General features: G+C 41.5%; 1 protein-coding gene across 1 annotated transcript; it reads left to right on the top strand.

The window, feature by feature from the left end:
* Positions 1–45,927: 45,927 nt before the first annotated feature.
* On the top strand, positions 45,928–141,881 carry LOC128745604 (uveal autoantigen with coiled-coil domains and ankyrin repeats; the record flags this gene model as incomplete). Its single annotated transcript, XM_053842682.1, has 8 exons — positions 45,928–45,972; positions 50,953–51,477; positions 111,083–111,341; positions 111,545–111,857; positions 111,919–114,687; positions 116,541–116,820; positions 141,065–141,185; positions 141,277–141,881. Coding segments are annotated over 8 exons (4,917 nt in total), but the record flags the coding sequence as incomplete, so codon positions are not given.
* Positions 141,882–144,179: the final 2,298 nt, after the last annotated feature.

The following is a 144,179-nucleotide window of genomic DNA, read 5'->3' as shown; positions in this document are numbered from 1 at the left end:
AAGCTACATAAATCGGAAACAGTAGGTATGCTTTGATTATTTATACGAAAACATTCTTGAAAATTTAAACAAATTCAAAACGTGATTCTAATTAAAGAAATCAGATGTATTTAAGAGACTAATAGCTATATCATTTAGTTGCTTTTTATTGAATTTTGGAGAAAATAACTCGAACTCGAATACTTAACTTTTAACTTTTCTCGCTATATTGATAATACCCAGCACGGTTTCATGCCCAAACGGTTCCCCTGCACCAACTTGGTTTCATACAGCTCCTTTATAGCTCACTCAGTGCAGAGACATCTTCAAGTTAATGCAATCTACACCGACTTATCGGCAGTTTTTGATAAAATCAATCACCAGATTGCAGCTGACTGGTGTACAACGAATAGAATGATCCTAAATGCCGCCAAGTGCTCCTGTATTTCTTTTACACGCAAAAGATTAATTTTGTGCCATGGTTATAAAGTATCTCAAGCATCTTTGAAAATCGAAACGTGCCTAAAAGACTAACGAATTCTACTAGACTCCAAGCTAACATTTGAAGAACATGTAGCTTTTGTTTCAGCAAAAGCATCGAAAAGTTTTCGCTCTTTGTTCCGGTTTACTAAATATTTCGAAAATATCCAGCGCTTAAAAATGTTATATTGTTCGTTAGTACGATCGATATTAGAATATGCAGCTGTAGTCTGGGCACCGTACTATCAAAACAGCATTCAACGGATTGAGTCTATCCAACGAAAATTTGTCAGCTACGCCTTGCGACTCCTCGCTTGTAACAACCCTTTGAATCTTCCAACCTATGAACACCGCTGTAATCTAATTGGGCTAGATTCTTTAGCTGTTCGCGAGGTTGCTAAGGTATAATCGTTATTTCCGGTATCTTAAACTTTCAAATTGACAGTTCAGATATGCTTCGGCTCCTGAACATCAACATCCATCGTCGGCATCTCCGGTCTCATCATTTTCTCAATCTTCCCGCGTCACGCACCAATTATGGTCAAGACGAACCTCTCTCTGGCATTTGTCGTGTGTTCAACCGTTGTTATGATGCACTCGATTTCCATTCGTCTGGTTCTATTCTTAAACAAGCTTTTTTACGTACTATAGAGTAAATTACGTCATTGTACTTGTGTAGTATTACCTGTTAGCATATAGATAATAGTTTTTAATAGGGTAAGAACCCCACAATTCGCCCCCACCCCAGAATTCGCCCTCCCATTGGTATTCCCGTGATTTAACTCAATATATAGTTGAAATATAAGTTGTTAGTTTAATTTATATTCATTTTAACTCAGTTTTCAGTTATTTGAATAGAATTCGTTGTGTTGTTTTATGTATTTTAATGATTTAATGTGGTTTGAAAAATAGGTAATGTATTTAAGACGCGATTTTTCCATTTTCAAGAACGAGCACGAAAAATAAAATTGAGGAAAAGTAATGGAAAATCGTATCTCTTTGCACTTTTTTCGCATCAATTTGGTTATATCTGTTTCAAATTTCATAATTGTGCTTTTATTTTGATATTTTATCGCAATTCTGCTGAAAATAGAACATAAATGCACTGGGTGAAAACTGGGTATTGTAAATCATATGAGTTCCAAAATTCGCCCGGGTCGAATCTGTATATACTTAGCCGAACTTACTGCGTGAACCAGTTTTCGCCCTCATCTATCAAATATATGCAAATATGCCACACATAAGCAAATGCAAGTCACAATCGATTAGTTTGTTCGCTGATTTCTGTTTATCAAAAGATGGTAAGATGGGTATGCTTACCAGTTACCAGGAATATTTAATACTGTAAACCGACATACCCATTTACAGACAGTGATTTACTAAACAATTTTTTTTCTTCATCTTTTTATTGACTATATTAAGCAGTTAAGCTTAGTTATTTCTTGGGGAAGAGGTTAGGTTGTGCACTCGAGTCTCACCTTCGATTAGTCAATATATATAGCCGAATATCAAGATTTTCCAGTTCAACTAATTTTTTATTGTTCACAGTAAACATTTACTCTTTCCCAAAAAATTACTAAACAATGATATAAGTAATCTGTAGCCGCAGATCAAGTCTTTCGGATTATTGGGAACAGTATTCGCGATGAGTAGTTTGAAGGTAAGTATATTTGACCGAAAGAAGTAGCGAAAAGATACACCGGTGTGATCTGCTATACAATATATTTGTTACTAAGCTGCCGACTGCTGAGTGCAGTGGGCTTTTATCGATCGATATGCAAGGAGAAAAGCTACCTGAGTAATTAATCGATTCGGTTCTGATAATAATTAATTGAGACGGGAAAGCTGATTTTATGCATTCGTGCAGTTGGTCGTCCCTAAATTACGATATGCTTTAACATAATCATTAAGTTTATTTAAACTATTAAAATAAACATTGTACCATTCTGTAGGCACTTAATTGTATTTATTCGCCCACATATCAATAGTGAAAATGAATTCAACAAAGGACCAGAAAAAGCACTATTCATTTTAAATATCTTTGACGAGTGTCAAAAGCCTTATTTTACTGCAATGAAAATAAACATTTAGTAAAAACCCACCTTCTCTGTGTTTTTTAGTTTTACTGAATCAGGTATCAGGAGGTGATGATGATCAGTTTATTTCAATTTAGAATAACATTTAACGAATTCCTGATACAAATTGATTGCCATATTAAGCACTGGATAGACATAATCTTAAAGTTAAATAATAGTAACAACAATTCTAACAAAATAATTGAGGTTATTTGGGAAATTTGCAACAAATAACAAGTGGGCGAAATCTGGGTCACATGGGGGACGAATTTTGGATCGCTATGGGCGAAATGTGGTACTAGAGGTTCCTGCACAAAATTGGCTTTTTTGCTATCAAATTTCAATTTTCGCGATTCCTAATAGCCAAAATAGATAGAATATTAATATATAGTCCTACTTGTCTGAGTTCAGGGCTGATTTTATAATAATATGGCGATTTATTCATTTTACAGCATAAAAACCTGATAAAAGGGGCGAATTCTGGGGTCGTTACCCTATGTGTACTTTTAAGTTTCCAATGTGTAGATAGTAGTAAGTTCTATTATTTGGTGTGTGATCTATTGATGCAAAAAATGAAGGTTTTGTGCCTGCTGAAGAAGCAGTCGTTAAAGCCGATCGACTTCCGTGGGGTTTTCCCTTCTCGAAAAATAAACAAGAATAAACTAGAAATATGATCATCTTTTAAAATACAGAAAAATTTTTGTAATGTTTGTGTATGTTTGTAATGTTTGGGAAATATCCAGCATTTTTTTTTGTTAGGGGAGACTTGGACTACTTTGTCCATTGAATTGAACTTTTGTAGTATATCCTTATTTGCTGTACGTGTCAGGCAAACCAAACACCATTATACAAGTGATTGGCCATTTGCCGCTACACACTCCCAGTCAGGTATGATATGGTTTATGAAACTAATAACCTTCCCGGGATTGGCAGACAAAAGCTCACCGGGAAATAAACAACCCTTGTCGAGAAATTTAAATCTGCTCGTATATAACGCACCACAACTGCAGAACAGATGTTCCGAAGTTTCTCTTTCAAGATTGCAAAAGCGACAGATATCATTACCAACCCGACCAATGTTTTTAACATGATATCTACTCGGACAGTGCCCAGTGTATGTACAAAGAGCTCTCTTATTGAGCTCTATGAGCTTTTTGGTGGTTTTTGCATTTGGAGTTATAAATCTTTTGGACTGGTTACATCCTCTGCATCCCATAGGCTGTCACTTTTTGTTCTTCCCAGCGTCTAAGTTCCATTTTTATTGCGCAATTTGATATTCCGCAAAAAGGCTCCGGACCAATAAATTGTGAGCTAGAGCCTTCCTTTGCTAAGTCGTCTGCTATTTCACTGCCTTCAATGCCGCAGTGAATTCCAGCATTGTCTAATCAGAGATCCATCGTTCATTCGGCATGAGTAGCTACAGTAGGCTTATTACCTTATCGAATGGTGATTCTCAATTCATTTTCGCTCAATCCTTCGGTGTTCAAAAGACCATCATCGTTTTCCGCGCAGAAGAAGAGCAGAAATGGTGAAATTTAAATCAAGTTTTTCGATGCTACCGTAGTACAAAAAAGTCCAGAAAAGGACAGAAAAGAAAATGATCCCGAAATAAGCTCAGAATGGCTCTAAACCCCTTATAAAGGGCCAGGAAAGGCCGGAAAACAAAATGATCCCAAATTAAGCTCAGAATCGCTCTAAACCCCTATCAGTGTTGAGAAAGTCATAGTAGCAAAAAACGCAATGAGATTTCAAGCACAAGAAATTTCAACCTTGATCACAAGCGCCAAAGTCACGTATGAATTTCTCTCGCTATTATACGCGATCTTTCTGGTGTTATGCGATGTGAACCAAATTCAGCTGTGAGCATTTTGTTTAATTCTTCCACAGCTGACATTTCATACAACGAACCAGAGAGCGAACGAGAATCTATCGTCAGAGAAAACATCAGCAGTGAAAAATGCCGCACATATTCGTGAATTAAGATGGCAAACATATTGGCAGAATTTTCATTTTTACTTCGCGGGAATCGACGTTTTAAAAAGGTTTTACCTTTACTGCCCCATATAAAGGTCCGGAAAGGCCGGAAAACAAAATGATCCCAAGTTACGCTCAGAATCGCTCTAAGCCCCTTATAAGGGTCAAAAAAAATGATCCCAAACCTTGGTTTAAACATTGAAATTGTTGCTTGGCACGAGGAGAATTAAAATCGCTTTCTAGCAAAGCAAAGCCTGGGTGCTAATTCCGTTATCGAAATTTGACCTTCTGTTTTTTATACGACAGACTTCGCAACCAGCTGTTAGAATACAGGACAGTGCGGGGTCAGTGCTACGATCCTATTGACTCTAACAGCCTCTCTCAGCCGAGATTCGAACATACGACGACTGGCTTATTAGACCAGCGTCTTACCTCGAGGCCAACTGGGAGGCAAAATCGCTTTCTACGAACACTTTTATTAAAGATAATAATTAAAGAGCGTCCCACATCAAATTGCATCACGGAAAAAACGCTGTAGAAAATTACTCAATTGACCGATCCTTTTCAAACTTTCAGACAATAAGATACAACCCATTAGTAAGCTTTTGGCATATTTATTTCATTCAACTTCGATGTCATAACCGTATGCCGTCGCACCTTACGCTTTACTTCATTCATAAGATTCTGTACAACATCTGGCTGGAGGTTCTTCTTCACAAACTCACTTTTCCCTCATGTCTTCCTCTTTGGGATGCTTCCGTGGTGCTTGCTTCATATTAGCCCAGTATTTTTCGATGAACCTTAGTTCCGGTGCGTTGAGGGGGGGGGGGGGTTCATGTCCTTGGTTACTAAAGTAACCCCGTTGGCTTCGTACTACTCCAGGACATCCTTTGAATAGTAGCACGAAGCTAGATCCGGCTAAAAGATCGTAGGGTCCTCGGGTTGCTTCATCAGAGGAAGCAGACGCTTCTGTAGACACTCCTTGAGGTAGATCTACCTATTTACAGTGCCGGTAGTCACGAACGGTGCACTCCATTTGCCACATGAGCAGATCGCTTGACAAATTATGTATTTTTTGGAAAACTTTGAAAGTTTTTGCTTCCTTACTTCCTCTGAAAGCATCAAAATTGTGCTGGGAGGTGCTCTCAGAGTTTCGCAAAAATGTTTAATCACACAGTTGACCGTTGACTGCACGATTCCGAGTGGTTTTCCGATGAGAGATTTGAAGATTTCCAGATGTTTGCGCAAAATCAATTCGCGACGTTGCTTTTCGGGTGACGCATTTTTTTTCCAATTTTCGAAAAACTGACAGCGATAAAAATACAGTGTAAACAATACACTCTAAACTACTTCTACCCAAATTTTCAAGAGAAAATACCCAATGGGTTATTTTCTACAACGTTTCTTTCGTGGCGCAATTTGCCCTTTAAATAATTGTGTGATTAAACCTTATTGCTATATAGTATCACGGTGTTCAAAATACCGTTATGAAAAAATAAAATAGGCCATTTAAACGGAAAATGCCAGTTGGTTTGTATTGCCATCATGCACCTGTGAGCCAATTTAAAAAAAATGATCGACGATGTTTTGAGTTACGCCCTTTAAAAGTTTTAAAAGGCATACTGCTCATATAAAGTAAATAAAAATCTTCAATGACACATCCAAAATGAACGTAACTCACAGCTAGAACTAATTCGAGGCGTCGCATGATAAGTATTTGTTAATGCTCGGCACTGGCTATTTTCCACAGCGATAATTTAATCCGGAACATTTCCGGTTAGTCCCAATACAGCGTAAAACTCCCAAAATGGTCGGCAATGGGATATGTTGCATAAAAAATCAATACCAGCTGTGATTTACGTTCATTTTGGAAGTGTCATTGAATATTTTTATTTACTTTATATGAGCAATCTACTCTTTAAACTTCAAAAGGGCGTAACTCAAAAATTCGTCGACCGATTTTTTTGACGTAGGACTACGTCTTACGGCAAGTTTTTTAAATTGGTTCAGAGGTGTAGGATGGCAATACAAACCAACTGACATTTTCCGTTTAAATGGCCAATTTTTTTTAAAAACGGTATTTTGAACACCGTGAGTACGGATAAATATTGCTGATACGGCTAAAATTTACTTACTAATTGTACGGAGTTTGCTTAATGCTAGTATAAATTATCTAGAGTATAAAACTTAACTAAGATTAGTACTACTCAACTTAAAGCTACATATTGATAAAGTATAAGTATTCTTTATTTAACATCAAACCTAGCTTAGACCTGTGCAAACACTTTCGCTATCGCTGCAGTTGAAATTACAGAAGATCCAGCAAACTTACAAACGTATGAAATAGATTTAATGTGCTACAATACATAGTTACGAATTTACACTCTACAGGAAAATTTAAATTTGCGTAAATACAAAAATTTAAAATTACGGAAAGCGTTTCCTTTCGTTGCATTAGAATATAAGGATTTGAGGCAATGCGGATCATTGAAATTTCGTTCAATTTTAGAAACGTATCCGAGTTGACGCATTGCTTTCGAGGTAATCGATTCACGGTGTAGGTCGAATGTTAGCTTATCAAGTAACACACCAAGGTCGCTAACGTGGTCTTCTCTACGCAGCTCAGACCCCTCAATCTGATAGTTGAACATTTTGTCACATTTTGTCGCACTTAGTGTGAGCCAGTTTCGTTTACACCAATCAACAAATGTATCAAGTTATTCTTACAGGCGGCGACAATGGTCAGTTTTTCCAACAGGTAGAAACAGTTTCAAGTCATCAGCGTACACAAGTTTGCATCCGATATCCAATAGCAACGTGATGTCGTTGAAAAATAGTGAAAAAAGCAGTGGTCCCATATTACTACCTTGCGGAACACCTGAGGTACTGGCAAATTGCGCAGAAATACATGAGCCAAGCGTCACGCGCTGTACTGTAGCCATTGCACTAGTTGTTGGGATGCACCGAATCGAAAAAGTATACGCAATAATATTGAATGGTCAATCCGATCAAAAGCTGCCTTCAAGTCCGTGTAGATTGCGTCCACTTGTTTCTTATACTCTACTAGTTGAGCCCGAATCTTACGATCCGAAAAATATAATTGTCTGTCAAGAAAACTGTGGATACATTCCATTTGCCAGTGTTTACGAAGAAGTTTAATCTTCGTATTAGTTCTTTAAGGTTTATATTGAATTTATTTGCATAACGGCATGCGAAAACTTACGATTACAATAATATAGCTCTAAGATGTTGTACTTTGTACATAAAAAAGTCAAAGCCTGAAACTGAAACAAATCAAGCTGTTCAATCAAGCAGCTGTCAAGTCGAGCTGTCGGATCGAGTTGTACGTCGAGCAGCCGATTCGAATAGTAAAATCGAGGATTTGCATTTCAATCGAACAGTTGAATCGAGCAGTTGTGTCGAGTAGTTTAGTCGAGTAGTTGAGTAGAGTAGTATAGTCGAGCAGATGAATCGAGTAGTTGAACCGAGCAATCCAGTCGAGAAGCTGAATCGAGCGGTTAAGTCACGCAGTGAAATCGAGCAGTTGAATCGAATTGAGCAGTTGAGTAGAGCAGTCAGATCAAGTAATAAGTCGAGCAGTTAAATCGATCAGTTGAGTAGAGTAGGGGATCATTCAATAATGACGTCCCTTGCTTATGGAGGGGAGGGGGGTTTCAATTTTGCGAAAGGTTGTGACAAAGGGGGGGTCTAGGTAAATGTGACTGCCGTCGAAAAAAATTGCATTTTAATCAAAAGGTAGTAAAAATATGTTCCTCAGTCATGCATCACTCATTGATTTATTTCGATTTTCGAACTTACTGTTCCAGCTGACGGCGCTTGAAAGTCAGGCACAATTTGTCAATGTTAGCTAGATAGACCGCGCGTTACATTGAAGGATATATGTAAATCAATTTCAGTTCATTTGCAATCAAAGTTTCTAGCTTTTTACTAAATATTGGATAGAAAAGTACAATGTACTCTAAAAGCTATCGTCACAATATAGTGAAACCTGCTTCGCCGATGCAGATTGAAGCTTGTTTTGAAGCGGAGCCGTGCTACTTCAATTGAAACCAAAACTTCATTTCTTCATTGATTTGTAACAATTTGCAATTGAATGTTGTTAGAGCCCTTGTTCGTAGTTATTATTTGTTATTTTCTATATTTTTTTAATCATACACTAACTCTTAAAAGGTTAAGCCATTTTTAAAAACCACTTTTTACTTTCAACACGCTGTTCATTTTTATTTTGAGTTTGTGTGACGTCCACATGGGGGGGGGGGGGGGATGATTTGTGACACAATCGGACAGAGCGGGGAGGGGGGATCTATAAAAGCATAAATTTGGTGGACGTCATATTTCATTCGTCCCTAGTCCAGTCGAGCAGTTAAATCGAGCTGTTCAGTCAAGCAGTCAAGTCGATCTGTCCAATCGAGCAGTCTAATCGACCAGTTCAGTCGAGCAGTCTAGTCAACCAGTTGAGCAATCGAGCAGTCCAGCAAATGACCAGTGAGATGACTGAGAATACAACCCGTTGCTAATAAAGCATGACGTCCTTTCAGGGACCTGTTTTTAGTTACCTACCAATAAACCTCTTATGACGTCCTGTCAGAGACCTGGTTTTCGATACAGACATAAGCCTCTTATATAAATAGATTTGCGAAATACAGATAGAGGTAAACTCCATTAAATTCGTACAAACGTAGCGACCAGGCATAAAGCCATACTGTGCTGAAGATATGTAATTTTTTTTACGAGACAACATCATACTGCTAATTATTTCGAACAATTTTGACGCGGCAGACAAATGAGTAATTCCGCGATAGTTTCTATCGTTCCGGCGGTAGCCTGTTTTATACACTGGGAACATAAACGACTCCTCTCAAATATTCGGGAATTTAGCTTGTTCGAATGATTTGTTACAAATAATAAGAGTTAAAAATAATGCGTAAAGGAATTACCAACGTTACAATACAGCGATTCAAATCAACTGCTGCCATCAAATCTGCAATCAAATGCCATCAGGTCCCGCAGAGAAAGAACGCTTCAGTTTTTTTTGCAGCGGTTATTACCTATCATGTCAGCAGTAATCTCAAAGGCATTCAAGTCGAAATTAAGCTCAAAAACGCTCTAGGCCCTTTTTTAAGGCCAGGAAAAGCCGAAACACAAAATGGTCCCAAATTATGCTCAGAATCGCTGTAAACCGCTTCTTAAAGCCAAAAATGAAAATAATCCCAAATTAAGCCCAGAATCGCTTTAAACCCCTTATAAAGACCAGAAAAGGTCGAAAATTACCCCGAATTAGGCCGAATTACGCTCGGAATCGCTCTAGTAAAGGCACTTATAAAGGCCAGTAAAGACTGAAAAACAAAATGATCCCAAATTAAGCTCAGAATTGCTCTAAACCTCTTATAAAGACCAGGAAAGGACTGAAAACAAAATGATCCCAAATTAAGCATAGCACCTTTGCTTAAGGGTTTAACCATTTAAGTCTTTATGTAGTGGCCATGGATAACAGCGATTACAACCCAACTCCTATGAGGTGCTACAGACCCTCTGCATAGTTCTCATTAGTGTCAGGTTGCGGATAGTTTTGCCAGAGATAAACCAGGCTGCGTCACCATGTGTTTCCATTGCATTCTCGCAACTTATTGTTTTAAAGGATTTTATCTCTAAAACTAAAAATAATAAATTTGCTGTGAAAAAATATCTCAGCTTTTCGAAAAAAAAGTTTCAAAGTTGGCCTTTGTTTTGTATGCAACTTTGCAGCATTGAACCAGAAATCGCCTCATTTGTAGACAGAAAACAAGAAACGCGCAATTCATTGTCGTATAGTTCCATGTCGATGAAAAGGTTTTAGCGTACTATAAACAGAAACATTTTTGCTACGTTTTTAGTGTAAAAATTAAAACTAAATATTTGAAAAAGTCATTGTAAACGTAAATTGCAATGCATGTTGAGGCATCAGTTTTGACCACACCCAGAAGAATAGTTTACATTCTATTTTATATAAATTGTTTATATTTATATTTTGTCTAAAATCTGATGTGTTCAGAACGGTTAATTGAAATTCGTCAATGACGAAGACTGAATCGCCTGTACCAAGCAAAAAAAATCAACTCAATCCGAGGACACCAACTGGAAGTAATGCTAATTTGAGTTTTATGATCATCAAGGGTTTGGAATCGCATTTCTTTCATTCAGTGAAATATTCTATATTGTCATCAGCCCTGCACCACTATGCTAAAGCATAAGGCCATGCTGGCATGTTCCTTTCAGTTAATGAAGGATAAATTCGAATCAACCTCAAAAAGACGCAGTGCGAAAACAACAGCATGCTGTTACATCAAGGCCACCATGTTAGCAGCAATCGATGGAGTGGCGCTTCAGGTGTCCAGTTCATCTATATCAGGTCACCTCGTTCCTAAGTTCTAAATTTCGCTCATCAATGAACTGTTACTATCACTCCAGTATCGTAACGCAGTTACGGCAACCCTTGGTTTAGAAGTCTTGCTAAAAGCTTCTTGACCCTGTTATGCTAGAATAACCTCACTCTAACCTCTGTTTCTCTGAGAATTACATCTGCTCTCCATTTGAGATTCTTGTGCGCTCTCAAAGTTATTCCTGTGCTAGGAAAATACCTCAACTTCAACGAAAGGAAACTTGATTCCGCGTTACGAATGGAGTGTAGTGGAATTTCCCTCCCATGCTGCCGTCACTTCGTTCTCAACATATACACAAACAACTATATATACCAACAACAGAGAGCACCACTCGATAACGCACACCTGAAGTATCCTTGTAAGCCCGCTGTTGACTGGGTACTCTCTGCCGGAGGAGCTAGCAGCACACGGCGCAAAGGTCCCCTTCCGCCATACTCCCAGGGTCCTCCCAGTTGGGCCACACTATTCGGAGTGTTGGGCGGAACTGTGCCAGTTAAACGTTCACTTCGAACCGCGACGGGTGCTTTTGTTCCTTTTTGCCGTCAGGCCTCGGTTGGCCGAGCTCGAGGACCGCGAATCCGTACCGAATTGTACCGTATTGTGCTGTGCTCTGTCCTCGATTTAGGGTCCTACCGAGTGCCCTTTGGTTTGCTCCGATCCGTTGTGATATGCGAAAACCGACACTGTCGGTTGTGTGTGCCCGCTTGATAATTTATTTCCGTTCAGCGAAAATGGCATGCGAGGATATCCAGATTTAGGAAACTTACTAATCAGATGTTTTAAGTAAATATGACCACAAGTTAGGAGATGAAGTGAGCCCTGGCTTGCAGTAAAATGTTTGAAAACAAACGTGTGATTTTTGAGTGAAGGGTTGCGCGATTTTTCGTAGTTGTAGTCGGGCCTGGTTTTGACCCAAATCGGCCCCCCTCGCGTGGAATTTATCGCAAGCAATCGTGCCGTGGTATTGAACTGGTTAATTCATTCGTTCTCCGTCCTCATTCGGTTTTCCGTTTTATACGGGTGTTGTGGAAAATCGTTATTCGCCTTGCCCGCTCCGTGCGGTAGGCACAGTGTGATAAATTCGGCAATAGTTGCAGTTAAGGTAATTGTTTATCACTCATCCGCACGTGGGCGCGAGTTTTGTACAATTCATAATTTCCAGCGAATGTTTCACAATAGTGATGAAACGGTAAATTTATTCAATTTGAAATTCAAAGCATAAACCACAGACTGATGGCCTTGGAGATATTATTGCCACTTCTAGCGGAAATAATCGATCACCGTGCTTCGCCTCGCGAGAGATGTCGGCTAGCAGGCCTTGGCTTCAATCCGGATTAGGCGAAGCAAAAGAAGGCTGGATTTGTTGTGGACGGTTTGGAATCTATGGAAACTGCGTCTCTCTCCTCGTACGGCTGGGTTCTGTGGGAATGGGCGAGCGGTTAGTTAGAACAGTCCTGTTCTGTCCTGGAAAGCTCTACTCTATTTGCTTTCTCCAGGCAGGCGCTCCGATCCACCCATGTAACTGGTCATTCGTTCCCGATTCCCTGTGTGTGACGACACAGTCGTATTGTCCGGGTGGCAGACAAATATGGTACAAAAACATACTAATTGGAAGGTCCATTATAAACTGCGGCAGAATCGATCAACGGCACAGTTATGTGTTAGTAGCAGCATAATTTGCGGTGCTGTGTACCTACATAATCGTGCTTCATTCCAACTAGTAAATGAAATTATCCTGATTACATGAGATATTCTACAAATAGACTACAAACATGCAATGGTATCTATTTTTTTAAGAAATATGTGCTTGACTTTAGTGAAATATACAAATCGGCTATCAGTTTCAGCCTATTGTGGTTCTTACATCGTAAGTACAATAATCACCACCAAGTTTGAACCAAAACCTTTGATAAGGGTCGAATAAAATTGAGAATTTATTAGTTGCTTATACTAACATATTTGTTATACATATAAGCAAACTTAAAAATGTGATTCAGAGGTTTGAATTTTTATTAAAATTGGAACTATGCTATTTTATTTTGTAAAAATATATAATTGAAATAAAGCGTTAAAAAAATCGTGTATGTATTAAGATTCGCAGAAAAATCAAATCGACTGTCTCATAACCAGACTCAAACAAAGTTATGATAAGATGATGACGTTATTTAACCGAATTGATTGAATTTACCTCTTCTCCCCATAATTGATATGCATCAATTTGGTTGCGGAAAAAAACTTCGTTTCCATAGCTCTGTAGTTCTTTATCCAGACTGCAAGACTCAACTCAACTTACGTGCTAAAAGCCATAAAATAACATTATTTTTCCCATTTTCAGTCCCTGGAATTGCATCCTTTCGTTCAATCATTTTGCACTGACCGTGACCCGATACTATCCATCTACATCGGTTTGTTCCTCTCCACTCCACTCCACTCGAGCTGACCCAAATTGAATTGTAATCGAACGGAGCGAAGAGGTTAATTTTGCGCGACAAACTTTTTACCGAAGTCGATTCCATTGAATAAACTCATTTATAAAGCCAATCTCGTTCCGAATCATTTAACTTCACGTTGTTTTGCCATCCTATGTAACAGTGCGCACTGTACCTACCACACACACACACACATACACACGCGTACTGCACCGCTCGATACATTTTCAACTGGGAATTTCCTTCTGATAAACAAATCACCGTTCGCAATACTTTCGCCTGGAAACTTGATTTCCGATGTTCCTATTCTACTCCTGTACCTGTGTGTATCATAAGCGGAAAAATCGACAACGATCCCAACAAACTCGCCGCTACGGCACCGAACGGTGCCTCGCAATCAACAACCGTACGCCCCTCCCTCCTAGACTCCCGCCCGGTATCCTTCGCACATATCAACCGGAATTCCTGAACATATTTTAAAGTTTGCCTGTCGCCCGTTACGACAACTGCTGCTGCTGCTCCTGCTGCTGCTGATGTTGACCGACGAAACCGGAGAGTGATGCCCAACGAAACGAAAATGTTTTATCGTCTTACTTCCGGCGAGTCACCGCCGCTTGAAAGTTCGGTGTCGGCCGAACCGGTGGGTAGCCATGAAAAAAGGCTGCTCATCAAATTGATCGGAAATTAAAGACAACTCACACAAAAAAAGACCGAAGGAAACTCTAGAACAAACTCGATTTACGTAGATTGTCTATGGGTTAAGTTTGTTTAAAACATAAACTCAAACTGCTGAAGCGGTGTTTGTTTGTTTACAGTTTTGAACGAAGAGCTTAGTCCGATATTTAGCTGGCTTGATTTTGGGTTAAACAAAAAGTACCAATATGAGGAACATCGGACGCACTGCACATCGATTTTCAAACGATTCAATCGAAAAGTTTGTAATAATATATGCATTTATTTTTTGATGGATTAATCAAATTAAAATTAATAGGAAAATTGAACAAAAAAGTGGAGGGTCCTAACTAGGAACACGAGCATGTGCTTGGCGTAGAACTACTCTAAGTTAGTATTCACAAAGATACAGACCTTCGTATATTTGTGTTAATCACATCAGATAGTTGATCGCATCTCATTTATTTTTAGAAATTTTCTTCCTGTTAGGTACAGACAAATGTTTCAATTAAATCTTCATTAAAGACGGTCTTCGTCTTGTTCCAGCAGTCGTCTCCATTCAACACGATTCTCAGGTGTCACAGAAATCGCAACTCACTTTCGATCTGGTCGAGCTATCTTGCTCGTTGGGCTCTGTTCTTGGTGCCGGTTGTAGAAGCGGGGTTGTAGAAAAGAACCGTTTTTGTCGCACTGTCGTTCGGCATCCTTATGAGGTGTCCGGTCTACCGTAGCCTTTGCCAGATATAGGAAACAGTGTCTAAAGCTCGTGATTCATATGTCTCCGCCACTCTCCATTTTCAGTTTGTACTCCGCTAAATATCGTCCGCAGCACGTCCGGCTCGAACAAGTCATGGGCCCGTATGTTCTCGGTGAGCCGGGTCACGACTTCAAATCCATAAAGAACTACTGGTTTAACGAGGGTACATTGCCAGCTTTCTGACGTAGATTACCTCTGCTATCGCTCAGTTACTGGCTATCAAAGTCATCTGCGAAGCCAAGAAGTTGGCTTTCTTCGATGAAGATGGTGCTTCTCGTTTCAATGCCCGCTAGTCGGATCACCCCCCTTAAGAACGATGTTGAATAGCATGCATGACTGGTTTCGAAAATGAGACTCAAAAGTGTCCCTAGCTCTGATCAGTCACAACAGTTTGTTCGAAAAACCGCGTTCGTGCATTATCTGCAATAGCTGGTCGCGATTGATTGTATCGTATCCTGCTTCGTAGTCAATAACGTTGCGATGCGTGAGTACGTAGTACTCTCGTCATTACTGCAAGATATTTGTGCGACAGAGTTTTACAAGTGAAACTTGGTTCGAAGGTATCGTCCCCGTTCTCGAATCAATCTGGTGTGCCACAAGGCAGTAACTTAGGACCACTTTTAGTCATTTTATTCTTCAACGACGCTACCTCTGCCCTTGAAAGAGGCTGCAGACGGGGTTATGCTAACAACATTAAAGTCTACTTGACGATTTGTTGCATCGAAGATTTTTATCGCCTTCAACTTCTCTTGGATACATTTGTAAATTGGTGCATAGTGAATAACTTAACTATCAGCATCTCTATAGTAAATGCTAGGTTATGACGTTCCACCGAATCGAATCGCCTATAGTTTTCGACTACAACATTTTCGACCAGGTACAGCAAAGGGTTGAGCATGTGAATGACCTTGGTGTGATCTTTTTTGTTTGTATGCCAGAAGGGCATTGGGTTAAAAGGCCACTGCGACAGTCTTAATGATCGGCAGTGTGGCAGGCCCCGATTGCTGTACACAGTTTACGGACCGCTCATACCCATTGATGGAGTTGAGCGGGATAGTTGTAATCCTGTAATACTACATGGTTTATAAAGCCAATGACCGTTTTGGGATTTAGGCTCCATACCTAATATGGAGTAAGAAGGAAACTTCCTAAGAAGTTGTGCCTTGATAATGCAAGAGCTCCGCAATAGCAGAGCAGATGCGCTGAACTTTCAGGTTCAGAGTTACAAAAGCGGCAGGTGTCGGATGATACCTTGCCGATATTCTTTAAATGATAAAGAGCGGGGCTGTGTCCTGTTAGGAGTCCCGTGATTGTGCGTAGTTCACTACGAGCTAAATGTAGTAGTTTTTTAGCTACTGCAGGGTTTGGGTAGATAAACTGTTTGGCTTGTCTACAACCCTGTGTTTGATTCCAACGGGATACTATTTCTAGCTTTTCCCATGTCATCAGTTCGCCTTTCACGGCGGATGTGGAGGTGCCCAGAAACGGTTCAGGACCGATAAATTGCTGAGCTGATCCTTGTCTTGCTAGGTTGTCAGCGAATTCATTGCCCTCGATTCCGCAGTGACCGGGCACCCGAAGTAATAAAACTTTGTTTTGGCGGGAGAGCTCCCTCAATGCTGTTCTGCACTCCCAAACTAATTTGGACACGCATTTGGCGGACTTGAGTGCCAGTAGTGCTGCTTGGCTGTCCGTGAAGATACCGATTTTCGCATGCCTGTACTTTCGTTTCAAGCATATTGTTGCACAGATGTATATTGCATATACTTCTGCTTGAAAAACGGTGGGCCACTTTCCTATGGAGATAGTTTCCCTGATGCCGGGTCCGTAGACTCCGGAGCCTGTGCAGGCCCTCATTTTTGAAACAGCTGTAAAAAAGCAGATAGTTCCAGATGGAAGATCGGGCCCTCCATTATTCCACATTGAGTGATCTGTTACAATCACCTCATATGGAAGGTCCACATTGGGTCTGGGCATGCAGTCAGAGACTGGAGTTACTAAGGGTGTCAGATTGAACTCCCGAAGTATGCGAAGATGGCCGATTTGGTCACCTTCGAGAATAGTTTTACTCCTTTGCAACCGTAGTGCGCCAAGCTCTGCAAAGGCAGTAAGCATAGCATTGCCTCCATGGCTGCAGTAGGTGTTGTACGCATGGCACTGGTAACTGTAAAACAGGCCAGGCGCTGAACTTTGTTTAGTTTGGCTTGGGCTGTCACTTCATTCACCTTTGGCTGCCATACGACTGCAGCATAGGTTATCCTAGGCCGTGCAATAGTAGTATATGACCAAAAGGCTAATTGAGGTTTCAATCCCCAGGTTTTGCCAAACAATGACCTGCAGCCCAGATAGCCGAAGTTGCTTTCTTAACAGCAAAATCTAGGTGGGCAGCCCAGTTCAGTTTTTTATCGAGAATTATTCCGAGGTGTTTGACTTCATTACTGAAGCCCAGTCTGACACCATTCAGTATAGGGGGAGTAATGGTATGTTTCCTTCGCCTAGTGAATGGTATAACGACTGTTTTGGTGGGGTTAACATTAAGTCCCTCTTGTGAGCACCATAACATGGTGGTGTTTAGAGCTCCTTGCAAGCGACTTGACAATACTGCACCAAACTTTCCTCTGACGATAAGTCGTCGGCGTAAGCAATGGTCTCATAACCAAGCTGTGATAGCTTGTGAAGGAGTGCGTCGGCCACCAGTGACCAGAGCAGGGGGGGAGAGAACTCCCCCGTGTGGACATCCTTTGATCACCGAAATCGTGACCGACGTATCTCCCAATGATGCTGTAATTTGTCTGCTCAAGAGCTTGCTTGAATCCAGCTCATTGTAGTGTGGTCGATTCTCTTTTGACAGAGAGCCGTATTAATTGACGCGAAGGACCTGTTATCGAAAGCGCCTTCAATATCAAGAAAAGCACAAAATGCCGTCTCTTGATATTTGAGCGATTTCTCAATTAACGTCACTAAGCAGTGCAGTGCGGTTTCTGTAGATTTACCGTGTTGGTATGCATGTTGATTTACATGTAACGGAGAGTTTTTTAAAAACTCATTGCGGATATAGTTATCCGTGATTTTCTCCATCAGCTTAAGAAGCGTTGAAGTCAGACTTATCGGGCTGAAAGCCTAGCCATGGTTTTGTCTTTTTTGCCAGCCTTAGGTATGAACACCACCCTTACTATCCTCCAATTCTCCGGGATATACTCCAAAGTGAAACTGACTCGAAAGAGGTTGATGAGCTCGAACATTATAACACCGTCCGGTTTTTGTAAGAAAATGGGTAGAATATCATCAGGACCTGGAGATTTCATTGGTTCAAAAGAGCTGAGTGCCCAATTGATCGAAGCCTCCGTAAACAATCAGCGTGCAAGTATAACCGAATCATTTGACACATTGTGTAATGACCCATTCCACTGTTGCCCGCCTATGTCTTGTCCAGTGGTCACTGTCGAACCAGGGAAGTGCATGTTCATCAGAACTCACTTATGACTTTCTCAGCCATAGAGGCGCAACATAGAGTAAGGTCTAGGACCTCTTGTCTGATAGCGTTTATAAAGGTGGGGTCATTCCCTACTTTGATTACATTAACATCGTTAGAAGTAAGATATTCAAGTAGGTACTCACCCCTGTTATTTGTGTCCGAGCTGCCTCATATCGTGTGGTGCGCATTTGCGTCGCAGTCTATCAACGACAACGACATCACGTTGGATGAATTCTGTAATTGGAGAAAATGTTATTTTCTTATTTAACAGAATGGCAGTCCTCGGCTTGGACTGTGTATTGTAATTGATCAACTTACCATTAGCGCCGGATAGACCGAGGATTGTTGTATCGTTAACCCATGGCTCCTGGATCAGAGCAGCACTCAGCTGCTCATTGGTGAACCTCCGGCTTAGGACACTAGATGCGCCCTTGGCATGGTGGAGGTTCACCTTAACGCAGTGAAAGCTGCTCATTTTGTGGCAGGATTACCGTTTTCAGCTTGATCCAATGATGGATCGAGCCTTGGCTTACGGATACCAGCAGCGTTTTCGCTGAGTTGAGCGGCCGAGTCGCCCACACCGGCAGGCTTCGGTTGCTGCAGGCGACAGGCCACAGATGTCCGACCCGCACTTAACGGCGGATTGAGCCTCTGAGGTTTGCTATCGACTGGTGGCTGCTGCGTACGCCTCTTGCGAGGTTTTCGCTGCGTCCGTCTAGTCTTCGCAGGATTGCATTGTTTAGGTGGCGGCGGGGCACTCCTGGATGGAAGTTCCGCACTTTCCAACCTCAACGTTGCGGGATTGTATGGTCTTGGTGGTGATCTTCGATTTGAAACTGACTTTCGATTGTCACCGAACAACGATGATGTCAAAACTGACTCACCGGTTGGGATTTATTGCAAAAATTGAACGAGATTTTAAAGACCCGCACTGATTTAAAGCCCTGTATTGCTGCTTAGCTCGTCCCCATCTCGAAATTGCGTGCCTAATTGGGATTATTCGCATCAACTCTATTGGGAACCTTCGAATTGAATGAGTGCAGAGGAGGTTCATAAGATAGGCCCTGCATAGTTTGCCTAGGCGCGACCCGGAAAGTTAACCTTCTATCCCGATTGTTGTCGCTTGCTTGGTCTAAGTCGACGTAAAATTCAACAAGCATTGTTTGTGGCAAAACTGTTGGTAAATATTCGCGCAGTACGCAGGACTCTGCGACCATCCTCACTGCTGACCAACCGCATCGTGTACTAGAACGTTTAGTCGTTTTGAACAAAACTTTGAATTTGGTAAACCTTTGTATAAATTTAAGCGAATGATTGCAAGCTCTAGCCTATTATAGCGTAATTCATTAAGAATGTCAGATGAATTGTAAAATAAAGAAAATAAAGAAATAAAGATCATTCTGATGGTGAAAATGAAACCCGCCTGATAATTCTCTACGAAACCTTGTGCTACTGGTGACAGCAGGCGTAACAGGATCTGGGAGAGTACTTTGTAGACGGTGTTTACAAGCGTTATTATAACCTGTCGTACTACGGCCACCTGCTCCGTTCGCTATTCGCTTTCCTCGAATCTCTAGGTAAGTGACTTAAGCGCCACCTCTCGGGACTCGTCACTTGCCACCTTCAGGCTTGCTCGGCCAGAAACTCCACCTCAGGGCGGAAATAAACGGCAGAATAAACTCCAGCAGCTACTCATCCTCTCAAATCTTAGAAATAACGCAGGCAGTTTAGAGCCCTTTCCAGCATTTCTTGGTCATGTTTATAAAGCTTTGCTGGTAGGCGGTCCTTTTCGGCGACTTTGTTGGTCTGCAGCAACCCGGTTTCTCAATATACTTCTAGGAGATCAGGCCATTACTATCTTCCATGAACATTCTTTTTCCTAGGTTAGCTTGCATTTTGCCTCTTTCTACAAATTCGTCGTTGAGGTGTTCATTGAAGGGCTGCTTTGAACTGTCGACCGCCTAGCATTCGTTTGTGATCAGATTCTCTCTATTATCCCTGCACATATCAAGTTTCCATGTGTTCGCACCCCGTGTAGAACGTCTGTTTGTGACGTTAGAGCTCAATACACTTTGATCAAGTGATCTCTAGGTGGCTTTGTGGATATCTTTGCGTAAAAAAAAGGTGCCTCGAACCACCAGACCTCAGTGAGCTGCAAAGTTTATGCACCGGAGTCTATGGGGTCCTATCACCGGTCTATACATTTTTTCCTTACCGACCTGGACGTTCATATCCCAGATGATATCAAGGTCCGTGGCGAACAGTTGACAGTTGAACACGTTGACGATACTGGAATTGAAAAAAGGCCGATATCGATGACAAGATGCCAATGAAAATTCGACTAAGGAAGACGTGCCGCGAAACACAAACCGTGATGATACGTCTCTCGACAGACGCAGCAGACTGCTCTGCTGAGCATTGGGTCGTTTCAGGACTATTTCGCGTGTTCTCAATGAACTTTGGTCACCAGGCCAGAAACCGCTCTGGTCCAAATTGTGTAGAAATTGCAGGCAGGAAGGGTATTTTGCCAGTGACTGCAAAATGCAGTTGCATGCTCTCAAAAGAGAGGACGCCAACGACCACATGACGGGTTTTATTAGCAAAGCTTTAGGCTTAAAAGTCTTTCTAAGAATTGACCCTTCTTTATCGACAGAATTCACAGCCGGTTATTAGAGTACAAGACAACAATCCTACTGACTCTATTTAGCGACGCCGTGTAGCCGAGATTCGAACATACGATGATTGGCTTGTTAGACCAGCATCGTACATCGAAGCTAACTGGGTGGTGTTATTATCTTTGTGTAGTGTGTACCACCTTTCCCTTATAACTTAATTCCTGAGCTACTTGGTATGATAGCGATGCCTACCTATTACGGGGAAAACGAACTATCACTAAGATTATTTAGATTTAATCTAGTACTCAAGTTTACATTCAAAAAGTGCTAATAAGTTATCATACTACTAGTTGAGCCCGAATCTTACGATCCGGAAAATATAAATGTCTGTTCAGAATTCAGAAAACTGCGGATACGTTCCATTAACCAGTGTTTGCGAAAATGTTTGTATAAGTTCTTTTTTTTTCTTGACGTTTTCTTGATGTTGATGTTGTATTAGTTCTTTTTTTTTCTTCGATTTTGTTTTTATTTTTTTTCCATATTTCTTTGAGTTCTTATATTGCATAATATAGCTCTAAGATGTTGTACATAAAAGAGTCATATCCGGAAACTGAAACAAATAGTTTTTATGGTCGTATTGGATTTTATTTGACTGTTAACTGAATAAAAACATCTGGCTGTTTGCAACATTTATGTAGTCTGATTAGAGTAAAATGTTGCTAAGAAAATTCTTGATGGTTTGCTATCATCACAGACAAACAGACGAGACACTCGCGTTATTTCCATCGTCCAATTAAAAATCACTCATTTTTCAAAAAAGGATGTTTCGCAACATGACCACACTGCGGCGCGCGAGTGTTGCTTCGAGTTTTCAGCATAAAACTATACAATCCTACAGCATAAAACCCTGCAAATGCAAGCTATTCCGCAACATGCTTAACAGAAGGTGCTAGTGTGCAAGCAAAACGTGTAGGACGATGGTTTTTAAAGGATTTTCTTCTACGTGTCATGTCGGTTCGTTAGTGCTATCATTAACTCATTTTTTAAAATTTTGCGACTTGGTCCGGTCTAATGTAACATCGATCATATAATATCACGAGAAGCAATCGAGTTGAGCAGGCGAGTCGAGCAGTCATGTCAAGCAGTTGGGTCAAGCCGTCGAGTCGAACAGTCAAGTCGAGCAGTCAAATCGAGCAGACTATTCGAGCAGTTAAATCAAGTTGTTCAGTCAAGCAGTCCGATCGAGTTGAATCGCGTGGTCGAGTCGAGCAGTCAAGTCGAGCGATCAAGTCTAGCAGTTAAATCGAGCAGTCCAGTCGATCAGTTAAGTCCAGTAGTCCTGTCAAGTAGTTGAATCGAGTAGTCTAGTCGAGCCTGCTGCTCGAACAGTTGAGTCGAGCAGTTCATTCGAGCACTCGAGTCGAGCAGTCTAGTCGAGCTGTCTAATCGAACAGTTAAGTCAAGCAGTTGAGTTAAGTAGTCGGGTTTACTGGCTATATCGAGCAGTCTAGTCGAGCTGTTGAATCTAGCTGTCAGTTGAGTCGAGTAATCAAATCGAGTAGTCTAGTCGAGCAATCGGGTTGAGCAGTTGAGTCGAACAGCCGATTCGAATAGTCCAATCGAGTAGTTGAGTCAAGCAGTTTATCCGAGCAGTCGAGTCGAGTAGTTGAGTCGAGTAGTCCAGTCGAGCAGTGGAATCAAGCAGTTGAGCCGAGCGTCGAATCGAACAGTTGAGTCGAGTAGTTTAGTCGAGCAGACGAATCATGCTGTCCAGTCAAGCAGTCAATTAGAGCAGCCGAATCGAACAGTCCAGTCGGGCAGTTAAGTCGAGCAGTCGGGTCGAGTGGTAAGTCAAGCAATTGTGTCAAGGAGTCGAATCGAATAGTTAAGTCGAGTAGTCCACTCGAGCAGTTTAATCGAGCTGTTTAGTCAAGCAGACAAGTCGATCTGTCTAATCAAGCAGGTGAGTCGAGCAGTCGAATCGAACGGTTCAATCGAGCAGTTCAGTTAAGCAGTCCAGTCGAGCAATCAAATCGAGCAGTTTAATCGAGCAGTCTAGTCAACCAGTTGAGTAATCGAGCAGTCCAGCAGTCGACCAGTGAGGTGACTGAGAATACAACACATTGCTACGAAAGCATGACGTCTTGTCAGGGACCTGTTTTTAGTTACCGATAAGCCTCTTATGACGTCCTGGCAGAGATTTGGTTTTCGGTATATTTCGGACACACATTCGGTCACAGAATTTTCTTTTTCGGAGCTCGACCTTAGCTTGTTTCAATGCTTCGGCAATCGATCGATTGCTGAGCAACACTTTTTTCCTCGTAAAATACAGATTGCGCGTTAAGATTATTAACTTAACGTGTTGAGTAGAGTTTACAAAGCGTAGTACAACGCGAACGGTTCCAGCGTAGACGGTATAGAATGGAACGGAAAGAAAAACTTTTTTCCCAGCTGCCAATCACGGAATTGTACCGTCCGGCCCCTCGCTTTACCGCTCCGCTGCCCTGGTTGGTTCATCCAATTCATTCAATCAAAACCGAACGCATATCCATTTATCGATAAACTACGCTTCGTAGGTCCGTAAAAATTGTTATCAAGGCTTGCTTGGCGAACAAAAAAAAAGATGACTTGTCAATCGAAACATACTAATTCCAGTCATTTGTCGAAAATGGCGCTGCAGTTGCTTCTAAGATTTGTCGCTTTTGCTTTATCAAGACAAAAGTTTCAACAATTCGAGTTTCCACTAACTCGGTTTTCGTGCCAATTTAGGCAACGAGAAAGTGTCTAACGTTTGCATTTACTTTCGGGGCTGCGCTGTCCAAAATTGGAAACGAGCGAAACAGACTGCTAAGTGGATTAACTCACGAAGTGGATGTATGATTCTCCTCTCTTGCCCATTTTGTTCTCCAACAGCAGTTCCGTTTCATACCATTTCCGATGGAATTTTCATCAAAACTTTTATGCTCTTGAATCTTGAGGCTATTGGAAAGCGCACCAACGACGACGACGACGACGATGATGATGAGACGACGAACACCCCTTCGGCATCGGCAATCCAATTCCTTTCCCGCAGGATTTGGCTCCGTCCGCTGGGATGACTGGGACATTTGCAGTTTCACTCCACCAAAGCTTAGCGTGAAACGTAGGTACCTACCGGCAGACTGACTTGCAGAGTTCGGTTTATGTGAAACGGATGGCGACGTGAGCTTCTGGTTGCTTTTCAGTGGCCTGCCCGCCAGTCACGGAGTGGCACGAGTAAAACGACGCAACTGGTCGAAATTGGGTTGGTCCAGGAAAACTCGACCGAAGTGAATGAAAATGGAGTTTCGGAATTCAGAACTTTACTGTCGTATAAATGGAACAGTCAATCAAAGTTTTGGAGTTACGATTGTCCAGGCTTCAAATGATTACAGAAATGCAACAATAATATTGCTCAGATTTTACGAATAAATGAATAAATTCTACGTGATACTCCGCTGATTTTACCACATTCCACTCTTTACACTTCACACCGGCTGCGGTGTGGTGAGTGCAAACCGGGAGGAAACTACGCAAATTGAATGTTTCTGAACCAACGCGAAAAAAAGCATCGAACCGCAACAGTCCGTGTACTGCAGAGTACACCCGCGTGCGTCCGACCGACGATGGCATGTCGGTGATAAGATGCCAAATGAATTGCATGATTGGAGATTGATTTCTGAGAGAACGAAAAAGCGGGTCCCATTTTTCCATCGTTTTTTCTCCTCCCCGTTCTGATTTCCCTGCAAAGCTTTATGGGTGGGAAAAAAATGAAATTCCAGCTGCGACCGTAGTTTTCACTGTAGCTGTTCTGTTGTTATCGATGTTGTTCAGGACCAAGATTAGCACCTGATCATGCCAACCGAGCAAACTGTGCTGTTGTTCACATCACCAACACCGGAGGGAAAATATTAGTCTCTATAAATTTCAAATTCGGATTAAACGGTATGCAGCGTTTGCGGTTTCAGCACTGCTCAAGATTTATTCGCCTGCTGCCCAGTGAGTTATGTGGGAGGGCAACCAATTCAACGGGACTGGGAAGTTAGGTGAAACTTTTCAAAGAAAAAGATGGAAAACAATGCCAGCTAATGGCAGCGGGCCGTGATTCCGATGGGTTTTGTATTTGGCCAACGTTGCATTGCAGGGCGCTGTTCGGTTTTACGCCGAAGGAAGCAGCTTTTCCATAGCGATACTTAGCGGCAAGACGCGGTTTTCCTATCGGGCCGGCATAAAGCGGCAAAGTTTGCCAGCATTCATTATGCCAGTGAAGCCCCGGTGTATTCATTGTACAGCGTCTTCCCGGAGAAGATTGTAAATATTTAAAGTTTCTCATTTATACTGTTGATGAAAATTTGCTTTCGCGCTTCACGCCTGTCTGCAGGCAAGGTTCGCGGCCAAAAGTTCGAAAAAGGGTGCGAAAGGGTACAGCATAGTTCCAAAACCATATTTTAAGCCAGTTAGTAAACATCAAATGGCGAAGTCGCCCATTTCCAGGCTGTACTCATTCCAGGCGTAGATTTGCTGCCGGCGAGGATAACTTACCTCCTTCAGATAGAACGCAATAAAAGTATGGTTAGCATCATGGAAGAGCAAGTGCAGTTTAAAATGAAGGTGAGTGCGTCAGAAGATAATTGAATATTATTTCGATACACAACAGTTTTATAATTGGTGGAAAAATTATGAGCATTGTGGATCTTGAACTACACACAGAACGTAACGAAAGTCTTCAGCTCGTTCGCCTTAAAAACTCATATGTACCCGATTATAGGTACCTACACCTCTGCGAAGTGAATGGAGTTGACATTAGCATGCTAGTTTGTCTGGTTTGCCTGCTTCAGGACTTCCGTCAATGCAGCAAACTACGCTTCCAATTCCATATCTTGATCAGAATGAATGGTAATGGCGATCAAGGAGGTTACTGATCTACAAAAAATATGTTAGTCATCAGTTTCCCATCTTTTCCCTAGTTCCTCATTGTTTTATGTTAGCCGACATACGGTTGATCTTGTTTAGTTTTACTCTTTATTGTGACAAGTTAATTTTAATGTGAAATATGATAAATTGGATGAACTGAAATATTTTGATATTAGTGCAATAATACTGACCCAACGAAGGTGCGACTCGAACCCAAGTAAAACAAAGCAAAGTCCTGCGCTACATTCTGACAGAATTCGACTTTTTGATTTCTTGTTTGACAGATTTTGCAACCAACTATTAGTGTACAGAACAATTACGTAGCTTACTTACTTACTTACTTATGTGTCCATGTCCGCCGGTCCGGCAGAACAAAGGGATGAAATTAGAGATCTCCACTGCTGACGGTTACCCGCCATGGCTTTTACCTGTCGCCAGGACAGGTTCTCGTCTACAGCCCGGATGTCGTTGGCTAAGCTCCGTCTCCATGAGCATCTGGGTCTGCCTCTTCTACGCTGTCCTTGTGGATTCCAGTCGAGTGCTGCTCTGCAAACCTCGTTCGCTCCTTTCCTCAAGGTGTGTCCGATCCACTTCCACCTACGCTCACGAATTTCTGTGGCTATCGGCCGTTGATGACACCGACGATGGAGTTCCTCATTGGATATCCAATTATCAGGCCACCAGGCACGAATAATATATCGCAGGCACCGGTTAATGAATACCTGCAGTTTTTGCGTTGTCTCCGCTGAGACGCACCACGTTTCGCAGGCATACAGCAGTACGGATTTAACGTTTGAATTAAAGATTCGGGTTTTCGTACGTAGAGTGATCTGGTTTGAGCGCCAAATGTTTCGCAGACCTGCAAAGGCACCCCTGGCCTTCCTGATCCGTGTGGCTATATCAGTCTTGGTACCACCATCGGGCGTTGTTTGGCTACCAAGATATTGAAAGACGGCTACCTGCTCAACTTGTTGTCCCGCTACTGTAAAGTTGGTGGAATTGTCAGTGTTCACTACCATAGACTTAGTTTTCGCTACATTGACTGTGAGACCTGCTGCTTGGGAGCTCTCGGAGAGGCAAGGGGTCGGACACTCGGCACAGCCGTTTTTATGTTAGGCGACTTGAAACGAACCGAGCTGTGCCGATGCTGTACCGAAAGTGCCGAACTGCAAGATTTGTTAAATTCGTTAAAATCTGATAGATCTGGCAACCGTGCGAGATGATTTTGACAACTGGCAGTGCTCCCATTTCATATGTAAAATTGAACCGGAGGTGTGTAAAGCCCTATAAATGTTATTTTTATAAGGCTTTAGAGGTGTGCCGTTTGTTATCTCTGCAGTGCCGGGGCACTATGTGCTGAGTGTCCGACCCTTGCGGAGAGGTCATCTAACTTGCTCTGCATATCGTTTCGGCGTTGTGCGAGCAAGACAATGTCGTCGGCTAGGTCGAGGTCATTTAGCTGCTCCATCGTTAGAGGATTCCAAGGCAATCCTCGATTTGGTCTACTGTCAATTGCTCCAACTAATATCTCATCCATAACGATGAGAAACAGAAGCGGTGATAAAATGCAGCCCTGTCTCACGCCAGCAGTAACCCTTATGGGGTCGGACAAGACGCCGTCGTGCAAAACCTTGCACGAGAACGCCTCGTACTGAGCCTCGATGAGATGGACTAGCTTATCTGGAACTCCTCTACGCCTAAGCTACGTCGTTACGTAGCTAGTCGTCGCCATCGTCGCCGCCTAGAGCCGGGGTTGCTCGTGCTCTTTCAAACAGTCTTCTCCATTCTACTCGATCTTGGACCAATTTCTCAGTCGTTTTGGAAGCCACAAATCACTTTCGACTTTGTCGAGACATCTTCCATGTCGAACCCCCCTTTCATGGTGCCGGTGGTGTTGTTGAAGAGAACTGTTTTCTCGCACTGTCGTCCGGCATCCTTAGGACGTGTCCGGTCCACCGTAGCCTTCGCCAAATGAACGACGGAAATCTCTCCATCCAGTGCCTGAAACTCAGTAGCCTGTAGCAGGCAAAGTAGGCCCGATTTATCGTTTGAATCCTTACTAGTGTTGTTGCCCGTGGTCACCAGCGATCCCAAATACACGAACGAATTTACCACTTCTAGTTCGTCACCGTCAACAGTTGTCGTCAGTAGAAGGCACGCGATTGCATCCTTTGAGCCTCTTACTTTCATGTATTTGGTCTTCGACACATATAATTTTAGCCCAGGTTAGCCAGTCTTAGGTTTCACTTTCTGTCTGGCGTAGACTGTCATCTGCAAAGGTTTAGAGTTTGGTGAAAATCGTGCCTCTCGTTTCGATGTCTGCTCGTCGGATCACCCTTTCAAGAGCAATGTTGAACAGCATGCAGTGTCATCGGAACCCATTGATGCTGTACGCACCTCGGTATAAAAAATTACCATCCAAGCAATATTTCTTCACCATGTTACTAACGCACATTGAACGATCGCATCGTATCAGTCGAAGAATGTCAAAGGCAGTGTGAGCAAAAAAAGTGTAAACAAGAAAAGGAATTAAGAAACGCGAAACGCGAAATCTATTTACATTGTTTTTTAAAAGTTAAATTGAAGTTAATTCGGTTGTGGGAAATTATACTCTTAAATTAAATTAAAGGTAAAGCACGTAAGCTATTAGTGGTGTACTCAAAATTAGCTTAAAAACACTTATACTTAGGTTTTAATGGGAAACTTAAAACTATTAGTACGGTACGGTGCTCAACAGTACGGCTGATTAAGTTACGGTGAGAAACAAGTTTGTACATTTAAATTTATACTTACAAACAATTAAATGACTAGATAGTGACGAAGGTGGACACAGAGCAAAAGAATAAGTAACGGACACAGACAGTAAAGGCGATTGAAACACTAAAACGTAAGAATATATTTGTAAAAACCAAACCCTAAATTGAAACATATGGATTTGGTACGAATAAAGGTCGTTAAATATTCGGGATAGCTAAAATCGGTATCTTGTTGCAACGCGGTACGCAGGTAACAATGCAGGATAAGTCATCACTTTGCCTGGGGACACGAGAGTGTCCCCGAGATACATATTCGATCCAGTGTTGCTCTGATCAGTTAGTCAGATCGGAAAACTGTGTTCGTGTATTATATGCCATAGCTGGTCTCGATCGATAGAATCGTATGTTGCTTTGAAATCAATAAAGATGTGATTTGTGTGCACGTTTTACTTCCGACATTTCTGCAAGCTCTACCCGATGGTGAAAATCTGGTTGCTGCAAGCCCCCATGAAGCCTAGACTGGTAATTCTGTAACAGGATCTGGGAGAGTGTCCTCAAGGCGGCGTTTGCCGACGTTATGCCACGTCCAATGCAACAGTTGATCCGATCACCCTTTTTGTAGATGGGACAAATCACTTACCAGTGGCTTTGTTGGTCTTCAGCATCCCGATTTCTCGTTTGACTTCTTGGAAATCAGGTACTGGAACATTATTATCTTCTATGGGTACTCCTAGGTCAACTTGCGTTCCGCCACCTGCAAATTCGTCATTGAGGCGCATTTTACTCATCAAGATCGCGGGCAACTTGGTCATTGCTGGTCGGTATTTGACCAAGTTCCCCCGGAGTTGCCACTCAGATATTTTTTTCAAGCTAACACCGCAAAATTCATCGCTTGTCTTTCGAAAACTCCATGTTCAGTCTGTACAACCGCTCGTTGCACCTGTCCATACTTGGAAGAAATCTTGCGAGGGTGGCCGTGAAGGGACGGAAGTCAAGACGGTCGCCGTCCCTTCATCGGTGCACGTCTCGACAGGTAGAGTAGTAGGAGAAGCACAAGCTATATTAGGATACAGGTGATTCAAATCAATCTGAACCACTGTGACACGGTACAACATAGGGAGAAAGGATAATAATATTCATATGATAATTATAATAGACCGGCAGTTTTCGGCTAACCGAAAACGTAAAATAAAGTTTTCGTAAGAAACCCGAGACCGAAAAGCCACATCTTTTAATATAATATTCATATGAAGAAATCCTGCGAGGGTGGCCGTGAAGGGACGGAAGTTAAGATGGTCGCCATCCCTACATCGGTACACGTCTCGACAGGTGAAAGGAAAAAGGGAAATGGACGGTGAAGGAGCATGAGTAGCATCACGGATGGCAGAACCCTGAGAGGGTGGCTGAGAAGGAGTGGACATTATGACGGTCGCAATCTCGGGATCGGCTCACCTGACAGGTGCACGGAGCAGTGTACAGACACAGCCTCCCCCCGAAGTAATACTTAACGGTAGTTCCGGGGGGGTTAAGGTCAGATGCTCGTGAGGTTTTTAGTGAGTTAGAGTCCCACACTGTGCCACATCATCATTAGTGTGCCTGGCAAAGAGCGTTTCCTCACGCAAAAAAAAACCTGTCCATACTTGGAGCGAATTGCACGAATCAGACGACCTTTCGGCCAACAGTTCCTTGGTCTACGATGACAACGATGTCTCCTGGCTCGGTTGAACCAATTCATCCTCCGTGTAAGGATGGGCAGGAACTCAGCAACGTCAAAAACGGTTGGCATAAGCCTGGGACATCTTCCAGGTGTGCCTCATAGTAAAGCTGCTGCCGTTATACGCGATCGGAGACTAAGAACCCTCTGACGACCCAATCAAGAAGTCATTCGGAATGAGCGCTTGGGAAAGCTCATCGTTTGGCGGTAATTCTGTCAGAGGTCGGGAGTTGATAATAAACTCGATTTCAATGAGTGTGTTCCTCAGTGTTTCGTTAGCGGGTGTACGGGTGGCTTGAATGTGCTTTAAGGTTTTCTTTACGGATTAAGCGAGGCGTTCCCAGTCCCCGCAGAAATATAATGATACGGGCGAGTAGAATGACCATTTCGTATCAGCGAGCGATAATGAAGTTTCGGATGGCGAGGATGCACGAGTCGATGATGTGGCTGTGGGCTACTTCGAGATGTATCGCTCGCATAGTTAGACAGGCCACCAGTACGCCCCATTGTTTGTAGTGCTTGTAACGACGATAACGTGCATTGGCCCGAAGCAGTTGATGTCGACGTAGGAGAACGGACGTCAGAAAGCTTGTAAACGCCCCGACAGCGAACTACTCTTCGGTAAAGGCTTCGGCTTCTGCAACAGGGCTTCCTCTTCTCTCAAACTCTGCATCTCGCACCGACTGAAGGATGAATAACTTCACCTTTTCAAATTTCTCTTGCGTTAGACGTCCGGTGACGATGAGCTCTTTCGACAGCATCCAGCGAAGTTTCGACGGAATTCGGTGAACGAATGCTATATATTGCAGCAGTCGGTTCCGGTTAGAGAATTCACCAGAAGAGTGCTTGTTCGACGAAATGGTACAATACTTGTGGTCGTTTCTTCTCTAAAGTGTGTGTTCGGAATTGGATTCGACGACAGGCCATTTCTTTTTCGATCCTCACAGGAAGTCAGAACCACGGAACTAGTGGCTGGTAGGAAAACGATCCGGCAGCTTCTGCCATTTAGTTGCATCGTCAGCGATGCTGGGCTTTGCTAGGACCCAACTTCATTTCGATCTCTCTGTCAACTCTAGCATCTCGCTGTTACTCACCGCAACGAATTGGTTGTATTTTCGGTGATCGCAATTCAGCTAACAGAGAATATTTCGTGAATCTGTCTAGAAATACCCCTGCACAGTCTACGTCTTGTCTCTATAACATCGTTCACTAGGCGCGCTCCGATGGCTGCTGTTTGTAGTTCAAGCCTCGGAATCCAGTCCACTTCACTGTCTTCTTTGCACCGCAGACTGCAATAAAACCGTTCTCCGACGCATCTTCGAACACGTGAAGCTCGTTTCCCGATACTAACTGGGCGGTCAGTAGTCCGGATCGTGAAGCGTAAATTGTCATGGCGTTGACTCTCGGAGATATTGAACGTATCGGTCGCACTACACCACCACAAGCCAAGTACTTTCTCCGTCGCCATCTCACTCGACAGATTCAAACTCTTTTCATCGGGATTTGCTTCCAATTTCCGTAGCACTCGATTCGAGCTCAACAGTCAGTTCCGTTTCTCGAACCCCGCTTCAGCGTGAAAGTGCCGGACATCTTTCGATAGCTGTATCGCCTTCGCTTCTACACTGGAAAACATGTCGTCGACGTAATGATCGGTCACTACATATCGCTTCGATTGCCCGCGGGAACAATCTGGAACTGCTACGCATGATAGTTTTTCACATACTGTGCACAGCTTGGTGAACACGTTGCTCCGACGGTCCTTACTTTCGTAACGTAGACATCTGGACTACGGTCTTGCTTTTTGTACCGCCATAAGAATCTCAAACACTGTTGATCAAGTTCGTTCGTCAGGTTGTGGATTCGTTTCGTCAATATTATCAATTTTCCACCCTTTCGTACGATGAATTCTAACCGTCGCGGGCGAAACCGTCGCCAGAATCGTCGCGGGGGTAAATATCGTTTATTTTGTCAAGTTAATCAATAGCTTCCATGCTAGACAAGCATAATATATACTTATAACTTACATACAGCCAAGCAGAATCTTTATGCGACGATTTCAAGCTATCAAAAAAGTGAGCAGCGTAATTTGTTACCAAAGAAACGGGCAATATCTGGAGAAACTTTTCTCGAATGTCACTTATGATGGCTATCTCAGATGTTTGCGGCGACACTCACTTCACTGACAGCGACAACTGTTAGTCTTCAACGAATGCGCAGGATATACACTCTTAAATGATTCTACCCGTAAATAGGTCGGATTTAGCTAAAGCTAGGTTGAAACTACTCAAAATACCCATAAAGTGTACAAACTCAGATTTTGAGCAGTTTTTCAACCAAAAAATTGGTAGTAATTTTTACCCAAAATTTGAGTTTGTACACTTTAAGGGCATTTTGAGTAGTTTCAACCTATCTTTAACTAAATCCGACCTATTTACGGGTAAAATCATTTAAGAGTGTAAACTGCGATCCCCCATAAAAAATCCCTTCTGATGTTGCTCTACAGTGACGACGCGCTGGCGTGGGGGCACGCCAACAATGGCAATGCGGAACTTTTGGAATCGCTGTAGTACGCATACTAAGGAAGTTAGTTGATCCGGTCCCGTTACACACTTAACAAAAAGCTCCGAATTCGGTAAAATTTTACCGAAATCTAAACAGCTGAACGTTCGGTAAAAATTTCGATACTGCCAATTGACGTTTACAGATCATTAGTAATGTTTGGTGCAATAAAAAATTTTACCGAACGTTCAGCTGTTTAGATTTCGGTAAATTTTACCGAATCGTTTAAGTGTGTAGCATGAACGAATTCAGTGAAACTCTCTAGAGTTTAGCGGTTCCGTCCCAAACTAAGCGTTTCTTCTTTGCTTTGTTCGGATAATTCGTAATACCGAATTTTCTTCTTCACCGGTTCATAGTACCGCCAAAGCAGTTCGGTTTCCATTCGCTTCCCTTTCACCCCACGTTAAGAATTTCAGTAATTGTTCCGATCGCTGGTTGTCCTTCATTAATAGTGCACAGTGGCCCAGTTTCGAAAAAGAGCGACATTAGCAATAGGATACCATACGAACCGTTGCTTTTCAAGAGATGGCGCTTTTCTAGTGGTAGTAAAATCAAAATTTCTCACTTATCTATGTTTACCTGCCTGAAAAACAATCACTAATCATATTTTATTTGTGGTACAGTTACTCTGTTATACTTAATTTTCATGACTTCTGCCTAATTTTGATAAAAAAAAACAAACATTTCCTATACCTCTCTATAGCATCTTACTACCAGTCATCCGAGAGCCCTGAAAAGTGATTTGATACCATACGAGAGTCAGGAGCTGAATATGTTTTCGACATTTCAATTCGAAAAAATTAAATTTCGCTACATGAATGCAATAAATAAAAACAATGTTTACCGACTATTTATTGGTTCAGGTGTCAAATGTTATATTGTGATTAGCGATAAACACAAAAGAAACTGAGATGCAAGAGAGTCATGTTGCTGTGTTGAGTATATTTGTTGTCGCGCAAAATTCAGCTGTTTCCGAAATGTACAATATGCGTTACGAAGTAACGACATCTGTTGTATTCAACAGGGAAGTATTGATAGTTTCAAGCATACTTTCACGCATGGCGCATGATGAAACACTTGTGTCAACTTCTGTTATTTATCTAAAAAAACTAGAGATGGTGTCCCATTGGATAAAAAATGCGTAATTTTTCAAGGGTGGTATCTTCGGAGAAGCTTATTGATAAAATACAGCGCATCTTTTTGCACTATTTGGATGACCTTAAATTAACCTATTAGAATGACGCGAACTTTTGTCAACAGAGCAAGATTCTCCACCGTGTGCATTCCGGCATCTGGTATGACTCCACACCACTCACTACGGAAATCTCCATTGCTAGCATCCCGGAATTGATCTCCGGTCATTGATGATCTATCGTCCAACCTAGACACAAGGGATACGATTCGCCGTCAAGATTCAATTCACCCAGCAAACTGTGCGCCATTAGCAGCGCCGCTGTTCATCCAGGAAAGTGAAGGTGCGAATGGTCTTGCCATGGAAGAGAACTTTGCTAGAGTAGTTGACGTGAGTGTTGCACTGTTCAGTAACTATGTCTGCAGCGACCTGATGGTCGAGGAGTTTAATGTTCGGGAGTTCATCCGGAGTTAGTGCCTGAAAACATCATTGAGCAGTTCGTGGTGCATATACGAACAGCCATTGAAGAAACGGCCCTTTAAGCTAAATAGACAGTCTCTCGTTGATCGCCTTCCAATCAATCGCGCGATCCTGCATTCTGCTCAACACTACAAACCCACTACAAGTTCGTTGGTTGGCCGCCGCTCTGGTAAAATTGGACTTTTTTGCCGCGAATCTTCCAAACCTTTTCTTCTATGCGATAGATTTCCTACAGAGCTACGATGCCGAGTTATCGGAGTTCAAGAGTTACACGTACTTTATCAGCTTAATCAGTTTTGTTGGAAGACCATGTCCAAGCATATTCCGCCACAGCTCATTTCGTTCAACTGAATCGCACGCCGCCTTGAAGTCTATAAACAAATGGTGGGTCTGCAAGTTGATTTCCCAAAATTTATTGAGGATTTGTCGCACGGTGAACAACATTTGGTCCGTCGTGGAGTGTTCCTCTCGAAACCCGCACTAGAATTTACCAACAAAGGTCCCCTGCAATGGTTCCAGTCTATGAAACAGGTTGCGTTATAGAGTTTTGCAAGTCGAATTGAGGAGAATAATGCCCCGGTCACTGCTGCGTTCGAGTGGATGGCTCTTTTGGTGAATAGGGCATTTGAGGTCTTCCAACCATTTCGTAGGTAGTTCCTCCTCGGTCCATACCTTTAGTATAACCAGATGTATAACCAGATGTTCGGTGAGGATGCCTTGTTAGGGACTTTTATTTCTTTTCATATCGCTCGCATAAGTGTTAATTTACTCGTAAACTTCTGTGGAATTGTTACCGATAGAGGTTTAACTTTAATCGTTAAACATTTCTTCGTTTTGAAAAAGCAACATTATCAAATAACTACACCGACCGCCGGTCCGCTTGGAAACCCGAATGGCGTTTTATTCCATATTTTTTATTCCACTTCAACTTTATTTTCTGTTGCCGTCGTGGTTTTTCCTTGAATTCAACTGCAAACGACCCGAGTTAGTGAATCAACCGCATTCTGGTGCTCGAGGCGGGGTGTGACGGTCGAGTGAGAGGCACCTTCCAATTTCCTGTGCAGCGAGTTATGAACAAGTTCTGCCTGAAATAAGTTTCCAGCGCGGCTGGCCGCTACTGTATGGGCCGCAGTGTGGCGAGTTTATGCAGGCATACTTACACCAATACATGCCTAGACGATGGCTACGCGTGCCTACGGATAGACATATCACTAACCACGGCGCTGACTTCCGTGTCTGGCAGTAAAGGCACGAAAAAGTGTTTCAAGGGAACGGAGAGGAGATAGCTAAAATTCGCCCGATGATGAGGTTCAGGAATGTGCAACGGCTGCAAGGCAGCAGCAGTTCAGTCGGCATTCCGGTCGGTATCGGGACAGACGAGCGAGGTGTGAATTATCCAACTAACCTCGGAAATTCCGCCGAGACATGCTATAGTTTCGCACTTGAAATGTCACCAGTTGCGACCGGAAAGTGAGGCGCCCCTCGCGCGCTAGATGGCATTTTGATTGAGAGAGTTGCACGGAAATATTACCGACGATTGCGGTTTGTTGATTGAAAAACTCGAGTCTCGAAACTCGCAAGGGCTGGATAGTTTTTGCTATCAGCCAGAAGCAAATTTTGTGCGGTTTACACCCGGAGCCGGACCTCATTTGCATGCGTACAAGTGACAAATTTTCTTGTTCGTGCGAATCCTCATAACAGTGGAATGCGATTGTTTCCATTGCTTGAGATTGGCGCCTAAAATTGTGAGTTTCGACCTTTGGTTAACTTAAACGATGCACTTCAGCTATGGAAAATGAACCGGTGGAAAATGGAGAGAATTCCGGTTATAGCGGATTGCTATCATCCCATCCTAGCAACGCCAGGACCAATATCCACCCACATGTGTGAGCGTGAATTCCACAACCTGTCGCTTTTCGCCATTCGATGGTCGGCTGGCTGGCTGGTTGGGATGGGTGCATTTCTCGCTGCACCCGAATGAGTGACAAACGAGCTGCCGGCGGGGTTCGCATGGATGATTTCATTAGATTCCGCTTGCGTTGGCAGGATGTTTCACCCCGTGCCACATGCTTCCTCGCACGTCATGAATCACGTGCTAAATAGTTTCTATCATCAACAATTATGAGTGTTTCCATTTGGAAAATTTGATGATACGCTACGATGCGCTGCACTCTGTCGGCGACGGCATCATTTGCCACGAATAACACCGATTGTGTAGAGTTGGCTGCAAGGAAAATGTCACCTTCGGTTTACAGTGGAATTTCCTATGCGCGATTAATGTTTGCTGTTGAACATTGAAACGTGAAGCAAGATCAATGGAATTATTTAGTCTGCTTGCAGCGACGTCGAAGCACTAAATTATTATTTTCTAAAATTCCTAATGGTTACAAAATTCCTTTTTGATATAACAGAATCCTAAAAAAATGATAAATTTTACAAATGTGTTCGTGGTTGCAATTTTGCTTTTATCTTCAGCTTTGCACCAGTATTGCTCGTTTGCCTTTCCGGGGTCAGAAATCCAAAACAGCAGCAGCCAGTTCACAAATTAACAAACTCCAATAAAAACAGCACCGAAGTCGTACGTCAAACAAACGAGAAATGGAAGGCATTCCCAAGAGGCCAATAAAAGGCAGGAGCTTACATGTAGTAGCCGACCCAGATCCAGAATCGTGAAAGGGAAAACGTCTTCTAATTCAACATGATATTGTCAAATTTCACAAAGTTTCTCAATCAAAAACCCCAAAAACCGCCCACCAACTTTCAAACCATCACTTAGACCGGTCGTAAAGTTGTGAAGCCTCTACATAGATTGGGATTTTAACTGTTGGTCAATCAAAAAGGGAGTCCGACGAAATCGCAAGGGATATCCCATACCGCTCTGGAAGGGAGCGCTTTCGCAGCCCCTTTTTCTCCTGCATGCCAGTGTAATTTTGACCGAAGCTTCCGATAAAATCCGAACCAACTCACTCAGTTTCGAAACAACCTCTAGCTCAGATTGCCTGACCCGCTCGTCCCAGTGCTGCCTGTTCCGTCACCCTTAATGGACCGAGCTCAGTTTATTGTGCCGTAAAAGTTTGTGCTTTTTCCAACCACACATATATGAATGTATGTACAATTTATCATTTTTGCTTACCTCCTCTGGAACTCCCTCAACCATCAACGCTACATTGAATCTCCTCCCGGCTCTCATACATATACACACAGATATGCTTCTAACCAGCATCTAACATTCTATGTTTGTTTATTGCTGTAGGCTTCGATTGGGCAGACACCCGAGATCTTTTCTAACCGGATCTGATGGATGAATGAGACTCAGAGGCATGCACGCTTGTGGGATCTGCAACTTTAGAATATGAACAATATTTCAGCCGGACGATTGGGGGGTTGAAAAATTCGCTTGGGTGGTTCTGAAATTGGAGTACGCAACCCTACAAGCGATCTATCAGTGAGCGGTGAACTAATTCGTGCATAAGGTTCGTATGTCGGTTAGTAAATAGACTACGAGCCATAATAAAGTTGATTATTGAATCGGAGAGACGACCGGCCGATGACGTCGGAGTAAAGCGAGCGGACAGTTTGCCAGTTTGTTTGAATTTCATTATGCTGTGAGGTTTGAAACTAGTATTTAATTTAATTAGTTTTATACACACTGAAAGCTATTTCGAAACGACTGGTAGGGTGCGTATGTGTGGATATGTGACGGCATGTAGGCGATGAAGCCAGGAACGACGTCAGAAGGAACGAGAGCGTGCCGGACATTACCCTTCCTAACAGGTCCTCTCTTTTCCACAGGACATTTATTGCGCAGGTAAATATGCAGTCCTAAACTTCCAAACGACTATTTAATCTAATGGAATTAATTATGAACTAGGTAGCTGTGCAGCAACGTTTAAATCGATTCTAGGTAATAACAGCCCGCTATCATGTGCAGTAAAAGGGGTGGTAGTCCAGTGCCAAACAAGGACGATACCCTTCGGCAATCTAGTTGGAATATATTGAAAATATTGACTGACTTTGTTTGAAATCAGCTAGCCATGAAAGAAAATGATTAGAAGATTCAATGAGAGAAAAAGATTGAAACCTTTGAAACAAATTACTAGCTACTTGGCCTCGCTCACTCCAGTTTAAATTTGAGTTATCCGATTAAAGTTTCCAAAATCGTTGAAATTTAGTCCTCCATTCGCACGTGAAGTGGAATTGCTGCGTTTTTTTAACCAAATCAAATGAGCTTTTATGGATGCTTTGCATAATTTATGAGTGACAATAATAAATCTGGGAATTATTTCGTAATTAAAGATTATACTTTGGTAAAAAATATTGCAGCACTTGGTCGTAAAATTTAACGAAATATGTTTTCTGTACACGAAATCCCAGAAGTTGGCATTTACTTCTAGAAAGAGCCCAGCAAACCATAAATCGTATAATAATGTGTGAAAATCATCTTAAATATCGCTAAACAAACTCGAAATCGTACATAAAGCTTAATAAAGCACAAAATGATAGTAACTGATTCACATACGATTTTCGTCACAGAATTGTATAGCATTATGGAACTAATCATGTTGAGTCGGATTTCATCGTATACAAATACGTATGAACGTGAATTGTTTTCACATAATTTGCAGTATGTATATCGCCTCCAAAACAGTACGCATATGCTAGTTTCGTGCATCGAATGCGATTTTTCTAGATATATATCGGTACATATATCATATTTGTTACTTTGATATACGTATGAAAATGTTTGCTGGGAGCTCCTTGAAACAATAGGACACCATACGAATCGTTACTTTTCAAGAGATGGCGCTTTTCTAGTGGTAGTAAAATCAAAATTTCTCACTTATCTATGATTACCTACCTGGAAAACAATCACTAATCATATTTTATTTGTGGTACAGTTACTATGTAATACTTAATTTTCATGACTTTTGATAATTCTAATAAAAAACAAACTTTTCCCATACCTCTCCATAGCATCTTACTAGCATTCATCCGAGATCCCGGAAAAATAATTTGATACCGTACGGGAGCTGAATATGCTTGCGACACTTCAATTCGAAAAAATTAAATTTCGCAACATGAGCGCAATAAATAAAAAATATTGTTTACCAACTATTTATTAGTTCCGGTGTCAAACGTTATATTGCGATTAGCGATAAACACAAAAGAAACTGAGATGCATGAGAGAGTCATATTGCTGCGTTGAGTAAATTTATTGTCGCGCAAAATAAAGCTGTTTCCGAAATGTACAATATGCGTTACAAAGTAACGACATCTGTTTTATTCAACAGGGAAACATTGATAGTTTCAAGAATACTCTCACGCATGGCGCATGATGAAACTTCTTGCTTACTTACACCTTGCCTTACTATCATCACGCTAGCGAGTCTCGGAAAGCTGTGAGATACCTCAGGAAATTTCGTCTTTACCTAAATCGAACTAATTTTGGCAAAATTTATCACGGCGTTAACCGTAGTATAATGGTGATTTACCATAAAATCGAAGGTATATTTCGTACGATTTCGTAAAATTACGGTGAACACAAAATTTTGCAAAATCTCGCACAACCTTAGAGTCGCGTGATGGAGATACCATCAAGGTTTTATTGTGAGTTTCATTGAAAATTATCCACCGCGAAACTCAAAAATGAAATGCTCTTTCATAGTTGCCGGGTCGATTTTGATATTTATTGGAAGAAATCACACAGATATCAAAAAGTTTGAGTTACTTTTGACGACCCAGTTAGGTGACCACCATACCTGTTTACAGCATTCTGGCAACAGTTCTAGCGCGATGTTTGTTTCAAGCGTGGTGTTTCCTTTAGACCGCGTTTAACTTTGGGCAAAGCACCCAATAGGACCGTTTTTTGAAACGATGGTTCTACAATTGATGAAGGGACGGTAGGGAAAGTAATGATTTTTTTCTTGGAAAATGGATGGGAAAGAGTGCCCAGCTAGCACCAACTCGTATATCAATGTACGAAAACTATCGTAAATATCTCCTAACAAACTCGAAATCGTAACTAAAGCTGGATAAAGTGGGATCAAGTTGATTTTCTGTCATATATAATGATAATGACTGCCATACATACGATTTTCAGCACAGAATCGTAGAGTAGTACGGAGCGACTCGCGCTTAATCGGATATTATCGTATATAAATACTTATATAGTCGTTACGCTCAAAATTATTCGTAATCACGTATATCGCCTCCAAAATAGTATATCTGTATATCTGTATAGCTGTACGTATGTATGTCTGTACGTAATGCTGATTTTTACCCTTTTTATACATATGAAAATGCTAGCTGGGTGGAAAGGTAAGGGGGGGAATACGTAGCTACGCTTAACAAGTCGTCGTTGTGATTCCTACCTTTTGTCCAATGCTGGAAGGTGCATGGGTCGAACCAAGCTATAATCAGAGATTATAATCGGATTCGAACCCACAACACCCGCCAGGGCTTGTGGCTCGCTGGTACTTGTACCTTTGAACCATAGAGGCGCTGGTACCGCAGGCCTATGGCTATCGTCATGCAAAATTTGGCTTCAAACATCCGAGCCAGAGCAGCGTTATTTGAGTTTTTCTAAGAAATTTTGAGCTCGTTCAAATATTTGATGTACTTATCTATAAAATTTTGTCTCCAAACATGGCAAATACATCACTGGCTTTATACTTAATTTGTACTGCATGCCTATGGCTATCGTCATGCAAAATTTGGCGTCAAACATCCGAGCCAGAACTGAGTTATTTGAGTTTTTCGTAGAAATTTCGCGCCGGTTCAAATATTTGGCGCTAGAGGTCCAGCGCCTCTGTGGTTCAAAGGCACAAGTACCAGCGAACCACACGCCCTGGCGGGTGTTGTGGATTCGAATCCGGTTATAATCTTTGATTATAGCTTGGTTCGACCAATGCACCTTCCAGCATTGGACAAAAGGTAGGAGTCACAACGACGACTTGTTAAGCGTAGCTACGTATTCCCCCCCCCTTACCTTTCCACTCTTTCCCTCCATTTTCCAAAAAAAATTTCATTACTTTCCCTACCGTCCCTTCATCAATTGTAGAACCAATAATAAATTAATAAAATATGTTTGACCGCATTTCAAGGTCAAGTCTAAAAACTCGAGGTTGGTCAACTTTAGTACCGTGTCAACACGTTTCTTAATTCAGTCGTCCGTGCGCAATACATACTGTCGTAAGCACTTCCTAACCTGAAGTGCAGGCACTTGTTAGGTTTATTGAATGTCAAACCGTCAAGAGCCGCCCCTGGCATGGGAGTAACCGCATCGCTGACAAGGCTGTTCCTCATAGCAAGTGGTTGGAGAATTTACGAAAAAATACTTATTTGAATCGATGAACATCTCTTGTGGACATACACTATTCGCTTGCTTCACAGTAAGGATTTTTTAGAAAAAAAGTCCTTTATCTCAATATCTCAAAATGCCGCTGGACTACAATCTATCTTTTGATGTCAAAAGAAAGATATTTTTATAAGTATTCCAATGGTGTGATGCTTGTTTACGGCACGCATCTGTGTCCAGCAGCTTTTGCCAAAAGAAGGGTATTCTACCCTACTTTTGTCGACAAGAAGAGATGTCCGGATTCCGCTGAGATAAAATTGATCTTTATTCGCCATAAATAAGCTATTATCAAGAGGAATCCAACGACATAGTGTTTGTTTACGATACATGGTCGTTTCTTGATGTTTTGGCCAAATAAACGGCTTTTTACCCTAGGTCTATTAATGATTACCAATAAAAGTGAATATCTCTGTATTCCGCTGGGATAAATTACTATCTTTTTCACCAAAAGAAAGTTATTTTTATATACTTTCGAATAGTTTGGTGTTTGTTCACAGCACCTGTTTGTATTTTGTAGTTTTGGTCAAATAATTATTATGCTACATTAATTTGGCAACGTTAACTGAGAAATTTAGGGTAAAATGACTAATTTTGCCGCGATCAAATACCCTGCCATCGGAAACTACATAAAGTTAACTTTCTTGTGTTGAAACACAAGAGCGGATTCCAGCGGATTCCATAGTTATCGATCAATACATCTCTGTGCTCCTAGAAAAGTAGGGTAAAATCGTCTTCATTTGGCCAACACTACTAGAAACAGGCACGTGCCGTAAACAAGGACCACACCATTGGAATCACCAGAAAAATACCTTTCTTTCGATATCAAAAGACTGATCCTAGCCTAGCCTAGCGGCATTTGGAGATATTGAGATTAAGGACTTTTTTGCAAAAAAAAATCCCCACTGTGCTGTGGTTTGATTGCTCGGAATCGTAAACTTTTTTAATAATTCTTTGCATAGTGTTTTTTTTCAATACGGCGTCTTCGAAAGAATTTCGGTGTATCAATAGACGCAACGACTGGTGGTTAGTATTAGTTCGGAACTCAAACACAGGTGGCGCTGCAAAATTTACCTTTCTTATTTGATGATATAGAGCTATAGTATGATCGAAAAAGTTGCAGATAATCTTATTATGAAGCTTTTTACTACAAACAGTTTTCCTCTAAGTATCACAGTTTTTGAGATATTAAGCGTGTTTCATGACGGACCCCCAAAAATCGGTTTTTTCAGTATAGCTTCAAAACTGTGGGATTTAGGGAAAAATAATGTTCTGCAAACATTTGCATCAATTAAATTCCAATTGCATTCCAAGTTTCGTACCCGCTCACTGCGTGATCAACACATAAAATTAAACACCGTATACAAAAGAACCAGTCGGACATGCTTTAGACGACACCTGCAGAGAATCCAGCGCAATCTGAAGGTGAAACCAAAAACATTCTGGAAGCATGTTAGCGATCAGCGCAAGGAATCAGGCCTTCCATCAACTATGATGCTCAATGGACAGGTTCCTTCGGAGCCCCAGTATGTCTGCCAGCTCTTTGCCGATAAATTCGCCAGAACCTTTTCCGATGAAATCATCTCGGACGACCAAATCTCCCAAGCTGCTTGCAATGTTCCACTAGTGACTATGAATACTCTGTGTACGCTCAACATCGACGAAGAAATGATCTCTCGAGCCGCATCAACGTTAAAATCATCGACTAAATCCGGCCCAGATGGTATTCCGTCTGTGTTTTTAAAGAAGCACATTGAAGACCTGTTAATCCCTCTACAACTCGTGTTTGGTCTATCAATCACAAGCGGAGTATTTCCGCTTGCATGGAAAACCGCCCAAATGTTCCCTGTGCATAAAAAAGGGGATCGGAAAGATGTCAACAACTACCGAGGAATTTCGTCATTGTGTGCCATTTCCAAGTTATTTGAGCTTGTAGTCATGACTCCGCTACTGTCGCACTGTAAACATTACTTGAGTGACGACCAACATGGATTCATCGCAGGCAGATCAACCACTACAAACCTCCTTTGTCTCACAACATATGTTGCCGAAAGTCTAGCGGATCGTGCTCAAACGGATGTCATTTATACTGATTTGTCTGCGGCGTTTGACAAAATCAATCATGCTGTTGCGATTGCTAAACTGGAGAGACTCGGTATCAGCGGCAGTATGTTGCATTGGTTCAGTTCGTACCTCGTAGGTCGCCAACTGATTGCGACTGTTGCAGGTTTTGAATCAAATGCGTTTCCGGCCTCATCTGGAGTCCCACAAGGTAGTCATCTAGGACCGTTAATCTTCCTATTGTACTTCAATGATGTCAACTATGTACTCAGAGGTCCTCGTTTATCCTTCGCCGACGATTTGAAGATGTACTTGAAGATACGTTCCAAGGACGATGCAATTTGTCTTCAACAAGAGCTTGATACTTTTACGAATTGGTGTAATCTGAACTGCATGCTCGTCAATCCTGAGAAGTGTTTCATTATTTCTTTTGCCCGGATCGGAGAACCCGTCATTTTTAACTACAAGCTACGCGTCTATTGCCTCAAGGCATTATACTGTGGACTCGTCCGTTCGACTCTTGAGTACGGTTCCGTTGTCTGGCATTCATATTACCAAAACGGGATGCAAAGGATTGAATCAGTTCAACGCCGCTTCTTACGCTTTGCTCTCCGTCGTCTACCATGGCGAAATCCGTTCCAGTTGCCGAGTTATGAAAGTCGTTGCCGTTTAATACATTTGGAGACACTACAGACACGAAGGAACATCGCAAGAGCTCTGTTTGCTGTCGACACGTTGCAGGGAAGAATTGATTGTCCTGCTATTCTTGGGGCGATTGATCTAAACGTGCGTCCCAGGGCACTGCGGAACAACTCAATGCTGAGGGTACCTTTTCAACGCACCAACTACGGACGAAACAGCTCATTGGCTGGTATACAGCGAGTTTTCAATCGGGTTGCATTCGCTTTTGATTTTAATTTGTCACGTGAAACGGTCCGTCGTAACTTCTCTATGTTTTTTTCAACAAATGACGACTAAGAAAATTGTTAGTGTTTGTAATTGTAATTTCTTGACAGTTTGTGTTAGATTAAGCTACTTATCCATCATTGGGACTATAGTCTGTTGATGTCGACTTAATAAAAGCACATACTTTTGTAGAACAAACTAAATACGTATCTTCTATACAGAACGAGTTAATTAACGATTTAGGTAAAAATTAGTCATATTTCGTACTTACTTACTTATGTGTCCATGTCCGCCGGTCCGGTAGAACAAAGGGATGAAATCAGAGATCTCCACTACTGACGGTTACCTGCCATGGCTTTTATCTGTCGCCAGGACAGGTTGTCGTCTACAGCCCGGATGTCGTTGGCTAAGCTCCGTCGCTATGAGCCTCTGGGTCTGTCTCTTCTACGCTGTCCTTGTGGATTCCAGTCGAGTGCTTCTCTGCAAACCTCGTTCGCTCCTTTCCTCAAGGTGTGTCCGATCCATTTCCATCTACGTTCACGAATTTCTGTGGCTATCAGCCGTTGATGACACCGACGATGGAATTCCTCATTGGATATTCAGTTATCAGGCCACCAGGCAGGAATGATGTATCGCAGGCACCGGTTAATGAATACTTGCAGTTTTTGCGTTGTCTCCGCTGAGCCGCACCACGTTTCACAGGCGTACAGCAGTACGGATTTAATGTTTGAATTAAAGATTCGGGTTTTCGTACGTAGAGTTATCTGGTTTGAGCGCGAAATGCTTCGCAGACCTGCAAAGGCACCCCCGGCCTTCCTGATCCGTGTAGCTATATCAGTCTTGGTACCACCATCGGGCGTTGTCTGGCTACCAAGATATTGAAAGGCGTCTATCTGCTCAACTTGTTGTCCCGCTACTGTGAAGTTGGTGGAATTGTCAGTGTTCACTACCATAGACTTAGTTTTCGCTACATTCACTGTGAGACCTGCTGCCTGGGAGCTTTCGGAGAGGTAATCTAACTTACTCTGCATATCGTTTCGGCGTTGTGCGAGCAAGACAATGTCGTCGGCTAGGTCGAGATCATTGAGCTGCTCCATCGTTAGAGGATTCCAAGGCAATCCTCGATTTGATCTATTGTCAATTGCTCCAACTAATATCTCATCCATAACGATGAGAAACAGAAGCGGTGATAAAATGCAGCCCTGTCTCACGCCAGCAGTAACCCTTATGGGGTCGGACAAGACGCCATCGTGCAAAACAGTGCACGAGAACGCCTCGTACTGAGCCTCGATGAGATGGACTAGCTTATCTGAAACTCCTCTACGCCTAAGTGCGCTCCAGATGTTTTCGTGGTTGAGTCGGTCGAACGACTTTTCGAAGTCAACGAACACCAGCAGAAGAGAGTCCTGGAATTCGTTTATCTGCTCTAATATAATGCGAAGCGTTGTGATATGGTCTACACATGATCGGCCAGCACGGAATCCAGCTTGCTGCCACAGGAGAGTAGCGTCGATCTTCTCCTGGATCCGGTTGAAGATTATCTTACAGAGTACTTTGAGAGTAATACAGAGCAACGTGATGCCACGTCAGTTGCCGCATTCAGTTAGGTCTCCTTTCTTAGGGACTTTGACCAATATGCCCTGCATCCAGTCCACCGGAAAAGTTGCGATTTCCCATATATTGCTGAAAAGCTAATGCATCATCTGGGTTGACAAAGATGGGTCAGCTTTGAGTATTTCGGCTAAAATACAGTCTATCCCTGGCGCTCTATTGGATTTCATACTCTTGATGGCTGCTACAATTTCATCCAGCGATGGCGCCTCCGAGTTGACGCGAGTAATTCGACGAACTGTAGGCGTCATATGCTGCTGGTTTTGTTGGTTTCTGACATTTGAAACTCGGAAGAGTTGTTCAAAATGTTCAGTCCATCGCTTAAGCTGTTCTGTACGGTCAGTCAATAGCTGACCAGCTCTGTCCTTTAGCGGCATCTTTGTATTCATCCTGGGACCACTAAGGCGGCTAGAAATATCGTACAACAAACGGATATCACCATTGGCGGCGGCGGTTTCTCCTTGTTCGGCTAGGGAGTTAGTCCAGGCTCTCTTGTCCCGCGTACAAGCATGTTTAACAGCCCTCTCCAATTCGGCGTATCGTTGACGGGCAGCTGTCTTAGCCGATCTGGTCCTCGCTCGGTCAATGCCGGCTTTCGCCTCTCTCCGCTCGTCGATCTTTCTCCAAGTTTCTTCCGAAATCCACTCCCTCGACCCGCTGCGCGTTTTGCTGAGGGTTTCATCACTGGTCGTGATGAAGGCGTTCTTGATGCCGGTCCATTGCTCTTCGACGGTTCCACCAGGTGGCAGCTCCGAGGCTCGAGATTCACGTTGTTCGACAAAGGCTCTTTTCACCTCAGGATTCTCAAATCGACGGACGTCATAGCGGCAACCAACTTTCTCCTCCCGTCGTTGGACACGTGCGACGCGCAGGTGTATCGCAGCGATAACAAGATTATGGTCGGATGCAATAGCAGCGCTGCGTTTGTTGCATACATCAAAAAGATCAGTTTTGAATGTACTATCCACCACTTTAATTATATTTCGGTTGCCAGTTTTTGCAACTTGTTAATCTATAGCAGTACGAAATATGAATAATTTTCACCTAAATTGTTCATTAACTCGCTCTGTATAGACTGCTGTCAGTACCAACTGTGACACGCCAGAGCAGAGAGAGTTATCGAGATGCTAGAGCTGCCCAAAAGAGACTTCACCGTCGCAAGAAACGTTAGCACTGGGATCGCGTTCTTGCGGAGGCGGAGAATTGCTCCGAGAGGCACGATACGAGAAGCTTCTGTAATACGATCAACGAAATCAGGAACCAGACCGTGTCAACTCCTGTTATGTGCGATGAAAATGAAGGGAAACTGATTACCGAAAGACCGAAAGTGGCTAGGCGTTGGAAACAACATTTCGATGCATTGTTGAATGGTGAACAAGATGGAGTGGTCAACAGAAACAGTATAACAATTGAGGATTATGGACAAACTGTGGATTCACCAACTTTGGATGAGGTTAAGAAAGCAGCAAGAGAGCTGAAAAACGGCAAAGCAGCTGGAAAGGATGGCATCCCCGCCGAACTTTTGACAGTCGGGAGCGAACGACTGTATTTTGCAATCCATCAGGTTTTACTAAAGGTATGGACTTAGGAAGAATTACCTACGGACTGGTTGGTATGCCCTATTTACAAAAAGGGCCATCGACTCGAATGCAGCAATTATCGAGGCATTACTCCACTCAATTCTGCATACAAAATTCTCTCCCGCATCTTGTTTCTCAGACTGAGGTTATTGCAGGAAACCTTTGTTGGCGACGGACCAAATGTTCACCTTGCGACAGATCCTCGATAAATTTCGGGAATTCAACTTGCAGACTTGCAGACCATTTGTTCATAGACTTCAAGGCGGCGTACGATTCAGTTAAACGAAATGAGCTGTGGCAGATTATGCTTGAACATGGTTTTCCAACAAAAGTGATCAGGCTGATACGTGCTACATCGAATTCGTTTGTGACGTTAGATGGTTTGAAGCAAGGAGACGGACTATCGAATTTGCTGTTCAACATTGTATTGGAAGGTGCTATTCGAAGGGCAGGCGTGCAGAGAAGCGGTACCATCATCACGAAGTCTCATATGCTCCTAGGGTTCGCGGACAACATCGATATCATCGGTGTTAACCGTAAAGCTGTGGAAGAAGCGTTCATGTATCTTAAGGAGGGAGCTGCGAGGATAGGGTTTATCATAAATTCTACCAAAACAAAGTGTATGATAGCTGGTAGAGAGCGTGGTAGTCCTTCGGGTGTTGGAACTGCGGTGAAGTAAAAAGGCGGATAGCGGCTGCCAGCAGGGCCTTCTACGGAATACGTAGCTAGCTGAGGTCCTGTAGCCTACAACTCCGTACAAAACTCGCTCTCTATAGGACGCTAATTCTCTCGGTGATACTCTACGGCCACGAAGCGTGGACGTTGAAAGAGAGCGACGACGAGCTCTTGGCATTTTCGAGTGTAAGATCCTGCAATCAATTCTGGGTGGTATATTAGACCAAGGAGTGTGGCGCAGGCGCATGAATCATGAAATATACCAAGTATACAAAGATGCGGATATTGTGAAGCGATTAAAATACGGTAGGGTGCAGTGGGCTGGCCACGTAGCAAGGATGCCGGATGAGGGACCAGCAAAAACAATATTTAGCAGAGAACCCGACAGAGGCCGACGACTTCGAGGCAGACCCCGTACCCGCAGGATGAACGCTGTTGACGAGGATGCTAGAACAGTGGATGTTAGGGGCGACTGGAGAGTGGTAGCCTAAGACCGAGTATTGTGGAAACGGCTCCTGAATTCGGCATGGATTCGATAAGCGGATTGTCGCCGAAAAAGTAAAGTAAGTATTCAACAGGACTATTGTTGAAGAGATGCATAGATGGATTCACCACCAGGTGGTATGAAAAGTCGCTAAAATAAGTTCATTTTTTTCTAATGTATATGTCTAATGCCGCTCTTATCAGTATTTTTACATGATACACCTACACACTTGTAAGACACAAATCTTACAAAAAATTGCAAGCACGTTGCTGCTCGAGACACAAATGTTGATACACTTAGTAGTTTAGTATGTTCAGCTTACTAGAACGTAGGGTCTTATGGGGTCCATAGTAAGTATAGCTGGCAAGAACGAATGCGCCAGCTATATATAATGAAATAACAGCACTCCACAAAGTATTTTGACTCTGATTCATTCAATTGTGCTAAATTAATGCAATTAAATCCGTATCAGCAACGAAACATCGTGAACTACATTATGCTGCTTGGGTTGCTAGCATATACTTACTCCCACTAATTACGCAGTATATCTTCCGGGAAAGAAAATTTTCAACATTACTTAATCTAGTACTGGTTTTATTTTCCGCATCTGCAGTGCTATAAGCATGCAGCTCATTTCAAAAGTAAAAGAGCATTCATTAGTTTCCCAAAAATCAGTAAACATCGCTGAAATAACAATCTAAACATTCCTAGGTATCTTCAAATAAATTTCAAAAATTTTCCGCAATCGTTATTTCTTAGCCGGTTAAGACGTAATATAGTAGAAATGTCTCTTGAAAATATTAGTCATATTCATATTTAAACTCCCCAAAAATGTGCACATTGCAGACCAATTCCAGTGCAATGAGAAAACCCAACGTCAAATTGTGAACAAGATAAACTGCCTCGCTGGCCACAAAACAAACAACGGCCCCTGTGTTGATGTTCTTGAAAAACCTTCGTATTTCCACCAGCCAACTGTGACACTATATTAAAGTAAGTAATTTCGGAGTTTCAATCCACTTCCGAGCGGCGGTGATGATTTTCCGGGATGCACCTTCCAAAGTACAAGCCATTCATTTTCAGCCGGCGCGTCGGGTCCTCGTATCCGTACGAAACGAACTGCCACCCCTGGACATAAATCAAGTCTTTGTAGGTCAGATGCTCATTTTGCACTGGCAGGCATTTTTTATATTTCAGCCAAGCTCCGTTGAAAGTTTGCATGTGAACGTGTTCTGCAGAACCAGGCCCGGAGAACGAGTGCGAAAGAAATGTAAGAGCTGTCTTGCGGTAGTTTCTATATTTTCCCTGCCACGCCGTCCTCAGCCTTGGGTACCTAAATGCAATTTCCTTCCACAAAGGTGATCGATGCAGTGGGAGATAAACGATATCGGCGGGTTACTCTATGACATTAGCGGGAAAATGTCGTACCGCGACAGTCGTAGAAACGCAAATGCTGGTCGCTAAAGTAGTTTATAAATCAACAGTGGTATTTTTTTCTAGTGCAATAAATTCATGTAAAAATATACAGAAAAGTAGATTATAATGCAGTTTAAGTGTTGCACAAGAGAGGCAACATCTTCCGAAAATTGTTGAAAACTTTATTTTGATAAACTAATAATCAATGAAGTTAATCACACTAATACCTCATTGTTCTACCGCATGTCGTTAGTTAATTCCGGAAAGAGACTGAACGTTTGTGAAAAGTGCTAACCAGTGAATACTATTGCAATTCTCCAGCTGTACCTACCCTTGTGAAGCTATCCGTGCGTTGATTCTGCGAAGGTTCAGCCTGACGAAAGTTTCTGCTAGCAGAAAATCTCACGTAAAACCACCGAAAATGAAAAGTGCCCGCCGACCTGCCAAATGGAGGCGAAGAGTAAACCCCGTACCCCGGTGGTACCGACGCCAGCTGTAAATCCTTCCGCTAGCGGCGTGCCGCGCAGTGCTGCTGGCGTCGTCGTGAAGAAGAAACCCACCTCACTGAGCAAACGTCCGAAAAACGGTTCCATACCAAAGCATACGGTCAAGTTTAAGGAGCAAAGCGACCAGGATATTCTGGTAGTCACCGTCGAGCCACCGTCGCCAAGCCCTCCGGCAAGCCGTAATCCTTCACCGGTGACTCCCAGCAATCAATTACAGCTGCCGGTCCTCGGGACAGCAAGAAAGCCAACGGTCGCCGGTGTAGACTCGACGGCCAACCAGAGAGGAGGTGCACGAAAGTCCTCGACCGCAACGGTCCTGCCGGTGGCGGGACGCCTCTCCGAAGGATGCACAACGCTTATGTATGCCTGTCAGCAAGGATTGACCGAGGAAACCGTTAGGGAACTGCGAGAAAAGGTGAGCCAACTGTTTTGCTAGGCAACATATGAATTTCTCTGTTCTGTTTTCAGTATATATTTAAACTGGTTGCAGATAGTATTCAAATTACCTACACTATATATTTTTAGGAGCTATTTTACTCTCCAGCGTCCATGGCAATGGATTGCAATGCATTGCTTAGGACAATTGTTCCGGTTCAATGTCCTTAATCGTCTACATTGCGTCAGCTGCAATGCCGAAACGTGCCAACAGATAGTTATATCTGTTGAAGTTTGTTACAATCTCGTAAATATCGTTGACTACTGGTAGATGACGAGGTAGACACGTATGATGTTAATGTGTAGTCAGTCAATGGCCGAAGAATAGTAGGCCGAAACATCCGCGGCAAACATAATATTTTTTTCTATTTCCACCAAAAAAGTTAGCAATGTTCTCTTGAGTGAATGACTTTTACTATCTTTGATAATAATATTGCTGTATATTTGCCGAGTTTAGTTTTAATTTTTCTTAATTTTATCCCACTTTTATCCCAGTATTATCCCAGTATTATCAAGGTTTTGTGTTAATATTGTCCTAATTTTGTCTCGCTATTATCTGCATTTTGTTCAGTTTTGGCGCTGATTATAACCTTTCCTCGCTGGCCTAATTTAAATCAAAGTTGGCACAATTTTTATCATAATTTTACGGTAATTTTATTACAATTTTTTTATATTTATCATAATCTTGTCATGATTTTGTCAGGATTTTTGGTATTTAAGTCTTAATTAAATTAACGCTTAATTTCTTCTAGTTCTTGCTAATTTTGTCCTAATTTGGTCACAAAAAGGCAAATCGTCGGATATAAACGACTTTGAGAATTAACTCTTTTTATCGACAGACCACTCAATCGGTTTATAAAAGAATACAAGACAATTACGGGGCAAGTGCAATGATTCTACTGACTCTAGCAGCTCCGCCCAGCCGAGATTCGAACATAAAACGTCTAGCATGTTAGACCAGTATCGCAATGCGAAACTAACTGTGTGTATAGTAACAATAAAATGGTTCTGATTTTGTCTCAATATTTTCTAGTTACGGAATTAACTTACCTTAATATTCTTTTCATTCCTTTTTGTTCAAAGTATTCCAAATTATGTTATAACTCGTTCTTGTTTTTCTCTTATTTTGCCTCATTTTTCCATGATTTAATTTTGTCTCAAGTCTGTCCAAATTTTCTTCTAATTAAATCCCAGCTCTATAATAATGTCGTTCCAATTTGTTACTTTTCTCAGTTTTACCCAAATTTTTCTTCTTTTATTTTAATTTGTACCAAGTTCTCACCCTCCCGACTTTATCTTAACGTTGTTTTATTTTGTACAAAATTTTATCTATTTTGTCCTCTGTTTTAATTTGAGTCTAAATTAATTTGAATTTCGATTTTATTCCAATTTTAAACCAATTTTGTACCAATTCAGGGTCAATTTTGTCAAAATCTTGTTCCAAACCATTCCTATTTTAGCTTAATTTGGTCCTGATTTTGTCCAAACATTGCCCTACACGCAAAATAATCCACACATCCTTTCCACGTGAAAAATCACGTAAATTTCTCTACAGGGAGTTACGTGACCTTCACTTGAACATTACTGGAAAATACAATAACATCTATCTGATTTACACTTAAATGCACGCATACTAATGCAAACTACGTTAAATTCACGTAAATAGTACGGGGAAAGCTGGAAGGAAAATATTCACATAACTTTTCGCATAATTTCGTAATGATAATTATTTTGAGTGTAATTGTCCCCAAATGTGCGTTAACCTTTACGTCCCCGACATCAAAAATGAAGGTACTTTCAGTTATCTCCACTGATTTATATCCAAACATCCACTAAAGAGCTCGTGTTGAAAAATCCGATTATTTGATACCCCATTTGCCATATTTTCGAAGAGAATTTCAAATGACCACTTTTGAGTTCCGGTAGAACTGACAACGGATGTTCCGAAGTGTGAGGCGTAAGCCAGCGCTCTACAGGATAGTGTAAAAGTCATTATTAGTAACTATAAATAAAATGGATAACTTTTGCACAGTCAATTTAGCAGATTTCTAGTTTTATTTCATCTGCTACTTATGATGTAAAAAAAATCCCACAGCGATCTCCAATATCTCCGGGAAAATGGAACCATAATTTACCAGCATATTTATTCATTAAAGGCCAATCTAATGTGGTTCATTTAAGACCAGTTGCACAAAAATCGATTGAAAATCAGTGGAGATAGACCCAAAAGTGTAACTGAAAGTACCTTCATTTTTGATGTCGGACACGTTCCAATTTCATTCCGATTTTGCACAATCCTTTAGTGATTCTCCATAATTTTACTTTTATTTACCTCTAATTTAGTCCTGACATGGTTGCAGTTTTTTCCAAAACGTTCAGTTTTTACGAATCTGGTTGATTAGTTGAGTCTCATTCTGCCTGCGCAACATAAATGTGGAAGTGCAAGCAGACGCAATGTACACTGACTTGAAAGCAGCGTTTGATCGTGTGGATCATGGTATTCTCCTAGCAAGGGTTCAAAAACTGGAAGTTTCCGCCCCATTCTGCAAGTTCTGCAAGTCTTACCTAACACACCGTATGCTGAGTGTAAAGACCAGGTCCGAGTTTTTCGACTCGTTCTGCAACATTTCTGACGTATCACAAAGGAGCAACCTTGGACCACTGCTCTTTTTTCTTCGTATAAATGAACTATCATTTCTCCTGCCGGCTAACTGTGTGTTTTATTCTGCAGGTGTTATTCAAATCTGTAAGGTAATTAAAACGAACTCCGACTGTTGAGCTGCAACGCCTAATGGACATATATGAAAATGGGTGCTCGAGTAACATGCTTACCGTCAGCATCTCAAAGTGCTGTGCCATCTTCTTTCACCTTAAGGGGACATAAACGACTAAAATTTCTGAAAAAAACATTTTTTTTTATTTTGATTCTGCAGGCTTTTCCGCTTATTTTGATACTAAATTTGTAATAATCCGATCACGGGAAGTGGCCGAAAAACGATCATACACATAAGCATTTCAGTGCGGCGTGGAACAACTTCGGCGGAATAAAACGCCGCTCCTGGAAAACCACGATTTTCAAACTTTATCTACCTTTTTCTCAGAAACTACACAACGTATTGGAACAAACTTTTTGACGTAGGACTACGTCTTACGGCAAGTTTTGAGATAGGGTGTCATTCCAAAAAATCGAAAAATGCGAGCTCACGAAAAATGAAAGGTTTTGAGCGCTAATAGCTCAGCGGTTTTCCGATCGATTTCCATATGCTTACATCAATCGATCGGAAAATCTTCTAAGAATTGACCCAAATGAAGAAAAGTATGGATTCTTGATGTTGAACTATTGAAAAATTGAAAATAATGAACCTAAGTTGTACCAGAATTCTCGCTTCGTGATTGGTTGGAAGATTCTTTACGATGATCTAAACCTATACCAATTTGATATCTGTGCTTGGGAAGTAAGCCAAAGCAAATGACAAAGCTTCCCCATTTCAACAAGATTTCTTAACACCGCGGTTCAACCTAGACCATTTTGATGTCCTTGCTTGGAAAGTACGCCAGAGAGAGTGACAAAGCCCCCTCGTACCAACAGATTTCTTACGTACGCGATTAAACCTAGTCCAATTTGATGTCTGTGTTAGGGAAGTGTGCCAGAAAAAATGACACAAGTTCGTTGTCCCAACAGATCGCAAATTCTTTACTGCAAGACGATTAAACCTAGGCGAATTTGATATCTGTGTTGGAAAAACGTGCTCCAGCTGTAGTGTTCGGTTATCGGTTCGGTTCGGACTCTGTATGAATACGCATGCTTGCCGTTTCATTAGAAGTGTAGTGAAAAGATGTGCTGTTGATAAAATAGGATTGAATTGGTAAAATCCCTTCAACGTGGGAAATATGGATAATAAAAATAATCTTTAATTTCAGTAAGGTAGCAGGAAAGCAATAGTTTGTGTTCTTGATTTTGTTAAATTGTTTTCAAATGCACAATCTTTTGAGAATTGAACGTATGCAATGTTACTACTTTGATAAATGTTACATGCAACGCATGTAACATGTATATGTGTTGCATATAGCATGTATACATGAAGAATCGAATGATTACAAGCATGAATACATGCTACTATCACTACAAAGAGACTGACGTAGTCCTGCGTCACCTATATATGCGGCCGTGTCTTGTACACAACCCCTATGATTTTTTTTGAAGTAGGACTACTTCTTTGATTTCTATATTGGGGTGCACTCTAGAAAAACGAAAAGGGAACATGTAACGAAAAGTGGTTATGGTTTGCACGCTTATAACTCAGTCATCCGTCAACAGATTCTAGAGATATTGGTATCAATCGATTGGAAATTTTTCAAAAAATCCATAACAATACAATAGATTCCATGTTTCCCAAACAGACGTTTAATAATTGAGAAAATATCAGACGGATATTCATTATTTCATTATTTTCATGTTTTTGCCTTCCCACGCCAATGCTTCCCTAGCACAGATGACAGAAATATATACGACATGAGCTATGGGTTAAGCAAAACTTTGATTGTATTTAATTTACGCTCTATAGAATCCGCTCGAAAATTGTTGAACTTTAGCGGTTGCTGCTTGCTCGGAATAAGGCATCGAAGACATTCAAATTCACCAAGCAAGACGTCAACAAACCGAAGAAGCCACCGACTCGTCCGCCAGCGAACAATATGGTTTTTGCTGCTATCAATACCCAGTAAAATCAATGGATCCTCGCTGCAAGCCGTTAGAAGTAAATCGCCGCTAGCCGCAATTGTGACGTTCCAAGGTTGGACACGTTTGTGAAAAACGTTTTGAAATTAGCTGTCGAAAAGCTGGTCCAAACAAAAAGAACAGGCGCTTCCGATTTGTTCAAGGTTGATAAAACGGACGAAAACAATATCTTTGCTAACTGCTGCAAAGGCGGCTCCGATTAAAGCTGTACTACTGGAGTAAATATGCGGGTGCCTCCGAACAAAAATCTACTAAGCCAATGAAAACCGTAGCAAAGGCACCGAAAGCCCCAGTCAAAGGAAGTCGTTCCAGCGGAGAAGGTGCCCGAAAAAAACTGTTGCCCAGATGTACATTTCCTTGATTTGCATTACTAATATCTGGTAGAAAACAATCAGTTCTTTTAAGAACTACTGAATAAAAGTATACGAAGCAGTTAAATTGATTTTTCTCACATTTTAAAGTGATGTTGGCAGTTTAGTATGAGCGTTCGAAGTATGAGCCCGTCAGAAATTACATGTATTAAGACAAACCTTCCGAAGAATATTTCTGAACAAAATTGTTCATATACCTACACAGGCAAAATAATACGAATTTAAGATTCTTTCTAAAAACACGAAACGAGTAAGCCACATTATCTGGCAAAAGAAAACTGCGCCACTTCGTAATTCGAGACTAAGCGTTTAGTGAGAAAATCGAATTGCATCTTCATTTATATATTAGGCCCCAAAAAGGGCTAATTGTTGTATAGTTACAGAAGCCTGACCAGATACATTTACTATAGGCCGGTATACTTTGGTACCTTCCGAGACGGCGCGCTTGGCAAACTCACCCGGCACAACCACACACAACTGTGAGTGCACGTCTGCCATGCCCTGTCGGCATTAAATGATAGAAAATAGCGTTGCTCTCCTAGTGGCGTGGCTTCTTCTTCTTTTTCCTATCGCGCTTTGCGGCCTTTCCACTGGTTTTCGGTGGCATGAAGACGATGCTTCATATTAGGTTAGCATTGGGCGATACTGTATCTGTATCGAAAAAATCGATACTTTTGAGCCGATACATCGATATTTTGGATCGATACTGAGCGTCCCGATACCGGCCAATATCGATGCTAAAACGACGATATTTGTATCGATACCTTTATAGTAAATGCTAGAGAAACTAAAATACTTTACTTATCCTAATGCGATGTCCATTAGGATTTCACCTGCATAACAATGGTCGGCCAACAAACTCGATCCATGGCTGTCCGCCTCCAATTTCTCGAATGTCCCACACTTTCCAGGACTTGCTCCATATGGTCTAACCGTCAAGCACGCTGCGTACCTCTGCGCCTGGTACCAACCGAATGCGAGGCAAATATCATTTTTACGGGATTGTTTTCTGGCATTCTCACAACATGTCCCGGCCATTGTACTCTTCCAGCCTCAGCAACTTTCTGAATGCTGGGTTGGCCGAAAGCTGCGCCAGCTTGTGGTTCATGTTTTTCCTCCATAGACCGTACTCACATACACCACCAAAGATGATCCTAAGCACACGACGTCCAAAAGTGATCAGTCTCCGTCGAGCATTGTCCACGTTTCGTGCCCGTAGACTATCGGTCTTATTTGCGCTTTGTACATGGTACATTTGGTACAGGGATGAAGCTTGCCAGATTTTAGGGTCTTGTAGAATCTGTAGTAAGCACGACTTCCGGCAAAAATACCTCTGCGTATTTCTCTGCTGCAGATGTTATCCGACCACCTCGAACTCGTAGAAATTAAAATAAGAGGTGTAACTAATTAATGCGGCAGCTAATTTTTTTTTCGATAAATAAACTCTGTAAAAATAGATGCATTCCCAGTTCCAGTCTTAAATCAAATTTTAAGTAAAACTTCAATTTTAATTTGAAATCTAATTTAAAGTCGGATTTCTTGGGTGATGTAAAAAAATCAAATTCAATTTCAAATCCTATTTCAAGTTCAAGTATAAGTGCGATTTAACTCCAATTTCTGGCAAAGTTGTAAGTATAATTTCTAGTCAAATTTTACATCCAATTCACTATTAGTCTCTAGTAAAATTTTAAGTTCTTTATTATGTCCTATTTCAAGTTCAATTTCATGTCTCATTATAAGTCTTATTTCATGTGTAATTTCAAGTCCAATTTATATATTCTAGTCTGAATTGGTCCGAACTTGAGTTTAACTTCGCGTCCAATTTTTAGTGTGATTTGAAGTCCAAATTCAAGTTCCATTTCAAGTTTAATTTTAAGTTAAATTTAAAGTCTTACTTCCAGCTCAATTTAAAGTAAAGATTCAAGTTGAAATTGATTCAAACTGAAGTCCAATATCATTTGTTCATCAATATCAATTTGAAGTTCAATTTTAAGCATAATGCCATGCTCAATTCTAAGTTAAATTTCAGTTCCCATTTCAAGTTCAATATCAAGTTTAATTTCAGGTTCAATTTTAAGTAAAATTTCAAGTGCAATTCCAGCTCCGATTTTAAAATTAATTTCAAATGCAATTAGACAACTCACAAGTTGCTGAGTGAAGCTCTGCTTTCCTCAATGGAGGTAGCTGTCTTGGCACTCGAAGATGGATGTGGTTGGATACGCTAGACCGTCAATGAAGCCGCAACTGCGTTGTTAAGTGAAGAAACCCTGAGTGCATGAAATAACTTTTGACGGAGATGAACTGGAAGGGGTTGATGAATTCATAAATTAGGGATCTCTGGCAACCGCCAATCATACGAGTAAGCAGATTCAACGACGCATTCTAGCTAAGTCAGGTCTACTTTTCCCTTCGTAAGTCATTTCGATCAAGGAGCATAAACCGTATGCAAAATATAAAAGCATTTGCTAGCGCTTGGCTGAGTGGTCGATTTCTGGTCGGCCCGGTCGGTTTTTCACTTGCAAAGCCGGTGACCGATCAATTTGGCAAAAAGTCGGTTTACCAACTTTTTTTTTTTTTTTTTTTTTTTTTTTAATTCTATATTAGAGAGGTTTTCAGCCTGCGGCTGGTTCGCCTCTTTGTAAAAAGTAAAGAAATTCAATTTTGTTTCTGCCAAAGCATTCAATTTAAATTTGGTCGAATAAGCTGCAGTCTTTCAGGAACAATATTATCGTCGTTTCTGCTACAGGATCGTCGCTCAGTGCCTCCCTTACGCTTGATGAGATGTTGTAGGTGCGTCGTGGTCCCTCGAACTCCGGGCAGAACGTAATTATGTGCTCCACAGTTAATGTGACATTGCATATCGAGCAGGTTTTCCTGAATTCTCCAGTGCCTGTTAGATTGTGCGTTATTCCTGTGTGTCCAGTTCTTAGCCTTGATAATACTTTTCTTTCTTTCCAGTTCTTTCTTTCAGTCCAGGCGATAGTTGCGTTTTTTATTTTTCGTAAGAAAATATCTTCACAGCCGTGCCATCTTTCTTCCCATGCTCGTCTCATTTCGCTTTCCAACCACTTTTTGACGTCTATGTAGGCCACTTTTTTGGTGTACAAAGTTCCTTTTCGTCCGAGTCCGGCGAGTCTATCAGCAGCTTCGTTGCCAGGGATGCCACAGTGCCCTGGAACCCAGATGAAAATTGTGTCTGTTCTGGTGTCTTTCTGTGTTGCCTGAATCCACGGGTGGCGAGCTGTTTGTGATTCGAGTGCCTGAATTGCGCTGAGGGAGTCGCTAATAACTGCGATTGGTTGATCAGACGGTGATGTTGCTGCTCTGTATATTCCTGCTGCCTCAGCTGAGAAGACCGAGGTGATGTTCGGGAGACGGTGGAATTGGTCTATTAGATCTTCGTGGACGCCGAAACCGACACGTTCGTATGCCTTTGAGCCGTCAGTATATCGGTGTGTATGATTGGGATACTTCTCACGTAAAAGTTCCGCTGCAGCCATTTTGATGCTTTCAGGGTTGCGATTCCGGCGCATTTCATGCTGTAGGCTACGGTCAGTGCGTAATGGGTGAAGAGCCCAGCCCCTGTCACCGGTCCAGTGTATTTGGGTCACGGATGGAAGCTTTTGCCCCATTGTCTGTCGTAATGATTGGTTTGCATGGGTAAGGAGGTGTATCCTTCGGTCTTTTGGTTTGGTTTTCTCAGCGTGTCCTGCGGCTCGTTTTGCGATGGTAAGGCTTACCAGAAAATCGAAAGGTAGTGTTCCCAGCTCGGCGTGGGTTGACAATGTTGGAGTGGAGGGGAGTAAGTTAGATATGATCCTCCTAGAATGATTATAGGTAGGACCAAGTGTGCGGACAAGTTCGGTATCAGCGCTGCAGGTCAGTTCAATACCGTATAGTAGCCTGGAGTCCAGTATTGCTTTTGCTACTTTCAGTCTCGTTTGCCTACTGCTGTTCGTTCTGCGCCCCGATATCGCTCTGAGGAGATTTATGGTGGTTTTGCAGCGTTGCTTCACCTGTGCAAAATGTTGTTGAAACGATAGCTTCTTGTCCAATAAGACGCCCAAGACTCGCATCGTTTTTTGATGCTTAATTGGCAGGCCGTTTAGAAGGATCTGTCGTGAACTGGTTTGGTGATTACTAGAGCAGCAGTGGAGTAGTGCGCTTTTGTCTGGAGCGAGCTGGAATCCGGATGTCGTCGCCCATTTTTCCACAGCTCTGACCGCTGCTTGTGTTCGCCGGAAGAGAGCTGGCATTGTTTTGCCACTGCCAATCAAAAGGATGTCATCGGCATAGGCTATTGCGTCGATGGTTTTTGGTAGGTTGCGGAAAACGGTGTCCATTATGACGAGGAAGAGAGTGACTGCTAGAACGGAGCCTTGAGGAACTCCAGTTTCCTCCTTCAGTATTCTCGATCGTGTGTTGCCGACGGTGACCTGGAACGTTCTATCGGTGAGAAAGTTTCGAATGAAATAAAGGATGTTGCCAGATAGTCCCCATGTTATCAGTTGTTCGATTGCTTTTGGCGTCCAAGCCCTATTATACGCCTTCGCGAGGTCTATAGAGACAAGATTCGTATGCAGATTAGCCTCCTTCGCCTTGCCCAGAATATCACCTAGTGCAGCGAAGTATGTACCAGTTCCATGTCCCGATCTAAATGCATGTTGACGGTGGTCAAGGAGGTTTCCGGTCTTTAAAAAGTGTGTTAGTCTTCTGTTGACCATCCTTTCCATGGTTTTGCAGATGCAGCTTGTCAGTGAGATAGGTCGATATCCTGCGGGATCCGTGTTGCTGTTGTTCGGTTTGGGGAGTGGTATTACAAGGCTGTGCTTCCAACCTTCCGGGAATGTTCTTCCAGTCCATTCGCGGTTGATTAAATGTAGCAAGCATTTTTTGCCAGATGGGGGAAGGTTTTTTAGCATCGGATATCCCACCTCGTCGCTTCCTGCAGATTTTCCCTTGGCTTTACAGAGGGCGAAGCTGAGCTCGGTCATGGAGAAGGGGGAGTTAATATACTCATTCTGCCCTGATTCCGGGATGACGGTATTATGGATTGACTGGTTCGATACGGCGTTTTTTTTGACAAAAGCTAGAGAGTAGTTGTCGATCGATGACATGTCCGCGAAATGATTAGCGAGTGCATTTGCCACCGTGTTTGTGTCGCGCGTGAACTGGCCTTCGATTTGTAGAGTAATTCCCGTGGATCGCCGCTTGCCATTCATGGAATTGACTCGACCCCAAACCTCAGCTGGAGTCTGCTCCTCACTTATGCCATCCAGAAAACTTTCCCATGATTCCCGCTTTGCATTCCGGATGACTTGCCTGCATTCATTTCGTAGGGTACGATATCGCTCCATGACTGCCTCCTTGGAAGGGTCTTGGTCTGCCATTCGTTTTGCGGCTCGGAGAGCCTTTCGCCTAGCTTTCACCACTTTTTTTACCTCCGGCGACCACCAGTGTATGGCCTTCCTGCCTAATTTTGAACTTGTTTTGGGAATGATAACCCACAGATAACGCTGCAAACACGGCGGATGAAGTCGATGAAATTTTCGCCTGGAACAACTCATCTGAGATTCGGCAGAGTAGCACCCCCCCACAGCCCCTAGCGGAAGCGAACTGTGGAATTGCAAGTGATCCACCAAGGGATCAAATTATAAGACACAGCCCGATATGTGCCGACAGACCGCTAGACCCACATGCACCCGTATTTCACTTGGCAAACAGTCATCGATTATCAGATTCGGAAAACTCCGAGCACTCTACGAGTACTCAGCAATTAGCCAACTCCACTCACCCACCCTTAGCAATCCAGTGGAATATCAACGGGTATTTCCACAACCTGAATGATTTGGAGATGCTAATCCATGACAAAGCCCCACTAGTACTCGCACTGCAGGAAATTCACCGAGCTCCGCCAAGTACTATGGACAGAACGCTCGGAGGAAGATACAGCTGGCTGCAGAACCAAGCTAGTAACGTGTACCACACAGTCGCTCTGGGTATCAAAACCGGCACCCCACACACACCAATTCATCTGGATACTGATTTGCTGATCGTGGCAACAAAGGTAATGTCCCCTTTTGAAATATCCATCGCTAGCGTGTACCTGCCATGCCAGGAAATCCCGAATCTTAAATCGAAACTGAGGGAGGCGATCCTACAAATCCCAGAACCCCGTCTCCTGCTAGGAGATTTCAACAGCCACCATCCAGCTTGGGGAAGCAGAAAAGCGAATAAGCGAGGATCCATCGTTGTAGACGTTATTGAGGAAGCCCAGCTCACGATACTAAATGACGGATCTCCCACCTTCTTCCGAGGAAGCACTCAGTCTGCAATCGACATATCTCTGGCCAGTCAAAAAGTGCTACCAAAACTGGGTTGGAATATCAATGTCGATATGATGGGAAGTGACCACACACCCATCATTATCAACTCCTACAGCGAACCAATCAACATTACCAAACGACCACGGTGGTTGTTCGAGCAGGCAGATTGGGCCCTTTTCGACAGTCACTTGTCAACCACGATCCAAGAACATCGCCCCAACAATATCCTGGGGTTTACGAACATGATTGTAAAAGCTGCTAAAGTCGCCATTCCCAAAACAAGTTTACCAACTTAAAAAAACGGATTTGTACTTTCTGTCCGATTTTTAAAATTTATTTTTCATTTCCATCATTCCACTAGATTTTCTAATAAATTTTGTAGCAATCCTGAGCATTTCGTTGCAGTTTCCGGTCAAAAAAAGATTAAAACCGCAGGCCTGACCAGTCCGACTCAGCTATTATTTCGTTCCTAACGAGATTTCGTATGAGAACGAAAGAGAATCAACAGTAGTAAAAGCACACGCATATAATTTTCTAAAAAATTAAGCTTAATAATAAACAAAAGTGTGGTTTTCGTTGCACCCTGTCAGTGTATCGATACCGATATCGATACCACTTGTATCGATACTTGCCGCCCGATGTTTCAACGGGATCGATACCTTTACAAAAATTGTATCGATATTCGAATATCGATGCTTTTCGCAGTATCGCCCAATGCTATATTAGGTTGCTGTGCAGAAACTGGTAGCTCTTCATTAAGGAAGCACCGGACACCGGTTTTGTACAAACAATGTACGGTTTCGTTGTACGTTGTACCGCCTTTCTTTCGTGTCTATGATTCTCTGCCCTACGTTGATCCGCCTTTGTTACAACTTGCTGCCGTTTGCTCTGGTATATAATCAGAAGTAAGCCGGCGAACGGCATCATTTTCGCATTGGCATTGGTACGGTTGGCACCAGACAGAGAGTTGCGATTATATCTCCCTCACTGGACTCGGCAAACTGGTAAAACGCAGCGCAGCGGCGGCAGCAGCAGCAGCAGCAGCAGCCGATCATTGTTTGGTGTAGAGTGCGCAGAACGCGTTGGTACCGGAGCATCGATCTATTATCTGCTATATTAGAATATTTGGTTGCGGGAGCGGAAGAGCTTGAATAAATGGAAAATGCTCTGTGCGGTAACCATTGTCTCCATTGCCCTGGGAGGTGTTGTTTCAAACATTCAAGCCATTCTGCTGGGCGGATTTTCAACCACATAAATTACCACAACCCGTCCTTTTTAGGACGAACGAATTTGTTTATGAAGAGATGAAAATTTTCTGTATACTAAATTTCTTTAATTAAATTTCCAAATGGTTCTTTAAATCATGAAGAATTTCTTCTGATTTGATCTATAAAACGTTAAATATGTGGTGACTCACCATGCTATCTTCTAACTCATGACGTTGCTTTAATTTTATTTTTGCTAAAAATTTTTGCCTTCTCACGCCAATGCTTCCCTAACACGGATGACAGAAATATATAGGAGAGAGCTATGGATTAAATTCCCTTTGAATCAAACGGATCAAAGTTTGATTGTATTTAATTTACGCTCTATAGAATCCGCTCGAAAATCGTTGAGCTTCAGCTGTTGCTGCTTCCCCGGAATAAGACAACGAAGACATCCAAATTCACTAAGCGAGACGCCAATAAACCGAAGAGTCAACGGATCGTCGTTGCAAGCCGTCTAGAAGTATATCGCCGCCAGCTACAATTGTGACATTTCAAGGTTGGACACATTCGTGAAAAAGGCTTTGAAGTTAGTTTTCAACAAGAGAAAGCTGGTCCAAACAAAGAACTGGCGCTTCCGATTCCTTCGCCTACCAAACTTGCTAGCGAGAAGCAAGATTACTAAGTCAAAGAAGACCATAACAAAGGCACTGAAAACTCCAAAGCCAAAATAAGTTGTTCTAACGGAGAATTCGGTTAGAAAAAAGTTGCTGCCAAGCAGTAAATTTCTTCGATTTGTATTATTAACAGCTGGTAGAAAACTACTGAATAAGTATATGAAGCAGTTGAATTGATTTTGCGAACGGCATCATTTTCGCGTTGTTTGGGTTACAAATAATAATGAGAGTTACGATTTTATCTCCCTGTCCGGATTCGGACGCGGCAAAGGTGGTAAAACTCGGCAGCAGCCGATTATTGTTTGGTGTGGAGTGGAAGTTACGCCGACCGTGTTGGATTCGAAACATCGATCTATTACTGTCAATTGCAAGGAAAATTGTGCAATCAATAAGTGCGCAATCGCTCATAAAAGTGCTATTTTAGCTTAAATCGTTTCGGTCTCTTCGGCGCACTTATTGCTTGGAAGATAACGAAAAAGTGTGCCGAAGATCGAAACGATTTAATGCAAAATAGCACTTTATGAGCGAAATCGCACTTTGGATGGTACAATTTTACTTGCAATTGACAATAAGCTGCTATAATAGAATATTAAATAAGCTAGAAAACCCAAATTTTGGTCGCGGAAGCAGAAGGGTTTAAATTGGTGGGAGCCCATCTGAAGGACGAAAGTTGACGATGGACACTACGAGTCAGAAATTTGAGAATTAGAGATTAACAAACGGACCTTTTGAGGTCCACCATATAAATTAGCTGAAGAGTTAAAATTATGAATTTCTCACATGTCAGAACACAATTCTTTAATGCGCAACTTGTACATCTATATATGAAATTCATACAAAAATCACCGGCTTTAGTATTGAAAGACGAATTGCGCTGCATTCGTAGTCCTACTTCAAGCCTGCGCCCGTGCCACTAGGCATGGACCCTTGTACTTTTGTTATGTTGGTAGTAGCTTGGCAAAGGTTTTTATAACTTTTAAGGTTTGTAAACGAAACACAGCCGGAGAAAAAAGAAAAAGAAGACAAAATTTTATTTTTTTAGGCATCTATTTTTCTTCTTTTTCGTTTTTCTCAAGCTGCGTTTTGTTTACGAAACTCAAAAGCTATAAACGTCTTGGCCAAGCTACTACCAACAAAACAAAAAAAAGTTTGTTCCAATACGTTGTGTAGTTTCTGAGAAAAAGGTACATAAAATTTGAAAATCGTGGTTTTCCAGGAGCGGCGGTTTATTCCGCCGAAGTTGTTCCACGCCGCACTGGAATGCTTATGTGAATGATCGTTTTTCGGACACTTTCCGTGGTCGGATCATTACAAATTTAATATCAAAATAAGCGGAAAAGACTGCAGAATCAAAATCTGAAATTAAAAATTAATGATTTTTTAAAAATTTTTGGTAGTTTATGTCCCCTTAAAAATGAACCTACACCTTTTAGCTACAATATGGCGGTACATTTGTTACAACGCGTCTATCATATTCGAGATCTTGGTGTCGTCTTGGATAGCGCACTAACTTTCCGTATTCACTATAGCGACATTATCAATAGTCAATAAGCAACTTGGATTCATTTTTAAAATCGCTAAGGAGTTCCGTGATCCGTACTGTTTGCGATCATACAGGGTGCGTGACGAATTTTTGCAGTAAATAGCATGTTTAACCTTTACGTCCCCGACATCAAAAATGAAGGTACTTTCAGTTACACTTTTGGCTCTATCTCCACTAATTTTCAATCGATTTTTATGAAACTAGTCTTAAAAGAACCACATTAGATTGGCCTTTAATGAAAAAATATGCAGGTAAATTATGGTTCCATTTTCCCGGAGATATTCCAGATCGCGGTGGGATTTTTTTTGACGTCATAAGTAACAGATGAAATAAAATTAGAAATCTGTTTAATTGACAGCGCAAAAGTTATCCATTTTATTTGTAGACACTAATAATGACTTGTACACTATCCTGTAGAGCGCTGGCTTACGCCTCACTCTCCGGAACATCCGTTGTCGGTTCTACCGGAACTCAAAAGTCGTCGTTCAGTATTCTCTTCGAAAATATGGCAAATGGGGTATCAAATCACAGGATTTTTCAACACGAGCTCGTTAGTGGACATTTGGATGTATTTTGAGTCGATCTGGACATTCCGGAACATTCGGCATTGGTTCTACCGGGCCTCAAAAATGGCCATTTGTAATGCTCTTCAAAAACATGGCAAATGGGGTATCAAATCACAGGATTTTTCAACACGAACTCTTTAGTGCATATTTGAATGTATTTTGAGTCGATCTGGGCATTCCGGAACATCCGGCATTGGTTCTACCGGACCTCAAAAGTGGCCATTTGGAATTCTCTTCGAAAATATGACAAATGGGGTATCAGATAACAGGATTTTTCAACACGAGCTCTTTATTGCAAATTTTGATGTATTTTGAGTCGATCTGGACATTCCGGAATATCCAGCATCGGTTCTACCGGAACTCAAAAGTGATCATTTGGAATTTTTGTCGAAAATATGGCAAATGGGGTGTGAAAATGTCCAAATCGGCTCAAAATACATCCAAATGCCCACTAAAGTGGTCGAGTTGAAAAATCCCGTGATTTGATACCCCATTTGCCATATTTTCGAAGAGAATTCCAAATGACCACTTTTGAGTTCCGGTAGAACCGATTCCGAATGTTCCGGAATGTCCAGATCGACTCTAAATACATTCAAATATGCACTAAAGAGTTCGTGTTGAAAAATCCTGTGATTTGATAACCCATTTGCCATGTTTTTGAAGAGAATTCCAAATGGCCACTTTTGAAGTCCGGTAGAACCGATGCCGGATGTTCCGGAATGCCCAGATCGACTCAAAATACATTCAAATATGCAGTAAAGAGTTCGTGTTGAAAAATCCTGTGATTTGATACCCCATTTGCCATGTTTTTGAAGAGAATTCCAAATGGCCACTTTTGAAGTCCGGTAGAACCGATGCCGGATGTTCCAAAATGTCCAGATCGACTCAAAATACATCCAAATGTCCACTAACGAGCTCGTGTTGAAAAATCCTGTGATTTGATACCCCATTTGCCATACTTTCGAAGAGAATACTGAATGACCACTTTTGAGTTCCGGTAGAACCGACAACGGATGTTCCGGAGAGTGAGGCGTAAGTCAGCGCTCTACAGGATAGTGTACAAGTCATTATTAGTGACTACAAATAAAATGGGTAACTTTTGCGATGTCAATTAAACAGATTTCTAATTTTATTTCATCTGTTACTTATGACGTCAAAAAAAATCCCACCGCGATCTGGAATATCTCCGGAAAAATGGAACCATAATTTACCTGCATATTTTTTCATTAAAGGCCAATCTAATGTGGTTCTTTTAAGACTAGTTTCATAAAAATCGATTGAAAATTAGTGGAGATAGAGCCAAAAGTGTAACTGAAAGTACCTTCATTTTTGATGTCGGGGACGTAAAGGTTAAAAAAACTAACACTTGTTCATCAACTCACGGTCTAATGTCCATCTCGACATTAAAAAGCTGGCGGTAAGCCTCCGCTCTACCATCACAGCTGCCGAGGTGGAGAGGCAGCAGCTTCTGCAGCGATGCGAGATCGTCGAAGCTCAGGCCATGGCCGCTACGCCGCTTGATAAGCGCAAATCGGGTACACCCGACCATGGACCAACACTGGTGGACAAGAGGCAGCGGACTTCGAACCGCGTTTCTACCAGCGAACATGCGGATGCAGTCCCGGATGGTGCTGCCGGGCCCGGGGACGACTGATGAGTGGTCAGGCGTAAACCGCCTAAGCCGAAACCGAGCGAGACTTCGGCTGCAAAGCCAAAGCCAAGGCGGACCATTAGGGCGACGCCTTAGCAATGAAGCTGACAGGTAAACTCTCGTACGCTGACCTACTTCGCAAGGTTAGGGCGGACCCCAAGCTGCAGGAGCTTGGAGCCAGCGTGGTGAAGACCCGCTGAATCCAGGCCGGGGATATGCCCTTCGAGCTCAAAACGGACCCAACGGTCCAGAGCTCGAACTACAGGGAATTGGTAGAGCAGTCTCTGGGCGAAGCGGGCCTGGTGAAGGCGCTGTCGCAGCGTGTTCTTGTCGACTGTAAAAACCTCGACGAGATTACAACGGCAGTTGACCTGAAGGATGCTCTGCGGGATCAGCTTAATGTTGATGTGGCACCAGCAGACATCCGGTTGCGGAAGGCATACGGCAATATCCAAACCGCAATCATAAACGTGCCAGACGCCATCGCTAACAAAATGTTGGCGTCTGGCAAAATTAAGGTAGGCTGGTCAGTCTGTACACTTGGATCCAAATAGCGTATTGAACGCTATTTCAGGTGTATGGGCTTCGGCCATAGGGCGGGCAAGTGTAAGGCTCCCGATCGGTCCACGCTGTGCAGGCGGTACGGTGAAGATGGGCACTTTGCCAAGGGATGTAGTAATCCCCCCAGGTGCTTGCACTGCACAGCCGAAGGGGAAAATAAACATGCCACAGATGGCCCACTGTGTGTGGCTTATAGGAGGGTCTTGCTACGATTATGGTGCAGGTTATACAGATTAACCTGAACCACTGTGACACGGCACAGGAGTTGCTTTGGCAAACGGCAACCGAAATGGGGTGCGATATTGCCATTATCGCGGATCCCTACCATGTCCTTCGGGGCGGCGCTAACTGGGTAATCGACAAGGGTCCGATGGCAGCGATTTCTGTCATGGGTAGGTACCCCATCCAGGAGGTGGTTTCGTCCGACCAAGAAGGGTTCATGATTGCTGTGGTCGATGGCGTCTGCATCTGTAGCTGCTACGCTCCACCTAGGTGGTCGCCGGAGCAGTTTTACCGGATGCTAGACGAGCCGGTAGTCATTGGAGGAGACTTCAATGCTTGGGCTGTCGAATGGGACGGCAGGCGCGCTACCCCTAGGGGACAAAGCTTACTGGAAGCTCTGTCCAAGCTGGACGTAAGTCTGGCAAACGTGGGATCCATCAGTATCCTTCGTAGGGGGTCACAACAATCGATCATCGATATCACCTTCTGCAGCCCAACGTTGCTGGCCAACATGGGTTGGAGGGTGTCCGATGAGTACACGCATAGCGACCACCAAGCTATACGGTACACGACTGAACGACGGATGCCAAGGTCACGCGGGATGAAGTCGACTTCGAGGAGCTGGAAAGTGAAGGCCTTCGTTCGTTGAAGCGATCTGTTCGTTGAAGCACTCAGCGCAGAGAGTAACCGCTCGAACCTGAGTGCCCGTGAGCTGACGAACCAATTGCTCAGCTCCGCTCCAGATGCCATAGAACGAGAAGGCTAGCGAAGAGGGCCCAGATCGATGCAGATGCTGAGGCTCGGTGGGTCGAACTTAGAGCGGCCAGGCTGGCGGTCAGCAAGGAGGTTAGGCGCAGCAAGAAATCCTGTTTTCAGGAGCTATGCCGCGATGCGGATTCGAACCCCTGGGGTGGTGCATACCAGGTGGTTATGAAAAAGATGACGGGTGCCTCCGCTTCGCAGGAAACCTGCCCCCAAAAACGAAGAAAGGGCCCGGTCCTGACGGGATTCCGAACGAGGCAATCAAATTTAGATCACCAGAAATCAGTCTTCTATGTCGTGATCCCAGAAACCCACTGCCATATGAGGAACGTTGCCGCTTGCTTAATTTGGAGACTTGGATTTTGGATTTGGAAAAGAAGACTTGCCAATGCTCAAGCTAGAGATGGTTGGGTATGAAAATTTGAATACCCGAACCCGACCAGTACACGATTAGGAAAAAAAAATTAAAAAGTCGTTCCCGACCCGAACCCGCAAGTTTATTATTTTTGATACCCGAACCCGACCGAAACCCGTTGGATACGGGTACGGGCCCGGGTACCCGACCATCTACCCGACCCGACCCGTACCCGGTTTCAAAAACAAAAATTAAGAACTCGTACCCGACCCGAACCCGCAAATTATTTCTTTTTTTTCAATACCCGAACCCGACCCGGTGGGTGCGGGTTTCGGGCAAATTTTCCGCTACCCGACCATCTCTAGCTCAAATCAAGGTCCTGGCTGGAATGATTTTAGGAGGTAGTGATTGCATCACCTTTCTGAGTCAACAAATAAATGGGGAAAGAATGGGAAAATGTAAGTAACTTGCAGGCAGTATGCGTGTAAAATCACAGCAGCGAGATGTGAATCGCAATAACTTGACATGAATAATTTACAGATTTTACTTGTATACTGCAAGTATCTTGCATTTCGTATTTTGTATGCAATTTGCAATATATTGAAATATAAGAATATAACATACAGATTTCACCGATAAACTGATGTACGATAACAAAAATGTCAACAGGGAGCGCTTTCTTGTAAACATCGAATGATGTCAAATGTAAACATAGAATTTAACCGGGCTACTGACATTTGTAAATCGTAGTACGCGAATTTTTAACACCGATTTGTGGGCCCTTCTTTTCCGGGCCCACATTTCGCACGTTCCCACGTATTCGCACCAGCTGTAGTTTAGACGCTCATGTACTGGTTTCAGCTTTATATAAAACATTTAGGAAACAAGCTGCGATTCTTACTACGGAAACATGACGTCCTGTCAGGGCCTGATTGTAGTTACAGACAAGGCACTTATATACACATACGCTGTGTAACTCCATGAGATGCAACTGCGTTTCTTTTGCTTGCCTTCAATGCAATCTGGTATACATAATTGGTTTGAGTCTTTGCTAAATGTGGGCGATTCTTACCCCGAAAATATGGCGCCCTATCAGGGGCCTGGTTTTGGTTACAGACAACGCTTTTATATATAAAAGAATAGAAGAATAGATAGATGTTTTTGGTAAATTTGGTAACATCTATAGGAATTATAACTTCTAACAATAGTTAGCAATAGTTTTTCTACGATGACTTCCTGTGGTGTTACCTGTACTAAAGATCTGGAACGAAATCCATTGCTTGTTAATAGAGGGCTTATTGAAATTACTGATCACACTATAAACACTTCTAACCTTCAACCGCATGTCTTCGTAAAACTAAAATTGATTCTCAGTCAGTTGCAAGCTTACATAAGCTAGTCGCAATCGTTATTTTCGCAGCAGTCCGCCGCTTTGGGGCGGAAAATTTTGACCGTAATCAAGACCGAAACCGGCAATGATAATTTTCTTAATGACACAACAGTATGGTGCAAATTTAGCCGACAGTTCAGGTTCAAAGCTAGCGTTGTCCTTTAGGTACTGTCTACTGCTGCGAAGACCGACAGATGGTGATTCGCGTGGGACCAGGTAGCAACGTTCTTTGACAATTTAAAAGGAAGTAGCTAGTAAGAAACGGAGCGGCACGCTTTGAATAAAGATGAGCTTCGCATAGAATCAATTAAGGATGTTCGGTGGAATGTGATTGATTTCGCTAAATTATCATCGGACTTTATTCATCTCGTGTTCTATTTGTAGCTGTTTATTTGGACTTAAAGCTGAGATTGAATCGAAAATGATTTCGTTTATTAATTTTATGTGATAAAAGTTTCTGTTTTAGGTTGTTAGGTTGACATGGTTGACACCTTATCGACAAAGTTTTCTTGCTTTGGATAGCCTTGATTGCTCGTCCTTTGAGCGTCCACTCTAGTCCAAGAATTGATTGCCGTTATTGACCAAGCGCAATAGTGCGTGTTTATTTGCTCTAAATTGTACTTGACTCCCTAAGTTTATGCATACGTGAGTAATGTGCGAAACAGAGAGAGCAGATTGATTGATTGTTTATTCATGCATTGTTATTGATGTACGTTGACTTGCGCCCTCTGTGGCGGGTGTTGATGCGTTAAATTGTGGGCACTTCTATAGCATATAAAATGGACTGACTGCAAAGTGATTAATTGCCTTGCGATTTTGATCATTAGTATGTAGTGCGATTCGTTACGCACGCTAAGAGTCGCACTATCGGACTTTATAACTCCAATAACGGGGTTCAATTTCTTGCGGGAATTGTTATACTTTCAGCTAATCAACTACACAGCGCGATCCAATTGTAATTAGGATGAATAGAACTCTAATCGGGGATTCATTATTCATGAGCCAAATCAAGACAAACTGGTGAATTGCTTAGCAAGTGACATAATCGCTTTTAAATACGATCCAAACAATGCTCTTAAGAACCATTTTCTTCAATCATCGAATAATCTAATAGGTTCGTACAACCCTTTTCTTAAACTCAAACTTTCAACAATAAATCGCTTTTCAACTAAATCCGTTCCATCTTCGATGAACTTTAACAGCACAAAACAAATAGAAGGCTTCTCCTCCTTCGAAATGTGCATTGTCCGGATGACCAAACCCCACCAGCAGCGGAGGAACCTACGAGACACAACTCGTTAGCGGTCGACCTTCAATGCTTCCCTCTATCGTACGAAACAGAAAGCCCTTCGAATCTGCGGTGCTCATGGGGCCCATTCAAAGCATTTTCATTGTACAAAATTTCATTAAAATTTCGAATAATTACACTTGACGAACAAAGTTCTCGCTCTGAAAGCAACTGCCGGGAGCTTTGGACTGAGACGACGAGAGCAGACTTTTACCGCGAATAAGAATACGTACGAAAATTACAAACCTTCAAGTTTGCTCAGCCACCCTCCCGCCATTCTTCCCGCATCGGAAGTTGCGATCTATTTTAGTACACACAGTGGGGAGGGGAGGGATTGGGAAACGTACAAAAGCGCAGCATCTAAGCTACGTCCGAAACCGACATGCAAACAGAGTGGCGAAAATTAGGACGCAACAAAAGACGACGGCACCCTCTGTGGGGGGTGAAACTTTTAGCATAATTTCCCGGAATGAACATCCGGCGTTCTCGGGCAGGCACAGTTCTTCAATGAATCCGACTAGTGTTCGTTACAAAACTCTTAGCGCTTCACAGTGTTTCCCCGCCACGTTTGCAATGATGGTTTGCCAACGCCGGAACAACTTCAAGCAGTTTTATTGCAGTGCTATTGTTTTTCGCTTTGTACCTTCGCCTCATATTACTCATTTATGTATTTAATGTCGAGAAAGAGAGCGAGAGGGAGAGAAACCGGGAAATTTTGTTGAAGCATCGGTTTCAGAAAGTGGAAAACGGTGCGGCATGTAAATTCACCTTACACAGCATTACACGTGAAAGTTTAGCGGCAGACGGTACAATGCTGTCGAGTGGTTTACACTGTTTTTATTCTTCAATCTGTTGGCCGGAGTTTGTTCCGTCAATATCGTTTAGTTTTGCCTGAATTTTGCACAGCTTTATATTTTAACTGGAATGCTGAAAAATATCGTACTTTGAATTGTTGCAAAACTATGTAGAAATTGACTAACGGATGTGCTCCTTCAATATCGTTTCATGTTGCATATCATAAATTGTTCTATTTCCCGACTACTTAAAATCTGTAAAATCGTTAAATTGTAAAACAGACACATTCAAGAATAGTTAAATAGACATTTTGATACTGTACTTAGGACGAGAAAGAACAACCACGGCAAAACTAAAGAAAATGAACCTTTTCCGACCATATAATCGAACCTATCATTCAATATGTTAAAAAAATGCAATTGCGATTCATTGATTCTGACAGTCTCATGCAAGCTTTCTCCAATGGAACGAATACTGGCTTCGAAGATGCTTTCTTGCAAACATATCTATTGCAGCTCTGCCAGGACCGACAAAACACAGCTAATACAGATATCGAATGCCATCATAAATTGCCAATAAACGTAGTAATGGAAGCTTGTGATTCAAATGGAACGTAGGTTCCCATAGCTACTGCTTCTGGGAAAGACACCGAGATCGATTTACTTCTCCTTATTTTATGATTTTTGCTGCAATTTTTTCCATATGTAAGAATTGAGTATATCTACGAAAGTAAATGTTGATTTTTGATTTTCTCTAGCTCTACAGTCGAGCTCGAGTTGGCAAACAAATATTGATTACTTGCCTTGACCATACGAAAATGGAATATCATTTCTTCGTAATATGCTTTGATTCATAAAATGCAGATTTCTCCGAAAATTTGGCTTTTAATGAAATAACCTAAATAGTTTAATTCAAATACCAGCGTCCAGATGAAAACTTTAGTCATAGCCATTGGCGGAACTTGGGGGGAGGGGGGGGGGGGGGTTGCTAAGCTCTCCCTAGAAAAATCAACTAAGTTTTTCAATTTTTGGAAATCCAATAGTTAGATAACAAGGGCTGGTACCGAATAGCCGAAACACAAATGGCCGAATCACGAATAGCCGAAATCCAAGTGGCCGAATTTCAACAACAGTCACAGAGGGCCGAATCACGAAAGGCCGAATTGTTTCGAAAAAAAAATGAATTAGCAAGTAGTTAACAAATAACATTAATCAAACAAAAAAACAAAATAAGCAACACAACTATTTGCTATAGAGTACAGATGATTGATAATTCTTTGTTCCCCTAAGCGCAAATGAACTTCGTTTATTATGAGGTGCGAGATCTATTTACCGTGTTAGCAGCAAATGATTTTTAGATGATTTAGGGAGATACGGCCGGAGGCCGCGAGTGTACGCCGGTGCGGTGCCTCGCCGTCGGAACCGCCAACCACTGCGGGGGGCAGCCCCGCTGCAGAAACCACTTCAATTTAGGTGCATGCATTTTCCTAAGTCTACTGACTAGTAGGGATTATCCCTTAGTTAAGTCCGAACGAGCGGCAGCGAGTAAGGACAGCATGGGCCCAACGTTTTTGAAGATTGAAGGCCGTGAATATAGTTTCGGCCTTTTGTAATTCGGCCATTAGATATATTATGCCATTTGTAATTTTGGCCATTCGTGTTTCGGCCATTTGTGTTTCGGTCATTTGTGATTCAGTCATTTGTGTTTCGACCATTCGTAGGCTGTTTATAAAAATGTAAATACTACATTTTTCTTGCCAATCTGAACACTGCGAATATATGTTCATGAACAGAATTTTGGTTTCAAACAAAAAAACTGGTTTTGAAATTGGCAGAATCGATGACGACTAATTTCACCTTAATACTTTTTTGAATCAAACCTGTTCATAATACATTTCAAATTTTTTCTACATTATTGAAGACCGCATACTCTTGACTTTCGTCATTCGTTTTTTGTCTGTGTTTTTCTGTATTTCTTCTTCCATTTTTCGTCGTTAGGTTATTTCGAATTTTGTCTTTAATTTTTCGTTTTTTTGTTTTGCTAAGTGTCGCCTTTTCCTGTCATCTTCTTGCCGTTTTTATGTTTTAATTTGATTATGGTTACTAGCAGCTTTGATCATTCGTGATTTCTGCGGAACTAAAATTTGAACCCGAGTCTTCGGCGTGAGGGACATGAATATCACTATACCGAGTTAACCTCTTGCTTTTTATGTCTTTTTAACGTTTTTTGGTCATTTTTGGTTATGTTTAACATCCAGGATTCTGTCATCGTCTTTTTTTTTTCTTTTTTCAGCGATTTTTTGTCATTTTTTATTGCCCTTTTTTGCGTTTTTTGTTTGATGCCGTCGTCATTGGTGTTTTTTTCGACATAGCTTTCACTGTTTTGCTAACTTTTAATTGTCTTCCCAAAACCTTCAGCCAAATGTTACATTTATTTATAGTCTTTTCGTCGTTTGTATTGCTTTTTTTGGGCATTTTTGTCGCCGTTTTTAACGTTTTCGGCGTCTTTTACCGGATTTTTGCCGTCTTTCGTCTTTCGTCTTTCCGCCTACTTGTCTTCACTTCTTCGTCTTATCTTTTCGCTGACATTTCATTGTCTATTTGTCGTTTATTTGCTGTCGTTTTATCGTTCTTTCATTGTCTTTTCGTCCTGTCGCTGTCTGTTTGTCATATTATCGTTGCTTTTTCGGAACCGTCTTTTTGTCATCTCTCTGCTGCGTTTTCTACATATTCGTCACCTCATTGTCATTTCTCTGTTGTATATTTATTGGCTTTTGATGGTCCTTTTGCCATCTTTCCATCGTATTGTTTTTTTCTACATTTTGCTACCTTTTCTTTATTTTTTATTGTCATCTTTTCATCATCTTTCGTCATGTTTGTTGCCAAGACAACAGTAGTCTTTTTTGCATGATTTATCGCCTTATTGACACTTTTTTAATTTCTCTTTCTCAATTTTTGTCGTGTTTTTTGTTGTTTTTGTGAATTTCTTCTACCTGCTTGGTTTCAAAGGACAACCTTATTCGCTTGATTTTGAAGTTCTGTCGCAGTAGAGATCTCATACTAAGGAATTCCCAAAGTGTGGGGAACAATAGAAATGAAAATATTTTGCCATTTTGCCATTTTACCGAATTCCAACCACGAAAATATAATTACTATAAATGCAAATATCACTGCGATCAGAAAGCGAAAGCAGAGAAGTGAAGAATGTCATACCATTGACTTATATATTGATGAAAATTTCTATCTGCTGCCAAAGTGAAAACGCTAGTTCTTATTGGCAGCATGACAGCATTAAAGCAAACCTTCAATGTTTAAAACAATCAAGTAAATTATTCTGTTCACTTCTTTCTCTTAGAAAGAATAAAGTTACACTTTTCAGTGCATGTAGCGCACTCATGCTTTTTGTCACTAAATAAAGCTTTCAACTTTTTCCGCAAAATTTATGAAAATCCGTAGATTTGAGCAGTTGATCCGGAGGTCCGTTGAAAATTCCTAAATCCGTAGAACTACGGATAAATCCGTAGATCTGGCATCACTGGGGGGGGGTCTACTAATCTACCTTTACCTTTGAACCATAGAGCCGCTGGACAAAAGGAGACTGCACAACCCCCTTATTAAGCGTACGACGTATCTTCAAACTCCACAATCTGGGTTGGGTTGGGTTATTTATAGACACTAATTGTGCCTCTTCCTCGATCTGTTGTAATCGAACCAATGAATTGAGAAGTTTTAATCTAACTCGTTTTTACTCACGGGACGATGAAACTGTACAGGCACTTGCGACTTCCTATTCTGCTGGGTACCCTTACCACTGCGTCCATTATTTTGAACCATTGTGGTATGCCCCGTTTTATTATTATACTATACGCTTCAAGCTTACCTATCACTTATTGAGGAAGTGACAGGCTGGTACCGTGACCAGGGCTTGAAAAGGGATCGCAAGTTGAATGTGACTGCCGTGAATGCGAACTTTCCGCATTCAAACTCCCCTTTTTGAACGATCATTTGACTGTTTTTTGAATTCAGTCAATCTGCCGTTTGCGCTGCTGCCGTCTTACAATTCATGCGGCATCTCAGCAAAAGCAAACAGTCGATCTCCCGTTTTACTTTGCGCTTTGAGAATATAAACTGCAAACTGACTGGAAGCATACGGTGACGTATTTTTTCGTTTCTCTTTTTGTCTCCAAATCGGCTGCTCACAGTAATAGTTTGTCACCCGGACGTCGGTCCGACGCAAGCAAAATATTCGTTTGTATTGGACGGAGTCCGACCGACTTCTTCCATGCACATGTAGTGGTTGTTTTTTTGTAGTATTGAATCATACGATTGTGCGGTTGCTTTTCGTTAGCGTGGTGATTGCCAGTCATTTGACTGTTTTGCAGTCATTCGCTGCTCCAAACGGTAAAGGCAACTTGATCGAAACGAAAATGTCAAAAAGTTTTAGAACGTGTTCGTACTGCTGCTTGCTATCGGCGTTTGACTGAGCAAACTGCCAGTTGTGTTATGCATAGCGTTCGTATTCCACCTCTAAACGGACGGTGTGAACTTGAATGCGCGTTGGTGTGACTGCGGTAGAAAAAAAGGATCGGTCGAAGCCCTGACCGTGACCGCTCCAAATTCTGCGCATTTTTCTTTATATTACAATTTTTTAACATTGGGCATATTTATGATCAATGCGTTATTTTTTTATAAATATCTGTTGAAAATAACGCCATAATTCACAAACGGGCCATAATATTTGACAGCGAAATAATTTAACGTGAAACTGAAAGTATTTTATATGGCAGAAAACATCGTCGTTAGCACCAACGCTAAGATTGCCCTTCTAGAAAATTAACAAATTTATGGTCGAAATTCTTTGCAATGATCAAATTACCCAGCATAATTAGAAAGAATAATTAGTTTTAGTCATGTTTTACACTAAAAGAGTGGTTGCATGCATTGCTTTCCTTAGAAAAATGCGATGCAGTAATGCGCAGATTTAGGCACAGATTTTTTATTCATGTTCCAAATTCTGCGCAGTAATATATCCTACGAAGAAATCGCGAAAGAATACGCTACCTCACCCAAATGGATGAGGTATAGAGACATGAAAATTCAAGTGGAATCTTTAACTTGCATTGATTGGAATCTTGTGCTGTGCCTCGGGGTCTAAACCTTCTAGCGCCAATTCATGAAACCATGTCTTCTGATTGTTTTAAATGTCATGGAGCTGTCAGGCAGTGGGGAAGTGGTTTCTATATGAAAACACAATTTTTAGTATTAGTCTAGTGAAACCCTGAAACAATTCGCCCTTTATGTTATCGAGTACAAAATATTTAAAATGAGGCAATCAAAATGATAACAATATTCCTGTGCCACCTGGACAGCACCGGATGGCTGGATCATGGATTTAATTATAGTAATGGCTAATGCCGGATTTTTGGTATGCTTTCAGCGTATAAAGACATAAACAGCATGGCAGGAGTATTTATTGTTACTTTTTGGGTGCGCAGAATTAGGAGCAAACATGCGCAGAATTAGGAACATGGGCAGGAAAGTGCGCAGAATTAGGCACCGTGGATAAGTTTACAAAACGAAAAATATACTTAATTGTTGGTCGACTTAAAATTCCCATATTTTTTACCAGGTATTATACACCGTAACACTACACGTTGCTGCTATCCACGTTGTTAATTTAAATCTAGAATACTTAGAATAGCGGTAGAATCATAAAAAAGTCTTAACTGCGCAGAATATGGGACGTTCACGGTAATTGGAGCGAGACATGTGCCAATCAGGGATGACTAGGTTTATGAACCTAGTACCCTAATCGGCGACGCCAACCAGATCTCCCCATTTCAAGATACTGCAGTCTGCGTACTCTTTGTGTTCCACGATAGCAGAGCAAGTGTTCCGAGATTAAATATCATCTTGTACGAAACCGAGATTTCGAAGATGATATTTACGCGGACAATATGCTGTCGCAAGATCGGTAAACTTGCTGAGATCTCTCTTATTGAGACTCAGCAACTTTTGAGTAACCTCATACTTGACGTTATCTATTTTTAGATTGTTTGAGCGATTGTACAGCCATCCTACTGGCCATGACTGTTCGGCTCTCCTTTTGTTTCAGCCCACCCTTCAGCACACAGTCAGAGATCAGGCAGAACGAATTTCGACCCGTGAGTAGAGAGTTGGATCCACATCTTCGTTTGTCGACTCACAACGAGTCGGCATATTGAGGATAGACGAGGATCAGGACTGAACCTCTGCTAGCACATCATTCAAGTCCTGCTCCTCCCCTATTCTCCTCTCCATCTCAATCGTTTCTTTGTTTTTCGGCAGAGAGAACATGCACGGTAAGAAATCGTCCACTGCATCAGTGACCGGCTTGATGCAGCAAGGGCAAATTACTGTGGAGAGCGCCCTGGTACTCCCCAGGCTCCGTTGCGGGCGAGAGAATTTATAGAACCCCCTCCACCATTCATCCCTCGGCACGGGTCCCATCACACCTTGGATGAGGGGGTTATCCATTCAAATATTTACATAATAGCCATGGATTACAACTCTTACAACCATCTCCTTAAGGGGCTTTGGACCCTCTGCTTTGGTTCTTGGGAGTCAAGAAGAACCATCCTGCAGGCGGAGAGTTTACATGTCAGCCTTCGCACGAATGCCCCCTTTCACCGGTTGTCCGATTTCCACTAGGGAACGTATCCCGGATGGTACCACGAGGAGGTAGAGATAGGAGTTGCTGAATAAGAGGCTGTGGAACCTCATGGTGGTTCTGGAGTGCATTATTCAACCATTTACCATCCCACTTGCGACTTACAAGGCACTGCACGTGACGTTGTTCGTCCGTTAGCGTATTAAACTGAATCACACTGACCGTCAGCGGGCATCAACGGTAACGTATCGTAACGGAACGTCAGTGATGGTTGCATGCATTTTTTATAAGCGCATTCACACGAGTGCCTTGACGTTCCGTGATGTGACGTTCCGGACGCGTGAGAATGCGCACATTGAAATTGTATGCGACCATCACTGAAGAACCGTTACGATACGTTGCCGTTGATGTTCGGTGATGGCCAGTGTTATTCCAGTTTTAGCCGCGGATCTTTGGGTTACAGGCTCCGTTTCTATGGAATAGACCAACCTCGTGTTTTTAGTCTTGACCTTGGAATGAGCCCATTTATATAGGAAACTCTATAGCAAATGGGACTGTTACGCGAGTAGCAGCAGTATAGCCTTCGCTAGTTCCGCCAATGTTTACCATATTACAGGGCGGACTCGATTATCCGCGAAAATTTTTCTTTTCAAATAGGTTTTTTGAATTATATTTACGTAGAAAACGTGTTAACCATTAAAAAAATTTTTTTTCACCCGGATAATCGAGTCCGACCTGTATGACACCATAAAATCGGCATTTTTTGTGGTTTGGCAAGCAACAGCAATAAAATCAACTTAGATTGGTGCGCCATATTGTATTGTTACGCCCCACTTATAGTAAGTTTATAAGAGATGTGTCGCAGTCAACCAGTTTTATTGCGATAAAATCAGAGATCTTTATAAAATTCAAATAAAACCAGGCTGCTATGGAGATACTGAGCAAAATGTAACGAGAACTATTCAAATAAAGTGTAGAAAAAATTATTTCATTTTCAATCGCCAACTCGGTAGCCCCGATGAAGACTGATTGGTTTTGAATCGCTTGTTGCTGGCAACGGCACAGGAGTTTGCATTAACTTGGGTTCCCGAGCAATCGCAAACAAATCGACTTCTGCGGGTGCGTGACATTAGGCATACGGACGATAGGTATACGGACATTAGGTATAATGACGATCGGCATGATGGACGTTAGGCATAATTTACAAAATTTCACTTTCTTTTGGATACGCATTTGACCAACAATACTCTCCGTCACAATACCAACTATGAGGACCGGGGCCGCCCATTTAACAGAAACTCATTTGGTATAATGGAGTTTGGCGTAAGGCGGTTATAAAAACATTAGCATAAACATAAGCGTTCATTTGGCAGAAAAACAATTGGCATAACGACTTTTCGCCGTATAATACCGTAAAAAAAAATCAGAGGGGTTGTGTACAAGACACGACCGCATATATAGGTGACGCAGGACTACGTAAGTGTCTTTGTAGTGATAGTAGCATGTATTCATGCTTGTAATCATTCGATTCTTCATGTATACATGCTATATGCAACATATATACATGCCACATGCGTTGTATGTAACATTTATCAAAGCAGTAACATTGCATACGTTCAATTCTCAAAAGATTGTACATTTGAAAACAATTTTACAAAATCAAGAACACAAACTATTGCTTTCCTGCTACCTTACTGAAATTAAAGATTATTTTTATTACCATTGGTTCCCCACGTTGAAGGGATTTTACCAATTCAATCCTATTTTATCAACAGCATATCTTTTCACTACACTTCTAATGGAACGGCAAGCATGCGTATTCATAAAGAGTCGTATTATAACCGAACACTACAGCTGTAGCACATTTTTCCAACACAGATATCAAATTCGCCGAGGTTTAATAGTCTCCCAGTAAAGAATTTGCGTTCTGTTGGGACAACGAACTTGTGTCATTTTTTCTGGCACACTTCCCTAACACAGACATCAAATTGGACTAGGTTTAATCGCGTTCGTAAGAAATCTGTTGGCACGAGGGGGCTTTGTCACTCTTTCTGGCGTACTTCCCAAGCAAGGACATCAAAATGGTCTAGGTTTAACCGCGGTGTTAAGAAATCTTGTTGAAATGAGGAAACTTGGTCACTTGTTTTTGCCTACTTCCCAAGCACAGATATCAAATTGATATAGGTTTAGATCATCACAAAGAATCTTCCAACCAATCACGAAGCGAGAATTTTGGTAAAGCATAGGTTCATTATTTTTAATTTTTCAATAGTTCAACATCAAGAATCCATTCTTTTCTTCATTTGGGTTAATTCTTAGAAGATTTTCCGATCGATTGGTGTAAGAATATTGAAAATCGATCGGAAAACCGCTGAGCTATTAGCGGTCAAAACCTTTCATTTTTCGTGACGCTCGCATTTTCCGATTTTTTGGAATGACACCCTATCTCAAAACTTGCCGTAAGACGTAGTCCTACGTCAATATTTAATGACCTTTCATAGACGGTTCAGGGCGCGAGTTTTCGTCGGTTCAGGGCGCGGCGATCTGTCGTCGGAAATGCCGGTCACTGCGGGAGGCTACCCGATCTGTCTAGGTTTATAGATTTATATTCCTAGGCCTATCGACTCTTGTCTTTGAACAATTTTAGTAATAAAATATAGCGCATTTTTTGAACTATTTGTATGACCGTGAATCCATCGATTAGGGTGATGCAAACTTTTTTTATTGATTGAACCAAAAAAAAAATTTTCCTTCAGAAAACTTGTAGAATATATTGAAATGAGCAACTTTGCTGAATATAGTAACTATCTATCTCTCACTGATTGCAAAATTTAAAGGTTCGTCTAAAAAGACTATTTAAAAATCAATTCTGCTCAATAACTTTGCACACGATTGTTTTAGTGCTTTTAAATGTTCTATAAAGTTATTCACTATATTAAAATACACATTTTCTCTGAAGGCTGCATAATTGATCTTTAAGTGCTCTTTTTCAACACATTATTATATTTCGCAACCGGTAAGGGACAAATAGTTACTGTAATCAGTAATGTTCTGCAATTTTTTGAAGAATTTTTTTTATTATTAAAAAAAACAGAAGTTTGTATCGCCCTAATAGATGAATTCACGGTCACTCGAATAGTGCAGAAATATGCGCTATATTTTATTGTCAAACTTCTCCGAAGACTTCGCATGAAAAATTATGCATTTTTTACCCAAATGCTAATGTCCGCACTTTTTCGAAACCGGAACCCTGTGCGATGTAAAAAAACCTCGCTAATTGTGTGTAAACAAAATAAACTTGCAATAATGAACGGAATCAATATAGGGTACGGGAGGGTATTCCCATCACGCTACTAATTTCGGTATACATTACCTTTTTTGGCTTCACTTTCCCAAATAAAAACTTTGCCGCTATATGAAAATACTGAAACGAATGTAGCACTCATAGGCTTTAATGTGTTATAACTATTTTCATAAAAATGTAAGTAGTTTGCTAAATTTTATTCAATAAACATCAAAACCACTGTTTTTCCACTAGCACGTAACCAGGCCGAAAAAACTAGCAGCAATCGCTTACGCGTATCCGCTCTTGATGATGGTTTGGAAAACACACAATTATGATCACGTTTACTTATGCTGTGAATATGCTATCACAGAATAATTCTACTCCTTTTTATCACGGAAGAACACAAAAATTCCCCTCTGATATGAAAATCTAACTCAATTTTCATTCACTAGCCACTAGCAACAGTTTGTTTTTAATTCCAGCATATGGTGCGTTATTTACACTACTACCAATATATGTGCTGACATATCTGGTATTTCAGTGACAACTGGCGCTAGTGTATATGAACGATTCAGTGATTCACTAGCGCCAACAGCAAGCTGTTGTCACTGCAAAACTAATTATCTTCAATGAACCCGGAAGGTAGGCAATAGCGAGAAGTTATCCATCGGTCTCTCTTTTCTTGTCTCTTTTGATCTGTTGTTGAAAAGCAACTCATGTCGACCTGTCGGATTTAAAAACACAGACACAACTATAGAAAATGGGCTCAATTTGGCCGCAGTGACTTCATCATTTCTCGCGACTATAACTCAAATTCAGTAGCGTTTTATTAAGACCAAAATACACGCCGATATTCAGTAAATATTATTCTATTAACTGGTATAAAAATCTTGTCTCGAATAAATATAGTTTCAACGTAGTTCCTGAATATTGTTCAGGCTACCGCTTAATGGGCTGGAAATACCCACCCGTACCCGAATTTAGATTAGATTACGATAAAATGTATTGAAAATATTGAGAAGAAGATGATAAGAAGTCAAGAAAAATTTAGGTAGAACTCTAACATAGCAATCTTATTCCGAATTAGGATAGACTTTAATTAAAACTATGCTCTTAATCAGTAGAAGTAGCTCAATGTAGGTTCAATTGCATCAATATAATTGACAAAACGAGTCTGATTTATGGGTTGTAAACGTTTTGCGTTCCACCCTGCAACAAGGTCTGGGCACGTTAGTGCTCCTACCAAACAACCAGCCTGTTCCAACAAGTGCCTCTCCTCCATTGCAAAATACATCTTTGTGGTACTGGAATGAAATCTACTCACCGTTGTGTCGCTGATGTTATTGCTTCTTCTGGATATCAACATCGAAAGCACCAATCGGGTTCGAGACTGAAAGTGCCGTTCCACAGTTACCGTTGATTTGTTAGAAATGCGCTCGCGCACATGCATCACACACACAATTAGTTACTACATACTTTCGTTATGAAGAACACGTTTCAGCGCGAAAAGATCCAGCTGGGAGCGCCTGAACCACAGGACATGTACCACGTTGTTGTGCACACCGGCGACCATCTGCAGCCGCAAACTGTCGCTTAGAACGGTAAAGATGCCAGATTGTTCGAGTACATCAAAAGCGTCCTCATCAGCGGAAATGCAGCAGGAAATTTTGTTTGAGCTCTGCTCTGCGCTATGCAAATTCCTCAGATTTACGGTTAGCACTGCTCTCGCAAAAGGTTGAAGCTTTTGCAGTTTTGTCGGAAAGCGTTCCGACTGGACCGTTGACGGTTCCATTGGGCGAACGGAAGAGTCAAGCTGCACGGCACGTTGGCATAAGGTTTACCATCAACAAGCTGCTGCCAGTGGAAATATATATGTATAAAATTATGGCTTATCTGCTGTCGGAAAATCCCTTTGATGATAAGTGAATGCGGTGGGAAATTTGAATGCAGAAAACGATTGCGCTGAAAGACGGCAGTCAACAAGTGAACTATGCAAGCACTTTTCCTCCCTCGTCGGCTGGCGGAAGCGATTGCATGAGGTAATTGGTTCGGGGAAATCATATCGCTTCAAAGGAGTCATTTTTCGGATTCAAAAGTATAATACGAGATTGACCGTAACGGGGAGCTAAGTTTGTTTCCTGTGCTATTTGAAAATTCTTCCGGTTTGTACTGACAGACTTAATGGACACAAAAGAAAGATGAAATATACTAGTGTTAATAACTTGAAAACATGGTAGGAGACTACCCTAGGAGATGTTACAGGAGAATAATGAAAAGCCAACCTAAAAATGTGACTTTTCTACTAAAAATTGGCGACTGTTCCGATTGAGTTGAAAATTTTAAAAAAATTCCTTTTATTTTAACGTAGGAATTGTTTTGGGGTGCAGACATTAAGAAACAAGCGGCACAATTTTCAACTCCTAGACTTCATCGATTTGTGAAAATAAAAGTCATGAAAATATCTTCTTTGGCAAGATAGGAAAATGGAATGGTAACTACGTATCACAACATGGTATGTATCTCTTTCTTTATTCTCGTCAGTGCAACTCCTTGCCTAGAAGGTTGCAAAGCATTTCCACCAGTCTAACAAGCACTCCTGACTAACGCTGTTCTAACGGTAACTACATGGACCATATTATCGTGTCTGATAAATTCTATCAACTTCGTTCATTCTTCAGTGCATTGTTAGATGACAGATGATAGCTTGTCTCCTTGGACCAGGAGATCTAGTGCTTATTTCTAGTCTATGTTTGGATAAGTAGTTCACTTCAATGGGCTTTAACAGATGCGTTTTAGCAGGCCCCACTGCTGTTTCCCAAAGCCCTCCAAAATGTGGTGCAAAATATCACCGTTTACCTTTAGATGTGCATGCCCTTGAAACCATTTCATTGTGAGGTTGATTTTTCAGCAGTTTAAAAAAATGTAGCTCATTATGAGCATCAACAAAGTTGGAACCACTATCCGAATTACTCATGCATATAAATAATGCAGCATGCATCGGCCCAAAATAATCGACGCCAGTTCGGAAGCGTGAACGGATGCTCTGGATGCTGCAAACTCTCCCATATATGGGAGATGGATTGTTACGATTGATCAGTTTTCTTAGATTTGCCTAGTCAACCGTCGACCCTACTCAATCCAGGCAATGAAGGGATATAGGGTGATTTATGTATTTTGGACAGGCGTTACGCGCATTCTATTTTATACATTTACGGCAAAATCAAATGGAAATGTCCAAAATAGCGTACGCTTAATGCTTTCAATTCATTGACGAAGGAATCTGCTTGCACCGGCCTGATCAACTGATTCATCAAACGACGGACGGTCAACGCGTTAGCAGCAGAAGCCGATTTGTTTTCCTTACTGTTTAGCTCGCAAATGATGACCGAAAATCACGACACCATCGACATCCCCACACATAGAAAGCGAAACTGATGGGCAAAATGACTCGGGAAACCAAGTGAATGGAAACTCCTGTGCCATACTAAGCGATTCAAAACCAATCAGTCCTTATCAGGCTTACCGAAAACATGATTGAAGATGAAATAAGTTTTTATACACTTCCTTTTAATGGTTTTCGCTACATTTTGCTTAGTATCTCCATTGCAGATGCAAACATCTAAAAAGTAGGCTTCCCAAATAGCAATTTGTAACCAGTGACCGTATGGCAACCCAAGAATGCCGAGATTAACGCGAGTAGCTCGTATTAAATGAAAAAAAAGACAAGAAAATAGTTGCCATTGGTTCTAATTGCCTCTAACAAATCCCACAAATGACATGACGAGAAGCAACCGCAGTACTTCTACCCACCGCCAGAGGACTCATGCGTGACAACGGACGGCCGAAGAAAAGCAGTGTAAACGACGGAAAAGGGGGAGGAATTAATGGGAGCGCAGTTGGAGAGCGCGAAATGTTATCCGCCATCCTGAACGATCGAATAATCCGGCTAACCTGAAAGCGAAAGGTCGCAAAGATTAAAGCCTGCAAACCAACATAAAAGGAAGCAGTAGAGCCACAAAGATTGGCTAAGTAAAGAGTAGAGTTAAAGCTGAAAGGTGAAAGAGTGGAGAAGAGGATCGTGCCGGATAGACTGGTCGTTCAGGTAAAATGTTAAGCCGGATGTAAGCGGAAAAAAGCCTCCAACTGACGCCCACCCTCCATTTTCTATTTCCCCCCATTGTGCTCACAGGACCTCATTGTATAGTTTTGTATACCTCGTATACTGAGGATCAACCCGATCCCGTGGCCCGGTCGCAACAATACCGGCCGTAAGTGTGAGCACGTTGGCATCAGGGACGGTGATCGACGCCCAAACGGATCCTCCCAATATCTAGAAGGGAAAGCGGCGGCGGTGTCCGGAAGGTGCGAAGCGGAAGTAGGCGACTGCGGAAGGAAAGGGGGCCCCGAAGTGAAAGTAGAAAAGTAAAAGAGGTAGGAGATAGACAGTAAGAAAGTGAGTTGAATAAAGTGTCGACAGATAAGAATAAAAGGGAGTTTGCTTGAGACCGATTCCCAATGTTTTCTTGTCCGGTAGCCGTAAGAGCGCATGCCGACCCTGAGGCAGTGAAGAGGGGAGTCTCCGCATTGCTGTGTGTGTCCTCTACCCACTAGTTACAAATTCTATAGAAATTTAGTTTTATTTGAATTTTATAAAGGTAAATTATTTTGGTATGAATCATCACTTCTGAGTTTATCATGGCGTTAGTCAAAAAGTTGTTGTAGCTAGCTATAAAACCGTGATAAAACTGTTAATAAAGCAAATTTATTGTGGATATTTATATTAACATAATAAAATTGGTTGGGTGCGACACATCACTTATAAACTTATTATAAGCCTATAGGCGTAGCAATATAACATGGCGCACTAATCTAAGTTGATTTTATTGCGCCTGGTTGTCAAACCGCAATAAAATTGTTAGTATTATGGTGCTATTAATATGGTAATATCCCAACCAAACAGATTTATTGCTGCCATTATGAAGAATATTAAACCCCGTTAAACCATTTTAACGTAGTTAAACACCGAAATCATTTTAACGTAGAACTACGTTTTTGTTGTCTATATTGGGGTTCACTTTAGAAGTACGAGAAATTAATATGTAGTAAAAAGTAGTTACATTTTGCACGCTTATAGCTCAGCTATTTTTCAATGGACGTTAAAAATATTTGCATCAATCGTTTATATAGTTTATATAGTTAACTAGCTGACCCGACAAACTTCGTATTGCCACAAATTAAACTATGTTGTACATAAATCGTGAATCTTTGTCACAATCTCGAGTTTTGCAAGTTTCTGAGGAGTTCATGGGTGTTTTAATATACAAATTTTCCTCACAGTAAAGTATCGCTCAACCTGATAAAATAAAGCGGAAAGCAGTTAAATATTCGCCATCAGTACGAACCATTTCGCCGAATACCATTTTGCGGAACACCAATATTCTCGGTTGACCACAACGCGGAATATAGAGTTTCGCAGAATACCATTTCGCGAAAAACCTTACGCGGGATGTACCATTTCACGGAAAATCTTTTCGAAGAAAGTACCATTTCGCAGGGGTGACCCAACTGAAGGAAAGTAATAGAGGTCAGTAGATCTAGGAAAATAAGTAAACCTAGACAGAGGTGATCTCTACGGGGGGCTGCCCCCCGCAGTGGCCGGCGCTATCGACGGCAGGTCGCCGGCAACACTCGCGGACTATGGCCGACTCGCGCTGAATTATCTAATGTTACTATTAATAGTTTTAGGTGGTCTTGTTATTGATTAATGTTTTATGAGTCTAAAATTTCTCGAGTTTGATTAGTTTTTGAGTTACGCAAAAATTTCTGTTTTATTTGTATGAGAGTCCTTATTCCCCTACCACAGGGGTGAGGGGTCTCAACCATCGTTAAAACAATCCTACCTCCAAAACCCCCCGCATGCCAAATTCGGTTCCATTTGCTTGATTAGTTCTCGAGTTATGAGGAAATTTGTATTTCATTTGTGTGGAAGCCCCCCCTCTTAAAAAGGAGAGAGGTCATTATTCCCCTCCTAAAGAGGGGAAGGGTCTCAATTCACAATAGAAAAAAGATTGCCTACAAAAACCACCACATGCTAAATTTGATTCCATTTGCTTGATTAGTTCTGGAGTTATGAGGAAATTTGTATTTCATTTGTTTGGGAGCCCCCTCCTAAAGTGGGGAGGGGTCTTAATTCACCATAAAAAAAATTCTTGTCTCCAAAAACACCTGCATGTAAAGTTTTGTTCCATTTGCTTGATTAGTTCTCGCGTTATGCAGAAATTTGTGTTTCATTTGCATGGAAGCCCCCCCTCCTAGTGCGGGGGGGGGGGGTCTCTAACCATCATAAGAACCTTCCCTGGCCCCAATAACCCCTATATGCAAATTTTCACGCCGATCGGTTCAGTAGTTTTCGATTCTATAAGGAACATTCGGGCAGACAGACAGAAATCCATTTTCATAGGTATAGATTTGTATGGGAGCCCCCTCTCTTAGTGGGGGGAGGGGTCTCTAACCATCATAAGAACCTTCCCTGGCACCAAAAACCCCTACATGCAAATTTTCACTCCGATCGGTTCAGTAGTTTTCGATTCTATAAGGAACATAGAGCAGACAGAAATCCATTTCAATGGACATAAATTTATATGAGAGCCCCCCCTTTTAGTGGGGGGAGGGGTCTTTTGCCATCGAGAGTACCTTCCCTAGCCCCGAAAACCTCTACATGTAAATTTTCACGCCGATCGGTTCAGTAGTTTTCGATTCTATAAGGAATATACGGACAGACAGACAGAAATCCTTTTTTATAGGTATAGATTATGAGAATATACTCAAAACTGAAGTCATGTATTCTGAAGTCATTTGCATTTGCATGCCTGAATACTTTTCCAACCAGACCGATAAGTTCAAACATGCTTGATCACGTTATTTGCAGACTTGATGATATCCCACGATCAAGAAGTGATACTGTTCTTACTGAAATTAGTGATCATTGTATGCTCATACTGTCCTTTGAAATTCATGGTGAAAGGGAGAGAGTGACTTTAATTAAACATGTCATCAACCATCGAAAGCTTGATACAGACTTTAAAAACTACCTAAATAATTTCGGAACCGTACAGAATGTTGACCTGTGTCTCACCGAAATCATCTCTACATACAATTCGTTGTTAATTAAACACTCGAATGTTGTTAGAAAACAGGTTAATGTAAAAGGCAAGTTTTGTCCGTGGATGAGTTTTAATCTGTGGACGTTGATCAAAATGATAAATAACTACATTAAGCGAGTATAGAAGAATCCCAACGATCATCACTTGCGAGACCTTCTTAAACAAGTATCAAACAAAGTCATTGCGTTGAAAAAAAATAATAAAAAGTCGTATTATGATAACCTTTTGAATAACACCCCTCACGCAAAGAAAGATGTGAAAAACTATAAATCGTATTTTTGGGAAAACCGCTAAAACTGAATCGTTGGCGCTTGTTAGGAATGGTGGAAAAATTACCGATAATCTGGAAATTTGCGAAATTTTCAATGATTTTTTTGCTAGTATAGGACAAGAATTAGCCGACAAAATTTGTGTTGATCCTTCGGCAAATCCTCTTTTGAGCTTACAACGGGTTTCTGAAACGATTTTTCTTCTTCCGGTTTCTGCGAGTGAGGTCGCATTGCTGATCAATAATTTAGAACGTAACAAAAGCTGTGGCTACGATAATATATCAGCTGGCATTGTAAAAAATAACTCTGCTGCTTTTTCTCGGATTCTGTCGGAAGTGTTCAATAAAATGTTGGAACTAGGCTATTATCCAGATTGTTTAAAAATTGCTAGGGTTGTTCCTATTTTCAAATCAGGGGACGCGTGTGATCCAAACAATTATCGTCCAATATCGACGTTGTCAGTTTTTAATAAAATTTTAGAAAAATTACTTATCAACAGAATTATACCTTTTCTTGATAAACACCAAGTACTGTATAGCTTACAATACGGTTTTCGGCAAGGAAGTAGTACATCAACGGCAATCGCTGAATTGTTGGATAATGTTACAGATGGGATAGATTCTAAGCAAGTAGTCGAAGCGCGATTTTTAGATTTACGCAAAGCATTCGACACCTTAAACCACTCTATTCTTCTGCAGAAACTTGACGGCTATGGAATTAGAGGTGTTGCAAATGATTTGATACGAAGCTATTTGTCAGGAAGAAAGCAGTCGGTATCGATAGGAACGTCTAAAAGTTTGTTGCGACCGATTGGTGTGGGTGTACCTCAAGGGAGTAACATAGGCCCGTTGTTGTTTCTCCTGTATATTAATGATTTGCACAGACTCCAGTTGAATGGTATTCCACGCTTATTTGCAGATGAAACTGCTCTTTTCTACCCACAAACTGATGTTGAGCTTATAGTCCATAATATGAACAATGATTTGAAAACTCTATCAAAACACTTTGCAGCAACCCTTCTTTCCTTGAACGCCTCTAAAACTAAATGCATGTTTTTTCATTCTCCGAGAAAGTCTGTTTCACAGCATGGTATACCACTATAGTGTTTTACTAAATTCATGTGTAATCGAAGACGTCAAATCATTTAAATACTTAGGTTTGGTTTTGGACTCAACACTTTGTTGGTTTGACCATATTAAATATGTTGAAAAAAAATCAGAGGGGTTGTGTACAAGACACGACCGCATATATAGGTGACGCAGGACTACGTAAGTCTCTTTGTAGTGATAGTAGCATGTATTCATGCTTGTAATCATTCGATTCTTCATGTATACATGCTGTATGCAACATATATACATGCTACATGCGTTGTATGTAACATTTATCAAAGTAGTAACATTGCATACGTTCAATTCTCAAAAGATTGTGCATTTGAAAACAATTTAACAAAATCAAGAACACAAACTATTGCTTTCCTGCTACTTTACTGAAATTAAAGATTGTTTTTATTACCCATGGTTCCCCACGTTGAAGGGATTTTACCAATTCAATCCTATTTTATCAACAGCACATCTTTTCAATACACTTCTAATGAAACGGTAAGCATGTGTATTCACGGGAAACTAGCAGTCATTGACTTTTCGTCGGAAAGCCCAATTTCGAAAGCAGTTTTTCGGCCCAAAAGAGGGATTGTGTTTATAAAAATGTATAGAGTAAGGAGGGGTAAAAGTGCGATGCGGGTAAAAGTGTGATTCAATGATTTATCGGTGCAGATTCCGAGTAAATTTTCTACATAGGCATGGATGGGTGACTACTTTGACAGCTTGAATCTACCGTAAACTTTGGTTGCTTTCGAAGCATAGTTGCTGAGTTATGTGCAAATGTTATTTTAGGGCGGTTTTGATGTAATTTTTCGTTGTACGGCAAATACGATATCAACAGGAGCATATTACTTGTTGAAAATTTGTAGCAGCGTTTTACATCACTATATATCTGTTTTGAAAATACAGCGAAAATAATTTACAAAATATATTTCACTTTTTCGTAATCTAATCTACCCCCGTCAAGCGCCTAGCGGGGTAAAAGTTCGATTCACGGACGGGGCAAAAGTGCGATTCATGGACGAGGCAAAAATGTATAGCTAATTATATAAAGCTTTAGGCATTATATTACAGGTACTAGAAATGAAAGATCTGCATAAAACTGTGTACTCTACAGATGTTGGTCGAAGAAAACAATGTGTTTCCGCTGATGAAACAAAAAACAAACGTTTGGAAAAGTTTCGATCTAACGTAGGCTGCAATACACTAGCGCAAAATAGAAAAGGTGCAAGTTGAGAATATTCCTTACCGAAACATAACGCAGATTGAAGATAATATGGTTTTATTAGCTACTGCTGGGCTAATTTCAAGGATTCTAGCTTCGAACTTTTGCCCCGCGGTATTCGCACTGTTGCCCCGCTAGTGGGGTAAAAGTGCGAATCTGCACTTGATCAGATGAAAGAAGAATTTATTTTGCAAAACGCTATTACCGCAGATGCTTTATAGTTGAATGTGAAGACATTGAGTTACTGCATCACTATAAAATATATTATGTTGCAGTGCTTCTTTACATCTCACGAAAATTGATGACACCTTCAAACATCGCACTTATGCCCCGCCCTACTCTATACTGCATTCTTCTTGCCAATCTGAATACAGCGACTATATTTTCATAAACCGATTTTTTGTTTCAAACAAAAAAAAACTACTTTTGAAATTGGCAGAATCGATGATGACTAATTTCACCTTCATACAGAGTCGTATTATGACCGAACACTACAGCTGTAGCGCATTTTTCCAACACAGATATCAAATTCGCCGAGGTTTAATCGTCTCGCAGTAAAGAATTTGCGATCTGTTGGGACAATGAACTTGTGTCACTTTTTCTGGCACACTTCCCTAACACAGACATCAGATTGGACTAGGTTTAATCGCGTTCATAAGAAATATGTTGGCATGAGGGGCTTTGTCATTCTTTCTGGCGTACTTCCCAAGCAATGACATCAAAATGGTCTAGATTGAACCGCGGTGTTAAGAAATCTTGTTGAAATGAGGAGATTTGGTCACTTGTTTTGGCTTACTTCCCAAGCACAGATATCAAATTGGTATAGGTTTAGATCATCGCAAAGAATCTTCCAACCAATCACGAAGCAAGAATTTTGGTGAAACATAGGCTCATTATTTTTAATTTTTCAATAGTTCAACATCAAGAATCCATACTTTTCTTCATTTGGGTCAATTCTTAGAAGATTTTCCGATCGATTGGTGTAAGAATATTGAAAATCGATCGGAAAACCGCTGAGCTATTAGTGCTCAAAACCTTTCATTTTTCGTGACGCTCGCATTTTTCGATTTTTTGGAATGACACCCTATTTCCAAACTTGCCGTAAGACGTAGTCCTACGTCAAAAGTTTCATCACTATGCGGTTTAATGCGTAGAGTACGGTATTTCGTTTCACGCAGCATTCTTTTAAAATTTTGTTTTGCTTACATTCATTCGTGCCTAAATTATCTTGTTATAGCCTGGGGTCGGGCTTGTAAATCTTCCCTAAGAAAACTCCAAACTCTTCAAAACAGATGCTTGAAAGTTATTTTCAATAAACCAGTATTGTTTCCTACCTTGCAACTTTATACCAATAACTCTCATAACATTCTTCCAATTAATAGCCTCTGTGATTTTCAATCAATAATTTTTGTTCACGACACGCTGCCTAATAGTTGCTTCCATCATTCCGTTCAACTGCCTTCTATTGATCATAGGTATCCTACTAGAAATGCAAACAATTTACGGTTATCGAGAACTTACACAACGCTTGGTCAAAAGAGAATTCCAAAAAAGTATAACGCATTACCCATTGTACTGAAACAAATTAGCTATCGCGGTATATTCAAATATAAGCTTAAAATATTTTTAAAAGGTAATCTAGCCGACATTATTGGTTGAGTGAAGTACAATCTACCAGAAACAACTAAATTTCGCCCTTATCAAATAAATAAATAATTTATTATTATAATTATTATTATTATTTTTTAAATATATGTACGTTTTGCAATTCAGTGAGTCCCTTAAAAGGAAATTTGTTTCCACTGGGACATAACACCCTTCCTTTGCTTTTGTTTCTCAACACATTAATGTTAGTTTATTAAGTTTGTTTTTTTTTATTTTGTTTGCTGCGCAGTTTGAGTTGAGATAGTTGCGTCCATTACCAGGGAGCTCAATTGAGCTCTTTGGTGTGGGGGAGAGTGGAGGGTTATTTAAAGCTAAGTTTTAAAAGTTAGAACTGTAGTAGTTGGCTACTCTTGCGAAAATCGTAGCTTCCATTTCTATGTCTGCTTGCCGGATTATAGCCTTAATGGCGCTGTTGAACAGGTTACAGGATAGCTATGATATACTTATATTATGCAATAATATATTGATGATAAACGAGGTGTCTCCATTGATGCGAATTCGAAAGATTCTGTATAGTTACTTTTCGTCTTATGGTACCAATACCTTTTATTGCACACAAATATGAGTGTAATTATCATAGGCTCGGGTAAAATTTAACATGCAAAAACCAAAATGTAATTATAAGTGACAGCGAATAAAGTGTAGTTAACCGTTATGTGTGCGACAAAAAAAACACCTTTAGCAGGGCGACAAGGGTACCCGGGTACCCAAAATTGATATTGTTATAACATCAACAATTTTAAACCGATTTTTATGAAATAGGTGTCATTTGATTCGTTAATTAATCTAGTTTTGAATTACTTGGCCATTTGGCCATTAAAAGACATACGGGGCCCGAAAATCCGGAATTCCGGCAGAGTGTCCGCTGTGAGGTAGAACTGATTGTATTGCAGGAAAATTAGTCATGCGGATATAAAAAATCCAAAAATTCATACAATGAACTATTTCATATAATGAGATGAATCAGGTTGGCCATTCCGGAGTAGGTTCCTGTGGGGTCATGGGTGGCCAGTCTAGGATTGGAGGTAAAACCAGGCAATATGAGTATCAAAGCTCTTGGAATTAGTTCGGTAGGTGATATTTTTTACATTTCGAGATATTTTGATTGGTTATTTCGAAAATGGTTTCTACGGGGTCACAGATGATACCGCAGAATTCAAGATAATGCATTTTCAGAACAGTTTAAAACGTAGAACCATCCGTTATACATTTGGAACCAGTTCCGAAATTATTAATCAGTACTAAACTGGCCATATCGGTTCAAAATGTCTAATAGATCCGCTAAACCAATTCTAATATTGGATTAGGCACCCAACTGGCCATCTGTAACCGTACAGTAACCCAATTCTGGAATGGTCAATGCAATCTAAAGTCACCAATTTATATAATTAGATGAAAAAAGAGTCCACAATGTCAAGTTCAAAGCTAATAGCTTTGCCGAAAGCTGATATTCTTTCAAAACAAACGGCGTCCCACGTTTTACCGGACGTTGCTCCGGAATTACCAATTCCCGGGAACTACATGTCATTTGATGGCCAAATGCTTTATCTAATCAAAACTAGATAAATGTACGAATCAAATGCCACTGGTTTCATCCAAATCGGTTCAAGATAGCTAAAGTTATGAACATAGCAAATCACGGGTACCCGGGTACCCTTGTCGCCCTCCTACGTAATAAAAAAATTCAAGTGCCTCTCATGGCTAATCCCCTTTATGGATATGCACCAAAAATACCTCAATTACTTAAGATCAACGAGTTTTACGATGTCGCAAAATTTCAATGACGTATGTTTTAAACTGAATGAGTTATAACTATTTTAAAACTGAAAAGGTACCCGGGTACCCTGTTGCACACATAACGGTTAAGCATAAGTATAGCAAACCGCCCGTGTGCTACTACTTCGCTATTGACCAGGACCGAGTGACAGCGAATAAAGTGTAGTTGACCTTAAAGTGAGTCAACAAAGCATTGTCGGATCTGTTCCGAATAGAAATGTTACCGTTTGTTGGCAGACTAAATGAAACTGATCCACCCGTCGCATCATGTAATTCGACTATGAAAATGCTACAAAGCAAGCCACAGCGTGTAACCTATTACGAGACTTCAAACAACAATTATAGCTAACTCGAGATGGAGCAAAATCACGTATCCATCAACTGCGCTGGGTAACATTGTACAAATCAAATCGTGGTAAGTGTGTTCCGAGCTGCCGAGAGTAGTACCTACTCTACCCGCGTACTCGGCAGGCGCTTCATCGATGCAACCTTTGAGTCAGTAGGTGTCGGTAACCAAAGGACCAAAAGGTACCCGTACACAATGTACCGCTTGTGTACCACAGTGAAACGATACACCGTGGCCGATAGCGATGTTACGGCAAAGCCGTCGCCTCCGAGTGGTTTGTGTTGTTACAACAAGATTGTAATTTCGTGCTCTTACCGGGTTGACATTGTATGTGCCCCCATTAACAACACGGTGGTGGGATGGCGCTGATTTATTTCGGCAAGGATCGCAATAAGGGATGAATTCATGTACGGTTTCCGCTTCGCAATCGCTAGCAAAGCCACAGCGAACATTTCGCTGCTTTGGTGGAAAACTGCCGAAAGTTGTCACGGCTCTGTCTGCTGCTACGACTGAAAACTGCGCAAAGTGCTGAGGAGCAGCACCGGTTTGAGTAAGAGGATATGCAAATGCACTGCAATTGAGATAATGCGCCTGATGAGTTGAGCTGTCTAGCAAAGGACGCCATTGTGCATTGTCGAACGTGTAGCTTGGTGCTAATTGTTTCGTTTGCTAGCGAGATGTACAACCGCAGCCGGACGCGCTAGAAGGAATGCATAATACTCCAAGAACGTCATCCTCTAATCAACTGCTCGGCGGATACCAAGAATGAGTTTTGTTTGTAAATGAATGCATAATTTATCCGGGGAGTAATTCTCTACGAGAAATAACAGCTAGTTAGGCTTGTTTTGGGGTAATTCCAGTTGGTCATGAGGTTATTCGGTTGAATTGTGACAAGTTTACTCTAATTTGATTAGTGTTCTAGCGGAACCAATCTGAAAAGAGAAAAGAGAAAAATGGAAAATCCGGTCACAGTTGTTGGCTCCAATTTAAGTTTCACCGAACTAGGTAACATACGACTAAAGTTCAGTAAATTTCTTTCGCGTATTAATCTGCTGGCTCGCTGTTGCGACCCATCACACTAGCTTTCCCAGGAGGCCTTCGTGTGTGTACGGAAATCAGGAGCGAAAATTGGCTTTTTGTCCGAGGATAGCACGAACGTTCACCCGTTGGTCGGTTGTGGTACACCATGACGATGATGAGTGGCGTACAGGCTTTCACGGTTCGCCAAGCGGGGGGTAAAAATTACGCCGAAACACGTCACTGCTTCCGTGTGGGTGGAACCAATGAATGGGGAAATCGGTGTCAAATGCAGCCTTGCCGCTCGCAAGTGGATTTTCGTGTCGGTTAGGTGTACTCCATGGTGGGTTAAGTGCTACCTACCGGTCGTTTTTTGATGAACGACCGTTAACGTGGCAACGAAATGTGGTCTGTAAAATTTCATTTTCCCTAATTTTAGTTCGTCTCAGGTAGTTTCTAGCATCCAGTTAACGGAACGGTATGACCAAATAATCAGATTTTGATTTTAAAAAAATCATGATTTTTACGTTTTCTTTATTTCTTGATTTGCTATAACCAAGAGACATTCATAACCATTCATCCACAGCTATCTTTGGAATATTTCATTGGACTTACCAAAAATCTATCTAAATTTAACCAGAAATCAATTATCCACATGCATTCTGGACACATTCATGTTGTGGCAACTAGCTTGAATATTTCATTCCATTTACAAATTTCTAGCAAATGACTCTTCAATTATTCAAAGAATCCATGTACCGATGGCAATCAGCTAATGTCGAACAAATTGACCCAGCTCATTTTGGTCACTTATCCAATATTCTTTCGGAACCCTCCGTTGGACATCTACTGCCATAATTCCGGCATCCAAAATGAAAATTTCCGACTCCTTAGCAGATCTAACAATTGAAGCAACGCCCGCAAAGGGCACTGATTAAATTAATTCACGCTTCTAATCCCGCTGCTCTCCGGTGGAGAAAATCGTCCTAACAAAATTAACTCAATAACATCATTTATGAATCGGGAAATCAATTTCGGTTATACTCACGGAGCCGAAGGCCCATCGGGGCAGTCAAACCGAATCCGGGACGACGACGACGTGAAACCAGTGAGCCTTTTCCCACAGCTATTAGACCGGTGGGAAAGCCCGAAACATGGCCCGAGAAATGTCCCCCGGATCGGTGGGCACAAATTGAAGGCACAACCGACGTCCAAGGCCAAAGACGTGACGATGTCCATTATGTCGATTGGTTTCGGAAGGTCGGAGAGCAGCACAAAGCAGTTCTAGGTTGTGGCGTGCCCTCCTAATGCGAGATTAGTGCTCGTCCAGGACCATTGGTAGATTCTAGTCGGAGTCGTTTCCTTGCCCTCGTCGAACCTCTCTTGCTACCAATGAACCCGTTAGACTGAGTTTCGTTATCTATTGGATTGAAAAATTCAACACGCAACGATTTTCAATTTGCCGTCCCGTTCAAGCGAAACAATGATGTCAGCTTCGATTTTCATTTGAACCAGCAGCTCGCATTCGGCCCTTTTCCGTAGTTAAACTTTTATTACTCCCGATTCTACGACGAATAGAACTAAAGGGATAGAATATATACCTATCGGTGACAATTTCCTGTTTAAGCAAGAACAGAGAATCCTTTGATTGGTTCTATGGTGAAATGACTCAGCAGATAATTTACACTTATCCCGATCAGGGACTAACAAAAGTTTCAAATATTTGTGTCAACATCTATCATCAGTGTAAACTTGCGAGTTGCGACACGCAAAACGTTTCACAAAATTTAGTATTTACTTTAACTATTCGGAGTTCATCTTGGTATATTATTAGTTTTGAACAGAAATAATTTATTAGCTCATTTAGCTGGCATTAAAAATTGTTGGTAAATTAAAAGCTTAAAGAGAAAGAAACATCCACAATGTAAGAGCGTATATTGAACTTGGGTCGATGAAATCGAAATTGAATCCCCTTCGTTAGAAAACATGCTCGTAAAGGGCATCGACCAAAGGTAGAGGAATGCAAATAAAGCAAAAACCCTACCACAAAAAGCAATGGGCTTTGAATTTCGAAAAACTTGGGAGGCACGCAATCGAAAATATATTATTGGAAACCTAGCGGTTCGTCAAACCTAAGCAGACTGCTGCTTAGGGAACGAGTAGGTGTTCCTCGCAAAACGAATAGTTAAATTCGATTTTCACTCCCACTAACTCACCCACACTCAGAGTGTTGGCTCAAGTTTCCAAAGATGGGGTGTAAAATTTAACGTTTAAAATATTGTTTTGTAGGATTTCGGTGGTACACAATCGTAAAACAAAATGAAGGCCCCATTTTGTACCAACAGCTATTTCCGTTGCTAATTACTATGCTGCAAATTTGTTAAAAACAAAGCAACTATTAGATTTACTTTGTAAGAGTTCTTATAATAGGGCAACGGCACCAGTTTTTGGCCAGAGCACCAGTTTTCGACACCCTAGGGGTTCAAAAGTGTTTAATTGTTATTTTTATTGCCGTAATTAGCTTAACTTATTCAATAATTTAACCATATTAATGTACTGAATCAATATAATATGACTCCAAACCCTTAATGGTTATATAACTGAAATTGGCATAATTTTTAGCTGGTGTCATCGTATTGAAATCATTTAAACATAATCAACGTTTTGCCATTGGCAAATAAGCACATCGCGGGAACCAGTGATGCGGTTATTTCTCAAATGGAAATTCATTCTGTTTTTACAATATAACTCTAAATTACTTCTATTTTTCGGATAAAATAAAAATATTAATGAATTTTCAGACTAGGACAAGATACAAACGATGCTTTTGGGGGTGGCGAAAACTGGAGCACAGAAGTAGCGAAAACTGGGCCTTGGGTGTCGAAAACTGATGGCATAACATGCATCACAAATTTTATATTTACGACGACTTTTCAAATACTTGGGGTTAAGTTTTATGCCGAAAACGTAGGGTATGAAATGGGGATGGCAAACGAGAAAGCGACCAATATAGCTTTTGCCAGCCCAAGCTCCTACCTAGCGCCTCCACGCGGCCATACCCGGTAATACTCTATTGGGTAACTAAGCTAGGGGGTGCGATGCTGCGTGGTTCCCAGATGCCAGACCTCAAAACTAAGATTTTGCGCAGACGGATGAGCCACCCGGCCTTGGGGTCAGGTAAGCTTAATATGTTATTTTAATTATTTGTTTTAGCTCATCAGGCACCCCATTGTACAATTAAAACTTTGGCCGTAACAAGTTTAAATAATACACATGGATATCATGGACATGGAAAAAATTCAATTAATTATTGGATATTAGATGCACTGATGGAAATTCAAATGACGCAATTGTATTTCACGCGACGGATTGCTGCTGAGATTGTTCTATTTTTGCATATATATATATATATATATATATATATATATATATATATATATATATATATATATATATATATATATATATATATATATATATATATATATATATATATATATATATATATATATATATATATATATATATATATATATATATATATATATATATATATATATATATATATATATATATATATATATATATATATATATATATACTAGCTGACCCGACAAACTTCGTATTGCCACAAATTAACCTGTGTTGGACATAAATCATGAATCTCGGATGATCTTTGTCACAATCTCGAGTTTTGCAAGCCACCCAGTGGGCGGCGCTTCCGACGGCGGGTCACCGGCAACACTCGCGACCGTCTCGTCCTGAATGAGCTAGTGTTACTATAGATAGTTTTTGTGGTCTTGTATTGACTAATGTTTTATGGAAGAGTCTCGAATTTCTCGAGTTCGATTAGTTTTTGAGTTTCGCAAAAGTTTCTGTTTTATTTGTATGAGAGTAAAATAAATTCAAGACTCCAAAATCTCCCACATGCCAAATTTGGTTCCATTTGATTGATTAGTTCTCGAGATAAGAGGAAATTTGCATTTCATTTGTATGGAAGCCCACCCTCTTAAAGGGGAGATGGGCCATAACTCGCTTTCTAAAGAAGAGAGGGGTCTCAATTCACCATAGAAAAAAATCTTGCGTCCAAAACCACTTACATGTCAAATTTGGTTCCATTTGCTTGATTAGTTCTCGAGTTATGAGGAAATTTGTTTTTCATTTGTGTAGAAGCACCCCCTCTTAAAGTTGGGAGGGGTCCTTATTCACCATAGAAAATATTTTTGCATCCAGAAACCTCCACATGCCAAATTTGGTTCTATTTGCTTGATTAGTTCTCGAGTTATGAGGAAATTTGAATTTCATTTGTATAGGAGCCCCCCCTCCTAAAGTGAGGAGGGCTCCCAGTTCATCATAGAAAAAAAATTTGTCTCCAAAACACCAACGTGTCAAATTTGGTTCCATTTGCTTGATTAGTTCTCGAGTTATGAGGAAATTTGTATTTCGTTTGTATAGGAGCCCCCCCTCTTAAAGTTGGGAGAGGTCCTAATTCACCATAGAAAATATTCTTGCCCTCGAAAACTTTCACATGCCAAATTTTGTTCCATTTGCTTGATTAGTTCTTCAGTTATGAGGAAATTTGTATTTCATGTGTATAGGATCCCCCACTCCTAAAACGGGGAGGGGTCCCAATTCATCATAGAAAAAATTTTTGTCACCAAAAACACCCACATGCCAAATTTGGTTCCATTTGCTTAATTACTTCTCGAGTTATGAGGAAAATTGTGTTTCTTTGGTACAGGAGCCCCCCCCCCTCTTAAAGTGGGGAAGGGTATTAATTCACCATAGAAAATATTCTTGCCCTCGAAAACTTTCACATGCCAAATTTGGTTCCATTTGCTTGATTAGTTCTCGAGTTATGAGGAAATTTGTATTTCATTTGTATAGGAGCCCCCCCTCCTAAAGGAGGAGTTCATCATAGAAAAAATTTTCATCTCCAAAAACACCCACTTGTCAAATTTGGTTCCATTTGCTTGATTAGTTCTCGAGTTATGAGGAAATTTGTATTTCGTTTGTATAGGAGCCCCCCCTCTTAAAGTTGGTAGGGGTATTAATTCACCATATAAAATATTCATGCCCTGGAAAACTTTCACATGCCAAATTTGGTTCCATTTGCTTGATTAATTCTCGAGTTATGAGGAAATTTGCATTTCATTTGTATAGGAGCCCCCCTTCCTAAAGTGGGGAGGGGTCCCAATTCATCATAGAAAAAAATTTTGTCTCTAAAAACACCCACGTGCCAAATTTTGTTCCATTTGCTTGATTAGTTCTCGAGTTATGAGGAAATTTGTACTTCGTTTGTATAGGAGCCCCCCCCTCTTAAAGTTGGGAGGGTTCTAATTCACCATAGAAAATATTCTTGCCGTCGAAAACTTTCACATGCCAAATTTTGTTCCATTTGCTTGATTAGTTCTTCAGTTATTAGGAAATTTGTATATCATGTGTATAGGATCCCCCCCTCCTAAAACGGGGAGGGGTCCTAGTTCATCATAGAAAAAATTTTTGTCTCCAAAAACACCCACATGCCAAATTTGGTTCCATTTGCTTAATTACTTCTCGAGTTATGAGGAAACTTGTGTTTCTTTGGTACAGGAGCCCCCCCTCTTAAAGTGAGGAGGGGTCCTAATTTACTATAGAAAATATTCTTGCCCTCGAAAACCTTCACATGCCAAATTTGGTTCCATTTGCTTGATTAGTTCTCGAGTTATGAGGAAATTTGCATGGAAGCCCCCCCTTTTAAAGAGGAGAGGAGTTATAATTCCCCTTATAAAGAGGGGAGGGGTCTCAATTTACCATAGAATAAATTCTTGTTACCGAAAACACCCACATGCCAAATTTTGTTCTATTTTCTTGATTAGTTGTCGAGTTATGCAGAAATTTGCGTTTCATTTGTATGGGAGCCCCCCCTCTTAATGGGGGGAGGGGTTTCTAACCATCACTAAAACCTTTCCTGGCCCCAAAAAACCTCTACATGCATATTTTCATGCCGATTGGTTCAGTAGTTTTCGATTCTATAAGGAACATACGGACAGACAGACAGACAGACAGACAGACAGGCAGACAGAAATCCTTATTTATAGGTCCTTATTTATTTATACTAACACGATGTGGCGACTACTAACTGAAAAAGTGGCGATTTCTGGCGTCGTTACCCTAGAGATTTTTTAACTAACGATGAAACGGAATAGCCTTAATTGGGATTAGTTAAACTCTACTGCAACCTTCAACGACTTTTGTATTCAGCGCCTACGAAAACAGTGCATCTTAAGTAATTTTATTGATATGTCATAATGTATACAAAAATTCAATAACAAGCATGTCTTTATATTTCGTTATTTTGACTATAAAATGACAATGTCATATATGTGGTATAGACGCGAAGTTTTCTTACATTAGTTTCGAGGCAACCGAGGCAATACAATCTGTTTTTATCAGGAGAAAAATATGTGGTTTATTGGAATTGATGTTTATTTACTTTAATTTAGTTTCTTTTGGTTAAATCCAGGGACCCTTCGATATAAGACAACCTCGATTTTGCAGCAACTTGATACAAAATAATTTTTATCTCGATATTAGATCATCACGTTCTGGAAATTCTCATAATGCAGCATAAACCAAGTTATTTCATCATTTTCTTATCTCTCTCCTTGTTTCATCACCTAATGTAATAAAACATCCCGAACAGACGCGAAGGGCAAAATAATATAAAAATAATATCAAACTGTGTTATGGAAATCGAATAACACATATCAAAATTTGATCTTGTTTTGGCTGACATAATGTGTATAATGTGAACCCCCCCCCCACCCCCTAATCATAAATGGATATACATTGGTAACCCGATTTTGTCACTCCCCGATTTTGTTACGTTTTTGACCCGATTTTGTCACGTTTTACCCGATTTTGTCACGCTTATGATTTATCAAATGCTTAGTTTGAAAATCATTTTCAAACATGTCAAATGTGTTAAAACACTGGGAAAAGAACTGTGTTGATTATCGTGGAGTTTCTACAAAAAGTTGTTTCTTATCTCCACAACTATAATAGCTAGAAGGTAACTTTCTTTGGCAAAGTTATTTATGTTAATCTTCTTAAAAATTTTGTAGAACATTGTTTTACTCTATCTCTTACTGCTTGCAATTTGTTATCTGCAAATAAAATAAACATTGAAAAAATATCCGATTTTGCCACTGTCCCGTTTTTGTCACCCCTAAATTCATCATGGGGGTGACAAAATCGGGTCATTACTGTATCTCTGTTATGCTTCCCCAAATTAACGTTACAACTACGAATATATGTTGGTATTTGAGCTGAAAATTAATGTGCAAATGTTTATTTCACTTAGTATTGTGGAATACATATGCTAGGAATTATTAAATAAAAGCACCTAAATGTTGTGTTTCTAGTTTGGGCGGTGTAAAAAGCCCCACCTGCAGTATAATATACTCAATGCGGTAATTTGTGTATTTCTACCAGTGATAGACCAATTTTGTTTTGTAGAAAGTAAAACTATTCTCGTTGTTTTCAAAATATCGTATTTTTATATAAAATAAACCTGGTTTCGGCCTTCTGGTGCACTTTTTCTTTTCTGCATGGGGCACATTATACTGCAGCTGTGGCATTTTGCACCGTGTAGTTGAATTACCTGGAATTTGGACGTTGATAATAAATTATTCCCACCACGGTTGCTCTACTATACTAATTGAATTAAATAACGCCAATTGACCTCAACTTAGATCTGTTTAACTATGTTTATAGCCACGTTTGTAATGGGGCAAATTGCACCACCGCACCACAAGTGGGGCATATTGGCCTGGTTTTACTTATTTGAAAAAACTTAAATGCTAAAGCAAATCAAGCGTTTCATACCGTCTTTTTTGGCAGGGATGTCTTTTTGAAGACAAAAATTTTAACAAACAAATAGCTTAGGAAACGACGCAAAAAGTTACATCGGAAGCTGCTCAAAAACAAATTTATTTTTGTTTTTTTTTACAGCATGTGACAACTGTCATACTTGGATAGTAGGCTGATTCCATCAAATACTATGGTTTCTGGGTGATTTTGCATTTTAATTCCGCTTGTTTAGGTAAAAACGAAGGAGGGGCCAATTGGCCAGGGGGGCACGTTATACACAATTTCCCTAGTTGGTAAAATAACAAATAATAAAAGGAGTATTCACGTAGCGCTTGCTTCACGCATTCCGTGTATATACCGCCGCTAATCGCATAACAGTCCCGGTTTCTGTGGAGTTGGAACTGATGTGCGATTGGCGGCAGTATAAATACACAATACATTGCACACGCAACATAGCAAGTGCTACGTGAATCCCGGGGGGGAGGGGGGGCTGCAGATAGTTTTTGGTGGTCTTGTTATTGAATGTTATGGTTTATGGAAGAGTACAAAATTTCTCGAGCTCGATTAGTTTTTGAGTAACGCAAAAATTTCTATTTTATTTGTATTTGTACCACAGGGGTGAGAGGTCTCTAACCATCATAAAATAAATTGTTGACTCCAAAATTTCCAACATGCCAAATTTGGTTCCATTTGCTTGATTAGTTCTCAAGTTATGAGGAAATTTGTATTTCATTTGTATGGGAGCCCCCTCGAGATAAGAGGAAATTTGTATTTCATATGTATGGGAGAGGGGTCATAATTCCTTTTCTAAAGAGGGGAGAGGTCTCAATTCACCATAGAAAAAATTCTTGCCTTCAAAAACACCCACGTGCCAAATTTCCAATTGCTTGATTATTTCTCTAGCTATGCAGAAATTTGTGTTTCATTTGTAAGGGAGCCCCCCCCCCCTCTTAGAAGGGGGAGGGATCTCTAACTATCATAAGAACACAGAACAGAAGTGGAAGTAGAAATCCAAACACGTACATGCTACTTTCTACAGATACTAACGAACCTGGCGGTAGCGAGCCACTTTTTTCCACGAAAACACACGACCGCATACGAATGCACACGAAAGCATGTGAAAGCTGCTATGCGATTGGCAGCGAGCGTTCTGCTTATATTGCTGTTATTTGCTTCTATGCGAAAACCTCTCAAAGAAAAATAAAAACAAAAAAGACTGTTGCCAGTTTTGATCGCCGAATCGTTCGGACTTCCACTTCTGTTCTGTGATAAGAACCTTCTCCGGCCCCAAAAACTCCTACATTTTCACACCGATCGGTTCAGTAGTTTTCGATTCTATAAGGAACATACCGACAGACAGACAGAAATCTATTTTTATAGGTATAAATTATTTGAAAATCTTCAAAAGATGTTATTAAATATATTTCGAAAATTAAGTTAGAGTTTTCCCCATATTTTTTTCATGTACGAACTGACCAGTACACTTAACACTACACTTTGGCACTGTCAAGAGGCTTCATCAGGGTAATGGAGAAGACAGCATGAAAGAAGGGTAATGAGAATAAACCAATGCTAAAGTCACTTGATATTGAGTGGTCTGATTCTACTAAGATTCCAACCCCCGACCATGATGATTCGCTTGTCAAAACAGACTCGGTAACCTTGCGGTTAAGGAGCCCCTCGGAACATATACAATACATGTATACGTGGACTGGCAACTATGAATCAATTTTCGTGTCTTAATGCGGCTTGCAGCTCAGAAATAAAGAAGCAAACCTGAAGAACGGAACGTAACAGGATTGAACAGCATTACAACGATGAGTTCGCTTTTAGATATCGTTACCAAACAAACGTGCAGAGTTATTTAAATTTTGGTACAGTCTAACTCTTCGACGGCTTTTATTATTGCATGTACTAATATATACTTTGAAGATTTAAATTTTACCTAAATAATTTTTGGAAGTGGTCAATTGTGGAATGAAACTTGAGAAACACTTCGAGCAAGGATTACAGTTTTGGACGTAGTGTCTGATGCGAAGAATGATTGATTGGGTGAACTGAAAAATATCGATATAGATCAAAAATGTATCGGGTTGTGCGATGGCAAGTGGGGTTCGCACCCACGTTCTTTTGGTTGGTACCCGAATATTTTACTCACTAAACTACTGCCGTCCGTTATATTAAGTAGTCTAATACCTAACTTTGGGAAGAATAAAACTAAAGTCTGTCATTCGCCGTATCACGTCCTCACTTGCTTTTTTCCGTCTGTAGTAATATATTTTCGTGAACATAACTTTTATTTTGTATATATGTATGTATGGGGGGAATCCACCATCAGTTCAAGGTCCTGCCAGTGTATGAGTGTATGTGGGTAGACTTACAGTAGATCTAAATTTGATTGTCAAATAAATTTCACACTAAAGCTGTTGTAGAAGGACCAAAAGGGATTGGGCGGACCCACAAGCAGAGACACACAGTTTCAGACCTTCAGGAGTTTCCTCCTAGTGATTCCGGTTGACTCCTCACTCCATCCTCCAGTCTTCCACTCATATGTTGTCTCTGTATTCATGGATTTATCATTTAATGCATATAATGAATTTATCACATGATATATAATGAAATGAAATTAATATCGATAAAAATAGAACGAGCTCACCAGCAATCCTTTGCATCAGATAAAGTTCCATCATAATGATGCCATCATTTGAGGTTTCATCAATCCTGCATGTACAACAGCCCAACAATATCCATGTATATTATAAGCAAGTTTGACGGTCAATATTTCCTTCGTATAGTTGGTTTTTGAAGAGCTAGAACGAAACAAACAATTATATATGTTGGAGCTTACCTATCAACGGGGCTGGGTGGATCAGCCGTCTGTCCAAAACTACGATTTTGATATCAGGCAGCCGGGATCCATGCAGCATCGCACCTCCTAGCTTAGCCATTCAATCTTAAGGAAAGAGCATTACCAGGTATGACCACGTGGAGGTGCTAGATAGGAACTTGGGTTGGCTAGAGCTATGTTGGACGCATCTTCATTGCCTTCCCCCTTTCATACCCTCGTGAAAATACTTTTATTTTGATTGTAAAAACTACTTTAAAATCCAAAAATGAAATGACGCGTATTTGAACCTTCAAGCAGCTGATACTAAAGTAGGTATCATTGAGAAATGAAATAAACCAATTTATTCAAATCTTTTAATTAGTAATTGACTAATAAATTATATTATTAGTGCACACCGAAAAAAGCAATTTCGGTACCATGAATAAAAGCATGAAATCATGAAGTTTAAATTGCTGTGAAATCATGACTGGACTGAACTGCCATATTGGGTTCCTTAGAATCATGAATAATAATTCCTCATCTTGTGTTGTATTGTATTGCACAAAGATCATGATTGCACGACTATTACCGTGGACCCCCGTTCGTTTGACCATTTTTAATCTGAACACTTTTTAATTTGAACCCCGTTGGTTTGCACGACGTGCAAATTAAAAATGGTTCAAACGTCATTCTCAACATGACATCATTTGTTTATGCAGACAATGCACATAAACACGATTTGTTTGTACTGACCTAGCGTGTTTAATCGGTTTCACATGTCGTTTTCCTAACGATTAAGATAGAAATCCGATCAGAAAATGCAATATTCGCACTTGCAACTGCCAACTAAAACAAACCACCAAAACAATAAGAAAGAGCAGGGCGGCCAGTTCACACAGGTTTCAGCATATTTCGGGTTACCAGTTGTTCAAATTAAAAAGTAACCCCGTTAGTTTGCATGAGGAATCGTTCAAACGAACGGGGGTCCACTGTATTAATGGTATATTTTCATAAAACATAAACTAGAAACTTCATGAAATCATGAGTAAATTTATTCATTATGGAGACTAAATTTCTATCCGTGTATGTTCAGAAATGAAATTTGAATATCGTCAACAATTTGTATTCAAAAGTTTTTATTTTCGTACAACATAGTGGAGATATTTCTATATTGTAAATTGAAATTAGTAAAAAATAATTTAAATGGCAGGGTTCGAAGCTTTTCAAGCTGTCATATTATAATAGATAATAGATAAGATTATCGATGGCATCAACATAAGCATGGCAAGTGTATATAAATTTTTTTAACAATGTCTGCCAGGATTAGTCGGCAACGATCAAATATGCTTTAAATCACATCCATCTGACACAACAATAGTGAACTTCGAATATACGGACACATGGATGCTTGAAATAAAAGTTAATCCACCATTTATGGTATAGCTCCTAATTACTCTTGAAATAGTGTTTTCATTATGTAAAAAACTTTCTTTGATAGCTATTGTAATTTTACCATGCAATAGTTGCTAGTTTTACTAAAATAAGCTGTCCTGTGAGGGTCTCTCCACCTAAATCTGGGAACCATGGTTGGTTCCAACCGAAAACTAAACGAACCGCGCGCTTTTTCGTTGTGTTTCCTAGCGATGTCAATGACGCCACTCCAACGACGACGGTCGCCCTTGGAGTGAGCTGAAACCGTAGGTATATTCTAGGTAGCACCAGCAGCAATTCCCAACCTACAGCTCTGAGGGCGGGCCAGTGAGCACGGCATTCTGCTTACTTTATTTACTAGCAACGAGTCCCGCCGTCACCGTCAAACTTTGTTTGTTTAGGAAAATCGCTTGATAGAATCGGTCCGTTTTTGCGTTTCGATGGAGTTTTAAAAGTTAAAGCAAATCTTTTTCTTGTAAAACTATTCGGTTCTAATGGGCATTTTTTTTCATTTCATATTTTTTACAGCCGGACGTTGTTCATCGACGGGATCGAAATAACCGAGGTGCTCTCCATTACGCTAGTAATTCGAAGGACGTCGTTGCTGCAGCAAGCGTTGCAATGGTCGCTCCAGAACTGATAGAATCCGCCGACGAGGATGGTTTTACGCCATTGCATCTAGCTGTCATACAGGGAAATCTGCAGCTTGTCAATCTGTTACTGGCCAACGGTGCTGATGTCAATGCACTGGACAACGAAGGACACTCGGTGGTGCATTGGGCAACGGGTAAGTACAGATCTGAATGTGAGGATGGCCTTCACTCACTTTTTGTGAATTGGGACGGTCATCAATCTCAGCGTTACGGAATGCCGGCGCTGGTGTGCCATCGATGTTTAATCGATATCAGTAACATTGTTGCTCTATTCGTGTCTGTTTTTTTTCTCAATGACTTGCAACATCCGTTATTTTGTGGGATCATTCGAGTGCAGTTTGCGGTGAAGTAGAAGCCTTGCGTACAGTTTTATCAGCCGGTGCCGATGTCTCTACTCCGGATATCAACGGAGGAAGTCCGTTGCACTATGCAGCGCAGATGTGCGGTGCAAATTACGAGGGAAAAACGGCCCGTGCTTCTGCCAAACTAGCGCTGGATATTCTAAACACACTGCTGGCTCACCCGGATACTTCGGTTGAAGTAGAGGACAAAGATGGCCGTCAGCCATTGCTGTGGGCTGCCTCGGCCGGTTCTGCCAAGGCTGTCCTGGCTTTGATCAAAGCTGGAGCACATGTCGAGAGTGCAGATAAGTACGTATCATTCTATTTCGAATGCAACCTCAGTAGGTTAACACAAATATCTGATTTTTAGGGATGGTTTGACCGCTTTGCACTGTGCAGCATCCCGAGGTCATACGGAATGCATCGACACACTCATCAACCTCTGTGGAGCCCACACGGATCAGATTGACTCCAACGGATGTACGGCCTTACATTACTCAGTAACCCTAGGACATGCAGATGCGACCTCCTTGCTGCTAAAACTCGAAGCAGACCCCAATCGGCAGGATAGGAAAGGACGAACGCCGGCACACTGTGGCTGTGCGAAAGGTCAAATGGAAACGGTTAAGATTCTGTACACCAAGAAAGGAAATCTCTGGTTACGAAATGCGAAGGGTGACTTTCCGGTTCACGATGCAGCAAGCTCAGGTCGACGCCAGTTAGTGCAGTGGTTGCTGCAAATGAAGCCTAAACACATCAACACGCCGAGTAACGATGGAAGAACTCTTCTGCACATTGCTGCCGGCCACGATAATGTAGACTTGTGCAAACTTTTGCTGGAACTCGGGGCCGAGATGAATAACTTGTATCGACCAAATTCGAAAAGTCCACCGCTCACTCCACTGGACTATGCCCTGGCCAAGGGCTTCCGCTCTACGGCAAAGTTCCTGCAAATGCAGGGTGGTCTTCCAGCCAACAAACTACGTCTTTCCGGTCGCCAGCAGAAGATTCTTCCAGATATTGATAAGGTGGAACCCTTGAAACTCACCGAAAAGGAAGAACTCATAGATCTTAAAACGTCCAAGCGATACATCGTTTACTTAAACTCAAACTCGGAATCGGACAGCCAAGATGACAGATCACACCGAAAGAGCCGACACAAGCGAAAAGGAAGTCATCGAGCTCGACGCACAAGCAGCTGTAGTGACAGTGTGTATCTCTACCGAGAAGGGGCAGCCGACATTAGTCGGTCCCGTAGCAATGCGGAGCTGCACCGAAGTCATCGTCATCATCACTCGAGACATCACCGAGCCAGCAGCTCGGCCTCCTCTTCCACCAGCGAAACGTCTTCAGATGAGTGCTGTAAGCACGTCAAACGGAAACACAAATGCTATAAGAAGTGTTCATCTAAATCTGCCCACGCGAAGGATCGCTCCCACCGAGAGCGCGAAGCTAGGGAATTAAAAGAGTACGAATTTATGTATGCGGAAAAACGAGAAGCGGGGCCTCGTAAACCGGGTGAACGGTGTGGTAGAATAGTGCTGAAACAGGTACACAGTGGTTCATCGGAGAATGATTCGATACCGGAGAATGGTTTGGGGAGTACTGCGAGGTTGACCAGGAATGGCAAACCATCGCTGCTAAGTGTACCGACGGAACGGCTTGGAGCGGCCGGTTTGGGAGCAAGTGGTGCCATGGATTTTTTAGAGGAACAATCACTGCCGAAAACTCCGCCAAAGGCGGAATTTAACATTAGAAAAGAGTCGGACGCCAAATCATCCGATTCGGGAGGTAAAAAGTCAGCGAAAAAAGTTAAAGGTAATGGCAAAAAGGCGAAAGCGCACGGTAAAACGCATGGAAAGAAAATTGATTCACATAGTGACGAGGAAGGGAAAGTGTTGCAGCAACATGGTGAAAAGGTGGTGACCGAAGCTCAGGTGCATCCGACACCGGACTCAATGGCCAAATCGACAGAAGACGACGGAGCTGCCACTGATGCCACTTACACGATCGAACAGAAGACTAAGTCGGATTACGAAGGGTTGAGTGAGTCGGAAGCAGCGGAAAAAGTCAAAGGTGTAGGGAAGTTAAAGAGCAAGGTTGAAGCGGAAACAATAGTGGAGGCCAAGGATGAGACAGCACTTGAAACGACGGAGGTGCAGGAAGAACTTGCAGCGTTGAAAAAGGAACGAACCAAGCTAAAGTCTACTAAGGACAGCAAGTCAAGCAAATCTAAATCAGATTCGTCCGATAAGGAAGTACTGAAAGGAAAACCAATGGAAGTTGTTCATGTACCTCCATCGCCGCCACCGCCACCGGAGCCAACTCCAGAGCCTGTTGTGATTGAAATGGAGCAGCAAGTTCCTCCGGAACCAACAGTTGTCGTGGAGCCCACAGCTGAACCAACAATTCTTCCGGATGAAGCAATAGTTCCTCAAGAACCTGCACCACCGGAGGTGCAGCAATCTGTACCAGAATCTGTAGAGCCTTTACCTGCAGACACGCCCGAGCAACCAGTGAAACCAAGTGAAGAAGATCAGCGAGCTCCTGCAACCCCTGAAACGTCGAAACAGACAGAAAACCAAGATCAAGTTCTTCCCACAGACGTTGTTGCTGTCGATGAGGAATCAAAGAAGAAAGTAAGTTTCGACAAAGAGCGGCCAAAGTTAAAGCGTTCGGAAGAATCGATGGTGGAACATGTTGAGGAAGAGGAAGTTCGCACTGAAGAGGAAGCTGTTGTCCCTTTAGCAGCGGCGGCTGCGATAGACCAGCAGAAGGTTGACATGACCAGAAGTTTTTTCGTGAATTTGGACGGCGAAACGAAGGAGGCAACCGAGGAAGCGGACGATAAGAAAAAACGACCCAAGCCACGGAAAAAAATTCGATCGAAGGATACCGAAGAGGAAGCGCAAAGCAGTAAGGACCAGGATTCCGGCTTCGAGCCCAGCCCGCAGTCAATACGCAGTAAGCCGACGGTTTTCGAGAGGCCAACCAGCACGGCCGTACTACCGAGGAGACAAGCCTTTACGATGGTCGAAGAACGGGCGGTAAGTTCCCGGCCGGAAGGAAGAAAACCGGGCGACAGGAATGCCGTCAATATGACAACAGTTCAGCAGTCTATTCAGCGCAACATCCGACGGTAGGTGCTGAAATGCCATTATTACTCGATCGTGTGGCCCATTTTCGTAGAGTAGAGCCACTGGGTGGTAACGGAAGCCACCAACAAAAGATCAATTGTCAGAGAAAAGTTCTAGTTTCCTAGAGAATTTAGTCAACAAGAAAATTTTCAAACCAGTCTGGGAGTGATGTGAACATTTCGTCTTCGGTTTGGTTTTATGTTTCAATAGAATGTTTGTTTATAAAGCTTTTGTTGTATTCATCAATTTATTATTTAACTTGTTTATCAACGCCTTAGTCGCTTGATTTGTTTTATGTATCGATACATCAGTTTATATATTTTGCTTTCCATTTTTTAATATATCATATTTTATGAATTTAAATCTCTTTTTTTTTTAATAACATTAGCAACACCGTAGCATCGTTTTCCGACTGCGATCAATAGATTTCCCATTAGCAGAAAGAAAAATCTACAAAACTCTGAAGTGGTACCACCCGTGTTATTGTTTCAGATGAACATTGAACAGATAACAGACTATCATCCTGTCAGCTTCCACACATTCCACTCCCCAGAGCGAAAAAAAAAGATCGAAAATTTACCATCCATTTTCCGTGCTTTATAGAATCGCAATTTTGTTTCTCCCAGCCTGTGAGCCCGTAGATACAATTACAAAATAGAACTTGCACCTCACATAAATTTTACTTCGGAACTGTGTTTAGCAGCGGAAATTTCGCGCTCTGTTTGCGAGAGAAGTGAACGAAACGGAACGACGTCAACGGGTTTCCGCTGCGCAAAACAGAGTGCAGCAGCAACTGAATTCGATCCGTTATCGCTTCCGATTGTTTATCATCGACAAGCAGATGTTACTTTTTAATATTGAATATAACTTAATCTTTTAGGTAAATAGTTACTAGGTATAACTCACATTAATATTCCAAGAATGGAACTTGTTTCATCGATCTTCATTCAGCTTGTAGATGACAGCAAAAAAAGTTCGTACCAGTAAAAAAGTCCTCCTTTTTCTTTTCACCAACTATTTGTCAGCAAAATCGGGCGTAGATTGCTTGATCTAACGCCCCTAGCATGTTTCGAGATAAACATAGACGGATGAAACTGCGAAAGGGTACCTACCGTAGAAATAAAAAAGTCAGCAAAAAAACAAAAACAATTTGGCATGAAAAATGTGAATCACGCAGCAATTTTCCTAAACTAGAGCACCTTTCGAGCATACATAGGAAAGCAAACTAGCCAGAAGTAGGGGGTATTTTCGCTGCGGTGAACAAAGCTGTTTGCCGCCAGCAGAAACGAATAGCATTTCGGAAGATATGTAGAAAATTAAACAGTGAAAAATTGTAGAACATATTAGCATTACGTGTGCTGAAATACTAAGTCAGTTTCACTTGTAGTTTGTGGCTTGCAGGGATAGCTGATTCAATATTCCCTAAACAGTAGAGCATAAATCTTTGAATACCAGTTCGTAAGCCGTTTTTAAATAACGGTGGTATATCATAGTAGGAAATAGAAACCTGTAGTGAATAACAATTTAAATCCTGGATAACTAGCATAAGCCCAGGTTATAATAACGCACGTCCGATTTTTATCCTTTTTTGTGGCATTTCTCGTGTGCAAGAGTGTGTTTTTGTATCATTTGTTTCCTGTAAACTTTTGAACCATCCCTTTTGACATTATCATTTGCCAAAGTAAGTTAGCCTCTCATCCCGCCCGCAACCACACACAGGACACTGATTGCATCATTATAATTCCCTCTGATTTTTTCGACATCTCCGTCTTCCCGTGTTCCTTTCACGCCATCGCTACCCGTGGGTCCCGTTTCTTCCTTTCGAAACTTCCAACGTCCCGTGACTCACTTCCAGATATTACATGGAAAGAAAAATTTTCCAACACCTCCTCGAGCTGAAAAGCCTGCAGATCCGCTCGACGAAGGTGAACGAGAGTGCACTGGTGAAGCGAGCCGTCGACGACTACCACAAGAGTACGATCGAGCTGGGCTACGAGACAGGCTCCACCCTGAAACGCTATCCGTACTCGGAGTACTCCTTCAAGAACTTCGAGCTGTTCCTGTACGATACGCTTAAGAGCCTGCAGAAGCGTGAGACGTACAATTTCCAGAATATCTCCGAGGTGTACGACGAGGTAAGTGATGTGATCATTGATTTGTTTCCGATTCGGTTTGTACCTTTAGACTAGGCGATTGACAGAGCACACTGACGTGTCATTCTCACACCAATTATCGTCATGCAATTAAATTATAGTCATAATTTTACAGTCCTATTTTATTCCGTTTCTAAGCGTTACATAATTTATAATGTGAAATATGAGCTATTCATATCTTGGGAAGTGACGTTACCGAGTGTGGGGATTTGATGACCAAATAGAAGTAATAGTTAATATACAAATATCAAAATGTGCAACATAAATCGCAACAGTCGCATAGCTCTTACCATTGATTGCTAAGTATTTCTTTCACAAATCAATCAATTATCTCAAAGGTAATTTTCCCCAATTTTTTAGCTATATTTATATATATTTTTCACATATTTTTTTTTCAATATTGTCTAATAATCTAAAAAAACTTATATGACAGAGCTACGCAACCTCGTATTAACATATACAGTAATATATGAACACATTTTATCAAACATTTTTGGACTAAAGCACTTTGCTATTACGACGGTCAAAGAGCCACAGCAATGGTAAATATTTTCTAAAGAATGAGTTTACTAGAAAAACCACACACTTTGTGTAAATTTGCTGAATACATAAAATCTCAAAATTTTAAATTTTTAACCGAGAATGACGATAGGTTGACGAAATTGACGTCATTTCAAAATTCAAGATGACGATCTACGGCTCGACATGACAGAGAATCAATATTTTTAAAAGTGGGACGCGTGAGAAGACTAAAATCCGACGTTTGGTCCAATTTTGCGGTCTAAAATTGCAACTTTCGATCTCTGGAGTTCCCTGTATATCATCTATGATTTATATAAATAACAAAATGTCACATCAAGCGCTCTTGCGTTCCTCCCATGTGAGGTGTAACAAGATGTGTGGGTGGGGCGAGGGAGTAAAAGACCCCTTAGTGTTGTTTGAAGACTACTCGTTCCTCAGGGATCGTGCTCTATATTTTCTGAAACGTTCTGCAATTTCCTGGCTCGGAAATTATCATAATATATCGGAGAGTCAAACTCAAATTGTTTTGTACTAAGTGAGAGCTCACATTTTCATTTCTCACTACTCACTTTTCAGTACTCTCTTCTATCTACTCACTACTCATCTTTCACTTTTCGTTTATTAACTTTTCGGTATTAACTACTTCTCACTTCTTACTCACATTTCTCATTACTCACCGCTTACTACTCATTCTATTCCGACTACTCATTACGCACTTTTTATTTCTCGCCTCTCACTATGCACTACTCATTACTCGCTTTTCATATCTCAATACTCAATTCTCAACTCTCTCTACTCATTACTCACTTTTGTACTGCTGAGAAGTCCCAAGTAACAATTGTAAAGCCACTCGGTTTTACTAAAATTTTATATGGGTTTTATTGCGGTATTAATCATTACCTCTGGTTTTATCATGGGATTACGCAATACCAGTAGGATTCGAGTCAAAACACACTTTGGAGATAGCCTTAGCCCAAACCCTAGCCCTAGCCCTAGCTCTAGCCCTAGCCCTAGCCCTAGCCCTAGCCCTAGCCCTAGCCCTAGCCCTAGCCCTAGCCCTAGCCCTAGCCCTAGCCCTAGCCCTAGCCCTAGCCCTAGCCCTAGCCCTAGCCCTAGCCCTAGCCCTAGCCCTAGCCCTAGCCCTAGCCCTAGCCCTAGCCCTAGCCCTAGCCCTAGCCCTAGCCCTAGCCCTAGCCCTAGCCCTAGCCCTAGCCCTAGCCCTAGCCCTAGCCCTAGCCCTAGCCCTAGCCCTAGCCCTAGCCCTAGCCCTAGCCCTAGCCCTAGCCCTAGCCCTAGCCCTAGCCCTAGCCCTAGCCCTAGCCCTAGCCCTAGCCCTAGCCCTAGCCCTAGCCCTAGCCCTAGCCCTAGCCCTAGCCCTAGCCCTAGCCCTAGCCCTAGCCCTAGCCCTAGCCCTAGCCCTAGCCCTAGCCCTAGCCCTAGCCCTAGCCCTAGCCCTAGCCCTAGCCCTAGCCCTAGCCCTAGCCCTAGCCCTAGCCCTAGCCCTAGCCCTAGCCCTAGCCCTAGCCCTAGCCCTAGCCCTAGCCCTAGCCCTAGCCCTAGCCCTAGCCCTAGCCCTAGCCCTAGCCCTAGCCCTAGCCCTAGCCCTAGCCCTAGCCCTAGCCCTAGCCCTAGCCCTAGCCCTAGCCCTAGCCCTAGCCCTAGCCCTAGCCCTAGCCCTAGCCCTAGCCCTAGCCCTAGCCCTAGCCCTAGCCCTAGCCCTAGCCCTAGCCCTAGCCCTAGCCCTAGCCCTAGCCCTAGCCCTAGCCCTAGCCCTAGCCCTAGCCCTAGCCCTAGCCCTAGCCCTAGCCCTAGCCCTAGCCCTAGCCCTAGCCCTAGCCCTAGCCCTAGCCCTAGCCCTAGCCCTAGCCCTAGCCCTAGCCCTAGCCCTAGCCCTAGCCCTAGCCCTAGCCCTAGCCCTAGCCCTAGCCCTAGCCCTAGCCCTAGCCCTAGCCCTAGCCCTAGCCCTAGCCCTAGCCCTAGCCCTAGCCCTAGCCCTAGCCCTAGCCCTAGCCCTAGCCCTAGCCCTAGCCCTAGCCCTAGCCCTAGCCCTAGCCCTAGCCCTAGCCCTAGCCCTAGCCCTAGCCCTAGCCCTAGCCCTAGCCCTAGCCCTAGCCCTAGCCCTAGCCCTAGCCCTAGCCCTAGCCCTAGCCCTAGCCCTAGCCCTAGCCCTAGCCCTAGCCCTAGCCCTAGCCCTAGCCCTAGCCCTAGCCCTAGCCCTAGCCCTAGCCCTAGCCCTAGCCCTAGCCCTAGCCCTAGCCCTAGCCCTAGCCCTAGCCCTAGCCCTAGCCCTAGCCCTAGCCCTAGCCCTAGCCCTAGCCCTAGCCCTAGCCCTAGCCCTAGCCCTAGCCCTAGCCCTAGCCCTAGCCCTAGCCCTAGCCCTAGCCCTAGCCCTAGCCCTAGCCCTAGCCCTAGCCCTAGCCCTAGCCCTAGCCCTAGCCCTAGCCCTAGCCCTAGCCCTAGCCCTAGCCCTAGCCCTAGCCCTAGCCCTAGCCCTAGCCCTAGCCCTAGCCCTAGCCCTAGCCCTAGCCCTAGCCCTAGCCCTAGCCCTAGCCCTAGCCCTAGCCCTAGCCCTAGCCCTAGCCCTAGCCCTAGCCCTAGCCCTAGCCCTAGCCCTAGCCCTAGCCCTAGCCCTAGCCCTAGCCCTAGCCCTAGCCCTAGCCCTAGCCCTAGCCCTAGCCCTAGCCCTAGCCCTAGCCCTAGCCCTAGCCCAATCACTGCTACCTAAAGCTCACAGAACTGCGAAAAAAGTTCAAAAGAAAAAAAAAGGTCAGGGTAACGAGCTGACATACAGCTGAGAAAGCTCGTTCCAATTCAAGCGTTTGCCTTCGTTTATCTAGGCGTTTTAACAGTTGTAAGTTTCCTTTGACTTGGTCAAGTCATCTCGCACGATGAACCACTTTGTTTCTCGTGACGATGCCACAGTGGGCTAAAAGGATGAAAAGTGGAAGGTTTTTTCTTTTTGCTTTCATTTTATCGTTTAAGGTCTTCAGCGCTGTTGTTCGTACGAATGTCCCCCTAAATCTAAAAGTGTCAAAAGTTAGTCATCGCTTGCTATAATAAAAATAAAAAAAATAACTTCTGTGTGTTAGGGAATAGAGACACAGTTTTTTCACCAAAGTTGTAAATAATTGAAAAACGAGCAATTTTTCTGAAGACGTAACATTTCTATCCTTATCGAGTGCTGAACTGTAGAGTATATTTTTGGCAAAATCTTTAAAAATTAGTTTTTCCTACTTAGCTTTTGTTAGTTGCTTGTTACAAGAATACATTGTTCTAGGCAATTATCGAAGCACTCAAAACACACGTTTTGCAGAAGGCTGCAAATCTCCTGGACCTTGACTTGCTACGTTATCGCATATTCAAGCTTTAAATTTCCATAGTTTTACTAGCCAGTGGGGTAAAATAGGGCAAGTGTATTGATAAAATCAGTGCTTCACCTTAAAATTTAGGTCGAGTACTACAAACTTGTTAGGTACCGCTTATCCTCAACCACCCAAATGATACTACGGCAAGCTTACGTTTTATGTGTTTCGAATTCGCTATAGGCTCGAAAAATGTCCACTTGTAAACGTTGCAGACTAATAGACACATGGTTTCTTCGGCAAAGTTGTAGAAAATATGCAGGCAAACAACTTTGATAAGAAATGACATTTCTTTCTCTATTGAGTGCAGAGTAATAGAGTATTTTCTTTGTTTTTCATACTTAGCTTAAGTTGGTTGCAATATACAAAAATATGTTGTTCTAGACGATTATTTAAGGACTCAACACACACGTTTTTTCCTTACAAAGTTATCGCTTTTGGCTCGTGAAGTTAAGAAAAAATTAAGCTTAAATAAAAGTTTAAATCTTCTGCTAAAACTTGTGTTTTGAATTCTTCAATAATCACCTACATGGAACCATATTTTCTTATAAAATGCAACCAACATATGCTAAGCATGTAAAACTTATTATTAAAGAATTTCCAAAGAAAAACCTCTATAGCTCTGCACTCGCTAGAGATAGAAATGTTACCGTCAAACGGGGTAACTTGCAACAGCGGGGTAACATGCAACAACGCTATATCGATCCTTTTTATTGTACTTTTTGATTTGTTATTTCAATTTTTAAACTATATCAGTCACTGAATCTTGTTGTTAACACTTCAAAGAAGCCTTAGATACTGTTGTGTTGATTTTTAGCTGTTTTGGTGATTTTTAAAAAATCCCACAAGATGGTGTCAAATTCATCGTCAATTTTTCGTCTGTAAAACGTTTGTGTCGCCCACAAGTACTTCAAATAAAAGAAGCCTACCATACATTTTTTATAGTAAAATTAATAATAAGGAAAGAAAATAATTGGTTTATGATGACTAGTTTTGTTTATCCTGCTTGTTACCACATTATTCGTAAAACAAGTACTTCAACGGGGTCACTTGCAACAGCTGGTAGATATAAAAAGCTGTGTTCCGTTAACTTCACGAGGCAAGTTTTCATTTAATTTTGCATCAAGCAAAACTAAAGCAAACCTGAAGAGTGTAAGATACTTTCGGTAAGTCGGAAATATGCCAGTTTTTCTCCGGATAAACTGAAAATGGGCATAGAAGAGGCCAAAAAGAAAATATTCTTTGTGAGAGAAATCGACCAGTAATATGATAGTGTTTAATTACAATCACCATTCGTGACGCGATTTTACATAAACGTGTAATGCGTTGTTGCACAACTCCCGCTCCACTAATTGTGTTACGTAATATGTGATTGGTCCTTAAAAAAGGCAGCTATATCGAATTCAGACAAGGAATATCAACTGCATGAATAATATAAAAAGTTTAATTCGTAATTTCCGTTACAGGGCTTATAAATTATTTTTAGCAACGTGACATAGGACATTTATGCGTATATTCATAGCAAAAGCATTAAAAATCGCAAGTCGGATTATCATTTGCATATTCAAGTCAAAACAGACTCATACAAATTATTAAATTCGTTCAATTTCCAAAAAATATTCCTTGTTGCAAGTTACCCCGTTTAAGGGGTTACTAGTAACAAATTAGTTAAAAAATTCTACAACAGCCAATATTGATCGGGTATTTTTTCTCAATATGTGAAATTGTTCTATCCTAGACCTAATAACTTTGTATTAATTAAAAGTCCTCAAATGTACTACAGATAAGTTTTTACTTGCACTCATAATTGAGAACTGTTGCAAGTTACCCCGTTTGACGGTACTTCTTTAGCAAAGTTCATCTTTCATCGATTATCGCCAAAACCCAATAGATTTGTAGGAAATTATCAGACCGGCTTCATGGAGGGCCGGTCTACAACGGACCAAATCTTCACCCTTCGGTAGATCCTCCAGAAGTGCCGCGAATTCCGAGTCCCCATTCATCGCCTGTTCATTGCTTTCAAAGCCGCATATGATAGTGTAAACCGACAAGAGCTATGGAAAATTCTGGACGAAAACGGCTTTCCGTGTAAGCCTACTGGGCTTATCACGGCTGCGATGGATGGGATCCAGTGCCGTATGAGAATCTCGGGTGGATCTCGGGAGTTCGATTCTCGCATGGGACTTCGACAAGGAAATGGTCTTTCCTGCCTGCCATTCAACATTGCGATTGAAGGTGTAAAAGGACGAGCGGCGGTCGAAATGCGGGGCACGATTTTCAATAAATCCAGTCAATTTATCTGCTTTGCTGACGACGTGGAAGATCAATAAACCAGACTAAAACGCGAAGCAGAAGATTGGGTTGAAGGTAAATACGTCCAAAACAAAGTGTGTGCTGGCGGGCGGGACCGAATGCGACTGGGCCCGCTTGGACAGTACCGTGGTGATAGACGGGGATGAGTTTGAGGTAGTCGACGAGTTCCGGTTCCGGATGGAATCCGGTAGGAACAAGACCGAAGAGGGGCACAGTGAGCGACATGGCAGGATCAGGTAGAGCGAGATCTGGGTGCCCGCGGAACTGGCGACCAGCTGCCATGGACCGAATTAGATAAAGGAATTATGCAGTAGCAGTAAGTCGAAGCCAAGGAAAGTAAGTCGGAGCCATCTGAAAATTATAGCAGTTGGCCACTCTTGCTGTAAATTATATCTCTAGATTCTATGCCACCTTATAGAATCGGCCTCCCACAGGCGATATTGAGGCGTATCTTCTTCTTTGATCAACTCTCATCGCATGTCGAAAGAACTCGAAAGAGCGTGCCACTCGAACCACATCTCTCGATCCAAAATTACTTTGACTGTTGCGTTATTTTTGACCAGATTTGATCGATTGTATCGTACGCTGCTTTGTAGTCGATGAGTAAATTAGGCCCGTTGTGTTTCCGATATTTCTGCAGAAAGTTGGTGTGTATTGATGGAGCTCTACGGATAGCGTGCACGGGAAGAAATCCGATTCCGATACCATGAATAAAATCATGACATCATAAAGTCTCAATTGCTGTCAAATCATAATTAAACTGCCGTATCAAGCAGCACAAAATTATAAATAATAGTTCATGATCTTGCGTTGTGTTGTACTGTAAGAAGTTCATGATCTTATGATTATAATTCTTCTTCTTCTTCAGCAGCATAGAGCCGGGGTGGCTCGTGCTGTTTCAAGCACTCGTCTCCATTCAACTCGGTCTTGGGCCACTCGTCGCCAATTTCCTAGTCGTCTCAGAAGTCGCAAATCGCTTTCGACCTGGTCGAGCCATCGTGCACGTTGGGCCCCCCTGTTCCTGGTGCCGGTGGGGTTGTTGAAGAGGACTATTTTCGTCGCACTGTCGTCCGGCATCCTTACGACGTGTCCGGCCCACCGTAGCCTGCTAACTTTCGCTAGATGTACGATGGGAGTCTCCCCAAGCAGTGCCTGTAGCTCGTGATTCATACGCCTCCGCCACTCTCCGCGTTCAGTTTGTACTCCGCCAAATATCGTCCGCAGCACTTTCCGCTCAAACACGGCAAGGGCGCGTATGTCCTCCGTAAGCAGCGTCACGGCTTCAAGTCCATAAAGAACTACCGGTCTAATAATGGTTTTGTACATTGTTAGCTTCGTGCGGCGGCGTATGCTTCCTGATCGTAGCGTTTTACGAAGGGTAAAGTAGGCCCGATTTCCCGCTTGGATGCGCCGCTGAATCTCCTTACTAGTGTTGTTGTCCGCGGTCACCAGCGATCCCAAATACACGAACGCTTCTACCACTTCTAGTTCGTCGCCGTCAACGGTTACCGTCCGTGGGAGGTGCACATTTGTTTCCTTTGAGCCTCTTCCTTCCATGTATTTAGTCTTCGACGCATTTATTTTTAGCCCAATTCTCCTAGACTCCGCTTTCAGTCTGGCGTAGATTGCCTCCGCCGTCGCAAAGTTCCTGGCAATGATATCGAAGTCATCTGCAAAGCCTAGAAGTTGGCTACTCTTGGTAAAAATCGTGCCTCTCGTTTCGATGCCCGCTCGTCGGATCACCCCCTCAAGAGCGATGTTGAACAGCATGCAGGATAGACCGTGACCTTGTCTCAACCCTCGTCGCGTCTCGAAGGGACTCGAGAATGTCCCAGAGATGCGTACGAAACACATCACTCGATCCAATGTAGCTCTGATCAGTCGCGTCAGTTTGTCTGGAAAACCGTATTCGTGCATTATCTGCCATAGCTTGTCTCGATCGACTGCATCGTATGCTGCTTTGAAATCAATAAAGATGTGATGCGTGGGCACGTTGTACTCCCGACATTTCTGCAAGATCTGTCGGATAGTAAAAATTTGGTCCGTGGTTGTTGATTATAATTCATGGTGTATTTTCATAAAACATTAGCTAGAACCTGAAATCATAAGTCATTTTGCTGGTTTTGGAGATTAAATTTCTTTCCATGTGAGCTCGATGGCGTAATCGATGACAACCTGCATTACAAGATTTGGTAGAGTACTTAGTAGGAGGTCACCGTGTTATGTCGCGCTAGTGGTAGTAGTCAATCCGATCACCCTTTCTTATATGGGCAACAGCCTCGTATAGCGTTTCATCCAAGGTCTTAGAAATTACCTAACGTACTTCGTAGTACTTTGCTGGTAGTCAACTCTTCCCGATGGCGGCTCTGTTTGACTTCAGCCATCCTATTTCTCGTTTAATCTTAGAGATCTACTAATGTGACGGTACAACCTTCCGTAGGCACTCCTAGATTAACTTTCGTTGCACCTTCTTTTGCAACATCGCCATGGGGGTGTACATCGAAGTATTGATTCTGACCTGACAATCATCTCGCTTTCGTTTGCGATTAGGTGTCCCTTCTCGCTTTAACGCATGCCAGATTTCGGTGTGTAAGTTTTACGAAATCGGTTCAGCTTTTCAAAGAGCCTACGCGTGTCAATAGCCCGTAATAATTTTTCTAAAGATTCTGAGTAATTTTTCAATCAGAAAATTGACAAGAGAAATCCGATAATGCGGTATTTTTCACAGTGAATAATTCAATTATTGGCAGCAAGTAGTTAAAGTTAGTTCAATTAAGGGTATTTTGAGAACGTTTAATCAAGTTTTCGCCAAATCCAACCGATTTACAAGTAAACTCATTAAGGAGTATCGATTAAATCAAACAGTTCAACGCTATTGCGACACATGGAATTAGTTATTACATGTAACTAGCATCAATTAGCATGTCAATTCAGTGCCTATCAACCTTCGAATCAAAAATCGATGTCATTAGCAATCCTCATAGTTACAAGATAGAGTCCTAAATGGACGAAGCAGCACTTCCGAATCATTCGTTTCCATTGGAGATGTCCGTTTGAATTGGTTGGCAGGCTGGCTAACTGACTGGTAGTGGAACCGCAGCAATCGCATCAAATAGAATGGGCCATTTGATGTGACTTTTACGGTTGGTTGCCATTATTCTAGTGAAACAACCATCATCATCATCGATGAGAACATTCGTAAGCAGGTAGATGACCGGACCGGATGGTGATGTCGATTCGTCTGGATCGTTTTGCTATTTTCTATTCAGCATCACCTCGCTTTACGCCATTACGCCAGTGATGGTGAGACGCACAAAACTTATCAGCATTTGGTTCATCCAGAAGTGGCGTGATTCTCTGCTTTGCGAGCGAAACGGAATGGCAGCAGTTAAGTGATTCCACGACTGGAACAATTGTCGGTCGTAGCTTCTGCCAGTGTTTGCTACTGTTTAAACTTTGCCATCCGATCAACTTATTTAGCCAGCCACAGAAATGCAAATGAATTTTCCTGCTAAGTTTCTACATAATTAATCTCTTGAGTAAAAGTTTCACGTAAACTGGGAAAATATAATGCGTCTCCGTGACGCATCCGGCACAGCAAGCAGTCGAACATTTTGCTGTTGCTGCTGTTGTTGTTTTTATTAGTTAGCGTTTTCCCAAGAATATGCAATCTCATATTCCTTCTGCCGTCGGATGAGGGTATTGGGGAGAACAATCACACAGAGGAGAAATGCACCCGGGTGGTGTCGAGGAGCGAAAGCAGCAGGTCGAGAGGAATGCTGATGTGATATTATTTTGTCTCTAATAAGTTGTCAGCTATTCTTCGCACGCCACCGGTACATGGCAGGGTGGCAGGGTGAATATCACACAACTTAGACGTGATCTACATTGATGAGAGTAATACTTCAGGAGCGTTGCTCCAGAAGCTACTAGCAATATAGGTTTTAATGCAAAGCGTCACATTGTTTTGCTGAGTTTCTACAGACTCTGCAATAATTCATTTTTGTTCGTGAAAGTATCATAGGGCGGGGAAAGTAATGCTTTTTACACTGGTCAACGAGATTTGGTTCAAAGAGAACAAATTTGGAACAATGTATGAATATACACATAAGCTAAGGGTTACTATTGAGAAGTAGTCATTAAATAACCACGCGTCCCCTTATTTAAAAAAATTGATGGAGACGCATTATTAACCATCGTTGTTTCAAAGATAGCGCCATACTTTCGCACTGTCAAACAATTTATGTGAGAAACCGATGTAGTTTGGTCCCCATGATCTTTTTCCGCCTGATTTTGTCGATCCGTGTTATATTTATCAAGGTTGTAAATGAATGCTTATTAACACCAGCTCATCAACCAGATTTAAATGGCTAGAGATCATTATTTCAAGCGTAATCATTGCTGTGCAACAAAGTTCTGAAACTAATTCACTGTTGAGATCATTTTATATCTTCCAAAATTACTTCTCCAGCGAAATCATGCCACAGTTTCTCGTCTCGCTGACGCAGTATTTATTTTTACAGCTCTGCAACCATCAAATTGAAAGACTTGTGCAACAACTGGCTCTTGCCAGGCGGTGATTTTAGAATAATGCATTTGTCTTGCCAAACGAAACGCATAGACAATAATTTGTATTCATCAAGAAAATGACAAATGACTCTTACTTTTCGAAAAAGACCAACAACCTTAAATAGAGAAACCATTTAGAGGATTCTTCTTAGCGACGACTGGAAATTTGTTGCATAAATATTTTATCAACATATTCATCATTTTACTAATTTAGTCGGTTTTTCATAACTAACTTATTAACTCTTTTCATCCTTTATCCGCCCCGACGCCATCACGTTTTGACTACATCCATTTCACCGACCGCCGTCGAATACCTATTTTTCGTTTCATCGTGTTTCTCTCTCTCTATCCGTGTCTGTCACATACATACATCAACATAAAAAAAACTAAACATCGTCATCACTATGCAATGATCCTTTATCGTTGTTGTTACGCTGTGTGTATCCTGTTTGTGCACTGCTGTCAGCAAGAGGTATGCATGATATGTGAGGTATCATACTTTAACTTTTAAGGATTTTCGTACCGTAGTTTAGTTGTGTTTTATTGCACCCCACAAGTAGCATGTAACAATGATTTCAATTGAATCAATTTTTGTCACCTTTCTTACTAATTCTTACATTTTTAGTTTAACTTTTGTTAAACTTATAGTAGAGCACAATTCTACCCAAGTAGCACACATCCCAAGTAACACACAAAACAAGTTAGAAAATAATATTCGTGGAAAGTAGTCGCTTAAGAGTACTATAAACGTACTTTGAAAACATATGTCGTTATTATTAAGGTTTTGAGATGTTTTGGGATAACATGAATTTATTTGACAGCTCAAATCAAATGTATAATGTTTGTTTTGTCAACATGTCAACACGAGGTTTTTATTGTGTCTCCATTACTAAATTTAAACTACTGGAAGAACAAGCTGTAGCTTATGCTATAATAACGTGCTATAAATTGGTGTGAAATAACCGGATACATACTTCTTTCAATTCTTGTTTCATTAGACTTAAATTTTCTGCGCTTTTCAGGTAATAGAGAAGTTCTGATATATGTAATATTATACTGTTCTATAACAAGCTGTGTTGCTTGGGATTAGGTGCATTTAGTTGTGGCAACCGAATTACGACTGAAATTAGTCATAATTCGGTTACCACAACTACTTTGTAACAACCGTGCTAGTAGGGTAAATAGTAGGTAAGCACAAGAATAGTTCCTTCAACCAAATTTCGACCCACAGAAAAATGCAAACACGAAAAACTGCTTTCGGGTTGTGAAAAAAAAAAAATAAACCGTGCGCTATCGATGCCATCCATTCATTCACGCTCCAGGTCAATTATTCCACTCGAACGAGATAATTGATCACATACATCTCCACCTTGAAAACAATGTCAACTATTATGCTCATATACTGTCAACGGATGACAGCCGTACGCGCGCGTGTGATAATTTTTCTATTATCACGCTCCAATAAGTCCACGCTGCTGAAAAACAAATGCCAAAATCCCACTGATGTCGGAGCCAATTTTTCGTCCCGTTTTTCCCCCTATCGCTACCCGACTGGAAGCAGCACTATCCACTTGCGTAAACTGCTTTAAAATGTTGCCAGCTCTTTTCGGACATGCAGACGCGGGAACAAGAAAAAAATGCACGTGTAAATTTATGTAAATATATTCAACGAGTCTGTATGCATGAATGGAACAAATTTTAATTATGTCGACGGTGGTACTGGCGAGTGCAAATAAAGAAAGCAACGCAATTCCATAGGAAGCTCCGAGCAATGAGTAGCTAACATTGTGCGATGGTGAAAAACTGTAAAAAAGCGCTGTAGCAAAAAAAACCAAATGTTCGTTCCCTTACTTGTCCTGAACCGAGTCAGACTATATCAAGCACATCATCCAACAAGGACACCCATTTCTGGGGCTCACCTGTGCACGGACAAGATAATGCTGCAAGAGTTTGAGTTGAGTTGAGTTGTACTCTAAAGTTTTGATGCTCTATTTCCCATCAGGTGCGCAAAAAGAAGCGAAAACTTTTCGTAACTCGTTTCGGAACTCCGGATGTTGAATTCGACAAATGCAAAACGCTTGTGCTATACTTGTACAGCCCGCGGGTAGAAAGAGCACGAGCAGCGACGGTTCCTTGTCGATCCTGCTTTCGATTCGGCACATCCCGCGCCGAACAGTAGAGCGGTTGTTTTCGACCGCTTTTAGCTATTGTTCGAGAATCAGAGAACGTTTCAATACAATCCGACCAACAACGCAAAGTTGCATTGGATTTTCAACACCCGGCAGCAGCAGCAGCAGCAGCGGTGTTCTCGGTGATGATTATGCGATGTTCCAGCACGGAAGACGTGGGAAGCTTGTCTTGCTATGTTATTCAGGTTTTAATGATGTTTTGTTCTGCCGGATATGAGAGAATAGAGATCGGGGCCATTGCACTTCAATAAATGCAAAAGTTTCAGTAATGACATAAAACCGTGGAAGTTGCTATAATAAATTCTGTGCTATATTCGTTTGTTATTACGTGTTTATACAGAAGAAGCTATTGTGGTATAAATCAGGCGTGCAATAATTTTATACGGAATTAGCCAAACGTGAGTTGAGTACGAGTTCTAAGAACCTATTTAAAATAAATGATCTGGTCTAACGGTGAAGGCTAAAAGGGAGTGAATAGTGCTTTGAATGTGGCGAACATTATGTGATTATTGTTTGATTTTATTTCGTAATTGTGCTTGTGAAATGTACCGAATGTTGACACATAGCTAAATGTTCTAATAAGAGATTATAATAGTAGTGGGAGGTCCAGCAGTGCCAGACAGCTTCGCTACTTCTGAGCTACAGGCGTCTGGATCGGAAGATTGGTTCACAATCGACAGTCCTTGTAAGTTGAGAAATCATAAAGGAAATAACTCCATAGAAAACTTCAAAAGCTGCTCGAAGAATTTTGGGCAAACTCTTTAAAATCTTCAAAAATCTTCCAGAAATTTGAAATAGTCTTTCATTCTGCATTCACGTTTGTCTGCTCTGGAAATGATCTTCAAAACCAAGCTCGTCATTTGGATGCTATCCAATTATGTTGCATCCTACTCGAGTGTGTTCTATTCTGCTGGCTTTCTTGTAGTATCTTCTTCCTGGAAGAAGAATAACTCAGGCTTGTTTGTTTCACTTATGCTCGTAGTTATTTCATTGTTGTCCAATACGGTTGTATCATATTCTGTCCAGTCTGCTTTCTTATCCCCGGACTGCAATGGCGACTGCGGTAACGTATCGAAAAAATGATGATATATTATATAGTGCCAAAGGGTACTTTCGGCGTACTTCTAATTTCAGTTCACATTTCTTATAAGCACTGTCAAAGCTCACCATTGCACATATGGAAGGCACAATGTTTAACTTTTTCGCTCCGGAGTGGAGTTAAAAGTAAGAACAAAGCATCGAATGCAGTTGCTTGACTGTTTCGCCATGACTGCCGCAAACTAACTGATAACGCTGGCAATTTTTTCTGTACATAACAGAGTTGCTGAGATTGGTGAGACATAGATTGATTCACCATGGGGCTGGTACCGAATGAAATGGCCGAATAACCAATAACCGAAATCCAAAAGGCCGAATGTTAAATGTTAAATGCGGTCGAAATATGCTGTCCTTACTCGCTGCCGCTCTTTTGTGCTCAACTAAGGGATAATTCCTAGTAAACCTAGGAAAATGCAAGCTCCTAAATAGAAGTGGTTCCTACGGAGAGACTCCAACAACGTTTCGAACCGCTGCGTAAACATTTCATATTCTTTGAAGTTGGACAATTTTACGAAGTAATGAACTCGATAGCCACAAATTTGCAGTGATTGCTTCGCGGGTAAATAATTGTGGATGCGATTCCATTTATTTATCTTATTTGCAGCAAATGATGCAATTGAAATCTACGACAATATCGACCGTGAAGAGGTATTTCTAGATTAAAGTCCCAGTCTAGATTGAAGTCCAAGTTCATATCGAAATCCAAGTCCAAGTGCCAGTCCAAGTTCAAGTCCAAATCGAAGTTCAAGTCCAGATTGGAATCCAAGTCCAGAAGTCCAGATTGAAGTCCATGTCTAGAAAGAATTCCAAGTCTAGATCGAAGTCTAAACCCAAGTCCAGATCGAAGTTCAAGTTTGGATCGAAGTCCAAGTCTGGAGCGAAATCCAATTCTAGAATTTCAAGTCCAGATCGAAGTCCAAGTCCAAATCGAAGTCCAAGTTCAGATCGAAGTCCAAGTTCAGATTGATTTCCAAATCCAGATCGACGCCCAAGTCCAGCTCGAAGTCCAAGTAGACATTGAAATCCTAGTCCAGAAGTGAAGATTGAAGTCCACGTGCAAGTCCAAGTCCCAGTCAAAATTTATGTCCAGGTCCAAATCCAAATCGAGGTCCAAGTCCAGATTGAAATCCATGTCCAGAAGTCCAGGTTAAAGTACAAATCTAGATCGAAGTCCAAGTCTAGATCGAAGTCCAAGTCCAGATCAAAGTCCAAGTTTAGATCGAAGTCCAGGTCCAGATCGAAGTCCAGATCGAAGTCCAAGTCCAGATCAAAGTTCAAGTCCAAGAGTCAGTCAAAACTCAAGTCGAAGTTCAAGGCCAAATCGAAGTCCAACTCCAGATTTTAATACAAGTCCAGAAGTCCAGATTAAAGTCCAAGCCTAGATCAAATTCCAAGTCTGAATCGAAGTCCAAGTCCCGCTTGAAGTCCAAGTCTAGATCGAAGTCCAAGTTCGGATTGAAATTCAAGTCCAAAAGTCCAGATTAAAGTCCAAGTCAAGATCGAATTTCAAGTCCAGGCTTAAGGCCAAGTCCAAATCGAAGTCTAAGTCTGGATTATATTCCAAGTCTAGTTCGTAGTTCAAGACCAGATCAACATCCAAGTCCAAGTGCTAGTCAAAATTCATGTCCAAGTTCAAGTCCAAATCGAAGTCTAACTCCAGATTTTAATACAAGTCCAGGAGTCCAGAAGTCCAGATTAAAGTCCAAGTCTAGATCGAATTCCAAGTCTGGATCGAAGTCCAAGTCCAGATCGAATTCCAAGTCCAAATCGAAGTCTAAGTCTGGATCATATTCCAAGTCTAGATCGTAGTCCAAAACCAGATCAAAATCCAAGTCCAAGTGCCAGTCAAAATTCATGTCCAAGTTCAAGTCCAAATCGAAGTCCAACTCCAGATTTAAATCCAAGTCCAGAAGTCCAGATTAAAGTCTAAGTCTAGATCGAATTATAAGTCTGGATCGAAGTCCAAGTCCGAGTCCAGATCGAAGTCCAAGTCCAGATAGAAGTTCAAGTCCAGATCGCAGTCCAAGTTCAGATCGAAGTCCAAGTCTGGATCGTAGTCCAAGTCTAGATCGATTTCCAAGTCCAGATTGAAGTCCAAGTCCAAGTCCATCCAAGTCCAGAAGTCCAAATTAAAGTCCAAATTGAAGTTCAAGTCTAGATCGAATTCCAAGTCTAGTTGGAAGTCCAATTCCAAGTTCAGATAGAAGTCTAAGTCTAGATCGAAATCCAAGTTCAGATCAAAGTCCAAGTCTGGATCGTAGTCCAAGTCCAGATCGAAGTCCAAGTTTAGATCGAAGTCCAAGTCCAGATCGAAGTCCAGATCGAAGTGCAAGTCCGGGTCGACGTTCAAGTCTGGTTTATAGTCCTAGACCAGATCGAAGTTCAAATCCAAGTGTCAGTCAAAACTCAAGTCGAAGTTCAAGTCCAAATCGAAGTCTAACTCCAGATTTTAATACAAGTCCAGAAGTCCAGATTAAAGTCCAAGTCTAGATCGAATTCCAAGTCTGGATCGAAGTCCAAGTCTAGATCGATTTCCAAGTCCAGATTGAAGTCCAAATCCAAGTCCAAGTCCATCCAAGTCCATCCAAGTCCAGGAGTTCAGATTAAAGTCAAAGTATAGATCGAATTCCAAGTCTAGATCAAAGTCCAAATCTAAGTCCAAATCGCATTTCAAGTCTAGATCGAAGTCCAAGTCCAATTCCAGATAGAATTCTAAGTCCAGATCGAAGCCCACTTTCAGATCGAAGTCCAAGTCTGGATCGTAGTCCAAGTCTAAATCGATTTCCAAGTCCAGATCGAAGTCCAAGTCCAAGTCTAGATCGAAGTCCAAGTATAGATCGAAGTCCAAATCTAGATCGAAGTCCAAGCCTAGATCGAAGTCCAAGTCCAGAATGAAATCCAAGTCCAGAAGTCCAGATTAAAGTCCTAGTCTAGATCGAATGCTAAGTCTAGATCGAAATCCAAGTCCAATTCCAGATAGAAGTCTAAGTCTAGATCGAAGTCCAAGTTCAGATCGAAGTCCAAGTCTGGATCGTAGTCCAAGTCTACATCGATTTCCAAATCCAGATCAAAGTCCAAGTCTAGATCGAATTTCAAGTCCAGACCGAAGTCCAAGTCCAAGTCCAAGTCCAAGTCCAAATCCAAATCCAAATCCAAGTCAAGTAACTGGTTAATCAAGAATAAATTACATTAGCTTCATTTAATCGCATTGCTTTAAGGTCCAAGAATCTGAGAAAAGAACGCAAAATAAAAATAACGCCACTTATGTTTTTCTCCAAGATCAAACTTTATTTCTTCAAACTTCAAAATTCGTTATGTAGTGGTGTGGTTATTAATGTATGTATGAACCATTCTTACAGATGACTCAACCAGACGCAAATTCATGCGAGGCAGCCCCTCTTAAAATCTGTTTCAGAAGCTGAGCGTTTAACAACCGGAGGTGTTGAGTTATAGTTTATCACAGCTCTAACGAGCAGTGAGTTTGAATAGATAGCCGAGCTGTTGGAAGGAACTATCAGGCTCTGTAGGCGACATCCTTGGAATAGCGACCATTTGTCAAAGATATCTCTACAAACCAACATAGATTTATGGCTGATCAATCCTTAAGCATGAACTATATGAATTTCACGTCCACCTGTATATTCTACACAGAATAAAAAGCACAGATTAACGTGATCTATAGTGATCTGAAAGCAGCGTTCGATCGTATTGACCATGAAATGCTTCTGCAGGAAACTTCGACTCAGCGCATCTCGGAATTTAGCGAAATGGCTCAGTTCCTATCTGCGCCTCAGAGTTCTAGGTGTGCAGCTCGACTCCTGTTTCTCTTCCCAGTTTATCAACTGCTTGAGTATTCCTCAAGGCAGCCACATGGGGCCTCTCCTGTCTGTGTTGATTTTCAACGATATTGCGATGCTGCTTGGACTTGCATGCAAACTGATATATTCGGTGATTCGTTCTATGGAAGACTATGTCCGGCTGCAGAAGCTCTTGGATTTGTTTGTCGAATGGTGCAGGAAAAACTGGCTTGTGATCAGCATCCCGAAATGCCAAGTAATGACTTTCTACTGCATCACCAATCCAATCGTCTATAACTATCAAATAAAGGAGTATGTACTCACTAGAGTTAATGAAGTTAGCGACCTTGGGGTACTGCTTGATGTCAAACTCACGTTCAACTTGCATCGCACCACTGCAATTGCAAGAGCTTTTCGGCAACTAGGTTTCGTCGCTAAAGCTGCTCGTGATTTCAATGATCCTAACTGTCTCAAGGCGCTATATTGTTCCTCAGTACGTCCACTCATTGAAAATGTTTGCTTGGTTTGGTGCCCTTACCTAGAATGAGTTCAAAAACGTTTTGTGAAGCTCGCGTTGAGAGATTTACCTTGGTGTGATCCAGCGAATCCACTGCCGTGCTCCGATAGATGTCGTCTCCTGGGTCTCCAAACACTCGAGCGTCGCAGGAAAGTTCAGCAAGCAGTGTATGTGACGAAAGTAGATATTAAATGGCGAAATCGATTCACCAACAATCCTTTCTGTTTGAAACTTTCGTGCGTCGTAACCGGACAACCTTTGAATCTCACGAACCAATAACTGCCTGCTTTCGAACTATCTCCGCCGTTTAGAGTCTTTTTGAGTTTGATCAACCGTCGTATAAGTTTGCACATAAATTAAATAGGGTAAGATTTTTATGAACATGTTTGGAGTCATATTCAATAAAATATTTTTGTTAGTTGAATTTTAATCAAACAAATAAACTGGGCTGTCCCATTTCAAATTCGTCAAGAAAATGAAGCCAAGATTTGTCACACTCTCTGTCCACTGGATAGTTTGGCCCTCCGTAGTGACAGAAAGTAAAAGGTTGGTTTGATCCGTGTTTTTACGACGACCCTTCAAAACTCTTCGTTCATAATCCTAATCAATTGATGGGAATAAGGACTAAGATGACAGATATACAGTTAAACGTCATCCGCATACATCTGTACTGTGCAATACGGAGGGTAAATCGTTGACGTAACAACAAAAAAGCAGAGGTCCGAACACTGAACCTTGAGGAACTCCAGATGTTGAAAACCCCGCTTTCGACTGTTGATCTCCACAGAATACGGTTTGGGCTCGTTCTTTCAAATATGACTCTACTAGAAACGGTTAGGTTTTCCAACTTTTGAGCTGCTCTACGTTGTCAAACTGCTTGCCGTTTTCATAAACACGATGTGCAAGGTTGGACCAGAGGTTATCGATCGGATTCAGTTCAGCAGAACAGGCTGTCTACTCGAGATTTCACCGAATAACCGGCTTTGAGTTGTGGATTACAGCATTATCTTGCTGAAAAACGAGGTCTGAACCCAACAATGCCTCGCCGTGTTCAATCACGCGCATCTCCAGCAGTTATACGTAGTCCTGCGACTTTATTTTAGGTTGTTATCCATGCCAAAGGAAACTTTTCTTGAAAAGAAATTCTCAGCAGATAACTGTAAAGCAAAGCCTGGGTGATACATTCCGTTATCGAAACGACCTCGTGTTTTCATACGACAGACTTCGCAACCAACTGTTAGAGTAGAGGACGATTGCGGTGCTAGTACTACGATCCTATTGGTTCTAACAGTCTCTTCCGGCCGAGATTCGAACATACGATGACGATACGATGACTCGAGGCCAACTGGGAGGCAGCACATGACTGTTCCACCAACAAAATGCATAAATCATGCCAGAATTATTACCAACCTTCTGGTCCATCAAGGTTGAACTTTATTTCAACCGAAAAACAACATTCTTCCATTCATCGGTCCTAGAGATTCTGTCTATGTCGTTCCGTCAACTTGGGGTTTCCAGATCATTTACGCCACTCCAAGTTCTCATTGCTTCAGAGAGCTTGTTGTACTCGGCGTGTTCCAGTTCTAATTTTGCATAAATTTGTGATGTCGTTCTTTTCTGATTCACGGCAATTCTACCGATTATCCATTCCAATTCCACTTTTCTCGATATGGTTAAGTTTATCCCGATTTTTCAGTCCGATTTCTCTGTTAAAGAAACACACATTATGGTATGTTTTGTTTTCAATATTCTCCTCGAACATAACATGCTTCGAACTACACACACTGGCTGAATTGCACGAAAAAAAAACGATTTCACTCTCAGTCTCAAGTAACCACACTTTGACTCAGGTTTTATTGATGTGTAACCCAAAAAAAAAAGAGCAAGGTGGTGCTATTTTTATTTCTCACTATTTTTGTGATATATTAGAATTAACTTTTTGTACCTTATAAAATAACCAGTACATACAATGTTTCGCAAAGTTTGTTTTAGTTGAGAGAGCGTAAACAGGTGATAAGCAGCAACAAACCAGAGTTCTAACCTAGGAGATTGTAAATGTAAATCAGAGGCAGAGTCTAATATTCAATTGTTTTTTTAATAGACAAGTCCCAAGAAACATTTATGCGCTGAATAAACATTTTAGCAGCCATAATTATTCAGCCATAGCTGAATATGCATCGAATAAAATTTATGTAAACAACTGTACAATACTTATTCAGCCGAAATTGGAGAACTTATACAACCTATTTTATTCGAGGCGGAAAAACACTTGTTAAGCAGTTATACCGCCTCTGTGCGCCTTGTTTCCAGTTTTGCGCAAATTGGTTATTTAAAAACGCGCAATAGCCTTTATTAAGCTACATTACAGCTTCAAAGCAGCTATTAACAAGCTCGAAGCTTGACTTAGACTTAGACGAGAAATAGTTTTGTAATGCTTTTTCAGTCGCTTAATCAACGTCTATGCAGCCAAAAAATAATTTATTTTTAATTTAAAAAAGAATAGAACGCGTCATATTTATTTTGCTATGGCATCGTATGCTATGTTTTAAATTTTGAATATCTTGAATTCGTATAGGCAAGTTAATTAAAATTGTATGTCGTCATCTTTCGGGAATTGAACCGCCATCTTCTGATCCATAAGCACTCATCGTATGATCCGCCCCATCTGCATCTGCAGAACAGACAGTGAAAATATCATTACACTTGAAGCAGTCGATAATGTCGATAACTGACATATGTTTGCTGCCAGTCGAATTGCGAAACTCTATGATCTGACAGTATGTGTGCTGTGAACCAAATGAAAGCTTGGTATTAGTTTGTAAAGCCACTTTAACACCCTTAAGTAGCTTTAAAGTAGTTTGAAAGCTATGAGCCTTATGAAAGCGTCTACTGGTTTATAAAGCCACTTTAACACCTGTAAGCAACCGTAAAATGGTTCTATGTTTATGGCTGTTTAGAAGCGGACTGTTTAGCAGAAAAATCCGCTTTTAAGCTTGTTTATCAGCTTTGGAGGAAAGCTGGTTTGGAAAAACTTAAAGTAGCTTAAACATTGCTTGGTCAAACGCCATTTGAGTGCTTACTTTATGCAGCTTAAATAACGTTAAACCAACTCGTCAACAGCAATTGCTCTTGCTGTTTACGAGTTGGTTTAAGGCGATCCAGTGTACAAGATTTTTCGAAAACAGACACTGATGAAGCCTGCATGTCATAGGCGAAATAAATTATTTTTTGGCTGCATAAAGGTTGATGAGACGTTGATTAAGCAACTGAAAAAGCATTGCAAAACTATTTCTCGTTCTAAAAATAGAATTGACAGCATTGCGCAAATTGGTTATTTAAAAACACGCAAAAGCCTCTATTAAGCTCCATTGCAGCTTTGAAAGCAGCTACCCAAGTAACAATTTCAGGCTGATCAAACGCTTTTATAGCTGATTTTTACTCTACCTTTGGCTGAACTATGGTTTAGTTTTAGATATAAAAACCTTTTTTCAGCTCTTAAGCATGTAAATTTGGTGACTTTATCAAGCTTCGGGCTTGCTTATAGCTGCAATGGAGCTTAATAGAGGCTTTTGCGCGTTATTAAATAATCAATTTGCGCCAAGCTGGAAACAAGGCGCACAGAGGTTATGTAAAGGGCGATATGATTGCTTAACTTCTTTCCGTCTGCTTAACTTCTTTCTTCTTTCTGTGTTCTTTCTGTCTCAAACAAAATAGGTTGTATAAGTTCTCCAATTTCGGCTGAATAAGTATTGTAGAATTGTTTACATAAATTTTATTCGATGCATATTCAGCTATGGCTGAATAATAATGACTGCTAAAATATTTAATCAGCGCATAAATGCTTCGTGGGAGGTTTGTTTATCAAGATGAAAAATCGTTTATTCAGCTAGTATAGCACAATTATTGAGAATATTGACGGGTTGTGGAGAGGTTGAAGATGCGCCTAATCTGCTTGTGACACTATTATGTGAAGCAGCTGATTTACAGCGCGTTCGTTGGCTGCTTAATCACTTATAGAATACTGAGTCCTTTGCTTAAATTTATTCAGCGTCTACCACCTGTATTCAGAGTTAAATCAGCTGTGACCAAATCAGTAGCATTTTAATTCAGCTTCGGTGTTTGTTGGGTTTGAAGCTGAGAGAGAGTCGCGAAGACGGTTTTCTTTTTCTCATGCTTTGGTCGTTCTTATTTTTCCTATTATGTTTGTGTTTATTTTCGGGCTGACTGTTCAAGCGCGTGCGTGAACTCTGCATTGGACGTGATAAGTGCGTGTCTTGCAGTGACATTTTTTGGTGCAAGTGTGTCTATGGGTACATCAGCTTTTGCAAAAATACTCTATGAAACATGCGATAAACGGGAAGCGCATAGTTTATTGCATGTAAAATGACACGTTATGAGTACTATCGTGATAAATTCGAAAGTACGTTTAGCGTAAAATATTATCAAATGTTTATTTTAGTTAGTAGCAAATTTACAACGAAAAAAATAAGACCAATTTAATTTCTTTTTTGGGTTTTCCTAAAGAACTACCAGGCGAAAACTTACATTAGTTACCAATACTATTCCATTTCTGACCAATAATAACGACTGGCTGCAGTTGACAGTTCGAACTGGCTGCATTTGACGTTGGATTTTTTCCTATCCGCGAATCTCTCTCAGGTTTGAAGTGGTTTGGACGACATTTTTTTGCCACAGCAATGAGGACGGCTTCACCAAGCGTTTTTTCACTATCATAGGAATCTCAATTTTCACCGTATACAGCTGAAGTTATGTGATTTCGTCGTTTAGGCAGGGTTTAGTCAGGATGACAATATCCTGTTCAGCTTCAGGGTTGCCACATGCACAGATTATTCTGTGTTTAACAGATATTTGAAAAAAATCGCCTGTACAGAATCTGTATGCATAGAATACGGATTTTCGCCAAATTACACAGATTAAACAGATTATTTAGCTTTTACATGAGAGTGAAAGAGACGGAAATAGTCAGCAAAATGACTCTCTATCTCTTTCACTCTCATTGTTTTGCGTTGGACAGATTTTTACACAGATATTTTTCCTAGCCGTGCAGATTATCAGATTTTTCCAACAAAAAACACAGAATTATATGTGGCATCCCTGTTCAGCTTCGAGTACAGCGATGAACAGCTCCATCGATCTTTCCATGTAACCTCTGACGTTTTGGTAGTATACACTGAGTCTTCTTCTGGTTGCCGATGCGTTGGAGATGTAAATCAGTCAATGTCGCTCCCTGCGTGATTTTTCACTAGCACTAGCATTATTTAAGAAGCGTCAATAATTTGTTGGATTGCTTCTTAATTTGTTGAAAAAATAACAGCAAACTATATTTAGCCTGAAATATTGAATGTGCTTCTCGATTCTGGTTCTTAGTATGAAGATGTGCGCTTAATACATTATTATTGTAAATATAAATCAAAATCCAAAGCCAATGCTTACACCATGCGATAGTCAGTAGAGCGTTGATCATCAATTCTAAGGAAAAAGACCTTTTTTTTCATAAAATTGCTGTAATATTATATTATTTATATTGAGTCGATTTATATTATGCAGTAGTTTGATAACGTAGTCTAAGTAGTAATGTATAATAGACCTAGAAGTGTCTGTAACAACATACCTATAGCGATAATTGTTTTAATAATTACTACTATAATAACTATTTTATTACTCTAACTGTACTCATTTAACAATCATTAATGACAGACTCATGATCGGAAGCTAGAGAACCAGTAATGTTTCGACAATAAATTTTTAACTGCAATCTTGTTGCAACCATCGACTAACTAATCTTAATTATTTTTTCCATTTACTCAATTTTGTCGCTATGCAATCAACTACCGAAAGGCCGAGCGTCGCCTTAGTCCCGACGTTAGTCGTTACGAACGAGCTCTGAACTGTACCACCAAAACGCATCGCTGTCTCCATGCAACGCACGCATACACGGGAATCCCTTGTGCAGCGTACAGTAAGTATCCGTGTGGCATCGACAGTCTGCCACGAATTGATACATTCATTAAATCGTTAACCATTCCTGTCTAATTTCTCGTACCCGACAGTCCCAATGATGAACCACCACACGATACCGAAGCTCGGATTTGGCCCGTACAAATCATCTTCTAGCGGAGTTGGCAGCTTTTTCCTACCGAAAATCCTCACCAACCCAACGGACCGGAATTGTCCTGCCGCAAGCGCCCTAGCCGGAATGGGCGGTACTGCAAATAGCAAGGTAGCCTTAGAGTTAACCCATGGTAGCAACAAGCAAGTCATTACACTGCCATCCGAAAAGCTCGATAGCAATAAGCGATATTATGTAACCTTTACCCTTAAACCCCCGGGCATCACCGATGCACAGACCCCTGCCGCTGCGGCTGCACTCGATTCAACTGATCAATCATTGTTATCCAATACAGGCAAGCCCGCGGAAAGTCAGCCTCGGTCAGCTGCCGAGTCCGACGGTCAGCGGTGGCACAACAGCAGCAGCATTGGCTCCTTTAATGATGCCCAACATCCGGACCAGCGGCAGCCCCAGCCCCAGCCAGCAGCCGGTGTCCTTCCAGCCGTTGTAGAGGAAGACTCAAACCTTGACTCCAGCTCCCAGCAGGACCATAGCAGCAGCGGCAATGGCGGTTGCGGTGCCGCCAGCCCTAGGTCAGCCACCTAGTACTGGGGAAGGCGGACCACCCTTGCCGCTGCCGCCGTCCGAACTGCCAATGGGCGCCAGGATACAGTCACACTGTTTGTTCACTGCCAGAATCATTGTTCTGAACAATGGCTTTTTGTCGTTTTCGTGTATACACATATCTAGAAAACAAAAGCGTAGAGTTTTTTTCTGTTTTCTTTCATCCAAACTAGTTTGGAAACAGCAAATCGTTAGATTTTGTATGCGTAACAGCTCAAAAATAGCAAACAACCAGTGGCGGCGTAGCGCGTGTAACGAATATCTGCTGTAAATATGAAAATATACTGATATACAGACACATACGTAAAGTGGGCGGAACCTAAAGGTTCCGAGCAGCTAACAAGTGTCCTTTTCATTTACACCCTAGAAAATTCCCCGCTTTTGGGACGGTTTTGGTTTTCGTGTTGCAATGAAAAATTGGGCTGGTTCACCCGTCGTTCAGCATTTACTGTACCTCCCGGTATGGGAGAAAGTTTTCTCGTTGTGAACTTGATTGGCATTTGTTTGGTAAAAAAAATATGAAGGGTTTTAGTTCCACCATTTTTCGTTTTGATATTCTCTGTCGATTAGATTTGAATGAAGTATTTCCGTTCTCCGGTCGTTCACCTGCCAGACAATGATAGACGAATGATTTTCTCAGAATGCTTGTGACAGGAACTTCCAGTAAATAAATCCAAACGAATCCCTTCGACAATGCCTTTACAATCAAGTCCGAAAGTCCGTTCACCCAGCTGTCGCTGCACGTTTCTTCTCTTTCTCTGTTTGTCCTTGAACTTCCACATTAGTGTTTTCCACTTAGGTTTCACTTTCCGTTTTCGCTGGTGGCATTTCCCCTTAAGTACCACCGCAGTTGAACTCTCGGTATTTACCCGCTTATCCACTCTCTCTTCGGTTCCTGCCAATGGCCTTGACCTAGTTTCGGTTCAACGCCCACAGTCCCCATCCACTTCCTAATATCGGTCGCCTGACAATTGACCGAATGTCCTTGGTTTGGTATCGAAATCCAGAATTCATTACACGTTATTTTTGCATGCCGAGCCGGTCTAAAAATGGCGTGTTGCTGTTCTCCACCCTTCGCTTGACGGAATGTGCACTGGCATTAATATTTCCAGCTCCGGGGATCACTGAATGACCTCGGAAGCATTGTGTGCTTTGCGAATGGTGGGCTTACTGGCTGCTCCTGCTGTGCACTTTAGTGCTTTCTATTCTCGCGTGGGACCAGGATTTGGCGATTAGCTACGAAATCTAAAACAGTTCGGGCAGGGGGAAGGTGTAGCGTATTTCGCCGTTTGCTCCGGATGAAAAGCGTTCGCTCGACAACGCTGGCAGGCCGCGTTTGCGGTGACAAACAATTGGTCCCTTTGAATAATTAATCCAGGGACCGTGCTTGATGGCAACCGTTGCGTGCCAGTTGGACGTAAGTTGCGAGGAGTATGAATTATGTGTAAGCTCACAGCGAACCGAAGCAGACAAGCAAACACTGCTGCAGCAGGAGCCGTCAAGCCGCAGGCAGGTGCAGGGTTCAAGGTTTACCCGCGATCCGGTTGGCTGAATTTAAACGGATCGTTGAACTAACTCTTCGCTGCGGATTCTAGTTGGAGCCTTGAAAGTTATAAATGAATTGCTCACTCTCGTAGCTTTCCAAAGGTGAAGGCATATCTATTCGCTCATTTTATTGATGTAGACAGTAGTGGTTGTAATATAGGTGATTTACTGTCAAACTACGCAACCCAATCCGCGCAATTTTAGCACTTTTAGTTGAATAAACTTATTTACCACTTCAACCACCACTTTGTAACAAATGGTGTTGGTAGGAAACGAAATTCAATGATCAAATACTAATATTTGAAACTACTGACAAGTTTAAAATGTCCTGGCAACTGTACTGTATAGTTTCAGTCTTATAAATTACCAAAAACAGGTATAGAATCATCCGCCGCCCGGTGTGAATCATACTTTTTCCATTCCTTAACCAGCCGTCATACTAGTTTATGTTACGCTTTGCATTAAAGTTCATACTTCATGCAGCTCGTACCAGCTATAGCATAAGTCAACCCGGCAGCAGGCAGCGGATTTTGAGCGCTGCGATGGCTGTGCCACTACGTTTTAAAATGCTCATTCACGCAAATTAGCGACAGGAAGCGGCTCCTGTGCCGTGTTTCAGAGCATTTCCGCTCACTAGTTCGAGCTCCAGCAGTGGCAACCGCCCGGCAAGCACAGGGATGCAAAATTAAATGCACTGCACATAATATGAGGTACAGAAAAAAAACTGTAACAAAA

The sequence above is a fragment of the Sabethes cyaneus genome, chromosome 1, assembly GCF_943734655.1.
Source record: "Sabethes cyaneus chromosome 1, idSabCyanKW18_F2, whole genome shotgun sequence".
Classification (NCBI taxonomy): Eukaryota; Metazoa; Arthropoda; class Insecta; order Diptera; family Culicidae; genus Sabethes; species Sabethes cyaneus.
Note: the sequence above shows the minus strand (reverse complement) of the source record. Positions and strands in the feature narration are given on the sequence as shown.